Source organism: Polypterus senegalus, chromosome 7 (genome assembly GCF_016835505.1).
Source record: "Polypterus senegalus isolate Bchr_013 chromosome 7, ASM1683550v1, whole genome shotgun sequence".
Taxonomy (NCBI): Eukaryota; Metazoa; Chordata; class Cladistia; order Polypteriformes; family Polypteridae; genus Polypterus; species Polypterus senegalus.
In genome coordinates, this window is record NC_053160.1 from 52,664,900 (window position 1) to 52,770,769 (window position 105,870).

General features: G+C 40.7%; 1 protein-coding gene across 1 annotated transcript; it reads left to right on the forward strand.

Moving 5' to 3' along the window:
* Positions 1-35,989: 35,989 nt before the first annotated feature.
* c7a (complement component 7a) lies at positions 35,990-101,097 on the forward strand. Its single transcript, XM_039758624.1, has 18 exons — positions 35,990-36,133; positions 42,522-42,583; positions 46,373-46,448; positions 49,975-50,116; positions 57,424-57,565; positions 63,537-63,675; positions 74,032-74,169; positions 74,268-74,511; positions 80,849-80,962; positions 81,411-81,577; positions 87,384-87,612; positions 90,090-90,261; positions 91,212-91,299; positions 98,039-98,171; positions 98,271-98,459; positions 99,167-99,260; positions 100,483-100,667; positions 100,750-101,097. Exons 1-18 carry the CDS (start codon positions 36,125-36,127, stop codon positions 100,926-100,928), a joined length of 2,502 nt encoding a protein of 833 aa, XP_039614558.1. The 5' UTR covers positions 35,990-36,124; the 3' UTR covers positions 100,929-101,097.
* The last annotated feature ends 4,773 nt before the right edge of the window (positions 101,098-105,870 follow it).

Consider the following 105,870-nt stretch of genomic DNA (forward strand, 5'->3'; position numbering starts at 1 on the left):
CATTTGTTCTTTTAATGTTCTATATCTACAAGTATCAACTCTCTGAAACAAAAAATAAAGAGTAACATTATTGACCCTACTTACCATCAATCAGAAATATTGTTTTCTACCCGTGAAGGGAACTACAAGCTCACACGGCAGAGAAGCACTGGCGAAGTAAGGTGACGTGTGCCGTTCATCAAATAGATCCATGCAGCTTAAGAGAACAATGAAGTGATGTACCACTGGTCACCAGGTCATCGTTGATTTATATTTTCTATTAGCAGTGGCTGGGCTTTGTTTCCATTTATCATTTACCAAGAAAACACAGAGGAGATATTTAATAATCTACAACAGGATATGAGGATTACACTGTTAGCTAGTGTTATGATTTGATTTTGTTGCAATTTTTTACAGCTTCGTTTTTATTTTTCTTGAGTCTTCTGATTAATTTAGAGGTTTTGAAGGTTACTGAATCTTATTATAGCATTTTGTTTTAAACACTTTAATTTAATGACATTAAAATATTTTAACATGCCATTTGTGCCACCTGTGCCACAATGCCATTTGTGTTCAGTGGGTGCCACCATTTTACATTTAGTATGTACACCATTGTTAGCCATGTTGCTATGCAGGACAACCAGAGGTCACAATTCCTGGATAAAAATCTTTAGTATTGAGTGCCTTTTGTTTATCAATCTTCTGAATTTTGTTTTCTTGTGATTTCTGGTATTCTGAGTAAGCTTGATGACAGACCTTTGACTGTGTTTCATCTCCTGTTCTTCATCATTTAAAATCTACAACATTTTATGTGTCAGAATTGCTAGGAAACTGCTGTACACATATTCTGCATTCTGGTTCTAAATTGCTTGGTCATTTTTTTCAAATAAATCACAGATAAATCATATACGGTATCCGTTCTCCTAAAACATGGAGACAAAGCTGCCTCAATAATTGTTCAGAGTTTTACCCTGGCCAAAGCTTTGTGTTATGAATTTTGAGCTTTGATCTTATTTTATATATATTGTCAATTTTTTTGCCACCATTTGGTTTATTGCAAGCACTGCCATTTATATTATCTTGATAATGGTCATTGGACACTATTTAAGATGGCGGCACACTAATCTAGGCATCCAAGATTCAATAGGAAAACTTTTTGTGTCACTTTAAGTAATTAAATCGTAGCAAATAAATTGTTACTAAAACAATAGATTTTTTTTTTAATAAGAAATGCTCAGTCCTCAACATAGATGTTATCTTCTGATATCTTAAAATATGATCACAAAATTGCCTTGAGTGATCATGATTCATTCTTTATAGTTTTAAATTGCTGCTTGTATGTGTTACAGTTCAGGAGGTTTAAAGAATTGTTTTCATTAAGTTGTTGTTCTGCTGCCACACTATTTTGTTTTTTTCTGTGGGTGCCACTGTATTTTGTTTTTGTTGCCATGACACATTGTGTAGTTGCCAGGAATGGAGTCCCTGTGTGACATCACTGCTGTCTCAGAGTCTGTGAATATTTAGAGAGCTGGGGCCTCATGCATAACGCTGTGCATAGAATTCGCACTATAACATTACGTAAGCAAAAAAGCTGAAATGTGCTTACGCACAGAAAAATCCAGATGCAGGTATCTGTGCATTCGCCAACTTCCGTGTTTGTCCGCTACATAAATCGCGGTCAGCGTGAAAAGTAACGCTCGTGCACACTCGTGCTGTCCTGCCCCAACTCCTCCCAGAATTACGCCTCTTTGAATATGCAAATCAATATAAATCGCCCTTAAGCGCAGCCTTCTGTGAAAAGACAATGGGAAAAGCACGGGGGAAAATATAAGAATTTCAGTGAATACCAAGTGGAGGCAAAGCAAAAACATTATTTGTTGATTTAAACAGTGGTATAAACAACAAAAGGAAGCTGATCGAGTGACATAGTGTTTTGGAGAAATTTGAAAGCTCACGTTCACAAAGTCACACAGTGGCCAAAATAAAAAAGAAGTCGCATATCAAAGTCGCTGTGAAAAGGCGACTCGTAGCCCACCGTCTGAGTGTCATATGAAAGCTTATTAGGGTACAGACAAAAAAAATAGGCACACAGTGGGGAAAAAGCACGAAATGTCAACTTTAATCTCAAAATTTCCACCTTAATCACGTAGTTTATTTTGTCATTAAACATCAGAAACTTCATCTTAAAATCATTTAATTTACTAGTTTCTCAAATACCATCGTAACTAAAGTTAAATGCTTTGTTTTGTATTTGATCTTCTATGTGCTTCCGTTCTTTTTCTTTCTCCGACAGGACACAGAATCCATTACATTCGTGATATTACAGCTCCCTGAATAATTAAAATACTGAGATGTATACTGTACGTGATATCATTTTCATGATGATTGGAATGAAAGCATATTATTAAACATGGGAACACGATGGCGCAGTGATTGTTCATGTCTCACACAAGATGCTGCTGCGCAATGTGCGACCTTCGATGAAATAATTTATTGTAGCATGTGGAGCCAACCCGGACACAGACAGACGGACATGTTCTTACTCACCACCACACGTTTATTATTTACAATATTTACAATGCTATGGTCACACAGACCCCAGTCAATGGTCACTAAGACCCAGTCAAATGGTCACACAGACCCAGTCACGTGCACAAAAACCCCCCAATACAAAGTCCTGGCCACAAATGCCTTTCTTCGGGCCGCCTCCACACCTCTTCTGCCTTGTCCTCCTTCCACCCGACTCTAGCTTTGAATGATGGGAGACAAACCCTTTTATAAAGTCCCTGGATGAGCTCCAGGTGTTCCCAGCATTCCTCCTCTAGTGCCGGCTGTCTTCCCGGCAGCTCTCCGGGCGCCATCCTAATTCTTCCCCCCAGCACTTCCTGGTGAGGCAGAAGTGCTGGGGAAACAGGTCCCCAAGGCATTGGAGCGCCTCCTGGCGGTGACCACGGGCCCCTACAGGGTGGAGCTTCAATGCCCTGTACCCGTGGCCCCCAAAGCAACCAGGAAGGTGACCCCCATGTGATCCAGGGTGGGCACAGACCCACATCCGGACCCTCATGGCGTCCCGGCCGGGTCATGGCCCCTGGCATCCCTGACACTGCCCCACAGCCAGCGAAGACCACTCGGGGGGGAAGAGCGACCCGTCCCGCAAGGGCAGCGCAGCCCCGAAGCGGGTCCTACTCCAGGATAGCCGGGGTCCGGCCCCGCTCTCCAAGCAGGGACAGGGGCAGAGACACGGCCTGAGCACCACCACTTGGTGCTCCCCTGCGCCTCGCACAGGTTGCGCTCCCCCCTCTTACCGGCACCCTGGGGCCTCCTCATTCGGCACCCCCTCCGAGGCCTCCGCGCCCCTTTGGTCGGAGTCACTCGCTTTCTTGCAGTCTCCTCCAGCCGTGGTGGCAACCGCGCAGCAGCAGAGAGATCCTTCCGCAGACGGTCCGACATCAGAGGGCAGGTCCCCAACGAAGGGGGTCCTACTGCTCGCCCGGGGTCCGTCCCTACAAAAGAGAAGACAGGGGCAGAACCGCTGCCAAAGCACCACACACTGGCAGCGTTCCCCCCTCCAATCGGCACCCCGGCACTTGCCTGTTGGGCACCCTCTCCGCGGCTTCCGTATCCCTCTTAACGATGGAATCGCTGGCACCGCCTGCGCTCTCTCCGCCGGCCTCAGGGATTCCCTCTGCCCCCGCAGAGGGCGGCCAGCACCCGGAAGCGTGCACCCAGCACTGCGTCCCAACCTATCGGAGTAACCGGCACCCAGCCTGCCATTCCTCCTGTCACTCTGGGACGCCCCGACAGTTTGAGACTCCTTACTGCAAAGAAAGAGCCTCTTTCCCGTCTGCGTCCCTACAGTGCGGCGCGAGACCGCAGCCGACTCGGGGCGGAGGGCGCTAGGACTCGAGGCACTTAGCAGCCCGTGTCCATTCAGCGTCCTCACGGACTCCCCCCGCATACAGCCTGTGGCGCGGAACCTTGTGTCGGAGGGCTGCTTACTTGAAACTGATCTTTAACATCACAGCCATGTTCAGCAGACCCTCCTGCATGCTGTACGGAGTCGGCTGTACTCACCGTCTCCGCCGTACCCCTCCGGCTGGAGATTCCAGCGTCGTGCCGTCCTGTTGTCAATCGAAACGTCTTCAGCGCCGTGAGTGCCTTCCTCTCCAATACCAGCACTTGCCTACCTGTCTGTCAGCCTCCGACGCCGGCCACTTCCTGTGGGCCTTCTTCTCTGGCCCAATCGGGACTCCCCCCTGCCTGTGATGGACATTCCTTGGGCCCACCTCTCTACGGTCATTGGCGGGCACGCAAGACACACCGTCCAATCGCGTGCCTATCAGGGGGAGGGACTTCTGATCCGTGGCCATCTTGCCTCCCTTTCTGCGGCGGTGACGTGCTTGCCAGCAGCCCTGCTGTTGCCAGCGCCTCTCGAGCTGCAGCGTCTCCTCCTCCAAAGCCCTCGCGGCTGCCGCCATGCTGTCGGAGCCCCGCAGACCGGCATGTGCCCGCCACTGACGTGGATCCGGGAAGTCCCCTGCCTGTAAAAGAGAAAACACGCCCAGCCCCCACGGGCCGGCTGCCACTAGGCAGAAACTCACCTCCCCGGAGTCGTCAAACCAAGGGCGCCTCCAGCAACAGTGCGCTCGTTGGAGACCGCTGCACTCCTGGTAGGCACACCGCCCGTCCACATCAGGGAAATATGGCCTTCCTGCGGACTCCTGGCGGTCCGTGGGGTTCCTTTACCCCACGGGGCTGTGTGCACGCAGCACCCGCGTTACGTGGCAGGCGGAGAATCCTGCCAACTACGCCAGATGTGGAGCCGACCCGGACACAGACAGGCGGACATGTTCTTACTCACCACCACACGTTTATTATTTACAATATTTACAATGCTATGGTCACACAGACCCCAGTCAATGGTCACTAAGACCCAGTCAAATGGTCAAACAGACCACAGTCAATGGTCACTAAGACCCAGTCAAATGGTCACACAGACCCAGTCACGTGCACAAAAACCCCCCAATACAAAGTCCTGGCCACAAATGCCTGTCTTTGGGCCGCCTCCACACTCTCTTCTTGCCTTGTCCTGCTTCCACCCGACTCCAGCCTCGAATGAAGGGAGACGGCCCCTTTTATATATGATTCTGCTGCTGTGATTCCCCACTCAGATACAGTGATATAAATACTCCGAGTGGTGCAGTGAGAGTAATATGGAAAAAGATGATCCGCTGTGGCAACCCCTAACGGGAAGAGCTGAAAGAAGAAGAAGAAGAAGAAGAAGGTGCAGTGAGAGTAACAACGCTAAAGCAGTTATGGTATTTGGAACTATGGCTATTCCCTGGACCATTATATTGTTACAGGTTAATAACAATCAGATGCATTACACTAATAAACAATATGCGGTTAATTTCAGTGTATTTATAAAGCCATGTCAGGAAAATAAAGGGTAACCACACAGGACCAGTAGCACTGCTTTGATGCTGGGTGCCGCCAGTCTGCAAAACCGAGCGGAGAATTTGCGTACGACAGGGTATGAGGTACCATGGAAAAGTGCGTGGCTTTACGCCAAGTGTAGGTTTTATACATCGCGATTTGAACGTGGAAAAGTTCTTACGCAACATTTCTGTGCGTACGCACCATTTATACATGAGGTCCCTGGCGACTTATTTAGTGTGTTTCTGCCATCTAATATTAGCAATTCCTTTTAGGTTTGGTTCTTGTTAGTGTACTGATTTTGGCATTAAGTTATCATAAATTCTCAGTAAATTACTTTGCTAAAGTTATTTTGGTGATGATCCATCTGCTGATCCATCTTTTTTTCACCAGCATGTTTTGTAACAGGAATGTGTGGGCTTTAAAAAGCAAATTGGCTGTGCCTGTGATGCAGTCCAACTACCCGCTAGGGGCTTCGATCTGACATTATAATATAACTTTATTTGCCTTCTTTTATTCTGTGATGGAACAGTTTGTTATTCTTAGAGAGACATGTCTATTCTACTTTGTACTACTGACATAAAGTTGTCCAGAGCTAACTGTAATACGGCACATAGAGACCAGTATTAGACCATTAGTTAAACACAGTTCTTTTGTCAGAGAGTCCCTATTAGCAAAGGTATATTTATAATTGATTTGAATATAAAACTAGACCCTTTATGTCTAGTAAACTTTCATTCATTATGGAGCAAAGAATTTCTAGTTAATAACTGTGTTTTTATGAGCAGCACTTGATCTTTGGTGTTTTTAAAAGATAAACACACAACTTCCTTAGTGAAAGCATCACACAGTTGCTTTATGTTTTAGGTATAAATCTACAGGGTGGACTCTAAATGATTCTTAAGGTTGAACTTCACATTTCCTCTTCATGACTGGATAATTTTATATATTAACATTTGAGGAGCTAATGGTAGATGTTAAAATTAAATCATAAATGATTACATAGATAATTTGCAGAACTCTTTGAGCATACTCATCATTCTTCATTGAGTTTATAAGTCTTTAGTGTATTTCACTTTAAATTATGATAAAGTAGTCTGATGGATGACATTATGGAAATGGATACCATCACAAAAACATTCTCTTCCTGCTTGAGTCTGCTGTTTTTTTCCATATTGTTTAGGGAATGACACATTCTTATAATCATATATTGCATATAACATTTATTCATGGTATTGATTTTCAAAACATAATTATCTTTTTTGTTAATAAAAATAACTCAGGATATGTAATACTTACAATGAATCTGCTCAGGAACTTAGAAACATACATAGATAGATAGGTAGATTGTTTTGGAATAATTTAGCCTTTTACTGAGGCTCAGTAAAATACTAGAAAATGCATTGATATTCAGAGACTGTTAAACCTTAGCTCTGAAAAAAATGCGTTACGTCTTATTTTACTGCAAAGGCTTCCCTCTACACAGACACAAACGTCTTTTCCTCTGTCCCACAGTTGCCTCCTCATGAATTAAACAGGTCCTTCTTTGATGGCATGTAATGAAGTTTCACCACGTGGATTCCATATCATTATTTTCTGAGACACTTTTGCGGACCAGAACCATTAGAGGACAAACAGTTACAGTGAATCAGGGTGCACACCTCTTTACCTCCTTAATGAAACATTTTTTCTCAAAAACAAAATGTAAAAAGTGTTGCATTTTTTATTATATCTCATTTTCTACTATAAAACTTGCAAAACACTAATTGTACAGAAGTCAGTAGTGTAGAAAGTATAATAATGATTAATAATAATAATAATATGAACAGCCCACTGCAGCACCCTTTCAGATTCATCAGAATCACTTTGAGTTTCACTGACTGTTCAGTTTCACTACCTGAAGACAGATTCACTTTGTCATCACTACTGATGAGAGGTGTTTCTTACGAGACGCCATTATGAGGCTAGGAGAAGACGCATCTACACCGCTGACCGGGTAACACTCGGGCCTGAACGTTTATGTAAGACACTCCTACAGCACTGCCTGAGTAACACTCAGCACTAATGCTGTTGGCACTTTTACTGTGTGAGTAAACATGGGGTCTTATGCAAAACACGTCTATACTGTTGCCCAAGTGACACTCAGGACTAACGCTAAAGAGGTTAAAGTACTCAGGCATTACAGGAAAGCTTGTACATGCCTTATATTTTTAGAAGTCAGTGGGTTATGGCCTCTATTTTGGATATCTCCCTGCTTGACTTTGCTCCAAACTACAGGTATTATGAAGACCAAATATTTAACATAATGACTAATGCAGGGGTGCCCACACTTCTTTGGCTTGCGAGCTACTTTTAAAATGACCAGTATATATATACTGATTATACTTTATACATAAAATGTATGTTGTCATACCTTGCATAACTGAATAACCTTTATGGCACAATAACAATTCAGTACATTTATGGTCACTACAGTATTTGGATTTAATAATAGTCATGTGGGAAAAGGCTGACTCGCATAAATAAGTAGAGCCGAATAATGCAGTCAAGGAGCTTTTGAATTCAGCCGAGCGAAAAATGACGGCTGTCCGATTAACTGCGATTTTAGTTCCCTCTCCTTTTTCTTTCTCAGATCGCTTTTTGGAAGGACATCAGTTTCGTAGTTTTTATGAACAGTTCAAAAGTGCCTTTCCACATTTTCCTTCTTTGGAATAACAATGATAGCTTGACAGATCAGACAAATGCACTTTGTGACATTGTGAGAAAAAAATCCTCTTTTAATTCCACATCCAGCCCATACCCTCCCCAAACTATTTTTTTTGAAATCCCTTCTTTAGTCGTTATAAATTGGAAGGCTAACTAGATCACAGCTGGAGTTTTGCAGTAACTCACGCGTTTGATCGTGCACGCGGGATGACCAGTGTGTTAGAAGAAAAGAGATCTCATGCTGGCCGCCCAATATGTCAATCAAGTGGCAAATGTCATAGGGAGGATATATGATAGACTAACGTTTAAAAAAAATGTAAATCTACCTGCACTACCTTTGCGATCTACCAGTCAATCGTGATCGACACATTGGGCACCCCTGGACTAATGTGTAGCCCACCTGCAAGTATTGCCGCTAGATAGTGTAGGTGTGCTTCTTTAGGCATTATGAGGCCTAAGTTGTCTTTTCACCATATTTTGGAAAGTGGACAAGGCCTCATGTAGCACAAAAGTAAGAACATGATACTACTAATGTCCACTAGGTGTACTGAATGCTGTTTATTTGTTTGTGGCATCTATCAAACGTATCTGACAAGAATGTTTGGTCTATGGTGGTAAGGAAGTGAGCTTCTCCAAGTCACTTAAGAAGGTCATCTAACCTAGCTGTGAGATAGATGTTAAACTCTCAGACCTGGTTTAGTTTTTTGAAGTCTTATTTTGGTGCAGGGACAACAACCTGGAACTCAACATCAGCAAAGTAAAAGAACTGATGGTGAATGTCTGACATGCCAAGAAGCCTCTGAGACCAGTCGCTATTCAAGGGGAGGTTGTGGAAGTGGTGCAGAGCTACAAGTACCTAGGAATCCTTATAAACAACAAACTGGCCTGGTCTGAAACACAGTGGTGCTATAGAAGAAAGGCCAGAGCAGACCAAACTTGCTAAGGAGACTCAGGTCTTTTGGTGTGTGCAGCAAACTGCTGGAAATGTTCTACCAGTTCATAGTAGCCAGTATGGTGTTCTACACTGCAGTCTCCCAGGAAAACAACCTAAGGACAAAAGGAGCATAATGCCTGAACAAACTTATTAAGAAAGCCTGCTGTTGTGGGAAAGAGGATGATGACAAAATTGGATGCCATCATGAAAAATCCCCTCCAGGAAGTGCTCTCTTAGAGCTCTTTTAGCCACAGGCTCATTCCATCTCAGTGTGCTAAGAAATGCCTCTGGTGTTTTTTTCTGCCCACTGCTGTTATACCAGGGGGTTATTTTCCGTATGTCACTTAAATCATCCGAGATCAGATGCCTCATCTTGGATGAGTTAATGCTGGTGAAACTCATCTGGGATAAGTCGGTTTTTCAAACGCAGCCGTGTAGTAGATCAGTCTAGTTGGATCTAATGATCCGAGATGAATGCGCTGATTGAAAAGCCCATATATATTGAGTCTAGAAAACATGATCAGCAAGTCTTTGATAGGCTGCAACAAAATGACAAAAGAACGGGCACATTTTTTCACACAAGCGGAGCAGGACCTTTTACTAGAAGAATATGAAGAATTTCAAGATTTAATATGCACAAGGGGTAACACTACAAAAGCAGCCCAAACCAGAGAAGATGGCTGGCAAAAAGTGGCCGACAAATTAAACGCTAAGTAGTGTGCATTGTACTTACTGAATGCAGTGTTTCATTTCCTATGTGTCAGATTAATTATTATTTAATATGTCGTAATTCCAGATCAAACGTGAGCACAAGGAGAACGTGGGAACAGGTTAAAGTGAAGTACAAGAATATATTTCAAACTGGTAAATATTGGTATATAACTATTTAAAGAATTGTTGATAATAAAGAATCATATATAATCTAAAAAGCATTAATTTTAAAGCTAATAAGAAGGCAGACAAGCAAAAAACAGGTGGAGGTCCACGTGGTCCAGACCTAACCCCTGCAGAAGAGTTGGCTCTCCAGCAAAATGCCCATCGGCCTGTTTCTGAGGGCATTCCAGAGGGAAGCTCCTCCTCAGAAGCAGTGGCAGGATACAGTGGTCACTTCATTTCAGGTAAAGGACATTGCATATATTTGTCCTCAATGTTTGCCATAGGTATGTTCCATATAGCCCTCTTTTTTTTGTTGGGTCAGTTGCAGGGAATGTCATATCCCTAGAACTTGTGTCTGACCAACGAGATACTAATGAAGGTCAAATATTTGATGAAGACACTGTGTCTGATTATTCATCAGGAGGAGAGGTACATTTTCCAAATAATGTTTGATCAAACTCCACTCTGATCAGTCCCATGTGCCCCAATCACATTTGGAAATCCTGGGTAATGAGAATGTTAGGCTAATTGTGAGATTCTTTATGGAACTGTGGGTGTTTTTACCCGTGTACCGGCGATGGCATGAAACGCTTCTTTTATTGTCTGCACACGTAGGTGTCCAGGAAACACTATGAAAACCTGAAGGAAATATTTCAGAGTTAAACAGACTACGAATTGCCTGGCAAACTGCACTTTTCCGCATCGCCTACAGTATATAAAAAAACTTCAAAGCAATGCTTACTGTCTGTGTGGTTATGAGAGGCCGACTTTGCCTAGTTTGACTTTGAATATAAGGTGCTAATAAATCTTTGAGGTACAGTATTACCCTCGGCTAAAGCGGTATCTTTCGAAAAGAATTTCCTCCTGGAGCAATAAAGGATCTTGCCGATCGTGCAAAGCCCTCTCTATATGAAATTCTCTTCTTATAATTTGTGCACCGATATCAATTGGTTGCTCATTCATGAACGGTGAAGCCATGACTGAATGAATTCCATGCACGGAAACTGATTAAGTGTGTGAGCTAATCCTTACTTACATAGAACAAACCAACTCCGAGCAGGTCTGAGGATTTGGATATGCTGCTATGACAACACATCCAGCAAGAGTTTCGAAAAACTGACAGATCCAGGATCATGTTAAATCATCAACAATTACATTCGGCTAAACGAGTAATCCACTTACGAAAAATACCCCCTGATGTACTTGCTAAGTTTATTTATTTATTTATTTATTATTTGATTGAGTGGCTACATTATCTGTCCTGTGTGTCTGTATTCTTGTTTTTTATGTTTATGCTGCTGTATTCATTTGAAATTCCCCATGGGATTAATAAAGAGTATCAATTCTAATCTAATCTAAGTCATTAGAAAGTTATATCTGGTATTAAACAAACACAATTGGTCTGGACCAGGGACTGAGACTCTTCACCTATTAACTCAAGGTCCAGCATGTTTTGTACATCCACTTCACCCTGGGTTTGATTTGAATTTCTATGCAAATTAAGGTTGGTTAAATTAGGTTTAGCATCCAAAATGTCCTTTACCTATTATACTACCTTTGGTAATTGTCTAATTTGGTCAGAACTCAATTCAGGACCAAAGTTTAGTTTGGACTGTTTAAAGTAGTCTTGATAGTAATACACTTCCTCCTGAATCAGTATTGCAAGGGACCAAAGGTCAATATAGAGTAACATTATAGAGTCTGCTCCTTATTTCTTTCTTTCCTGTTCTTCATTTTAAATAGATCTTGCCAAGAGTTTAGAATGAGATGTAAGGACTGCCTTAAATCCATCACAAAGTTTAAACTCCCAGAAGCTGGTACCACAATGCATTCACTGTACATTCAGTATCACTTATTCTTGCACTTGGAGGTTCGTTCAGTTAAGTAATATTCTCAGTACATTAGATATTTATATACCACTCACGAGTTTTCTTAAACAGGGTCCAGGATGCCTTATGGGTAACTTATGTAAAGCGACTCTACTGACAAATAAATAGCAGCACTAAGTCTTAGTTCCCCCAAATACAGTAGTCGCTACTATTTTTAGAGTTTGGTTGAAACATTCAACTAAGTCATTGAACTGAGAGTGAGCTGTCAAAAAACTCAGGAGACAGTGCAACGTGTACTCATTTAATTTATTAAATTCTAAAAAAAAATTACAAAATTCTACATTCAAAATCACAGATACAAAATCCAACAACTAAAGTAAAGGGCCGACAAATAATAAAACCAGATTCACTAAACCAAAGTACAAAATCCTAACATAGTATGAGGAAGCTGAAATGACCAAAAGAAACCAGACCTACATTTCTAAAGACCATAAACCAAAGGAGGTGAATAGAATGAAGAAGAGCAGAATAACACAAACTACAGCATTGAGGCAGTGAGTAAATATCTTTAAATAGAGCCGAGTGCTCTGCCGAGTTCAGACTGAAGCATCTGCAGGGGTCCCACCACCAACCATACTAAACAATGAACAAACTAATTAACAAAACACATATTTAACTCAATACAAGACACTAAAAGGAAATGATTAATAATAATGAGAGATTTAACAAAGGTAAAACTAAAACAGAACGCTGTATGAAAAGAGGTGAAAACAAACTACAAAACAGACATAAAACAAAACTCAGCAGAAAATAACACCATGAAAAACAAACTTGTACACTGTAAAATGTTGTAACTATACAGTCAAGTTTTATTTAAATTTTGTTTATATTTTTATGTTACAGAGAATTTAACAAATGTTTTATATAATTTTAGAGCAGCAAAGAGTGATTTAGTGAAGCAAACATTAATTGCATGAACTTTGTTTTTTCAGTTATTATTAGTTCACAAAATGTTCTTCATTTTTTGCATGAAGAAATCCCACTCTCGTCTGTTTATAATGCCAGCGCAGTTCCAGTAAGTGAGCAAAGAGGGGGGTTATTCAAAATGCCTGAGACCTGGGGATGAACTTTTGTCCTTTGGCTAAAAGCTTAAATTGTGTTTATGTCTCAGAAAAAATAGATAAATGTCTTTCTTGTTGACGAAAAGCTTATTTTAGTGCTGTAGGTATTCTGTATATTGTATGCAGATTTGTTCTGGATGTACTGGTTTAGTGTAGGAAAATGTATCGACAAACAGCCATATTTTGTTACTATAGTAAAACGAGACACCAAAGACGAATATGAATTATATATTATGACAGTAATGGATGCTTCTAGAAGTAGAAAGTGCCACAACTGTTACTTTTATTTGCATGCAATATGTAATGAACTTCACCCTGCGATGGACTGTCCAGGGTTTGCTCCTGCCTTGAGCCCTACGCTAGCTGAAGTAGGCTCCAGCACCCCCACAACCCTGGTCAGGATTAAGCAGGTTAGAAAATACCATGACAAACAATGAACTGAATCAGAAAAAAAATGTCAACACTGGAGTTCAGATGCCAGACTGTTCCAAATTGCTGTCTAGTGCCTTTGAATTTTTTTACATATCAATGATTTCCAGTAACAGACAGTGCAGGAAAAGTTCTTAGTTGCCAGCAGCTTCAGAGCGCTCTACCAGACTCACAGTGAGAAGGAGAGCAAACTGCATAACTCGCCAGCACTTCAGATCATTTAGTTGTTATTGAACACAGCAATGTGCTGCCCATGTGCTTGTTATGTTTCAGTTAGGCATAATTCCCTGGCTTACAATTATTTTCCTTTTTCATGTTATTTTTGTTGTAATGGAGGCTCAGTTAAGAATGGAAGTAATGATTAGCAAGCAGCAGTATGGTTTCATGCCAAGAAAGAGCACCACAGATGCAATGTTTGCTCTGAGGGTGTTGATGGAGAAATATAGAGAAGGCCGGAAGGAGTTGCATTGTGTCTTTGTGGACCTGGAGAAAGCATATCACAGGGTGCCTCGAGAGGAGTTATGGTATTGTATGAGGAAGTCGGGAGTGGCAGAGAAGTACGTAAGAGTTGTACAGGATATGTATGAGGGAAGTGTGACTGTGGTGAGATCTGCGGTAGGAGTGGTGGATGCATTCAAGTTGGAGGTGGGATTACATCAGGGATCAGCTCTGAGCACTTTCTTATTTGCAATGGTGATGGACAAGTTGACAGACAAATTTAGGCAGGAGTCCCCGTGGACTTTGATGTTTGCTGATGACATTGTAATGTTTAACGAGAGTAGGGAGCAGGTTGAGGAGACCCTGGAGAGGTGGAGATATGCTCTAGAGAGGAGAGGAATTAAGGTCAGTAGGAACTAGACAGAAAGCATGTGTGTAAATGAGAGGGAGGTCAGTGGAATGGTGAGGATGCAAGGAGTAGAGTTGGAAAAAGTGGATGAGTTTAAATACTTGGGATCAACAGTACAGAGTAACAAGGATTGTGGAAGAGAGGTGAAAAAGAGAGTGCAGGCAGGGTGGAATGGGTGGAGAAGAGTGTCAGGAGTGATTTGTGACAGACGGATATCAGCAAGAGTAAAAGAGAAGGACTTCAGGATGGTAGTTAGACCAGCTATGTTATATGAGCTGGAGACGGTATCACTGACCAGAAAGCAGGAGACAGAGCTGAAGGTAGCAGAGTTATAGATGCTAAGATTTGCATTGTGTGTGATGAGGATGGATATGATTAGAAATGAGGACATTAGAGGGTCAGCTCAAGTTGGACGGTTTGGAGACAAAGTCAGAGAGATGAGACTGCACTGGTTTGGACATGTGCAGAGGAGAGATGCTGGGTATATTGGGATAAGGATGCTAAGGATAGAGCTGCCAGGCAAAAGAAAAAGAGGAAGGCCTAAGAGGAGGTTTATGGATGTGGTGAGAGAAGATATGAGTATGACACAGCAAAATGTAGAGGACAGGAAGATATAGAAAAAGATGATCTGCTATGGCAACCTCTAATGGGATATCAGAAGATATCAGCTTTGTTATTCCTAAATAATTTTTTAGAGGATTTTTGTTTGTCTAGTATTTCTGTTAATTGTGTTTATTAGTCAGCATTTTGTACTGTGTATTTAAGTTAGAATGCAGTCTGCGTACATTGTGGGTGGGTCCACCCCAATGTTTCCACTGCCTGGACCACCCTCTGCCGATTAATTGAGATAGAGAGATGGTTCTGTTGAAGTTCTCTGGATTTGGATTGTTTTCTTCTGTGTTTGGATTTCTGATTTTTAGATTTTATATTTGATTGTATTAGCTTTGGGTTGCTGTATAGACAAACCCCACTGTCTTATTTGATTGCTATTTTTCCTCTTCTTGATCTTTTAGTACAATTTTCATTCATAAAGAGTATCTGTTGGCATTGTCTTCTTAAGCCTGAGGTTTTACATTTTTCCTCTTCCTTGAAGGGGAGTGTTGTGTCTTTTGGTATATTATAGGTATTTTCTTAACTTTAAAAACCAGTTCCCCATTTTGGGACATGTACAGATCATTATGAATAAGTCACATGGAAGATAGCCATTTTGAAATACAGGAGCCTGACACACTGTTGATCTGTTTAGCAGGTAATTCCAGTAATATAAGTTTGTAGAAAGAGGATTTCCAGAAGTTGAATAATAATGTAGATTATTTCTAGCTAGAGGCTAAGGGTAGTTATGCAGTTATTATGTCCAGAGAGAGCAGTCTATAAGGACAAAACAACCAGAACAGAAACGATCAGCAGGAAAAAACCTGAGGTGTGGCATTGATGTCACAAGAAAGAATGGAAGAAAGAAACTTTGATACAGTGCAGCAAAAAATCAAGGTTCTGATAGATTGTCAAAAAAATGCAAGATGGTACCCAAGGGCCTGGGTGAAAAGAGAAGACAGAAGGATCCTCAGAAAGGCAAAGAGTTTGTACAGTTTTAAATAGGATGTGTTGATGATTAGAGTTTTTGTTGCAGAAATAATGTTCTTGAAAATTAAGATTATGTTCCCATGCTGATTGTATCTGTAACAGCTTAAGATCTGCTTTATGTAAAATAACATACACTGCAAAAATAGGTTTCATGTTCAAGGAAGTAGGAAATGTATAAAAGAAGATGAGAAGAGAATGCAGAGAGGACATACCACAAGACCTAGAAACTGGCATGAGTTGAAGACAGAAAGAGGATGAGCCCAAAACTATTCAAAATATCTCCAACCACCATGATATGACTTTGCACACAGCATAAGAAAGAGATACAGTAAGATTGTGCTTCAGTGGTAGAAATGAAGGTGTGGGGGAATGAATTCTTGGGCAGGGACCTAAATGTCCCTCCACCTTACGCTAAATACTAACTCAAAGAGAATGTTGTTTAATATCAGTGAGGTAAAGAAACAAAGTGGGTCTCAGGGTACCAAGTTAGATTCAATTGCAGCAAATAGTGAAGGCTGAAGCAACACCTACGGACCTCAACGTGGCTATTCAATGGTATAGTTGTAGATCAGGTAACGTTACACCCCTTTTGATGTATCTTAAATCAAGCTAGAGGGTTTAATGAAGGGTCTTTTGCCATTGCAAAACGATGGCAACAGGAGAGATCTAACTTCCAAACAATATTTAATAGGAGAGGGAAGGGGTGACAAAGCTTTGACAAAGTTAAACTGAGAAATAAAATTCTTTTTAAAACTGGCCAATACAGAATGGAAGAATAATGGCATAGATGAAATGGAGGAAAGAGAGTTTCTGGCACTCTTAAAAATATGCCTGTAATTTAATTTAGCAATGTCATATCCGAAGATGGATATATTAATACCCTGAAACTTGATAGAGCTAAAAAGCATGACAGCAAGTGAGGAAAAAGACTGAAAAGATTATGAGGAAGATGAGTTCACTTAGACTAATTTAGTTTATATGCAGGCATGGCTTCAAAGGAACTAAATAAGTTAAAGACACGTGGAAGAATAGGGTGTGTTTTGGAAGAACTGTGAGGTGTCATCAGTACATAAATACATTTTGTGGTAGGTGTCATGCAAGATAGATTACAGTAGGATTATTACAGTGTTATTTATAACAATGGCTAGAGCTCTGGGGAAAGGTTCAAGAGGAGCAGAGAAGGCAGACGGCCATGTCTGGCATTTTTAATGACTTGGAAAAGTCACAATATTGCCAAGTTCATAATATTGATATAACCTTCTCCAAATACAATTTAATGGATGACCTGCCAGAGAAAATGTAAGTTCTTATAGTTGGAAGTTTTTCCAGCATCTAGGGATAGTATTACTGGTACCCTGTAGAATTGGGAGAGCAATTAAACCCTGTCTTATCTGGTTAAATTAATTGGGAAGTTACAATTTGGAGTTAATGTGCCAGAAGCTTTGCCAGTAGCTTTACATCTGAATTCATCAAAGAAATTGCAAGATAACCTGAATAATAGGTAGGCACCTTCTCTAGCATTAATGAATAAGGCATTCAAAAGAGTGCATACCATCTCTAGTTAATGGGTGCCTTGTCAGGAACGCCCCAAAGGGACCTCTAGATCCGTCTCTAGTGACCCCAGATGCCCCTGCACTCCTGAGTCCCAACTTTGACCTACAGCCAGAGAATTCCATGTTGCCTGCCCACCAAAACAGATAACATGGAGTCTGGTGCTTGTAATGTTGAACTCCATGGTATTCTCTACTGCTAAGGCAGTAATCAATTTTTGTTTTTACCAGATGGCTGGTAGACCCACTTAAATATTGGGCTGATTGCCCTTTAACATTCTTTCCAGTTGTGTTCCTGTTGATTCTTAAGAAATCTGAAAGGCCTAGCACCTGGTGGTGAAGTTACAATGGCTTTAGTGTCATGATGGAAAAGTTACTCCTCCTCATGGTCAAGTCCCATTATAATTTGCTGACACAAAATTAGGTTGTGACGTTATGCATGAAGCATTCCAACAGTGGGCACAAAGAGTTTACTGCTGGTCTCCTGAAAATGCTATGAAAGAGTTTGTTAGTTAAGTGGCCGGAATCACTCAAGGTCAAGTGATACTGTTATGAAAAGGCTTTACCTCCAAAAAATGAGTTACTAGTACTCGTAGGTACTTGATTTAAACTCTAAATTCTAGATCCAGAGCCATTGCACCACTATAACTAACATTTATCTACTATATAATAAAACACAGCTGTCTGTGTGTATGTGTGTTTTTCCAGGCCCTCTGAGTAATCTGATTGGTCAGTTTGATTTTGGTCTAATTGATTAGTTTGGCTTTGGTGATGAAATAAACAGACAAGTGCTGGAGGAGGCACACAAGGAGAGGTCAAGGTGTTGGAGAAATGCTAAGAGTTGTCTTCAAAGATGGGAAGTATTCACAAGAATATGAATGGTTTTACAGGAGGTAATGGGGACTCATCTACCATTGGTGGTAAGCAAAAACTAAACTGTAGGCAATCAAGGCGCCACGAAATGACAGAGTCTGAGAAGCAGGCTTTACGGGAACGTGATCAAGAGACAGAGTAAGGACCCAAGCAAGGGAGATTGAGACACATGAGGACACCGAGGAAAGGCGAATTATGAAAGCTGAAAATACACGGAGGGGCAACAAATATTAAATATCAAATATTTTTAAAATTATTCTATTACTTCTCTTATGTGGCTAGTTTAATTGTCAAAAATTGATTTCACCTAATTATTTTACTGTATATCTACTGATGTACAGTAGCTTACCATTGCCTGGCAACTAAAACAGCAAAATGGAGTCAGAGTGATGATAACTGTTGTCTATATCAGCCTACCAAAAGTTGAGTCCAGTCCTTCTTCTGCGCTCTCCAGGTTTAATTACAGCCAGAGTCATTTTGCCAGCAGAAGGAGATGATATTTACTTGTTCTTTGATTTTGTATGTGATGATGTGAAGTGGGATTCAGGAGGAGACAGAGGCCTAAGACCTGCAAAGTCTGTCACAAAGATAATTTAAAACAAAGCCAGAAGGATTAGTCAAAAATGACCTGCATTGAAACTCCAATATTCTTTCATGCAAACTCATTTGTTCTGTTGTAAGTGATATATTTTATAAATGTAATGATCTACTTTAATGGTATAAATTCAAGATGATTTCCTAAACTTAAAATGGTCTACAATTCTACAGGTAGGAATGTGACTAGTTGTAAATCCTGTTCTCATATCACATTAATCTTAAAAAAAATCTTCACTGGTTGCAAGCAAAAACTAGAATTAATCACTGGATCTGGCTGCTTGTCAACAAATTACTGATTGTCTTCACTCCCTTGTCTCTGTTTGATCTTTCACAGCCACACAAGCCGGTAGGCATGCAAACTCAATGCCTGTTGATAATCTTATAATCCCCCAAAACAAGTAGATAGATAGATAGATAGATACTTTATTAATCCCAAGGGGAAAGAAGCTTTTTAATCTCCACTGTGACCAGACTGCTCAGTAAGATTAAAGAGAAACAGGAAAACTATTTTAACCAGTACCAACAAAAATATCCCTTGTTTTGTTTTTAAAGACATGTTAATTATTAGGTCATTTAATATTACGGGTCTTAGGCCTTATTCGCGATTGATTGCACGTCTGTCACTGTGTGCTCTGTGTTATTTAATGCTGCTGATTGAGTCAAAATGAATTTCTGCTTAAAGATAATAAAGTTGGAGGCTTTGTTGCCAGTATCTTTGATTTGAACCCTAACCCTCAGTCTGGAGTTTACACATCCTCTCCTTGTCTGTAATGGATTTTTCTCTGGGTCCTCTGCTTTTCTACCTTCTACCTAAAATTGGCCCAGTATGCAGAAGTGTATGTGTCTGGGCAATGGACTGAAATTCCATTCAGAATTGGTTGCTGCCATTCACCGAATCCTGCAGACAGTCTGTCAGCATCTATTCATTACATACTTTTCCAAGCACCAAGATGAGAGACACAAACATGGGGTTATCAGTTCAGCCCTTAAGCAAATGGCTGGAAGTATTACTCAACCATCCTGGCAGCAGGTTAACCCCTACATTGCCTAAAGCTGATGACTTCTTGTCGGAGGGGATGACAAACGTAGTGATTGCACACTGAGTTTGTCAGTTCACTTGCCTAGATGTCACTGGGGTTACTTCATTGTGCGTCTATGTGATGACCTTCTAGCACAGTGTCACATTTCCAATGTATCGTGAGCTCTCCCCTGTTTCTGAGAGCCAAGAACATGCTGCTTGCTGAGCCAGTTCCCATGCTAAGGGTTTACAGTTATATCGAGCTGGGCTGTAATCTCTGCCTCCTTTTCCTTTTTTCCATTCCACTGTAGCACATAAAACAGGCGACATTAGATAGATGAGGCTCTCCTATATTTGAGTGGTCCAAAACACCCACATTGCTTATTCCCTTGTCACTGGATTATATGCATTGAACTTCTGGCTGGTTACGCAGCTCTCACCCCAATAACTTAAGAGAACTGATTTTGTAAGACGTGAATCCCCTCCCAGCAAATTGGAATGAACTAATGCTGTAAGCCTTATTATGTGGCATGTCATTCCAAAGACATGTCATTTTTCATCAAAAACAACTGAAGGAATGCCACCCACACACCTTTTCAAAGCAAATCACTATTGTTCAGTGCTTTGCATTGTGTATAATCAACACATGGCTGCCATGATGTTTTTGGCTGTTTTTTTAAACAATTAACTTTTTTATTAGAAGGCAATTCATATCTTTCACTTGCTTAATCAGACGCCACATTCATTATGATTTGCAACACACATTAGATTATTGAATAGATACAATAAAACACAACAAGATTTTCTTATGTTTATCAAAGACTAACACAACCCAAAACTCCCCTCGAGGCATCCTAGTCACTCCATGCACATGTTAAATCCATCCATCCATCCATTATCCAACCCACTATATCCTAACTACAGGGTCACGGGGGTCTGCTGGAGCCAATCCCAGCCAACACAGGGCGCAAGGCAGGAAACAAACCACGGGCAGGGCGCCAGGTACATGTTAAATTCTTGACTCAAATGAATGAGGTGAAGATCAGCTGAACTAGGAGCTACTGGTACAGGTTAGCAAAGAAATGGGTGAACTGGAGGATAACCACAAATACTGGGCTGTCCCAGAGTGAGAGATATGGCAAAGACTAAACTAAGGCACTTAGATATAAAATCATGGTTTGGTATCAGCAAGGTGACACTAAATTGATTTTTTTAGGATGAGGTGTGTAAGATGTCATGAAGAATTTTGAACAAATTTGGATGTGAGTGTCAGTAGGCTTTGCACCCTAGGAACCAAGTTACCCAAACTATTCTATAACATTTCAGTAATTATTTACCGCTCTGATGCTGATCTTTTTGATCATAAAATAGGTCATTACAATAGCAACTGACAAGAAGAATTCATAATTAACTGCAGAGTTACGGTATTTGAGGGTTTCTCTAGAGTGCCTCTGTCTCTAGCATGATTTGGCTCAAAAACTAATCAGCACATTGTCATCTCATAACAGGCTTAAGTTTTGAGTTTAGTGTTTTTCCGTCCAGCCATTTTAGCTCTACACCTTCCTCAAGAAACTGTGATACACAGACACAGAAAGACACACACCCATCATCGAGATAACGATGATTTTGATATCAAGAGATCTGTCGAAAACTGGAGATTGAAGTTTTTAGTGAATCTAAACCTTTCGCTTATCTCCCATAGACAATAGGTTATGGTCGGGGAAGGTGGAAAGCAAAACGTTGGCAAATTCAAGACAGAAAACAAAGAAAAAACCTAAAAAAAACCCTTGCATCTGATGAATAGTACTTAAAAGGTCACTTTACTTAGGATGAAAAGGAAAAGAGCAAAAAGCAACTAAAGTTTGAAGAGTTCTGGCAAAATCTTCCAAGAAGCTTCGAATAATTTTCCACAGGACTACTTGGAAAAAAGTAATAAACAGTGAACCAGTGTGAATTGCTTCAATTTTGCATTCTAAAGGAACGTGTAAATGAAACTGGTAAACATTTAAAAAAGACACTGGACAAAGGATGGCTGGAAAAGCATATGATGGGTGGCATCCTGTAGTCGTCTTTTCACAGTTGCAGACAACGCTCACATTTTCAGTGCGTTTAATGAAGAAGTCAGATGAGGACCAGTAAGGTGATACTCTGATGTACTTATCCTCGTATGGAGTTGTGCACCTGGGCCTTCCCTGTCTTTATCTATTGTAAAAAAAAAACACAAACAACGATAGAGAGTATCATTAGAGGGGGAAGAAACCCAGAAAAGACTGAGTCTTTTCAGACTGGAGTTCTTAACTCAGCTGAAATATGATAGCCGATTTCCAAGTTGTGAGTTCAGGAGGGAGAGTCCAGGTGGATGGACATAGCAGTGACACCAGTGATGAAGTGGCGGTCAATACTCCATTCTGCAGAGGGAGGAGAAGAGACAGTATTAATATACAGTGCTAACTCCTGGTCCGGCGGGTGATTACCATCACCAAATCCTTTAACTCTTTCAGGGCTGATGTTGACTTTTGTCAAAAGGAGGATTCGATGATAATAGGTAATCAGCTGTAAACTGTGACAAAACCAACCGTTACATTTTAGTTAAACTCTCTTTGGTAGAAGGAAAGTTAGCTTCATTGGTTTTGAACGAGATTTCCTGCACTCCCGTGGATAGCAAGGAGCAGACAATGGCAAAAATGGCACTGACATCTGGCGAGAGATCAAAGTGAACGCGTAAAGCAAAATACTCTGTGGATGATGTTTTGCCTGTTCTCTCTGAAATGGACTAAGACTTGTCGGACTCTAATTTTGATACAAGTGTTCAAAAACGAATATGAAGTTTTGCAGATTGGTCCTTAGCTAATCGTGGTGCTGAACAAGTTCATGTAGCTGACACAGCCTATGGCACTTTTCACCTAGGAGGAATGCCACTTAACAATGATAAGAGGTAGAAACCAGATTGCAATCCACTATGACCGTGACCACTGCTGCTGCCCCGTGCAGCCATGTGAACACAGCCTGGCAGGCTTGCCTGCCACACATTCTTGGCAAACTGGCAGCCACTGCATGCATGCAGCAACAGACATTTTATTTTGATTTCTATGTGAAGCCATAGAATGATTTTTGGAAAAAATATTCAGCCCTCAAAGAGTTAAGCTTTCTCCTCACGCACACTCCCATGACACTTTCTTGATAGATCAAGTTTTCATTCTTCTCTCAAGACAGTAATAGACACCTTTGCATGAAAATTTCTGTTTCTTCTGAGTCCAGCACATAGAATAATGTTCATTCTGCAAATAAAAAACAGTAGACTGACATATTTTTTGAGAAAGCCGTTTCATTTTGGACATTTTTGGACCCAAAACTAAATATTAGGAGAGCCAGTAACTTAAAAACTAAAGAAAAGACAAACAACTTGCGTTGTTGAATAGAATAGCAGGTTTGAGTGGTGCTGATGCAATTACAAAGCTAGTAAATAAATCATCTAGTAAATAATTAGCATATAAACATGACTAATTAAAGCTAAACTAATGGAGCAGACCATTAGGACACTGAAGTAATGGATACTTAGAATGGGGTTACCAGTCATATGTGAATAATAAATTGAAAAACAGTAATATCAAGCAGTAACAGCCATTAGCAGCACCAGTATTGTCTTGGCTGTATTTTTAAATCAGTATAATGTTATCTTGATTAAAACAAAATCAATTATGTATAAAAAACAAGAACATTTCTGGGTTCTTCTAAATGTTTATATACATAAGAGCCCAATAAAACTAAAAATAAATATTATAAGCAAATGCTCAAACTAATTCTTCTAGACTGACGGCACAAAACATGGATTTTAAAACAGCTGCAAAGGTTTAGCTGCTGGAACAGCAGTTGTTTACAATTTAGAACGACCCCAAGTTGAGAAATCTCTGGAACCAGTCCTCGAGCACATACATTTCAGTGTTTCTGTGGACATTTAACAGTAACCCTGCACTTCAAATTCTTTCTTGTCTACTCCCTACATGGATTTCATCAAGAGATAATCATTATGACAAGCAATCAATCTCTTTATTCAATCCCAGACAAACCCCAGGGGGGCCAAAAGGGAGAGGAAAAGACACCTGGCTGAAGAAGATGTTTTACAAAAAGAGTCTTTTTAACACACATGCTCTGTTAATAAAATAAAGGAACGTTGGAGCCAGTGTTTCACTGCTTTAGCAATTATAAATGATGTTTGATGCAAAAACTGAACTGCCTAGAAAAACACAATTGTAACAAACCCTTAATGATAAAGCAAGAAAAGGCTTTTAATGAGGGCTGTTCTACATATATACTTGTTTATAATTTCTCATTACACTTTTTGTTCATATACAGTATACAGAATATTATTAATAGTTTCACATGCGCCTTTTAATGTAACAAAATATATAACAAAACAATCATTATTACAAAATATATGATATTGTGATATAATTATTGATTGAGCTTCTGTTACATTTCATCCTGTGCTATCTATCTATCTATCTATCTATCTATCTATCTATCTATCTATCTATCTATCTATCTATCTATCTATCTATCTATCTATTCATCCATCCAATTTCTATCTATCCATCCATCCATTATCCAACCCGCTATATCCTAACTACAGGGTCACGGGGGTCTGCTGGAGCCAATCCCAGCCAACACAGGGCACAAGGCAGGAAATAAACTCCAGGCAGGGCGCACACACACACACACACACACACACCCCAAGCACACATTAGGGACTATTTAGGATCACCAGTGCACCTAACCTGCATGTCTTTGGACTGTGGGAGGAAACCCACGCAGACACATGGAGAACATGCAACATTCCATGCAGGGAGGACCCGGGAAGCAAACCCGGGTCTCCTAACTGCAAGGCAGCAGCCCTAAAAACTGCACCACCGTGCCACCCTCCATTCAATATCAAACTCGCTATATCCTAACTACTGGGTCACTGGGGTCTGCCGGAGCCAATCCCAGTCAACACAGGGCGCAAGGCAGGAAACAAACAACGGGCAGGGCGCCAGCCCACCGCAGTCTGTCTATCTATCTATTGTCAGGGATGCCAGGGGCCATGACCCGGCCGGGACGCCAGGAGGGACCGGAAAAGGGTCAGAGCCCTGCCTGGATCACGTGGGGTTCGCCTTCCGGGTTGCTTTGGGGGCCACGGGTCAAGGGTATGGAAGCCCTTCCCTGTAGGGGCCCGTGGTCACCGCCAGGAGCGCCCCAATGCCTTGGGACTTGTTTCCCAGCACTCCTGCCACACCAGGAAGTGCTGGGGGGAAGATTTATGACGGCGCCCGGACAGCAGCCGGGAGGACAGCCGGCACTTCCGCCACACTTGGGCGTGGCCAGAAGAGGATTGCCGGGAACACCTGGGGCTCATCCGGGTCCTCTATAAAAGGGGCCGTCTCCCTTCATTCGAGGCTGGAGTCGGGTGGAAGCAGGACGAAGCTCAGGAGGAGAGTGGAGGCGGCCCGAAGACAAGGCATTGTGGCCAGGACTGTTTGGGGTTTGTTTGTGCACTAAACTGGGTCTGTGTGACCATTGGACTGGGTCTTTGTGACCAATTAGTTGTAAAGATTGTAGTAAATAAACGTGTGGTGGTTTGAGAAACAACATGTCCGCCTGTCTGTGCCCGGGTGCCGTTCACATCTGGCGTAGCCGGCAGGATGCTCCGCCTGTTTCAAGGCGGAGACCTGATCAACAAAATATTGTTGTGGACGGCCCGGTGCAGCAGGGGACCCCACCCACGTACCGCGGGTGCTGCGTGCACACAGCCCCGCGGGGTAAAGGAACCCCACGGACCGCCAGGGGTCCGCAGGAGGGCCGTTATTCCCTGATGCGGGAGGGCGGCGTGCCTACAATGAGTGCAGCGGTCTCCAACGAAGCGCCGCTTGCTGGAGCGCCGGGGCGGCATGGCGTCAAGAAAGGCCACGGCGAGGAGGTGTCCTCGGTTTGACGAGTCCGGGAGGTGAGTTCCCTGCCTAGCGGCAGCGCCCATGGGGCCGGGCGTGTTTTCTTTGTTGCAGACAGGGGCTTCCCGGATCCACGTCAGTGGCAGGCGATGCCGGTCTGCGGGCTCCGGCAGCACAGCGGCAGCCGCGAGGGCTGCGGAGGAGGAGACGCTGCAGCTCAAAGGTGCCGGCAACAACAAGGCTGCCGGCAAGCACGCCGCCGCCGCAGAAGGGGAGCCAAGATGGCCGCGACCAGAAGTCCCTCCCCTGACAGGCACGCGATTGGGCGGTGTGTCTTGTGTACCCGCCGATGACTGCAGAGAGGCGGACCAACGAATGTCCATCACGGGCAGGGGAAGACCCGATTGGGCGGAGGAAAGGCCCACAGGAAGTGGCGGCGCCGGAGGCTGACAGACAGGTAGGCTCCGTGGTTAACTTCCTGTCTTTGCCGGCTGCTTTGGCGGAGCTGGGGTTGTCCTTCAGCCCACAGAGCAGCGTGTGTTACAGATGCTATGTGCCCTCCGGGCTGAGGTGCTGGAACTGGAGAGGAAGGCGCTCGCGGCGCTGAGAACGTTTCAATCAACAACGGACGGGCGCTGACGCTGGAATCTCCAGCCGGAGAGGTACAGCGAGACGGTGAGTACAGCCGACTCCGTACAGCATGCAGGAGGGTCTGTTGAAAAAGGCTGTGATGTTAACGATCAGTTCCGAGTAAGCAACCCTCCGACAGGAGTGCGGCGCCGCTGGCTGTATCGCGGCGAGGGGAGTCCGAGGGACGCTGAATGGACACGGGCTGCTAAGTGCCCCGGGTCCTAGCGCCCTCTGCCCGAGTTGGCTGCGGTCTTGCGCCGCACTATAGGGACGCAGACGGGACAGAGGCGCCTTTTATTCCATAAGGAGTCTCAAACCGTCATGGCGTCCCAGAGTGAACGGAGGAATAAAGGGCTGGGTGCCGATTCCTCCGATATGAAAGGGACGCAGACGGGAAAGGGGCTTGTGTTTGTTAATACAAAGTCGCGTACCGTCAAGGCGTCCCAGAGTGAAGGGAGGATTAAGCGGCTGGGTGCTGCCTCCTCCAACACGGTGAGACGCGTTGCTGGGTGCACGCGTACGGCTGGCCACCCTCTGGAGCGGCAGAGGGAATCCCTGAGGCCGGCGGAGAGAGCGCAGGCGGTGCCGGGCGGCTCCATCATCGAGAGGGACATGGAGGCCGCGGAGAGGATGCCGATCAGGCAAGTGCCGGGGTGTTTGGAGGGGAGAACGCTGCCCGTGCATGGCACGAGCTGGGTGCTTTGGCAGCGTTCTGCCCTGTATTCTCTTTGTAGGGACGGACCCCGGGCGAGCTGAAGGAACCTCTTCGTGGTGGAACAGCCCTCTGATGTCGGGCCGTCTGCGGAATGATCTCTCTGCTGGTGCGCAGGTGCGCTCACAGCTGGAGGAGCCTACGGGGGAACGAGTGGCTCGGAACAAAGGCGTGGAGGTCTCGGAGGGGGTGCCGATCGAGGAGGCCCCGGGGTGCCGGTAAAAGGGGGGAGCACAACCTGTGCGAGGCACAGGGATGCACCATGGGTTGGTGCTCAGATTGTGTCTCCGCCCTGTCCCTGCTAGGAGTGCGGGGCTGGACCCCGGCTATCCTCGAGTGGGACCCGTTTCGGGGCTCTGCTGCCCTCGCGGGACGGGTCGCTCTTACCCACGAGAGGTCTTCGCTGGCTGTGGGGCACTGTCAGGGATGCCAGGGGCCATGACCCGGCCGGGACGCCAGGAGGGACCGGAAAGGGTCAGAGCCCTGCCTGGATCACGTGGGGTTCGCCTTCCGGGTTGCTTTGGGGGCCACGGGTCAAGGGTATGGAAGCCCTTCCCTGTAGGGGCCCGTGGTCACCGCCAGGAGGCGCCCCAATGCCTTGGGGACTTGTTTCCCCAGCACTCCTGCCACACCAGGAAGTGCTGGGGGGAAGATTTATGACGGCGCCCGGACAGCAGCCGGGAGGACAGCCGGCACTTCCGCCACACTTGGGCGTGGCCAGAAGAGGATTGCCGGGAACACCTGGGGCTCATCCGGGTCCTCTATAAAAGGGGCCGTCTCCCTTCATTCGAGGCTGGAGTCGGGTGGAAGCAGGACGAAGCTCAGGAGGAGAGTGGAGGCGGCCCGAAGACAAGGCATTGTGGCCAGGACTGTTTGGGGTTTGTTTGTGCACTAAACTGGGTCTGTGTGACCATTGGACTGGGTCTTTGTGACCAATTAGTTGTAAAGATTGTAGTAAATAAACGTGTGGTGGTTTGAGAAACAACATGTCCGCCTGTCTGTGCCCGGGTGCCGTTCACACTATCTATCTATCTATCTATCTATTTGCAAATTGTTCATTTTGTATTGTGATTATTTCTTATAATCACTTTCATTCTTTAAATCATATTAAAGCAGGCAATCCTTCAAGAATAAATAACAAACTGTGACATTCTCTAATCCACTTAATCCATTATAATTTTATAATAATAAGGATAAATGTTTCGTGTGAACTTTTTCACTTGAGACATTTGCAACACAATAATGATGTAAAGTTTTGCTCTTATAGATGCAGCACTCAGGTAATGTTTAACTCAGTTTAATTCATTTTATATAGGACATCTCTAATTATATTCCCAGAATGCTGTACACATATAGAAATGTGTTTTTTCACTTAATTCCTGCTAGCTCTAATAACAGTTGCAGCTTACAGATTTTCTTCTTCTTCTTTTGGCTGCTCCTGTTAGGGCCCACCACAGCGGATCATCTTTTTCCATATCTTCCTGTCCTCTGCATCTTGCTGTGTTACACCCACCACCTTCATGTGCTATTGCAGATATACAGTAGTTTAAAAAAATAAACAACAAAAAATGTCAGATGGTCTGTCTGTCCATCCATTTTCTCTGAAAGCTTTGCTTAATTTAAGGTCACTGCCATCAGAGGGCTAATACTGGGAGCATGAATGGTGTGTTTTCATTAAAAGCAGTGATGTTTCTGTATAATGACCAGTGGACAAAGCCCCAGCAAATTTTGTTCATTATAATTGATAAACCTCCTTCAGTAATATAACATATTATTAAAATGTATATAACAACCCTCAGCTTTGTCTTCTTAAACAGTGTTTCCAATTTTCTATCATATGCTCAGTGTAATTCTTTTACTATTACTTCTTGTGATGCATGAAACTGTCTTAGTGCTAGGTGCTACAAATCTGTTTCCGGCTCGTGGAGCTGAACTAATTGGCCCTGCAGTGGTCTGTCTACCCTTGGATGTGTGTGAGTGTTTGTGTGTGTGTGCAGCCTGACATTTCCAGTTTAGAGATGGGGTTTGAGAGTCATTAACTGGATTAAAATTTTGAATTTGCACTTCCAGTCAAATTCTTCCCATTCAAAGCCATGTAGCACATGCCAGTGTAAATGTATAAAACGTCCAGTACCATTTGCTCCCTTAAAAATAGTAATTTGAAAAGCAAAATAAAAAAAAACAAAAGATCCTTTTCTGGAATGTGTCATTCATAAGGTAATATGCTGCATCTTGATATGTAGGCACTGCCAAACAGGACTGCACTAAATTTGACACTTGGTAGGTCTGAGGAAGCTGACTTCCACTTTATGCCCATCTGTCGGTCCACACAAAACAACCCAGCTCCTGATTGTTCAAATTTTGTTTAACTTTGGCACATTTATTCTTCAAGGAAACTTTTCAGGAAGTTCAATTTTCGTTGCAATATCTCAAGTACAGCACACTGCATATGTTTTTGATATTTCACAAACTCCTATTGAAAAACATTGGTGACTTTTCAAACTCTTCAGTATTAGAACTGAAAAAAAATCTGAGCAGCTTCAATTACAGAATAATTTATTGTTTCCTGTTTACCTTCAGAGAGATCACTTCAACTTATATATTTTCTAGATTTTTGTCTTTAATCTTTCCCATAGCCACTCCTGACAGTAAAACAGGGAAATGCCATCATAACTAGGTTCACTGCTACAGCTCATGTTTGCACAAACCTCTGTCACAGCACCTCACTTCTCCTGCTCCTTGAAATTGTAGCAGCTGAGTTATGTGATATTGTAATTTGTTTAGAAATGAATAAAAGACCAAGCGCAACCAAGGCACGGCTTGTGACACATTTTGCATACAGTGCATAAACGTGTGCTCAGGATTTCCAATACACTAAAAACAGCCTCATAGTTGGATTATCTGCAGATCACAATGATTTTATACATCTCTAAAATACAATCATTGTGTGCAACGACTTGCTGGGCCTTTGCGACCAACAATTTTACCTTGTGTAACCATTGATTTTTATTCTAGGTTTTAAAGGAGAAACCCACAATGGACAGAATGCCCCTTTACAGTATACAATAAGTATGTAGTGATGTTTAAATTGCATATCTTTTTAATCTTCAGTCAATCTGTACTTCCTCAAATAATCACCCTTTTTATTATTCATTCTTGATAGGACTTTCTATTTCTATTATGTAACTAGCTGTGTAAGTCTGTGCTATAAAATGTCCGGGATCCTAGAAGCCATTGAAATTGTCAGAAAAAAAACTGAACTACAGAGTTGGCGGTTTTGTTTTGCGTACGTGTTCGCCCCCTTTGTCTAAGCAAGTTTCTCTCTCCTTGGAGGTTTCATTTTGCCGATGTGCTCGCCTTGCTTGTGTATTAGCGGCTAAGTGAGTTTGTCTTTCTTCGGCACTTTCACTTTGGTGGTGGAGTTGCTTTCTTTCAGCTGCATGTTGTAGCCTCGTATGTCTTTCTTCTTCCACTTGTTAACTTGGGGCCGCCTTGCCAGTTCTTTGAGCTTCATGCTGTAGCTTCGCACTTCTGGGCCAGACAGATAGACACATACACTTCCACGCATAGACATTGATATATAACATATATCGGAAATGCTTGACTTAGAGGGGTTTCCTGAGTTCCATAACTTTGTATGTAGTTTGTCCTTGTTCCTTCACCCCCTCACCAAGTTGCTTGCAGCCTGGCATCACCCTGGAACATCAATAGTCATAAAACCGAGGATGAACTAGCGTAATGAGGACACACAAGACGATTGGTACAAATGTGCGTTGTGCAATATATTCCTCAAACAATCCAAAAAAATGGAATCCAAGGAAGTACTGTCCTTTTTCAATAAATAAATAATAAAAAAATAAAACAGTGACATTGTGCAGGTTAAAATCAATTACTAAATTAGCCAATAAAGAAAATTTGCTAAAATCAAGTATTTAAACACCATCAGGATTAACTATTTCTTTCTTCTCTGCTGTCCCAATCCCAGTGTGTCACTCTCTTGAACCTGTATCCTCTGCTCACCCTTCAGGTCTGCTCAGTGGATGAAGCGCAGTCACTTCTCTGGCTCTCATCCCAGCCACCGCAGTCAGTTACCGCTGAGATGCTTGAAGCTGGCCTTCATTGTCCTGCATCCTGCCTTTAGTCTGGCAGAACCCCAGGAGCACTCGGTCAGTCCTGCTTCTTCAATTGCTCAACAGGAGCAAAAGTACCTTGGAGCGCCATTCCTCTCACTCCCTCCCGGGGCCACCTGACTACCTCGCCTCCTTTCCAGCTCACATTCAATCCTGACATTCTCTGCCTCTTCTTTGATTTTACCTCTACTCCTTTTGATTTCAGTTTTGTTCTGTCGCCCTCAGACCCCTTTAATCTCCAGTGAGTGCAGGAGTGACAACAAACGCCCTGCAGAGCCCCAGTGAGAGACGGCTGTGTTATCCACTCTTGTGAATGTTAAGTGTAATTGGCACATTCCCTCATTAAAGTCTGCACAAGCACACAGCTTTCCTCTCACACACTTACAAGTACTTGGGGGTCCACATCAATGACAGGTTTAACTGGTCTCGTAACACAGAGGAACTATATAAGAAAGGGAAGAGCAGGCTTTTATTTCTTTAATGCGGGTAGTGACATCCTTCACCTCTTCTATAACTCTGCGATAGCCAGTGTGATTATACCGGGTTTGGTATACTGGGCTGGCCTGGTAACATCACTTCAAGAGTGGCATTCTGTATTAACAATCTAATTAAAAGGGTAGGCACAGTTATGGGACTCACTTTGGACCCCTATAGGTAGTAGAAAAAGAGAGAATTAAAACAAAACTGAGCACCACTATGAACAATGCTGTACATCCTCTATATGATGTACTAGCACTGAGGACTTTGAACCAACAAATTATTCAACAGAAGTGTGTCACGAAAAGCTATGGAGGCTTCTTTATACCAACAGCAATACGTCTGCAAAATGCCTCACTGAGACTATGACAGCCAAGTCAGAGGTTTTCTTTCTTTCTTTCATTCTTCCTTTTTAATTTCCTTCCTCTAAAGTCATTTTAGTGTGTCCTCGGATCATAGTGTGTGTGTGTGTGTGTATATATATATATATATATATATATATTTATCTACTATATCTATTTATATATTTATTTAATACAGTGGTTCTCAACCTGTGGGGCGGGCCTCCTTAGGGGGTTGTGAAGTAACAAAAAGGGGGGCGCGAAGATGTGAAAAAAGAAAACAAGAATCAAAAATATGAAAAAAAACATCTGTTGGAACCAAAACAAATTAACTTAAACTACATTCTGATACTAGAACAATAAATATAGAGTTAGATAAATGTCGATAAAAGTTAAGTAGGTATAATAAAATATGCATCTACATTTCAAAAAATGTTAGGGGGGACGCGATTAAAACTGTTATGAAAATTCGGGTCGCAAATACTTAAAGGTTGAGAAACGCTGATTTAATAAGCTTCTGTAAAAAGCAAAATTTCTCCCGGGGACAAATAAAGATCTATCGGCCTTCACTCATGAGGTTTGTGCTGCTTCACAGTTTTTATTAAAACAATTCTGTAGTGCCACAGACACCTAATGCACTGCACCACAGTCTTGTAGATGGATGATTGATTACATTATACGTTTTTCTGGACACTCAAAGTGTTTTACAGAGACAGTGTGGAGACACTTTAATCACCAGCACCATGTAGCATCAAACCTGGATGATGGGATGGTAGACATTTATGCACCAGTAAGCATTAGCTATGAGGTGGTGAAGGGGTGAGAGAGAAAACATTAACCAATACAGAACTGGGCATGACTAGTGGGCCAGAACGACTAGGCCATGGTAGGAAATTCAGCCAGGACACTGGGATACACCCTGCTCTTTTTGAAAGATGTCCAGGGATCTTTTATAACCACAGACAGTCAGGACCTCAATTACATGTCTCATCTGAAAGAAAGTGTCAATTTTTACAACACAGGATCTTCATCACTGCACCAGGGCAGTGGGATTCACACACAGACCACAGAGTAAGCACTCCTCATCCAGAAGTAACCCATGCTTTGACTAGATGGTCTCCCATCCAAGTACTGGCCAGACCCAGATATGCTTAGCTTCAGGTGGATGACCTGTTCTGAAGTGCTGGTAAGTAACTGCTAACTAGCATCATAATGCCACTGTAAAACATTAAAAAAAATACATGGGAACTCAGAAAAAATTTGAAAAAGAACAGAACTTTAAACTATTTTAGAAACTTACTGAGTAAAATATAAATAAAACTTCAATTGAAATCAGTTTTAACACCAATTCAGAAACTTCAAATCAATTGTCAGGACAGAATATTTGAACAATTAAGGATTATTTTCTCCAGTGATCCCACTTTATGATAATACCAGTTCACTGTACTTTCATTCCAGCCTTAAACACTGCTTGTGTAAGTTGTGGCAAAGGCCATTAACCAACACCACTTCACATACAAAGAGCAAGCAATTCATTCAAAAAACAAAATTATTTTCAACAAAAAAAGACAAAACAGAGAATATAATTACACAATGGATTCTCTACCAGAGATGCTACAACTCCTCGTATTTGTAGACTGGATGAGTCAATGTCTTCTCTCATCTTATGCTGGCCACAGCGTCTCCCGCCCCAGAATTCACTCTTACCTCTCCATTCTTATAATGGAGTCATCTGTTTCTCTCTTTATCGCTTTTCCTGTTTGTATGTCAAAATAATAAGAGTGATGATAACTAAACAGATATTGTGTAAAAATATTTGCCCTTCCCTTTTTTCATTCTCTTTTTCCTCACTGCCACACAGGAAAAAGATACGACTAGGGTCTAGAAAAGACTTATGGAGCTCTGCGATTCAGGACCTCCGCTGAACAGCCAATTGGATTGCATGTTTACACTGCATGGTTTCCACAGGCCACACCTACTAGACATTTGTCATTGTTTGTGAGTCAGATAAGCCTCTGGCAACCCTAATTTTAAAAAAACAGTATAAGGATGTTTTATGAGAACAAAGAGAAAGGTAAGACTTCAAAATAAGTGTGTTGAGAAAAACACAAATGGCTGGGCTTATCGCCTGACATCCTTGAGATATAATGCAGAGAATGCTAAACATCCAGGTGGGCAATGTCGGTCCTGGACTAGCACACAGGCTGAAGGCTTAATAAGAAATCAATTATTGCTGATGAAGCACTTATTGCTCAAGTTACATTTTTCTGCTTGATTTTAGTGGTCTTGCTTGTTAAGGTTCCTCTTAATTGCTTATCTAAGTCTTAAACAGCTGCATTCACTGTTTTTAATGGCTCCTAATTAGCAATAAGATGTAAATGACAAAGGAGCCAGCAGTCAGCAGTCCTCTGTCCATTTACACATGTGTGGATTCATCATGCACTATTTAGTTTAATAAAACACTCGAAAGAAAAATGTGAAAAACTGCAAATTATCCATTTTAGGCTTCAAATCATTTGGACGATTTCCTTGGAACGAAACTAAATCTGTGATATAAAAATACTAGCCATCCCACACGGCTTTGCCCGCATAAAAGTGAAACAGGACAGCGAGGAGGGCCCAGCCCAGCTCTCTACTCCTGACGTCATGCTTCTCCCTCCCCTCAGCCCTCAGCCCGCAGCCTCTGTCTCAGATTAGCGCGAATATATCGCTCTTGCAAGCGAACTATGATTCTTAGCGCAATGAGAGAACTCGCAAAATCAACCGGAATATTCAAGCAAATTATAGAGAAAAAAGATCTAAATCTGTTAAGTAGTTCTCTTGTTCGCAAACTAAGTGGAGTTAAGGTTACGCCCCGAGGCAGACAAATGAGCGATGAGGGCCCTGCCCCCAACCCCGCAGCCCGATGAGTCTCTCTCGGATTCACGCTAATAAATTGGTACCGCAAGCAAACTATGATACTTAGCGTGATGAGAAAGCCGCAAAATCAATGTTCAAGCAAATTATAGAAAAAAACCCGATGTAAATCTGTTACATACTTCACTCGTGAAAAGCGGACAGATTACAAACAGGTTTAAAAAACAATAAGAAACTTCACGCTTGGACTACGAAATTTTTAAAACAGTTTCTTAACAAGCACCTATGGGCAAAGGGTAACCTACATTCCAAATTTCAAGTCCCAAGTCCTCATGGTTCGGAAGATTTCATGATGAGTGAGTCAGTGGTATTTGGCTTTTATATATATAGATTACATTGCAGATTAACAAGCCATAAAAGTAAAGAAGGTCTCAGACTGGCAAGGATTGGTTTCTAATTAAACAATTGGGTTGGAACAAAAACCTGCAGCCACTACATCCCTCCAGGACCGACATTGTCCACCCCTGCTATACATCATAGAATGTGCACAGCTTGATTAACTCCACCATGGAGAGGAGCCCTGGAGGTGTGCAGCTAGAAATTCTAAAAAGGCCTCGATCAGCTTCCTTCTCCTTCACCTAACTTTATTTAAATGTCCATCTGGGTTCCAGCTAGACCTGATGTTTGTCATACTTCGGAACTTATTATGTTATTATCCAGTTTTGAATTGGATTCCGTATTTTTTTTTGGCACCATGATCCTGTAAGTAATTCCTAAGACTTTATAGGGTAAGTGTAAGAGGGAATATTTATTACTGGAAGAATGAATTTATTACAAGCTAACAATACTAGTTTGTTAAGAAAGAATTTGATATTAACTGCATTTCATATGTTCGAAGAGCCCCTTAACCTCATCGTATACTTAAGAGTGTGGATGCTGGTTAAAAATGTATTGAAATTCCACTGAAACAGAAACATTTAATATACTTTTTTAAAAAGTAATGCCTTCAAATAGCATCTTAGTGGAATAAAAATGATTTGTGTCTGTGTGTGTGTGTGTGTGTGGAGAAGTGTGGATGGTTTAGAGCAGGGAGGAGTGGAGCAGACTCTTTCACTTCAAGCCTTCTTTGCCTTCTTGGATAATTAACATCTTGTGTCAGGAAATTCCATCCTGTTGGAATTCCTGCATTTGCCTTTAAATGTAATATAAGTTTCGCAATTTCCAAGTGTTCCCTGCACACATCCCAGAGGCTCTCAGAGCTCTCAGAGCTCAGTATCCATGATGAAGGTAGGACAATTTACTGTTCACTCCTTTCTGTATTAGGGATTGTAGAATGTGAAGTATGTGAAACTGACAAGGGGCCGCAGCGCTCAGCAGCACTAATAGATCATAATGCGTCTACAAGAAAGGCTAAGGAGCTGAAAAGTAAAGTGAAGATTTAAATTGAATTGTTGAATAATTTGTTGGAAATCAAAACTTTATAAGTTCTTTTAATTTGTTTTAAATATGCTCAAGATCTGCGCTAGCTTTTCGTATTCACAACATTCTTCTTTTGAATGACAGCATTACCCTTACATTGAAATGTCTTTTTTTTAAAGTTTTTGAAATTTTCCAATATCTGTGACCATTGAATATATATAAAAATACTGTTTTGACAATTAAAGGTGATATGTAGTTCAAACATTTCCCATTCTTGATAATCCGCTCTTAGGTGCAGTATATGTAAAAATAAAAAGAGCAAATATTGTTCACAGAAAACCTCACAAAACTGTTCTGATGCATGTAATTATCAGTATTTTTAATTTATTTTTTATTTGTTTTGCTTGACAACGAGAAGGACTTATTCAGTATTTTTATGCTATGTAAACACTGAAAGATAACTGTTTAAAGTAAAATTCAAATAAAAATATTAGAAAAGAGGTTGTATTAAAATGACAGATTTTAATGGCTTAGAATTGTTTTTTCAAACATTTTAAAAGACTTTTTACTTGTTATTGCTAATTTGCTGAAATTAGGTATGTAGATAGACAGATTTAAAGAGCATTCTGAAATCCACTTAAACCAATTCAGGGTCACAGAAAGGCTAATAGGACAGAAAGCAGGAATTTATCCTGGACTGAGCGCCTATTCATGCCAGTCCTATTCAACCACAAATCTATATTTCATGCATAGAATCAGTTATCCTAAACCTAACAATAACCTAAACACCACAAAGAAGGATTTGAATGCGGGACTTTGGAATGTTCCACTTCAATATATTCTTAAAGACTATAGGATTGCACCTTTAAACATATTTACAGCTAATATGATGAAAAGAGTAAACCAAGAATTGTCAGTGCTTTGAGTTCAGTTGTTTATTGAGAGCAAGGCAAGGTAATTGGAAAAAATTGCAAACGTTGATGATTCAGTTTGGCAGTGCTGCTGCTTTTATTATATTCCTGTGTAGAAAACGAAGACACCATAAAGGTGCATCACAGGCCTTTTAAGTCCTAGGAAACTGAGAAGCCTATCGGAGCTGGAATTTTTCAGGAAGGCAGAAGTGAATATAACATTCAGAAAAGTACATCACATAAAAGTCATCACAAGTCTAAATGTCTGCTAAATATGTATCATATTGGGCCACCAGTAATATTTTTGCTGTAAAGTATAGGTTTGAAATTGCTTCAAGTACAGATTAGAAACACATTTGTCAAATTTACACAACTTCAGGACTATATTAGCATGTCTTCTGAGTCTCTTGGCTTCAAAATTCAACAGAAAAAGGTACAAAAATTTACCAAGTCCTTTTTATAACCTGCACTCCATTTTCAACTGGCTATGAATAGATAAAGCACTACTTTTCAATTTAAACACTTTATAAACCTGAACTGAGACGTTTATCTTGTTAATCTTTTCTCCCGCCAGCTTGCATGGAATCATTTAAGCTAAAACGTTACCTAATCAGATAGAGCAGTGGGCCAGCATTTGTGTGACCAAAATGTGTACCTGAAGGATGCTTGTCAAAAACATAGAACTTCACACCAGTACTTTTTTACAGAAAAAAATTAAAAAGATTTTTTGCAGTCATTTTATTTTTATTATTTGCACTAGCCAACCCGCGGAGTACCATACGCCGCATCCTGGAGGGTGCATGGGAGTTTGCCCAACCGGTATACATAAGCTTTGTGGACTTGGAAAAGGCGTTCGACCGTGTCCCTCAGGGAATCCTGTGGGGGGTGCTCCGGGAGTATCGGGTACCGGACCCCCTGATAAGAGCTGTTCGGTCCCTGTACAACCGGTGTCAGAGCTTGGTCCACATTGCCGGCAGTAGGTCGATCCCGTTTCCAGTGAGAGTTGGACTCCGCCAGGGCTGCCCATTGTCAACAATTCTGTTCATAACTTTTATGGACAGAATTTCTAGGCGCAGCCATGGTGTTGAAGGGGTCCGGTTTGGTGGACTCAGGATTGGGTCACTGCTTTTTGCAGATGATGTTGTCCTGTTTGCTTCATCAGGCCGTGATCTTCAGCTCTCTCTGGAGTGGTTTGCAGTTGAGTGTGAAGCGGCTGGGATGAGAATGAGCACCTCCAAAAACCGAGACCATGGTCCTCAGCCGGAAAAGGGTGGAGTGCCCTCTCAGGGTTGGGGGCGAGATCCTGCCCCAAGTGGAGGAGTTTAAGTATCTCAGGGTCTTGTTCACGAGTGAGGGAAGAATGGATCGTGAGATTGACAGGCGGATCGGTGTGGCATCCGCAGTGATGCAGGCTCTGCATCGGTCTGTCGTGGTGTAAAAGGAGCTGAGCCATAAGGCAAATCTCTAAATTTACAGGTCAATCTATGTTCCTACCCTCACCTATTGTCATGAGCTGTGGGAATTGACCAAAAGTATGAGATCGCGAATACAAGAGGCTGAAATGAGTTTCCTCCGCAGGGTGTCTGGGCTTTCCCTTAAAGACAGGGTGAGAAGCTCAGTCATCTGGTAGGAATTCAGAATAGAGCCACTGCTCCTCCGCATCGAGAGGAGTCAGATGAGGTGGCTCGGGCATCTGATCATGTTACATGTTACGTGTTACATGTTCTGGGCACGTCTAACCAGGAGGAGGCCCCAGGGAAAACCCAGGACATGCTGGAGGGACTATGTCTCTCGGCTGGCCTGGGAACGCCTCAGGATTCCCCCGGAAGAACTAGTAGAAGTGGCTGGGGAGAGGGAAGTCTGGGCATCTCTGCTCAAGCTGCTGCCCCCGCGACCCGATCTCAGAAACGCGGATGAGGATGGATGGATGGATGGATGGATGGATGAATGGATATTTTCACTTTTTTGGCTCTAGTTTTATGTAATTTTGTGCTAGTATTGTAACAAACAGTTAGTGCAGACTACAGCTGAAGATCTGAAGTGGACGCAAGAAGTTGGTGAGTTGTTTATTAACAGATTTTTGTGATTTTGAGTTTATAAAATTAGTGTAGGTCAGGAGGCTTTTTGCATATCGACTTATTTTACAATATAAACTTTGACGTATACTTAGTAAAGTAAAATTAGATTTTTGGAAGATTTGTTTTCCAACTTGAATTACTGATCAATGAATTCACTGAGAGTTTTTGTGATTTCAGTTCAAACGAACAGGACTTTCGCTGTTTACATCACCATACTCTTACTATGTTTAGAATGCACCTGAAAATATCCAAATGAAATTGATTGAACTGCAGTCAGATTCTATTCTGAAGGCAAAATACAATGAAGTTGGTATGCCAGGCTTGTATTCTTACCTGCCACCCTCATATGTGCAGATGCGTAAGTTGACATCGAGATTACTGTCTATATTCGGAAGTGCCTACCTTTGTGAGAAATTGTTTTCATTAATGAAAGCTACCAAAACCCCACATCGCTCAAGACTTACTGCCGAGCACCTTTCATCCCTCATAAAAGTTGCAGCTGCACAAGATTTCAAGCCTGATATTGACGAACTGGTTACTAACAAGTGTCGGGACAAAAGAAATAGATCTCACACTGTAAGACTCCTATATAAGCTCCTAGCTAAGAGGCTAAGACTCTAATTGTATGCTGTTGTACGGAGATTGTATGGAAATAAATTGCTTTTCTTTAAGCTTTAAACTTTAAGTGTTACATTTTGTAAAGTTTTCAGTATTGGAAAGAATGCTACAGTAACTTTGTATAATAGTATAATAGTATTTGTTACAGTGTGGCCCGCTGACTCATGTATGGCAATCAAAGCGGCCCACCAACGGTAGTGAGTTTGACATGCCTGGTCTAAAGTCCCCATAAGGGTTATAGCACAGTACCATGCGGTATAATGATTGTAATAACAACAGCTGCACAGAAAAACACAAATGTAAACAGTTCAACATAACAAAATCATACTAACATAAAGTAAAGAATTTGAGATATGCTCAGTTGATAATGGCAGACCAGAAAAAGAAACTCCAGGTAACAACGTTCCTAGAGAAAATAAACAAGTCACAGCTTTGGTGACAAAGGCTAACAGGCCATCATTCTATTCCTGGGCATTTCATAATTCCATTATCAATATTACACTTCTGTAACACCACTAGTTTTTGGGTCCTTCCCCTAATGAAACCACAAACCAAGCCATTATTATCATCACTTTTGTCCTGTTTTTTCCATTGAGGGTCAAGGTGCCCACATGCTCAGTTGGGGCATCTTATCCTCACTCTCTTTTTCCTGCTACTTTCTCTTTAGTTTCCAGATGGTTCCAGGATAGTTGAGAAATTGAATCCCTCCAAAATGTTTTGGGACTTTCCCTTATTCTTCTCCTGGTGTGTTGTGCCTGGTACGCCTCCCATAGGGGTATCTTAACTACAAGCCTAAATCACCTCAACTGACTTCTCTCATTATAGAAGAGCAGTGCTACTCTATAATTAAGTTCCTCACTCAGTCACAGAGAGCAGCCCTCATTTCAGGCATTTAAGATCGCAGACTCGCAGATTCTTCCAGTCATAACTATTATAGGAAGCAGCAGAACTTTTTTTGTAGCATTTGAAAGTGTGCTTTCACAAAGATACCTTATTTCTTTTCTATGCTTAAAAATCTTGGCTATTAAAAATGTACGCTGTCTGTTAATGCTTCTGTATTTGCTTAAGAATTGCTTGAATATTATGATAATTGGTTTAAGTAGAAAGTGTAAAAAGCTCTGTAGGACTGTACGTCTAGAGTTTTAGTGGTTGATTGGTTTCTCATGTTATTGCTGATAAATAATAAGTACCCTTTTTAAAACGTATAATGCAGAATTGCTACCTTAATGCACATATGGTTACACAAGCAGTTTCTAAGTTATCCAAGCACTCCATGTGACCTCATTTTATTTTTATAAGCTCATGGATAATGGAAAGACTGCCTTAGAAATCGACCATATCTAACTATATCTATATACGATCACTCAAATGAGCTGATCAGAGAAAAAGAGGAGGCCACAAGACAAGTGGCACCTGGCAGATGTGTTGTTGATCTTCAGCTGCTTAAAGAACTACTGGATGATCCGGGTTGGGTGATGACTTGCATCACTCCATTTACTTTCATTTATCTCATTAGTTATTTGAATAATATTCTGTTAGAAGAAAAGAGGCGGTAGAGAGTGATGTGTTGGAGTTCCTGGTGAGATCCTGACTTAAAACCATCAATGCTAATCCCCACCACAAAAAAAACAACAAACAAGATGGATGCAAAACATTCACTGATCACTAACAATCATCTTTGAGATGCTTCTATTGGCAGTCCGGCTCCAACAGTCATGGTGCTTGGACTGAATACGGACTTCCAGTTGCATTGTTTCTTTTATGGCCGGGTAACTTGAAGGGTCGGAACTACCAGGGCAAGCTGGAAGAGACATCACTTACTTTGGTGAGCAACTCCTCCACTCTGGGGCAGGGTAGAGGAGAGAGGTTAGTAGCTGTATATCCCCCTCATCTATCCTTGAGCTTAGGACTCCATACACTCCTGACATGTGACATTTTGAAGGTTAAAATTTTTAAGCCTGTCTGCACCATTGGGAACTGGGAACTGGGAAACAAGTTCCTTCCTCAGCTGGGTCAGTCAGGGATGAGGAGGTACACCTCCAATAGATAGGCTACAGTGACAGTCATACCTGGAAGAAGTCTGTAGGAACAGCTTATGGACGTTAGTGGATCATAGACCTGGAGCAAGTGCATTGTAAATGTGAAACGTATATGCCCAAAGGCTGGTAATTGCAATAACAGGTAAACCTACATATTATACGGTGTACACATTAAAAAGAAACTAAGGATTTGAAAAGGGATTTCTGTGTTCAGGAGACGAGTCCACAGATGCCTTTCCACAGTTAAATAACCCATACAGCAAAGTTTAACACTGACTGTTTTCCTGTGCTGAGCTTGTGACCATAGGTAAGGATGTGGTTAGATTGGTCAGACATTTCATCCAAGGACTTTGCTTCCTCATCACCACCATGGTCCATGTCCCCAAACTGCTGCCACTGCACTGATTTTTTTCAGTCAATGTCACTATCAGGTCTAACTTAATTCCAGAATCTGAACTACAAATCAGAAATCATGTAATATGCAGTTTGTTAATGTGTTTTGACCCTTTTGTCACAAGCAGATGACATCTTGGAAGCACTGTAAGACTAAGGCAGTGTATTTGAGGCTTAGTCTGTACTTCTAACAATGCAGAATTTTTTTTTTTTTCAGGTGGTAACAACATTACTTCTGTGTGCCCTCATTGAACTTGTTCACTTTATTGCACAAGTAAAGTAAGTACTATTCATAAATGCACATTTTGAAGTGGACAATTTACCTTTTCATTTAGCCAATTTGCAATACTGTATCAGTTCCACTTTAGTAAATGTCATCTTGGCCAGTCACTCCTATGTGAGACTGAGAACATGAGGGAGGACTGATCTGAGCACAACTCTGTTACCGTTTGATACAAACAGAATATACAGCAGAGGGGTTATACAGACATTTAAAAAGTGTTACAATTCACTGAATTAAATGGTCATCAAGATATTACAGTAGATTATCATCTAGTATCATAAAACAGCTAGAATTTATTCCAGTATTGACCAAAAAAGCAGTCACATGAATGTGGTGGATAACGCTATTATGTTTCTCTTTATCAATAGCAAAACAAATAATCAAAGATTCTCTCCCATCTTTTTTATTCTATTTATTTTTAGTCATTTATCCATCCATCCATTATCCAACCCGCTATATCCTAACTACAGGGCAGGGTCTGCTGGAGCCAATCCCAGCCAACACAGGGTGGTAACAAACCCTGGGCAGAGCGCCAGCCCACCGCAGTAGTCATTTATTAATGTATCTATTTACTTATTTTTACTAGTTTAAAGTTTTACTGTGCCAGCGTAGGTCTCTTTCTTATGGGTGTGGGTTGATTTGTTTCTAACCTAGTTTTGTTAAACTTGACTTGCTTAGTATGGAATGTTATTTGATTTTAATAAAATCAATAAAATGCTAAATAAAAAATCAAAGTTGTGAATAATATTTTTACAGTGTTGTTTCGCCCACAAATGTTTAAAACACTTCACACTTTTATGTAAAAAGACAAGAGACAGTTTAAGAGACAGTCAAGCAGTTTTTTGATCACCCGCCCTGTTCATTTCATCTTCTCCCAAGCTGCAATCTGAGCAGACTAAGCCTATCGGAGCTGGAATTTTTCAGGAAGGCAGAAGTGAATATAACATTCAGAAAAGTACATCACATAAAAGTCATCACAAGTCTAAATGTCTGCTAAATATGGATCATATTGGGCCACCAGTAATATTTTTGCTGTAAAGTATAGGTTTGAAATTGCTTCAAGTACAGATTAGAAACACATTTGTCAAATTTACACAACTTCAGGACTATATTAGCATGTCTTCTGAGTCTCTTGGCTTCAAAATTCAACAGAAAAAGGTACAAAAATTTACCAAGTCCTTTTTATAACCTGCACTCCATTTTCAACTGGCTATGAATAGATAAAGCACTAATTTTCAATTTAAACACTTTATAAACCTGAACTGAGACGTTTATCTTGTTAATCTTTTCTCCCGCCAGCTTGCATGGAATCATTTAAGCTAAAACGTTACCTAATCAGATAGAGCAGTGGGCCAGCATTTGTGTGACCAAAATGTGTACCTGAAGGATGCTTGTCAAAAACATAGAACTTCACACCAGTACTTTTTTACAGAAAAAAATTTAAAAGATTTTTTGCAGTCATTTTATTTTTATTATTTGCACTAGCCAACCCGCGGAGTACCATACGCCGCATAATCAGGCCGGTTTTTTAATGATTTTTAAGATCAGGGAGAAAGTTAACATTTGAAAAATTGGTAATGTAATAAATCAGCAAGAAAAGCAACATTGTAACAATGCATGGAACGAACCACCACACAATCGTCCATGCGGCGCTCAGGCGCGGAGGGTGGAACGGGAGGAGAGGAGAAGGACATATGCTAGTCTGCTGATTTCTCGTTCAGTATGCACTACCTGCTAATTTGCCCACCTCCAACTCGTTGTCGTCTTTACACAGTCCAGATGCAGCTGTGACTCACGTAGACTTTTCATTGTTCTGTGTGGTTTTCGCTGCTTTTCTATATATAATCCACCAAGACACCCGACCACGGTAGTCGTGAGGTGGGAGGGGGGTGTGCACAAAGGGTAGGGACGCAACCAGTGGGAGCGTATGAGTCGCACTTAGTGGGAATTCCACGGTTTGCAGCCCAAATGGGGTACAACGGCTTACCCACGCCTCTCCGCGCCGGGTAGACACACGGTCAATCTCATGCATAATTATTTATTGAATGCTAAACACTTCTGGAAAGACACGGTTGTCTAAAACGGGTTGGTGTGAGAATACAACAGTAAGTGAATGAAAAGATGGAACTCTGGAGAGAGCAAAATACAACACAATAGTGAACCCGCGGCATAACAAACGCCGCGTGGCTCAGACGTGCATGTGGATTCTTAGCACAGACGAAAGGGACTAACTGGGTGGTTGGTGAGTTTTTGTGTCCGGGCAAATGGGCAGGCAGTGTGAATGCCTAGAGAGCGAGGAATGATGCCGGCCGGTGAAAAAGGAGTGTTGGTGGGCAGGGAAACGTCTTCCATGTTCCTGCAGGAGCATCTAAGAAGATGCATGTTTGTTGCGGATTGCGAATAGCTGTATGTAGCATGTAAAACAGTTTGCTATGGTGCACGTGGTCGCAAGTCGAACCGAAAACTCGGTTTTTAAAGACTGCTCACTTCATTGTGCTTTAACCTCAGTTGTAAAGGATCTCATGAGATACCCCTCGCAAACTGTTTCACACACTGCATATGGCGATTCACCTCCGCGAGAAACATGCCTCTATGAACAGCCACCGTAGCTCGGAGGTGCATGACATGCACATGACATTAACCTGACCTGCACTGCATGTGGCCTCTACGACAGACGAATATAAATGACACCATTTTTTCTGTGTCGTTGTGTCCGAGTTGGTGGGTGTGGCCCTGTGAGTTGTCGTCGTGTCCAATGGTCTTGGAGTTGGTGGGCGTGGCTCCTTCCTGCGTGCGCCATAGATGTCTCACTTGTCGGTGGCTTAGTGAATCCACGCCCCTTCCGGCGTGCTTTCCATGGTTGTCTTGCCTTAGTGAATTATATATATAGATGTTTCCTACTTTAACAAGAACCTGTTAAAAATGAAGATCAGTGTACCCTCTTGAACACTGTACTTTTTCAAAGTAACTGTTTATAATTATACTGATTTTTACTCTTTATTTTTTTATTCTTTTTGCTCCATGTCATTTTCTAGTTTCTAACTCTTTCTGGTGCTTTTTGAGACCCCCTAATCTGTTTCTTCTGTAAGTTTTATTAAATTCAGCCATTTTAGAGGTCCAAAAAATATTTGCCATTTTCCCACAACACCATATTTTTTCCCTGGGCATCAATGTTTTCTGCAGGTTTTGTGTCTGTTGCTAGAGCATTGCTATGGGTGACACCCCATGTTGTGCTTTGTGTGACGTTTGGGGTCAAAGTTATAAAGCGTGTCTGATGAGACTTCTGGAGTGTCCAGGTTTGTGGATGATTCCTAAAACAAAATTAGTATTAGGATAAATCAAAAAGTAATGTGAAAATATGCAGTAATCACAATGGATAGGCACTGATGCAATACAACACGTTCACAATGACTTATGGATAGTTTGAACTCACACAGTACAGCGCTCTGCAGTTAATCTAGTTCAATCCAAGGTCAAATGAAAATAAACTCTCTGCTGCAGGATTGCACCATTTCAGAAACATCAAGCCGTAGTGAGATTAATTTGGGCAGAGGCAGCGAAGGACGGACTTTCATCTTGTGATAGTGGATCTGTCCAGAGTGTACCCTTCAATTAAAATTTAAAACATTGGAATTATAGGGGAGCTACACTAGAAGAAGCTGACTTTGTCTTTTATTTTTAGATTTTGTTTTAAATGGTTAACAAGACTAATACACTAGCATCTGATTTGGAACAATAGAAAATGACAAGGTTATAAATGTGTATTGCTATTTCTGTTTGTTAAGATCTTCCAGTCCTGTAAACTGCCAGTGGGGCCCTTATGGCGAATGGTCTGAATGTGACGGCTGCTCAAAGACTCAGGTATGTAAGGCTACACACCTTCAGCTCAATTCAGCTTAGTTGATCAACATATTTACCAGCCATGCTACCTGTCGAGGACACGTAATAGAATACATTTTTAAAAAATGTAATATCTCTAAGATCAAAGTGATGTTAGAGAAGGTGTGAAAATATGGTGCTGCTGGACTGATAGAGCTGAGGAAAGCAAATTGAAGGATTCTGAGGCAGACAGAGTGACCACATCGTTCCTGACTTCCGTAAACTGTAGTCTCCAATTATGTTCAATTCTTTTTTATACTTACAAATCTCTTTAAGTCCAATATTTCCCCAAAAGCAGTTATAATTCACATTCAAAATGTGTCTCTCCATTGTCTATAAAGCAGCATAACTCATCTCCATTTATATAACTGAAAAATATTTGACTCCTGTTTTCCTCGAGCCAGAAGAGATACATCAGCATTTAGACATCAGGGGCCTCATGTATAACGCCGTGCGTAGAACTCCCACTATAAAATCCAGATGCAGAAATCTGTGCGTACTCCAACTTCCACGTTCTTCCGCTACATAAATCCCGATCAGCGTGAAAACTAACGCACGTGCACGTGCATTATGTAACGCCCCAAATCCTCCCAGAATTACGCCTATTTGAATATGCAAATCAATATAAATCGCCCTTAAGCGCAGCCTTCTGTGAAAAGACAATGGGAAAAGCGCGGGGAAAATACAAGAATTTCAGCGAATACCAAGTGCAGGCAAAGGAAAAACATACTATTTGTTCAAATAAACCGTGGTATAATCAACAAAAGGAAGTTGATCGAGTGACATAGCGTGTTGGAGAAACTTGAAAGCTCACATTCACAAAGTCGCACAGTGCCGGAAATAAAAAAGAAGTCACATATCAAAGTCGCCGTGAAAAGCTGAGTTGTAGCCCACTGTCTGAGTGACATATGAAAGCTTATTAGGGTACAGAGAAAAAAAGGCACACAGTGGGGAAAAAGCACGAAATGTCAACTTCAATCTCGACATTTCCACTTTAATCACGTAGTTTATTTTGTCATTAAAGTAGAACATCATAAACTTCATCTTAAAATCGTTTAATTAACCAGTTTCTCAAATCACATCGTAATTAAAGTAGCACGTTAAATGCTTTGTTTTGTATTTGATCTTCTACTCGTATGTGCTCTATGTGTGTGAATCACTACTTGCTTTTTAAACCGGCTCTCTTCCTCCAACTGGACACAGAATCAATTACATTCGTAATATTACAGTTCTCTGAATAACTAAAATACTGCGATGTATACATGATATCATTTTCATGATGATAGGAGTTAAAGCACGTTATTAAACATGTGTTTCACTTCGATGAAATAATTTATTGCAGCAGTACAATCAGGGGCGGCTCTAGGCTTGTGGTGGCACTGGGCAGAGGAAGAATCGGTGGCTCCTTCGCCCGCCCGTCAGTAAGGTAGCTTATGCACGGTGGATGGCTGCATAGCCGCCTCATGCTCATGAAATAAGCATTTAACTTTTGCCGAAATTTGTCGCTGTGTTTTTAGCTGTGTTGTTATTTTCTCTTTCTGTTTTATATTCAATATATATTGGCGCCGTCACTGCAGTCAGTGCTTTTCTTTCCCCAAGTAACCGATCGCCATACAATCAGCTCTGTAATAGACGTTAAGCCATTTGTAAGCTTAGCGCCGATTCTTCAAAACGTTTAAAGAACATTGAAATGTCTTCGTAGTACATGTTTAATTAATCTATCCTTAACGACACTCCCAGTGAAGAATATAGATTATTTAAATGAAGTTAAAGTTTTATCTGTATAATTTAATAAACATATTTTGCTGAATTTCACCTTATAAATGATATAGTTTCTGTTTCTGAACCGCGAGGTCCGTACAGGAAAGGCTTTAAAACATTTTGCAGTGGCTGAGACAGCGTGTCCTTGAAGCTGTATACCGATAATTCCCTTTCCGATCAGCTGCTGCTGTGATTCACACTCAGATACAGTGATATAAATACTCTGAGTGGTGCAGTGAGAGAAATATTGAAAAAGATGATCCGCTGTGGCAACTCCTAACAAGAGGAGCTGAAAGAAGAAGAAGAAGAAGAAGAAGGTGCAGTGAGAGTAACAACGCTAAAGCAGTTATGGTATTTGGAATACTATGGCTGTTCCCTCTACCATTATATTGTTACAAGTTAATTACAATCAGATGCATTACCCTAATAAACAATATGCGGTTAGTTTTGGTGTATTTATAAAGCCGCGTCAGGAAAATAAGGTGTAACCACACAGGAACAGTAGCACTGCTTTGACGCTGGGTGCCGCCAGTCTGCAAAACCGAGCGGAGAACTTGCGTACGACAAGGTATGAGGTACCATGGAAAAGTGCGTGGCTTTACGCCAAGTGTAGGTTTTATACATCGCGATTTGAACGTGGAAAAGTTCTTACGCAACGTTTCTGTGCATACGCACGGTTTATACATGAGGCCCCAGGTGAATGGTAAAGGGAATTCGCCACATGATTGAAAAACTGCGCGTTTCGATGCTGTGCTATATGTTGGTAGATCCAGCCTCACAGCATACATCAAGACCGTAGCTGCTTTTGCCATGGGTGCTGTATGACAGTTTGGCCCAGGAAAATAAAAAACATATTGTAGCATTTAACACAAAATGTGGCATCCAAGTCACTTACATCACACAGTCATATAAGAGATAAACATGAGGGGTTTTCTACTCAGATATTCATCTCAGTTTATTCTTAATAAATCCTCTACAATTATGACTGCTACATCCAGCCACATGTTTTACACACTGTTTTGTCCTTTCCTTTGGACATTGTCGGTGCGCCGTTGAATTTTCTAGGGACGCCGCGAAAACTATTGTAAAATATTTAAAATTGCTAGTGTTTTTGAACTTTTGGTTGATTAAAAAATTTATGTTGGAAAAACAGATAACGGAACACTTACGGAAATGAAGTCTAAGAAACGCGAGAGACTTCAAATGATCGACAAGGAAATGTGCGTCTGTCTTTCGAAAATTGATCCTCGCATCAGTCTCATATGTGCTGAAAAACAATCTCAACGTTCACATTAATTACATTTAAGATGTATCCTTTGATTCCTTTATTAATAAAATGTCTTTCAAACTTGTAAAAGTAACTGTTTTTATTGGCGATTGTCCATAGATTGTGTCGTCACGACTTTATTTATGAACAGTCCCTCAGGTGCGCCACGAAAGAAAAGTTTTGGACTTAGTGCGCCGCAGCTCGAAAAAGGTTGCCTTTCACTGCCTTTGGACGTTCCTTAAGTGATCAGACATTTCATCATAAGAATTTCCATGTATACGAATGACTGGTATCACTAACATAACCAACAACATTATACAGTCCAGCAGAAATTCCATCTCTCTGCTTTTTTTAATACTCACCTTTCTTAACTGCTTAGTAGCAACACAAAATGAATACATGAGGCAATCCGTTAGTGTACTGTATTCAGGATGAAAGATGTTTACAAGCAATAAATACTTCATTTTCCTTTTTATATAGATACGTACACGCAGAATATTAGTTTATGGGCAATACGGTGGAAGTCCTTGCAGTGGAGAACCGACAGAGACCCGCTCCTGTGCTCCAACACGAGGGTGTCCTCTAGAAGAGGGCTGTGGGAATCGATTCAGGTGTTCTTCAGGTGAGTACAGTAGCAGTATGGCCAAGATGGGACAATCATTGATTTGTTTATTTATTTAAGCAATGTTTGGCATGTCAGTAGTGGAGAGGTGGCAGGAGGAGTTACTAATAAATATCTATCAATTTTAACATTTTTTGCGCCATTTATGTCACATAAACATTTGACCTTTCTAACACAGAACATAATGAAAACATACATATCAATAACATTTGTTTCATAGGCAACCGCTTAACATAAGTCAGTTTTGTAGCAGTAAAAGAAATAACGTTAGAGAATTCAAAAGAGTTTGGAAAAATATACAGCATAGTGCTCTTAAAATCTGCCTGATTTGTGTTAGTAGGAAATAAAAAGAGGTAAGAAAATAGTAAGTGAGTCAAGTGTGTTGCATGATCAGTATGATGTGGTCAGAACACGGGTTACATTCAATTAAACAATTTCTACAATGACTTCAAATTAAGCAATTCTTGGGAATCTGCTTTATTTGTTTTAAGCTACACAGCCCATGTCTCCCTATGACCCCGCTCAAGATGAAGGGGTTTAGAAAGTGGAGAGATTGATGGGTGGATGGATGGGTGTTTTAAGCAGTAACAGGTCAGGTCTGATCTCCCAGCAGTCCCCTTGTACTCAGTGATCACATCTACTACACTGGTGTCATGAAATCACGTAGTATGAGGTTCAGCATCCTGCTCTGCTACATCAAAAAACAGCATTAAAATTCTGGTTTCATTTGCATCCTTTTCAACGATGTCTCCTTGCTTTGTTTACTTGCAGGCAGTTGTTGTGTTTTATTATTATTTACATATTTATAAATTCAGATATCAAATGCATCTAGGCAATTTGAAAGTCATCGACCTGCCCAAGGAGTTTCTGATTCATTTCTTAAAGTATGTTATTTTACTAAAATAATTTAGAGAAAATCATTTGTTTTCTGTTTCAAGTTTGCAAATTCTTTTCATTTTGCTTTGAGTACTCACCTCTCCTGTCACAGTGCTGGGCAGATGTGTGCGCATGAGTGAGAATACCCCCCAATGTGCTGTACTCCGAAGCATAAACCCCTCCGTGTTTAAGCAATCATGGAATTAAGAGGTGTCATACTCAAAGTGTTTAGAATTAGGAATGAAATTAGTGCAGTGGATTCCAGCTGTTACTTTAAAATGAGTTCAACAAGAACACTGGAAAACACTTGGATACTCAATAAATGCACATTTTGCACAGATGTTGAAAAGTTCTTCTTCATACAGAGGGGTATAGACACATGAAATATGTTACCAACTAGTGTGGTAGACAGTAGAAGTTTAGGGGCATTCAAAGCTCAACTTGATGCTGAGGGGAGTGGATGTAGAGGTGGTCCACTCCTACAACTACCTGGGACTCCAAATCAATGATAGGCTGGAGTCGTCTCAGACACCTAAAAACTATAAAAGAAAGGACAGAGTAGGTTCTTTTTTTTCTTAGGAGACTGTAACTCTTTAATATGAGTAGCGACATACTTTACAACTCCTAGAATTCTGTGATGAATGTGGGCCAGTAAGATCACTACAAGAGTGGTCACTGGAATCAAATTGAAACAAATGAACTGAACGTGCAGGCTCCATTGTGGGACGCATTCTAGACACACTGGATGTAGTAGTGGAGGAGAGAATGAAGACAAATCTGATGGCCATTATGAGCAAAGTATTATATCCTCTCTCTGATACACAAACACTGAAGACATTCAGCCAACGAATCATTCAGAAAAACTGTATCAAGAAACGATACTGGGGCTGCTTTATACCAACAGCAATACACCTGAATGATGCCTCACTGGGACTGTGACAGCCAAGTCAGAAGTTTTCTTTCTTTCTTTTTTAATTTCCTTCCTCTTAAGTAATTTTAATGTGTACTTAGACCATAGTTTGTGAGTGTATATATATATATACTGCACAAACAAAATAAAGAAACACTTTTTAATCAGAGTATAGCATCAAGTCAATGAAACTTATGGGATATTAATCTGGTCAGTTAAGTAGCAGAGGGGGTTGTTAATCAGATTCAGCTGCTTTGGTGTTAATGAATTTAACAACAGGTGCACTAGAGGGGCAACAATGAGACGACCCCCAAAACAGGTACGATTTTACAGGTGGAGGCCACTGACATTTTCCCCTCCTCATCTATTCTGACTGTTTTTTCACTAGATTTGCATTTGGCTATGGTCAGTGCCACTACTGGTAGCATGAGGCGATACCTGGACCCCACAGAGGTTGCACAGGTAGTCCAACTTCTCCTTGATGTCACATCAATATGTGCCATTGCCAGAAGGTTTGCTGTGTCTCCCTGCACAGTCTCAAAGGCATGGAAAAGATTCCAGGAAGCAGACAGTTACCCTAGGAGAGCTGGACAGGGCCGTAGAAGGTCCTTAACCCATCAGCAGGACCGGTATCTGCTCCTTTGGTCAAGGAGGAACAGGATGAGTACTGCCAGAGCCCTACAAAATGACCTCCAGCAGGCCACTTTTGTGACTGTCTCTGTCCAAACAGTCAGAAACAGACTTCACGAGGGTGGCCTGAGGGCCAGATGTCCTCTAGTGGGCCCTGTGTTCAATATCCGGCACTATGAAGCTCGATTGGCATTTGCCATAGAATACCAGAATTGGCAGGTCCACTACAGGCGCCCCGTGATTTTCACAAATGAGAGCAGGTTCACCCTGAGCACATGTGACAGACGTGAAAGGGTCTGGAGAAGCCATGGAGAACGTTATGCTGCCTGTAACATCATTCAGCATGACCGGTTTGGTGGTGGGTCAGTGATGGTGTGAGGAGGCATATCCATGGAGGGACATACAGACCTCTACAGGCTTAGACAATGGCACCTTGACTGCCATATAGGTATCTGGATGAAATCCTTGGACCCACTGTCAGACCCTATGCTGGTGCAGTGAGTCCTGGGTTCCCCATGGTGCATGACAATGCCCAGCTTGATGTGGTGAGAGTATGCAGGCAGTTCCTGGAGGATGAGGGAATTGATACCATTGACTGGCCCCCACGCTCACCTGACCTAAATCCAATAGAACACCTCTGGGACATTATGTTTTGGTCCATCAGATGCCACCAGGTTGCACCTCAGGCTGGCCAGGAGCTCAGTGACGCCCTGGTCCAGATCTGGGAGGAAATCCCCCAGGACACCATCCATCGTCTCATTAGGAGCATGTCTCCCCCCCGATATTGTCAGGCATGCATACAAGCATGTGGGGCCCATACAAACTACTGAATACAATTTGGAGTTGCTACCATGAAATTTCAGCAAAATGGACTAGCCTGTTGCATCATTTTTTCACTTTGATTTTCGTGTCTTTGAATTCAGCCCTCTGTAGGTTGATAATTTTCATTTCCATCTAACAATGTGGCATCCTTTCGTTCCTAACACATTACTCAGTCCATATCAGTATAGATATACAACATGATTTTTTTTTCTCATTTAGATCTGATGTGTTTTCAAAGTGTTCCTTTAAATTTTTTGAACAGTTATATATATATATTCATCTACTGTATCTATTTATAAATTTATTTAATATCCATCCATCCATCCTCTTCCGCTTATCAGAGGTCGGGTCGCAGGGGTAGCAGTTTAAGCAGAGAAGCCCAGACTTCCCTCTCCCCGGCCACTTCTTCCAGCTCTTCTGGGAGAATCCCAAGGCAAGACATAGTCCCTCCAGCGTGTCCTGGGTCTTCACCAGGGAGGCATCCAGGAGGCATCCTGATCAGATGCCTGAGCCACCTCATCTGACTCCTCTCGATGCGGAGGAGCAGCGGCTCTACTCTGAGGCTCTCCCGGATGACTGAGCTCCTCACCCTATCTTTAAGGGAAAGCCCAGACACCCTGCGGAGGAAACTCATTTCAGCCGCTTGTATTCGCAATCTCGTTCTTTCGGTCACTACCCATAGCTCATGACCATAGGTGAGGGTAGGAACGTTGATCGACTGGTAAATTGAGATCTTTTCCTTACGGCTCAACTCTTTTTTCACCACGACAGACCGATGCAGAGCCCGCATCACTGCGGATGCCGCACCGATCCGCCTGTCATCTCACGCTCCATTCTTCCCTCACTCGTGAACAAGACCCCGAGATACTTGAACTCCTCCACTTGGGGCAGGATCTCGCCCCCAACCCTGAGAGGGCACTCCACCCTTTTCGGCTGAGGACCATGTCTCGGATTTGGAGGTGCTGATTCTCATCCCAGCCGCTTCACACTCAACTGCAAACCACTCCAGAGAGAGCTGAAGATCACGGCCTGATGAAGCAAACAGGACAACATCATCTGCAAAAAGCAGTGACCCAATCCTGAGTCCACCAAACCGGACCCCTTCAACACCCTGGCTGCGCCTAGAAATTCTGTCCATAAAAGTTATGAACAGAATGTGACAAAGGGCAGCCCTGGCGGAGTCCAACTCTCACTGGAAACGGGCTCGACTTACTGCCGCAATGCGGACCAAGCTCTGACACCGGTTGTACAGGACCGAACAGCTCTTATCAGGGGTCCGTACCCCATACTCCCGAGCACCCCCACAGGATTCCCGAGGGACACGGTCAATGCCTTTTCCAAGTCCACAAAACACATGTAGACCGGTGGGCAAACTCCCATGCACCCTCCAGGACTCTGCTAAGGGTGAAGAGCTGGTCCACTGTTCCGCGACCAGGACTAAAACCACACTGTTCCTCCTGAATCCGAGGTTCACTATCCACGGACCCTCCTCTCCAGAACCCCGAATAGACTTTTCCAGGGAGGCTGAGGAGTGTGATCCCTCTATAGTTGGAACACACCCTCCGTCCCCTTTTAAAGAGGGGACCACCACCCGGTCTGCCAATCCAGAGGCACTGTCCCGATGTCCATGCGATGTTGCAGAGACGTGTCAACCAAGACAGTCCTACAACATCCAGAGCCTTAAGGAACTCCGGCGATCTCATCCACCCCGGGCCCTGCCACCAAGGAGTTTTTGACCACCTCGGTGACTTCAGTCCCAGAGATGGGAGAGCCCACCTCAGAGTCCCCAGGCTCTGCTTCCTCATTGGAAGGCATGTTAGTGGGATTGAGGAGGTCTTCGGTACTCCTCCCACCGACCCACAACGTCGAGTCAGGTCAGCAGCACACCATCCCCACCATATACGGTGTTGACACTGCACTGCTTCCCTCCTGAGACGCCGGACGGTGGACCAGAATCTCCTCGAAGCCGTCCAAAGTCGCTCTCCATGGCTCTCCAAACTCCTCCCATGCCCGAGTTTTGCCTCAGCAACAACGAACCCGTTCCGCTTGGCCTGCCGGTACCTATCAGCTGCCTCCAGAGACCCACAGGACAAAAAGTCCTATAGGACTCCTTCTTCAGCTTGACGGCATCCCTCACGCGGTGTCCACCAACGGGTTGGGGATTGCCGCCACGACAGGCACCGACCACCTTGCGGCCACAGCTCCGTCAGCCGCCTCAACAATAGAGGCACGGAACATGGCCCATTCGACTCAATGTCCCCACCTCCCTCGGGGCGGGTTGAAGTTCTGCCGAGGTGGGAGTTGAAGCTACTTCTGACAGGGGACTCTGCCAGCCGTTCCCAGCAGACCCTCACAACACGCTTGGGCCTACCAGGTCTGACCGCATCTTCCCCACCATCGAAGCCAACTCACCACCAGGTGGTGATCAGTTGACAGCTCCGCCCCTCTCTTCACCCGAGTGTCCAAGACATATGGCGCAAGTCCGGCGACATACCACAAAGTCGATCATCGACCTGAGGCCTAGGGTGTCCTGGTGCCAAGTGCACATATGAACACCCTTATGCTTGAACATGGTGTTGTTATGGACAATCCATGGCGAGCACAGAAGTCCAATAACAAAACACCGCTCGGGTTCAGATCGGGGGGGCCATTCCTCCCAATCACGCCCTTCCAGGTCTCACTGTCATTGCCCACGTGGGCATTGAAGTCTCCCAGCAAAACGAGGGAATCCCCAGAAGGTATGCCCTCTAGCACCTTCTCCAGAGACTCCAAAAGGGTGGATACTCCAAACTGCTGTTGGCGATACGCACAAACAACAGTCAGGACCCTTCCCCACCCGAAGCGGAGGGAGGCCACCCTCTCGCCCACCGGGTAAACCCCAATGCACAGGCTCCAAGTCGGGGGCAATAAGTATGCCCACACCTGCTGGCCTCTCACCGGGGGCAACTCCAGAGTGGTAGAGAGTCCAGCCCCTCTCAAGGAGATTGGTTCCAGAGTCCAAGCTGTGCGTCGAGGTGAGTCCGACTATATCTAGCCGAACCTCTCACCTCGCACTAGCTCAGGCTCCTTCCCTTCAGAGAGGTGACATTCCACGCCCCAAGAGCCAGTTTCTGTAGCCGAGGATCAGACCGCCAAGGTCCCGCCTCGCCACCACCCAACTCACATTGCACCCAACCTCCTTGGCCCCTCCCATAGGTGGTGAGCCCATGGGGAGGAGGACCCGCGTTACCTCTTCGGCTGTGCCCGCCGAGCCCCATGGGTGCAGGCCCGGCCACCAGGCGCTCGCCATCGAGCCCCACCTCCAGGCCTGGCTCCAGAGGGGGGCCCATTTATTTAATAAGCTTCTATAAAAAGCAAAATTTCTCCTGGGGACAAATAAATAAATATTAACCGTCACTCACGAGGTCTGTGTTGCCCTTCTTTTTGATTTTAATGTTTGTTAGTCATTCTGGTGTCTCTATCTATCTTTCTATCTATCTATCTATCTATTGAGTTTCTGTTAAAAAGCCAGATTTACCCCGGGGGCCAAAAAAAGTTCTCTCTATCTAGCTATAGAGATGCTTTGATATTTGTAAATTTAGAATCTCACTGTAAAATTTTATAATATTAGAAGATGAAAAATTTTATAAATGTCTTATTATTCCCCTTGCTTTAAGATCCGGGCTTAGGTTACATTTCTAATTGTGTCATTTTGTAACACTGGTCATACTTCTTTTTAAGTACCCAGAATGTGAGCAGTAACTTCAAGCAGCAGGTTAAACTTAAAGTAGAGAAAAAAATTGCATGCACTTTTTTCCATGGTGGATTTACTTTGAAGCATATCTTGGCAACCTGTTTTTAGGAAAGCATAATGAACAACCTGTTTAGATGACATAATCCATAATAAGGGATGGAAGGAAACACATCCTTAATCGCACATTTGTCAGGAAGGCTATTAAGGAGTAGCTGAAGAGGAATGCTTCAATTTAGTGCCTTTGGATTCTCTCAAAAGTGAGAACCAAATGCCAATGCCAAACCTACTGTATCCATTTATTTGCTGTTAATTTTAAAACCTGTTTTTTTCCCAAAGGCAAGTGTATCAGCAAGTCTCTAATATGTAATGGAGACCAAGACTGTGAAGAGGACGGTTCTGATGAACAGCAATGTGATGATGTGACCAAAGTGTGTGACAACGATAAAGTTCCGCCCAAAGCACACCTGACTGGAGCTGGGTATGAGCAGCATGCATACTAAACTAAGGCTAAGATGATTGCTTAGATCAGGCTTGTTTCCGTGGAGGTCAGAGGATAAATCTTGCAGCAAATATGGCATTTGTGTTCAATAGCAGAACGTTAAAATGAACCCACATATGATAAATGTCTAGATTTGTGAAGTGCTGCATGTCATCTTTTTTTTTTTGTGTGTCTTTTTTAATAATCTGTTCCCACTGCACACATTTTAGTTCTGCCTCTTTACTGCTATACCAAAAAATCAGTTAGTCTGGATAATTAATGTAAAATTAGAATAACAAAAATCATTTAAGATATTCAAATTATTCATTTTGAACAGTCATTTTGTTAAATCTAAATTTTCAAAATGACACTGCAGTTACATCTCCTAAAGCCTGGTGTATTTCACTCCTTGTTCCGTTGCTCTCTGTTTTGACTTGCTGACCTGACTGAGTCCAAGCTGAAGCAAAACAGAGCATTTTAGAGAGTAATCTCGAAAATACTAAAAATGACTAGGAGAAGAAAACAAAAGTGCCTTGTAATTCACACTTCATGTCGGCCTGAGTCCAACTTTACTCAAATGGTTTTATGAAAGCAAGACGATTTCATTATTGCTGCATTACTACATGGCACAGTCCTTAAAACAAACAAATGACCGAAAATGGCTACTAATATCGTTTTCTCAGTTTTGCGCAAACACTGTATATACATTGCTAATTAAAAAAAAAAAATGATTATACATTTATATTGTAACTAGTAACGCTACATGTGGAAAACAGATAATAGCAAATATTTTTAGATTATTCTGTCCATCCATTAATCCATTTTCAAACCCACTAAATCCAAACACAGGGTCACGGGGGTCTGCTGAACCAATCCCAGCCAACACAGGGCACAAGGCAGGAACCAGTCCTGGGCAGGGTGCCAACCCACCCCAGGACACACACAGCACACACTAGGGCCAATTTAGAATCGCCAATCCACCTAACCTGCATGTCTTTGGACTGTGGGAGGAAACCAGAGTGCCCAGAGGAAACCCACTCAGACATGGGGAGAACATGCAAACTGGAAGCAGGGAGGACCTGGGAAGCGAACCCAGGTCTCCTAACTGCAAGGCAGCAGCGCTACCCACCGCGCCGCCCAATTATTCTGTCTTCTGCCCTAAATGTACCTTAAGTGCCTTCCCTCGCGAGTGTCTCTTCACCGGCGCTCCCTCTTTAGGATGTCTTCCTGTACAGCCTGCTTATTAGACTCTGTCATTATTTTCGAAGCACCTTTCCTGCCTCCTCTTCACTTGTATACATCCCACTGCTTCTCCTCCTTGTGTGTCTAACACTCACACTTTCTCTTTCAATTGTGTCATCAAAATCAAATTGACCAATCACACCAAAGCCTTACTGACCAATCCTTCTTCTCTCAAGGACAGGACACACACAGACCTTATTGTTTTATTATACCGTAGATAAAAATTCAGAACATAATTCAAAACAGCACAAAAATGGACCCAGTGTATCCCACATAAAAATAATATAATGTGCACAATCAGCCACAAGAATGAATGTTACAGTGCATGTATACATCAGTTCATCAATCCATCCATCTTCTAATTACTATTACATATCCATCCATCGATTATCCAGCCCGCTATATCCTAACTACTTGGTCACAGGGGTCTGCCGGAGCCAATCCCAGCCAACACAGGGCGCAACGTAGGAAACAAACATCAGGTAGGGCGGCATCCCACCACAGGGCACACGCACACTAGGGACAATTTAGAATCGCCAATTTACCTAACCTGCATATCTTTGGACTGTGGGAGGAAACCAGTCCACCCGGAGGAAACCCACACAGGCACAGGGAGAACATGCAAACTCCATGCAGGGAGGACCCGGGAAATTAACCCAGGTCTCCTAACTGCAAGGCAGCAGCACTACCCACTGCGCCACCGTGCCATTACATATATATTGAATAAAATTTTATAAACAATACAAATGTCTAATTTAACTGAAAATCAGAAAACTAAATGGAATGTTGAACATTTTCTTTCTTGGAATACTCAATTTTCAGAGTTTTTAAGGATTGAGCTTTTTAAAGAAAGGGGGGTATGTACAGTAAATACTGTTTTCTGTCAACAACCACCACCAGACATTGACTCACAAATGCCAATTATCTGACCAGATAATTTATGTATGTTAAGTAGAGTCCATTATCTCTAGCTGCTCTTTCCCAATGTGCTGCTTATTAGTTGTCAAGGAGCAGGAAGGCAACCTATTTGAATAGATTTGCTCTGCTAACAGCTGCATTCATTCTCTGGAGTGGGTTGCACAAATAACCCCCTACTTATGTATTTCCACAAAGTAAAGAAGTAAATATTTACGGAGGATTCAGAAAGTATTCACACCCCTTCGTTTTCTGAACACTTTATTGTGTTGTAGATTTTATTTGAAAGTTCAGTCTGTACTCAATAATCCACATTGGAAAGGCACTAAATAAATAAAATCTATTAGTATGATTGTTTTGTATTCTATTATTAATGTATAGCCTTTGTCAGAATTCCTCAGATCTCACAGACTTTCTACTATTTATAAGGTACTGTACCATATAACTTCTCCTCACCTTCTCTTCTATATTTATAACCTCAGTCAATTATGTGTAGTAAAAAACAAGCAGGAGTTAAGTTACACTTTAAATAACATATTATAGATAATACTAATAAATGATAACAATAACCAAAGTACAAGTGAACACTGGCAACCATACAACCTGAAAAATGCTGATATGTAGTTTCAGGCGGCACACAGACTTGTAGTTACTTTAAATAAGGCATGCCTGTTTCAATATGGCTGCCGAGTTGTGCTCCTCATGGCAGTGGTGTGACAGAGAGATGCTTCTTCATGGTGATGTTTGTAAGAGAGAGATAGGGAGGGGTAAAGCAACTGAATTTATGCATTCTTTTTCCAAACCCTTACACCAATAGGGTGTCGTGCTACAGAATGGCCTCCAATCCCAAACAGCCATACTTCGGACCAATGGGGCACACAATACCTTTAACACCTGCCCGCAAAACCATTTGTTCAGCTGATGCTTGCCAGCTCGGTAGATTGGCTCCACTATGGGGGTTGATTGAGAGATTCCTGCAAAAAATCACTTGCCAAACTGGTTTTAGGCATTCCCCCAATCTTGTCATAAAATTACAAAGGCTCAGTCCTTAAAGGGGGGGCGGGCTTCATAAACATCAAACCACTGCTTTTCTTATCAATGATAGACATTAGTGTTTTAAGTTGCAAATAAAGACATACAAAATATTTATCAACTTATATGCTGTGGTAGATGGCTGGGGACCCTACCCAGCCAGGATGCCTGGAATGTCCACGAGAGGAACAATACCTTCCCTGGGCCACGAGAGGGCAGCCGCCCTAGTCTGCATGGGAAGCTCATCCCTGTTGGGGCCCGTGGCCACTGCCAGGGGGCGCCCGGACGATTATGGAACCCTGGATGGCAGCACTTCCGCCACATTTGGAAGTGCTGCCGGAAGGAATTCCAGGGACACCCGGAGTGCTTCCGGGTGCTCATGCAGCACTTCCTCCACACCAGGAAGTGCTGCCGGAAGATCATCACAGAGCACCTGGAGCTCATCCGAGTTATTGAAGAGGCCGCCTCCCTCCAGTACACGAGCCGGAGTTGGGAGGAAGAAGACGGAGCTTGGGAGGAGAGGACTAAAGGCGGCAGAAGTACGGAGGGACTAAAGAAAAGAAGGGACTGAGTTGGCTGATTTAGGCATTGTGGTGCTGTTTATTATATTTAGATTAATAAACGTGTGTGTTTTGGAACATTCAATGTCTGCCTGTCTGTGCCCGGGCGCTGTCTTTCCACAATGCAAAATTTCACACCACAACACTTATTGAAAACATGCTTTCAGAAAGGCACATTTATTAAAAATCCATCCATCCATTCATCCATTTTCTAACCCGCTGAATCCGAATACAGGGTCACGGGGGTCTGCTGGAGCCAATCCCAGCCAACACAGGGCACAAGGCAGGAACCAATCCAGGGCAGGGTGCCAACCCACCGCAGGACACACACAAACACACCCACACACAGCACACACTAGGGCCAATTTAGAATCACCAATCCACCTAACCTGCATGTCTTTGGATTGTGGGAGGAAACCGAGCCGGAGAAAACCCACGCAGACACGGGGAGAACATGCAAACTCCACGCAGGGAGGACCCGGGAAGCAAACCCGGGTCTCCTAACTGCAAGGCAGCAGCGCTACCACTGCACCACCGTGCCGCCCTTTATTAAAAATGAAAAACTAAAATCTCTCATTCATGAAATTATTCAGACCCTCAGTTCAGTATTGTGTAGAAGCCCGTTGGCCAGCAATTACAGCTTCTTTGGTAAGTATCTAAAAGCTTTGCACACCTGGATTTCAGCAGTTTACCTCATTCTTCCATGCAGATCTTCTCAAGCTCTGTTAGATTTAATGGGATGTATCAGTAAACTGCCATCTTCAGGTCTCTCCACAAGTGTTCTATGTGATAGAAGTCTGGGCTTTGCTGACTCACTCAAGGGCCATCAGAGATATTATCCTGAAGCCACTCCAAAGTTTTCTTGGCTGTACTGCTTTGGGTCATTGTCATGCTAAAAGATTAACCATTTTCCCAGTTTAAGGTCACATGCATTCTAGAGCAGTTTTCTTCAAGCTCCCTTCTGTGCTTGGCTGTATTCACCCTCAATTCTGACCAGCCCCCCTGTCCCTTTCACTGAGAAGCACTCCCACCATGCTTTACTGTAGAAAGGGGATGAGGCAGATGATGAGCAGTGCCTGGTCTTTGCCAGGAAAAGTACTTGCTTTTGTGCAAACAGTTCAATTTTTGTCTCATCCACCAGAGAATGTTTTTCCTTCTGCTCTCAGAGCGCATCGAATGCTGTTTGTCAAATTCCACGTGGGAGTCAGCCACTCTATCATGAACACCTGATTGAATGCTGTTAAGTGCTGTTGTCCTTCAATCAAGTTTTTCCATCTCAGCAGAGAACTTTTGAAGCTCTGTTAAAGTGGCCATTGGGTTCTTGTTTACCTCCCTGACCGAGGCCTTTCTTGCCCAGTTACTCAGTTTGGGACAGATGGCCATCTCTGGGAAAAGTACTGGTGGTTCCAACCTTTTTCCATTTCACAGTTTTTGATTCCACTGTGCTTGTCGGAACACTCAAAGGTTTACAAATGGTTCTGCGCACTTTTCCTATTCTATGTCTCACCATAGTTTGATCACAAATGTCTACAGAGAGCTCCGTGGACTTCATGGTTTGCTATTTGTCCTGACATGCAGTGCGAATTGTGAAAATGTATTTTTGGACTTTTGGAAGTCTGTTGATATGTAAATTTGCACACTTCTATAAATCAATTAATAGAGTCAAGATGGCATGGTGGTGGGTCAGTGATGGTCTGATTCTTCCATGAGGCAGTGCTTGAATCCTGACCCAATCCTTGTCTTTCTGAAGTGTACACATTCTACACATGTCTACTTGGGTTTTTTTTCCAAGCAACTAGATGTTCCTCCCATATCCCAGAGACCTTCATGTTAGATTAACTGGTGAATGTAAATGAGCCTAACGTAAGGAGGTTTGAGTGTGTGCGTGGGTTTGCCCTATAGTAGATTGGTTCCCCATCCAGGACTGTTTCTTCCCTAGTAATTTCACCACAAAAAGCCCTGGCACACTGACATCTTGATAACTGGATTCAGCTCATACAAAAAAAGAAATATGAATGGTTCCATCAGATAATTAAGTTGTATAGACATGGTCAGCAAAGAATGAGGATAAAAACAGAGGCAAAGTCATAATTGAAATTTAAAAAAAAAGAGCAAGAATAAAAATGATTGATCTTCCTCATGAAAATGATGCTACTGTATAAAGTGTGTTTTTATTCATTCTCGTACACTTCATAATGCTTATTCCTTTTGATTTTTTTTAGCTATGATATTCTAAAGGGACTTACTCGGAGCAACGTCATCAACACACAAAGTTTTGGTGGCCAGTGTCGAAAGGTCTTCAGCGGAGATCACCGAGACTTCTTCAGGCTGACTCAGAGTCTGCTTAAATACACATTTCAGGTTGTTTAAAACTTTTTTTAAATCTGAAAGAATAGATCTGCTTAAGTTAATATCATAACACTTCTGCAGCACAGTCCACTGGCATACAAGTAAAGCAGTTTTTTAATTATTCAAAAATTTGTCAGAATAAAATCTGTAGGCAACCTCTACCATCTTTAACATCTTCAGACATTAATCACTTGTGTCTGAATTTTCATTTTAACTTTAAAAATTTAGACAAATGTCTACATAAATTAGAGTGGTATATTTTAGGTAAAATAACACGGCCAATTAACTATTTTGTCCTCTATATATATGTGCAGGTTTGATAGCACGGTGAATATTAATGCTGCCTCCCAAGCTCCAGTCATTTGGTTCCTGTTCTCATAGATAGATAGATAGATACATAGATACTTTATTAATCCCAAGGGCAAATTCACATTCTCAGTTTGGTTGCTTCTCGGAGTTTGAACATTTTTCCTAATTCCATGTAAATGTTCTCTGGTAACTCCAAAATGGACAGGGTGGGTTAACAGGTGATCAAAAACTGACCTACCAAAGGCGAGGCTGGCGGTCATGTGTGTGTCTTGCAACAGACTGGCTGCGCTGCCTTCAGGGTTTAGTTTTTTACTTGCCTCTGATCTTTCCAAGATAGGCTCCATATTTTAAAAAAATAAGTTCAGAAAACGTATTGCTTTGTTTTTATATTCTAATCTCTGGGAAGCCTTGTGATTCTTTTGAACCCAGTCATGTTTTATTAGTTGTGTTTATCACTAATACCCTGTGAAGATATGGCTGACTTTAGTAAAGACAAGTCATTTTGTCAGTTCCATTTCTCTGATTTCACTTCTCATAGAGTACCTGGAGGTTTCTCTTAGTTGAGATAATTTCTGATTGGAAACAAGGAGAAGAATCATTCACTAGACCCTAGATTATTATTTATTTAAAAATAAAACATTTAACCATTCCAAATGGAGTTATATATATATATATTGATAAAAGGAAACATAACAGACAGAAAAAAGGTTGTGATTCCACCCCATATATTAGAAATTCTGTAATGAAGCAAGCCGCAATACTGCCGAGTAGTCTCAAAAGACTGTGTCCAAACCGGGGCTGACTGGGAAAGGCAAGTGACTGGCTTTATAGGTGACAGGAAGGAAGAGGAGGGTCCAATGAGGAACAGGTGGAAGTGAGGTCAGTAGGAGGGCGTGGTCTGGTGATGGAAGTGAAACCTGGCTGGGCTTTAGGTGATCTTCCCTTCTGGTGATCTGTAGAGGAGGGCGAAAAGACATTAGTGTGCTTCTTCAACCCCTCACCTGGCATTTTACCCTTAGTTAAGCCCGTTGACTGCCTCCCACCCGCACGTGTGTGACTATAGATAAATATTAGATAGCAGCATAAAATATGTACCAGACAATGGAGGCTGAGAGGGGACATGCAAAATCATTAATTTTTTTTCCCCCTGAAGAGAATGAATTGTTTTTTTGTCTTTCAAAAAAGTGGAACTTAACCATTGCCCCTGGTGAGTTTGCTAACACTTGACAACAATTGGCAACAACTGATAACAACAATGATAGCACCTAATGAGAATTTGTGTGGTATTTACACAAATATCAGCCCATTTCCATCACACATTTCTCTTGATGGTGCAATCACATTGGATGGTTAGTCTGCTTTGCATTGCTTTGTGTCAAGCTGCAAATGCTAACATAGGCACATTTTCAGTAATGAGATCCAATCTGCTTTATTTTGGGCAGCCGCCTCCTCGCTGACGGACATCATTAATAAAGTAAACTGCAACACCTTCAGGTTTGCTGTTAGTGAAATTCTCCTGCCACCAGATGATACCAGGCTTCGATGCATCCATTTATTCTGATACCAAAGATGTGCAATTTTTTTTATAGCTGTCCATGTGCCAAATTTAATCTGGTCCCCTGCTTTGGAGTCTCCTGTGTCTTCTTTGCAGAATGTCCTCTGGGTTTGAACTTGATTGTACTTCATACACAAGGTTTTAATTATCATATGTGTCCAAAAAGCTAAACGTTTACCTTTGGGAAACATTTTGTTTTCTCAAGATCTTGAGAAAATCCTTCCATTATCTTGAGAAAACAATAAAAAAAAAACTAATTATACTGTATTGCCCGTCCTTTCTCAGCTTCTGAATTAGACCGCACAAGTAACAAATAAGACTAGAAAGGAACTGGCAGAGCAAACAGATTGACACTACAGTTGTTAATATAATTTAGCCTAGGCCACAGGTCAATCAGATATTAAATCAGTTATGAATAACCTTTAATAGTGAGGCAACAGAAAATGTCAAAGTAATATAAAATAACAAAAACACATTTTTTGGAATGTAACAGGTATACCCTTTTTGTTCATGTCAAAAGCACACACCTGTTTCATCATGTCTAAAGTGCAGTGTAACAGTGCAGCAAACACCGTGTCGTCTGTTCAGACTGAAAGAAGGAGGCACTGTGGTTAGCAATGCTGCCTTCTGACATTAAAGATCTGAGTCTGATTTGCAGCCAGGTCTCTACTTTTGTGCAATTTGCTCATTCCTCCAGTGTTTTCAAGTGTTTTATGCACAAGCTCTGGTTTCTTCTGACATCCCATAATAGCATTTGTTAGGGGTTCAGGGGAGACTCCAAATATTGCTGGTGTGTTGGAGTGAGCCTTCTAGGAGACTAGTGTCTCATGCAGATTTGGCTCTTTTCCTTACACTTGAGATGTTCAGGTGGTCTTCTACTCCCTTCTGAGCCTGTATGGAAAATAAAAACAGTTTTGATTAATGTACACAGTTCATTTGACAAGCTGAACTAAACATTTTGTCTTGATATCAGAAATGACACCAAGCCAAAAATTCTCAAAGTAGTTTCAGCTGAAGCCAAAATGAAGGCTGTTCAAAATATAGTCTTGTATTTCAAGCTTATGTAGGACTGAAAACTGTTCAGCGTTTGTGGCATACAGTATATACTTACTGTATTAAAATGCCTGTCTGTGTTAGGAAAAACAAGGACAACTGTCGAATCTGAGACAAAGCTGACACACACTGACACCCAAAATGCAGCGTAAAAGCAAATGTCTTGTAATATAACAAACTTACTTAATTGTAGGCATCTACAGTATAAGTTATTCTCATTATCTGTTTTCATAGTTCATTTTTTTCTGGCTTTATGTCAATGTTTTTGTCCTTCTTTGTTCTTTTTGGGGGTTTGGTAGACACTGAGTTCATTTATGCTATCTTATTTTCTGGGATTCTTTTATTTTAACATTCCTAAAAGTATTTGAAGTCTTCTCACACACCATTTTGTTTTCTCATGGTTGCTGCAATTTTGCATAGTTTTGTTGTAGTGGATGCTAGTGTGTTGCTATTGGTGATATCCAGCGTGTGCCATTAGAGGTCAAGAGCATCAAGTGTGTCTTCCGTAACTTTTCTGGTAAACAGGTTTGGGTAACAAGCCTTTCATCATTGGTGTTCACTTTCTTGTTTGATTGAATCCTTGACTTTCATTTTTGTTTAAGACACTTTGTTTTGAAGAAAGATGGGATGGACTTTTTATTAAAGAATCTATGCTTGGCTTTTGATATTGTTTCATCTTCTGGTTGCACATTTTTCTCTTGCTTGTTCCTGCACAGGCAATGACAGATATGTTTGACAACTATTATAACTACAGCTCTGTCAGTATCACTCACATTATGATCAGCTATGCGTGTTAAGGAAATCATTCTCGTATATCAGTACTAAGTCTGGATTACTGCAAAACAAAACACCTGGGCGCTTTCGCAAGAGAGAGAGGATTGTTACCTCTAAACTAACATTAATATACCCATACTTTCATAAAAACAGAATAAAGAAAAGAGGCAGCACTATCTTCATGAAGATTAATGAACTCTCTGTGTGTCTTGTGGCAACCCATGGGTGTGTTTCTACATTTTCCATTGTGCTGAACGTTTATTATTTTACTTCTAGACTTCTACATTACACAGAGGTAAATCAGCTCAAATTTGCTCAGAGCAAGATCTCAACCAGCAATTAAAGTCAAACAAATGTCCTGAGGCTTTGCCGTGTATACATAAAGAATGCTTATAAATTTCAAGGAGAATATATATTAAAAAATAGCAAAGTGCCAGTTTGTGGTACCATTGATTCATCTACAGATATTTGAAAGTATCTAAAAAGTTGATCTGAACAAATATTGCATTCAACTAAAGATGGCATAATGCCTTTTGTCGTATATTAAAAAGAATGATTTTACAGGCCTTGAGTTAATTACGTCATACAGCAATAGCAATAAAGCCGGACATACACTGTGATTCTGGGATGATTTCTAATGCGATTTGCAGTCCCTGAGTTAACAACAGTTTCATCTTCATCAATTTCCGTGTTCACATGCTGATTCAGAGGGGTTTTGATGTCCAATTGCATCTTACAACTGGACTGTCTTATGATCTGAAGAATTTTTGTCATGTCAGAAATTTTAGTCAGCTGTCTTGTAGTGTGCGCAGTCTCACAAGCTGATTTTCTGATGTTGACATCAAATTTCCCAAAATTTCCCACTGGTTATGTTTAGTGGAAAATAAGCACACACAGTAGTAAATTACATAGATGACGCGCCTCCAATTCTCTGTAAAATAGAGAGACTGCATTGTCCACATCTTCCCAAACATCTACATGTCCAGTTGTGTTTTTTTCTTTTCTTTTTAGTGTCAGGGAAGGTTACAGCAGGAGGCAATGCAGCTCTCCTCTTTGATGATGTTTGTTTCAAGAAGCCTCTGGCCATACTGTTTTTTTTTAATGGGTGAAGTTTGGTTGCCAAATGTCAAGTGTAAGACTGCCACAGGAGGACATTAAGTTCATGCACATAGCTTCAGATTCTGCCAGGCTAGTGGATGGACACTACTGTATTGCATTAATCGTCCTTTTAAAGATGAGATACTTAAGTGCCAAATAATCATTGCATTGCAGAACAAAGTGCTATTGGACTCAAAAGGAAACTTACAAAGTTTCCAACATTCCATGAGGATTACAAAATTTTCATGAAAACATTTTAGACAAAGGATATGCCATTAAGGTACCCACTTAACAGCTGACCCTCGAAAGGGAGAAAGTGTGGTACATCCCTCACCATGGAGTATATCATCCAAAGAAAAATAAAATCAGTGTGGTTTTCAACTGTACAGCCACTTACCAAGGTTTCTCCCTAAATGAACAGCTGCTGAAATGACCTAACTTATCTAATACACTCATTGGAGTTCTTACAAGATTCGGAGATTAATTTACAAGTTACTAGTTACTCACAAGTTAGTTTTGCCAATGAGAGTTGAAATGTGAATGAAAACAAGAAACCAGAAAATCCATTGAAGTTTTCATCTTCTTTAAGAATTTTTTTGTGATCAAAATGTTAATGAAATACAAAGCAAACACTTTAAACATAACCCATTCTGCCAGGAAATACAAATAAAGTAAAACCCCGTGCTCAGTGCCAACCTCCACCCTACTATCCCATATCAGAACCCAACCTAAACCAACGTAATAAACGTAATAGTGACAACAGAAGGATAAAGGAGCCCATGAGAAACCAGCAAGTGAGCAAACAGCACAGAGTCATCCCCATTATGAAAAATGAAAAGGAAGAGCTAAGTATTAGGTTGCATCCATGCTCGGACCAGTTATACCACATCCATTCATTTATCAATATAAAAGCCAGGTGCCCCATTGTTCTTCACCACTGACAACTCCAAAATGATCAGATTAAGAAAGGAAGACTTCTAGAAAGAAAAAGTGAAAGAATCAGGAGATTTCCAGTTAGAGGCAATGACAATTTTGGCAGAGATTGTCCATAATGCAATAAGCCTTTGTTGGATAATCTATACTAATAAAAGGCAAAGCCCTCACTCACTCACTCACTGACTCACTCACTGACTCATCACTAATTCTCCAACTTCCCGTGTAGGTAGAAGGCTGAAATTTGGCAGGCTCATTCCTTACAGCTTACTTACAAAAGTTGGGCAGGTTTAATTTTGAAATTCTATGCACAATGGTCATAACTGGAAGCTATTTTTCTCCATATACTGTAATGGAGTTGAGCTCAATGGCTGTGGGGGGGCGGAGTTTCGTGTGACATCATCACGCCTCCCACGTAATCACGTGAACTGACTGTCAACGCAGTACGTAGAAAACAAGGAAGAGCTCCAAAAAGCGCTGAAGAAAACATGCATTATACAATTGAGAAGGCAGCGAAACAATAAGAAGCGGCGAGTGACATATACAAGCATATTCATGAGTGCAGCTACTTCGGAAACAAAGCACGGTGTAAACCTAAAGTTTAAATTAAGTTCATAGACAGGCTGCCGCTGGCGTTTGTCATGCCCACGGGTAATGCGGGATACAAGTTTAATGAGAGGACGCAGGATATAAACGAGAGTTTTGATCACTTTGTAACTAAGTTAAAATTGCACGTAAAGGGCTGTGCTTATGCAAATTCCAAGAGACTGTTTGTGGGGGATTGACAGTTAAGGCGGGTGGGGGAGTCACGTCATCATCTCCCCTCCCATTCACCTCATTTCACTCTGAGCTGAGCTCATATTATATATATATGACAGCAACACTCATGACAATCATGACAATGACAATGTCAATCATGTTACGTTATTATTAAAATGTTTCCTTTTCTTTTTCATTACTTCTTTAACACATTACTTCTCCGCTGCGAATTGTGGGTATTTTGCTATATATATATATATATATATATATATATATAGAGAGAGAGAGAGAGAGATAGATATATATATATAGAGAGAGAGAGATATAGATATGTATATATGTATATGTATATATGTATGTATGTATGTATGTATGTATGTATATATATATATATGTATATATATATACTGCTCACAAAAATTAAAGGAACACTTTAAAGAAACACATTAGATACATCAGATCTCAATATGAAGTTGGAGATCTATACAAATAACGACAGGGCAATGTCTTAGGAACAAAAGGATGCCAAGTCTTTTAATGGAAATAAAAGTTTTCTGCCTACAGAGGGCTCAATTGTGTAGACACCCTAAAATCAGAGTGAAATGAAGATGTGGCAGGCTAGTCCATTTTTCAAAAACTTAATTTCTGCTACTCAAAATGCTTTTCAGTATCTTGTGTGGCCCCCACGAGCTTGTATGCATGCTTGACAACGTTGGGGCATGCTCCTAATGAGACGACGGATGGTGTCTTGTGGCATTTCCTCCCAGATCTGTATGAGGGCATCCCTGAGCTGTTGTACAGTCTGTGGAGCAACCTGGCGGCGCCTAATGGACCAAAACATAATGTCCCACAGATGTTCTATTGGGTTTAAGTCAGGGGATCGTGAAGGCCATTCAATTGAATGCCATTAGGGCATGCTCCTAATGAGACGACGGATGGTGTCTTGTGGCATTTCCTCCCAGATCTGTATGAGGGCATCCCTGAGCTGTTGTACAGTCTGAGGAGCACCTGGCGCGCTAATGGACCAAAACATAATGTCCCACAGATGTTCTATTGGGTTTAAGTCAGGGGATTGTGAAGGCCATTCAATTGTTTCAATTCCTTCATCCTCCAAGTACTGCCTGCATACTCTTGCCACATGAGGCCGGGCATTGTCGTGCATTAGGAGGAAACCAGGACCTACTGCCCCAGCGTAGGGTCTGACAATGGGTCCAAGGATTTCATCCTGATACCTAATGGCAGTCAAGATGCCGTTGTCTAGCCTGTAGAGGTCTGTGAGTCGCTCCATGGATATGCCTCCAAGATCATCACTGACCCACCACCAAACCAGTCATACTAAACGATGTTACAGGCAGCATAATATTCTCCACGGCTTCTCCTGATCCTTTCACGTCTTTCACATATACTCAGGGTGAACCTGTTCTCATCTGTGAAAAGCACAGGATGCCAGTGGTGGACCTGCCAATTCTGGTATTCTATGGCAAATGCCAATTGAGCTCCCCGGTGCTGTGCAGTGAGCACAGGGCGCAGTAGACATTTGGGCCCTCAGGCAACCCTCATGAAGTTTGTTTCTGGTTGTTTGGTCAGAGACATTCACACCAGTGGCCTGCTGGAGGTCATTTTGTAGGGCTCTGGCAGTGCTCATCCTGTTCCTCCTTGCCCAAAGGAGCAGATACTGGTCCTGCTGATGGGTTATGGACCTTCTATGGCCCTCTCCAGCTCTCCTAGAGTAACTGCTTGTCTCCTAGAATCTCCTCCATGCCCTTGAGACTGTGCAGGTAGACACAGCAAACCTTCTGGCAATGACACGTATTGATGTGCAATCCTGGATTAGTTGGACTACCTGTGTAACCTCTGTAGGGTCCGTTATCGCCTCATGCTACCAGTAGTGACACTGACTGTAGCCGAATGCAAAACTAGTGAAGAATCAGTCAGAAAAGATGAGGAGGGAAAAATGTCAGTGGCCTCCACCTGTTAAACCATTCCTGTTTTGGGGGTCATCTCATTGTTGCCCCTCTAGTGCATCTGTTGTTAATTTCATTAACACCACAGCAGCTGAAACGGATTAACAACCCCCTCTGCTACTTAACTGACCAGATTAATATCCCATAAGTTTCATTGACTTTATGCTATACTCTGATTAAAAAGTGTTCCTTTAATTCTTTTGAGCAGTATATATATATATGACAGCAACACTCATAACAGTGACAAAACAATTACATTGACAATCATGTTACGTTATTTTTAAAATGTTTCATTTTCTTTTTCTTAAATTCTTTAACACACTACTTCTCCACTGTGAAGCGCGGGTATTTTGCTAGTAGATAAATAAAGCAAAGTCTAGAAGTAGGAAAATGTGGGGAAGCAAGGGGATGCTAATAGAAAGTATGGAAGAAATAAAATCAGACACCTCAGATTAATCTGAGAAACTTTTAATTGAAAGTCCGTTGTCTTCTAGTATAGGGTGGTCCAGATCTAATTATGCAATTTTCATTACGCTATAACTTATTAAGTTTATTACATAGAAAATCACCCGAAAAATCCCGGACCATCGAGAAGTGTGTGAACTGACAACATGAAGAATCATCTTTGCGCCGAACTGGAATCGTCCCCGCATAAATCAAAGTCATCCAGATGATCTGGATCTGCATAATCAGATCTGGATCACCCTATAGACAATCAGCTTCTCAAACTGTCTTACAGCACCACAAAGGCCATAATTGCAATACTTCTCACATAGCTTCCAAGACTTCAATTCAATGCAACAAAATAAAAATTGCATTGGTTTTATGAATCAGTCATTTTTTGGGAATGTTTCTAAGATTCACATTTTGCCTGTGTTACACAGTTCTTAGATTTCTTTCCTGTAGTATTTTCTTCAGTTTTTCCCTTAGTTCTCCTATTTGTATTTTTGTTAGATCCTTTTCTATTAAGTATTGTCCATCCATCCACCCATTTTTTGCTGCTTATCAGGTTTGGATCTTGGGGACAATAGCATAAGTAAAGATGTACTGACATACCTTTTCCCTGCCATCTCCTCCAAGCTCTTCAACATGTCCTTCGTCTGCCTCGAGGTCCAGTTGCTTTCGATGCAGACATGCAGTGGCTCTGCTTTGAGCTCCTCCTGAATTTATTTTTATTATGTAGTTGTTTCATTGTTTTTTTCACAGTTATGGTTATAACTTTCCTTGTTTAATGATTTAGTGTTGATTTGAGTCCTGTTTGTTAATTTCATCGTTATTTTCTTAAAATATATTATTTAATTAAAATACCAGTTGAGAATATTAGGTGAGTTAATTTTGATACTGGCTTTCACATTTGTTATTTTTCATAGCTAACAGGCCGGTGAGGCACATGCCGTGTGACCTGTGACATTACGGTTGAGCGTGATATATAAGACAGCTGTTTGCAGCTGAGCTTTAAGACCCTTTAATGAGAGAGACAAATGCATGAAAAAAGCAAAGGAGCTTTGAAAACAACTCTGGATTAGAAACCTTGTTTTGCTTTTGACTACAATTTTGCTTTGCGATTTGAATCTAATGACCCTCTGCTTCAACTCTTTATTGCTTAATTCCTAAAGGAAAAGTTTAGCACATTACTGCTGCTCTTAAAATAACAACTTATCCAATTGGAATTTCCATTCTGTCAAGTCTGAACTAAACAGCTGTTTTGTTTTCTCGTTTGGGCCTCTTTTATTAAAGTCTGTATTAAATTGAAACAAAACACATTCTATATTTAATATTCCAAATTCTTTTAGTATTTTAGTTGAATGCTTGGATACAGCTAAGTTTAGGTTGTATAAACTGGATTATCTAGTTCTTCTTTTCAATCAGCTTTGCATCTGTCGTGAATCTAAATCCAGGTGTATTTTTTATTTATCATTGCAGGTCAAAATTGATAATGACTTTAGCTATGAATTTTATAACAGCAGCTGGTCTTATAAAAAGCATACGGAATACCACATGACTTCCAATTACGATGGGTCTCAACATGACGTTAAGGATTTTGAAATCAGCAATAAAAAGGTAAGAAGAGCAAAGACGCACATCATTTTTAATTCCATCAGTCATCTTACTGTCAAAATTGTATTTATTTATTTATTTATTTATTTATTTATTTACAGAGCAGACAGATGATGGTTATTCGGAATGATGTTGAAGTCGCCCAATTTATCAATAGCCCACCAGAATTTCTGACTTTGTCTGAAGCCTTTTGGAAAGATCTGACTCTCCTCCCGACTTCCTATGATTATCCTGCGTACCTCAAGTTGATTGAGCGCTACGGCACTCATTTCATGAAAGAGGGCTCATTAGGTGGTCAGTACAGAATGTTCTTTTATATGGACACAGAGGTCATGAAGCAAAAAGGTACAACCCCATATTACTAGTGCTGTGGTACTTGAAGTATTTCTGTCTACAGGCATACATAAACGCTTAGTGAACTGTAAGAAGGACCTTGTTAAAAACTATCAAATGACAGCTGACTATGGAAATATGAGGAACATTTAGGCTACGCATTTTATGATTAAAGTAAACCTGTATGACAGTTTAAACAGAATGTTAAAAATAAGAGAAAGTCTTCTGGGCCATCATACTAAAGCTTATCTATACATTTCTTTATTTAGTTCTATGTAACTGTAATCTTATTACTTGGTATCTCTCTGGGTTGCTGGGGCTGGAGCCTGTCTTTAAATGTTTGATTACACAAGTATTATCATGCCTTTTCATGGGCAGCTAGAAGTGGACACAATAAAGACAAAAAGTCTGACAGGGCCTCAAAAGAGAGGTGCCAATGAGAGTGATCAGAACATGGAGAAAGTTACCAGTGGCCTCGTGTATATAACCTGCTCACTCTCAGAATCATGCATAATCCATTTCTTAAGCAAAATCAGGATTTAGGAAACATGAACATGGCGTGAAAATTGACTAAAAACACAATCTTTGAAAGCTGCGATTTTAGTGACCATAGGACAATGAAGTGAACAGAAAAACTCATTTCATTGCGCTTTACTATGACACGTCAATCACATTCTAGAGTCCTTCAAATAATTATATCAGAATTTATTGACACGCTGTTTCAATAGAGCTGTCTTCAGTGTTGGTAGTAATGCCTAATGTATATGATTAATGTAAATTTCCTTAGCGTGCATCCTATGTATTTTGTCTATAAAAAAGGACTCCTGTACATTGTACAATATAACTGGCAATAACAGCATTAGCTCTTTTGGAAGATATCGCCAATGACAGACTAAAGCAAGTCTTCAAAGATTATGATGATTTTTTGGCTCATGATGATTTCTGGCTTATAAGTCTATTTAGACTTCCTAGAGCCGTTCTCTTGGAGCAGTATGCTGAATTGCAGCCTACATTACAGAGATCATCACGCTGAAATCACGTGGTCCCTGTTTTCTTACAGGTTTTTGAAACTGTAGAGCATTTGGTGATAGGTGCTTTTCAGAGTGAATTACCTGACTGATTAAGAATCTTGCAGTCATCCCTGAGCTGCGTCATGCCATCTGTATGGAATGGTAAACTTTCAGCGCTATCCAGATACATGACCATCAGGGTGAGCAGGCCAAGATCAAATGGTAATTTGCAGTGATTGCTAATTTTCCTAGTTTAATTGACGCTATTAAAGACACCATCACAGAATATACTTGCTTTTGTAAATATTAAGCTTCATCAATCAATTAATATACCACTAATACGTGATGGCTGATTAACGTTGTTGCATAGCACAATCCACAATTCCTTTATTATACCAAATCAAGTGCGGTAGGCAGACTTCAGGGTCATGCTGTATGTCATGGTTGGCTTTTTGGTAGGTAAACCTAATTAACAAGATTGCAATTGTGTTTAATACATTACAGACTTTACAGTATAATCTTTCTTTCACGTAATAGTGGGTACACAACAAGAGAGGATACATAATGAAAGGCACTCACTACCGCAAACAGTCGGTGATAGCAGGGAGCTTTTGTTTATTTAAAGGTAGATGGTGATTTTTTGATTCGTCAGACGGCACACTGCTGAACAGCCCCACAAAGCTTTGATGTGATGTGATGGCTTGTGCATATCATGGCTCAGAAGCATGGACAGCCTCAGGATATCAATTCTGTTCTTCCGAAGCAAAAGTAATATTTATTTTTGGGATCAGAAGATAAAATGTTAATCTGAAAAACCACCTGGGTCGAAACCAAAGAGAGAAACCCAAATTTCACCAAGTCATAAACATGAGACAAGAATCAAAACCGTAAGACAGACAGTAAGCCAGAAACCCAAGAACAAAAATAATAAGAAATGAAGGTTAAGTCTTTCAGTTTATCCAAACTATATGGATACAAAAATGACATTTAATACAACCCTTTATAGGGGCACACCATTCACAACATGTAAACACAATCTAAGGGAATTCTGGGATGTTGTCTTAGCAATGGCTGATTCAAAAATTACTAAATTGCACCACCAATCGATATTCAAAATGGCGCAGTGAAATTAAGCTAAAAAATGACTACTTTGTCAGGAACTAATATAGAATGAAATAAATGTTTGAATCATTTTCCTTAACCTCAGAAAACCCCAGAATAGCCATCAAGAAGTCCCAGAAACTTGTCAAAAAAGCGAAAAAAAAAAAATTCATAAAGAACACCAATCACAATAAACACAATGGCAACTCAAAGACGTTTGAATGTTGTACATTGAATATCTGGGGGCTAACATGGCAACATTGATATTTCCTTGGCAAAATTATTATTTTTTTTTACAAGTTCAATAACATAGCAGTTCTGTGCATTAAGGCCATGTCAATTCACGCTCTGTACTGCCAGCAGTCTGGACACTGCATGATCCCACCACAACTTTTATATATGCTTTGTTTTCATTTTCTGCCTTATTTCCTTTGCTTTTTTGTGATTTGTAGTAAAGAGTTCGCACAGGAACATGGGCAAATTTATATGGTGATTAGATTGTGAATATTCAAAAAAGACATTTTCATGCCATATATAGTGTATCTGGAAAGTATTCACAGCGCATCACTTTTTTCACATTTTGCTATGTTACAGCCTTATTCCAAAATGGATTAAATTCATTTTTTTCCTCAGAATTCTACACACCACACCCCATAATGACAACGTGAAAAAAGTTTGCTTGAGGTTTCTGCAGATTTATTAAAAATAAAAAAATTGAGAAAGCACTTGTACATAAGTATTCACAGCCTTTGCCATGAAGCTCAAAATTGACCTCAGGTACATCCTGTTTCCCCTGATCATCCTTGAGATGTTTCTGCAGCTTAATTGGAGTCCACCTGTGGTAAATTCACTTGATTGGACATGATTTGGAAAGGCACACACCTGTCTATATAAGGTCCCACAGTTGACAGTTCATGTCAGAGCACAAACCAAGCGTGAAGTCAAAGCAATTTTCTGCAGACCTCCGAGACAGGATTGTCTCGAGGCACAAATCTGGGGAAGGTTATTTAAAAATTTCTGCTGCTTTGAAGGTCCCAATGAGCACAGTGGCCTCCATCATCTGTAAGTGGAAGAAGTTCGAAACCACCAGGACTCTTCCTAGAGCTGGCTGGCCATCTAAACTGAGCGATTGGGGGAGAAGGGCCTTAGTCAGGGAGGTGACCAAGAACCCGATGGTCACTCTTTCAGAGCTCCAGAGGTCCTCTGTGGAGAGAGGAGAACCTTCCAGAAGGACAACCATCTCTGCAGTAATCCACCAATCATGCCTGTATGGTAGAGTGGCCAGACGGAAGCCACTCCTTAGTAAAAGGCACATGGCAGCCCGCCTGGAGTTTGCCAAAAGGCACCTGAAGGACTCTTAGACCATGAGAAACAAAATTCTCTGGTCTGATGAGACAAAGATTGAACTCTTTGGTGTGAATGCCAGGCGCACGCTTTGAGGAAACCAGGCACCGCTCATCACCACGCCAATACCATCCCTACAGTGAAGCATGGTGGTGGCAGCATCATGCTATGGGGATGTTTTTCAGTGCCAAGAACTGGGAGACTAGTCAGGATAAAGGGAAAGATGACTGCAGCAATGTACAGAGACATCCTGGATGAAAACCTGCTCCAGAGCGCTCTTGACCTCAGACTGGGGCGACGGTTCATCTTTCAGCAGGACAACGACCCTAAGCACACAGCCAAGATATCAAAGGAGTGGCTTCAGGACAACTCTGTGAATGTCCTTGAGTGGCCCGGCCAGAGCCCAGACTTGAATCCGATTAAACATCTCTGGAGAGATCTTAAAATGGCTGTGCACCGACGTTTCCCATCCAACTTGCTGGAGCTTGAGAGGTGCTGCAAAGAGGAATGGGCAAAACTAGCCAATGATAGGTGTGCCAAGCTTGTGCCATCATATTCAAAAAGACTTGAGGCTGTAATTGCTGCCAAAGGTGCATCGACAAAGTATTGAGCAAAGGCTGTGAATACTTATGTACATGTAATTTCTCAGTTTTTCAATTTTTAATAAATTTGCAAAAACCTCAAGTAAACTTTTTCACGTTTTCATTATGAGGTGTTGTGTGTAGAATTCTGAGGAAAAAAATGAATTTAATCCATTTTGGAATAAGGCTGTAACATAACAAAATGTGGAAAAAGTGATGCGCTGTGAATGCTTTCCAGATACACTGTGTGGTTACTTACAGGTGGTGACAGGGAAAGGCTTAAAGTTCTTGCACAAGTGCATAGTTAGAAATTGATGTGAGATTTATAAAGGAACTTGGTGTGGTACAGGACGCACATACGGTATTTTGAATTAGATTTTTATTGGTGTGTATGTTGTTTATGCCTTTCAGTCATAAGCAAGTTTAGTATGGAATCTCTGCAAGGTTTTATACATGAGGGCCCTGTACTCATTTTTTTACATGCTCTGCTTTTCACTCTTATTTATTTTTTCCAGGTTTTTTTCTCTTTTATTTGAAAATTCCTTTTCATTTCCAAGTTTTACTTATATTTCATAACTGCAATATTTCTAGTGCTTCATACCAGAATTGGAGAATTGGAACATAAATTTTTAATCTACTTGTGCTACTACCTCAGTTTTTTAAGGCTATCCAGTGCAAGTTTCATTAATAATGCCTCATTCTACACAGAAAAGTTCCTCCATCATTAAAAACCAAAGTTATTTAAATCTGTTGTGATTGCGGCAACCATTTTGGACTGGTGGAGTGTGGTAGTTTTTGCTCTACCATTTCCTTTTTTTCCTATCCTTTGTTTCCTATCCTTATATTTTTGTTCCATATGAAGTAATTAATGATTCCTAACACTCTATGAAATGCATTCCTTGTAAATTTTTATGCGACAAGTTCAGGTGACGGGTAAGATTTTTTCTGGTTTTATTTTAAGCTATCAATTAACTAACTGATTAAAAAAATATACAATTATATCTGACATAAAGATGTGTTAGGCTGATGAAACAAACAGGTATGTAGAGCTAACTACAGTTCTACTTATTTTTATTTTATGTGACAAGTGTAACATGCTACTGATCAAGTGCTATACAAATAACAGCCTGAAGAGCGTGGCTTCTGTGACCTGGTCCTGCATGGGAATTTTGTTTTCTAAAATTAACAGCACTGTTTTCATGGACACTTCTGCATTCTCTTTAGAATATATACAACACTTAGAAAGGGAAAGAGCATAATTAAAGATGTCAGCCATCCCACACAATGCTGCCTTTCTCTCTCCTTCCATTCTAACTACCAGTACAGGACCATTAGCACTCAAGCTAACAGACTCGAGGACAATTTCTACCCACAAGTCATAAGGCTGCTGAACAGTCAACCATAAGAATTCAGATATGGCAATATAAGTAACAATGTGTGTGTGTGAATACAGTATATTGTGAACGCTAGAGGTGCTGTTGCCCCATTAAACCCACCAGACAGACGTCCAGAACACACGTTTAAAAGCACCCTGAAGAATTCTGTAATATGTTTCTTCTATAAAGTGCACAAAACACCACACACTCCACAATTCTCAAATAACAATAATGATAACATTAATCAATACAATAAATCAATCCTCCACTCCCAGCAGCTGCGTTACACACCCTCCCAACTCCGGCTCTCTTTGCTGCGTCTTGACCAGTCCTTTAAATAGTCCATGACCCAGAAGCACCCCATCTCCGGGTCAAACGCCACATCATCTTTCCTCAAGTAGCCTGGAAGTACTTCCGGGTTGTAATAACAGTAGGAGTCCCCAGGTTCCTTGTTAGTTCCCCCTGGCGGCACCCACGGCACCCAACAGGGCTAAAGAAACGGACTCCATGTCCCATGATGCCCTGAGGGAATCCGGGGAACCATTTCCATCCAGGGGAGCTGCCATCTAGCGTCCTGGAGGAGGCAGTGTCCTAAAAAGCCTGCTCTTCCTCCTTCTTTCTGTTCAGGGACATCCCGGCCAGACTGAAATGCCGGCAGTCCATCACAATATAATACTTGCCAGTGCATAGTGTAGTATTTACTGTATATAATTGTGAATATATATACACTATCTGCTAAGTTTACGTTTTATTTATTTATTATGGTGTTATATTTTTGCCACATCTAATTAATTGTACCATGTACACGTGAAAATAAACTTGACTTGACTTGATTGAATGAAAAGCCAGATCCTCTTGAGTTTGAACTAATGGCCCAGCACAAATTAAATGGTTTGTTCATTGAACAAGTGTTTTTTTTCTTTCTGTTTTTTAAAAGGCATGACAATGAGCGATGCACTCAAATGCACCTCTTCTGGCTTCGACTTGTTCTTCATAAAATATTCCAAGCAGGAATGCAACAAACTTTACGATGCAATGCGCCAGTCACAAGGTAAATTTTCATGTTTACAGTTTTGGTATTTGGTGTTCACAAGAGAGATCTACAGTATTTTTTATCAAAAATGAAAAGAGCTTTAGGTAAGTATGCTATATGACCTGCAAACCCAGTCTTGTACATCCACAGAAATTTACAATAGACACTTTGTAGGAGTCATACCTGATACACCAAAATTTCACAAATTTCTTATATACTGTAAAATCTGCAAAATCCAGTATTTTTCTTGTTAAAGGAAATAGTTATGGACTAAGCACTTTTGAAGATGGCACCAATTTTATTTGGCTTGAGATTAAAAGTATTGTTTATGCAAAAGGTGGAATAGAGAGTAAAGCAAACATCTACATAATGATACTTGATTGTTAACCTTTAATCTTAGTAAAAGCTTTACAGGTAATATACTCAAAACTTACATTCATTTTCTTCATATTTTTTTCTTTTTCAGGTTATGATTCTCAGACTATAAAAGGCGATGCAAAGATAACTGGAGGAGATGCAGGGTTTGTCTCCGGTCTCAACAATATAAATCCATCCGACCCTGCTGGCAACAAGGAAACATATTCTAAATGGGCTGGCTCTGTGAAAAACAACCCCAGCGTCATCAAACAAAAAGTGAGAAAATGATCACTTAAATGCGGTGGGCTGGTGCCCTACCCGGGGTTTGTTTCCTGACTTGTACCCTGTGTTGGCTGGGATTGGCTCCGGCAGACCCCCGTGACCCTTTAGTTAGGATATAGCGGGTTGGATAATGGATGGATGGATTATCACTTAATGTTTACAGTGCACATGTGATATACTTTACAGAACCTCTTACTGTGTTTTATATTAAGAATATAGCATATTATATATTAACCCGTGTACTCTGAAATGCATTTGTACACCTTTCTTAGTGAACACTATCACCATACATTTAGCAAAATCATTGACAACATTATGAAGCAGGCCATTCTTCTTCTTTCGGCTGGTCCCGTTAGGGGTTGCCACAGCAGATCATCTTCTTCCATACCTTTCTGTCCTCTGCACCTTGTTCTGTTATACCCATCACCTGCATGTCCTCTCTCACCACATCCATAAACCTTCTCTTAGGCCTTCCTCTTTTCCTCTTTCCTGGCAGCTCTATCCTTAGCATCCTTCTCCCAATATCTCTCTTCTGCACATGTCCAAACCAACACAATCTTGCCTCTCTGACTTTGTCTCCCAACCATCTAACCTGAGCTGACCCTCTAATGTACTCATTTCTAATTCTGTCCATCCTCGTCACACCAAGTGCAGATCTTAGCATCTTTAACTCTACAACCTCTTGCTCTGTCTCCTGTTTTTTATTTATTGCTACCGTCTCCAACCCATATAACCTAGCTGGTCTCAGTACCATCCTGTAGACCTTCCCTTTCACTCTTGCGGATACCCGTCTGTCACAAATTACTCCTGACACTCATCTCCACCCATTCCACCCTGCCAGCACTCTCCTCTTCACCTCTCTTCCACAATCCCCGTTACTCTGTACTGTTCATCCCAAGTATTTAAACTCATCCACCTTCGCCAATTCTACTCCTTGCATCCTCACCATTCCTCTGACCTTCCCTTTCACTTTTGCTGATAGTGTTAAATCATTAAGGGATTTTATTAATTTCCTGTTCAAGTCTGCTTAGTCCAATAAGGGTCATTAGGGACTGATTCCTATCTTCGCTTCACTGCAGAAGCCAAAATGCAGTGGCAATTAGCCCAATAGATTCATTTTTAGAATGTGAGTGGAAACTTATGTGGACAGCGAGAGTGCTGCATACTCCACTCCAGAAATGACAAGGCTCAGACTTGAAGCACAAAGATGTGGGATACTAATTGAATTTGTATAGCATACATCTTCATTATGTGCAATTCACATTAAAATGAATCACATTTCATTAACCTCAAAACCAATTTGTGAAACATTCCATCCTTTAACAAAACTTCAAAGCTCTTCAGGGAATGTAGCTACAGTATGGCAGGCCAAGCTATGTCAGTTTCAGGATCTCATCAGAATCTGCATGGCATTGGTGATGCAGTAATTATATCATAGAATAAAATTTCAAACCAATAATATCCAAATCCAGGAAATCACGCAGATTTCAAAAACCTTTTGGTTTCACTTTAGACTTTTGCTTAAGATAATAAACAGTCATGCTCTGTCCGAGGAGAGAGCTGCTGTTCCAAGGTTATGAGACATTTTTATTCATAACTTAACATAGATTAGATATTTTGACACAATGGCCTATGGACAACACATAATGGTATTTTGCCACCTTTGTCTAATGTGGCCTTCAGGGGGTGCACCAGCCCCCAAAGTTTGACACAGACAGACGCTAGGCACAAGTCCAGCAACACAAAGGCTTTTATTTCCCTCATTCCCTTCATTTCCTACCTGCACAAACCAAGTGTGGCAGAAACCCAACAAAGTAGGGATCTGCACCTCCCCTGGTGACCCCACAGAACACATATCTACTCCCCTGGTCTTTCCTTTAAGAAGGAGTCTAGGCCAGATAAGGGCCCTGGCTGTCTGTCATACTGGTAACTTTCCGGCAAGCCCACTTTTTACATTAGGTTATGTATATCCATGCCCGTTAGTCATTATCCTAATAGCCAACACCTTTAAGCATTTTGCCATCTTTGTCTCCTATCCTTTTCAACCACAGACCCTTCTTGCCAACCCTCCACCCAGTCTTTGGCATTGGATTTCAGATTGTCATTTTACATTGGTGGAGTGGTTACATGTAAGACTGGGTGCATATCAGTGCATTCCAGTGTTTTAACTATATAAGACTCAGGGCACCATATTATTGGTGAGATTACAATATACTTCAAAAATAGTATGCAGAATTACACAGTACAACAAGTGTTTAATTAAAATACATATTTAATCATATTATACATTCTAATTTCTGTGCATACTATATTTATATTATGCAGTGTGAGATCTGTAGATCTTGTTATATGGTTGTGAGACACTGACGCTGTCCAGTCAACTGAGACGAAGACTGGTCTCCTTTGGTACTGTGTCTCTCCTGAAAATCCTTGGGTACCATTGGTTTGCCTTTGTGTCGAATGAGCGGTTGCTCATGGAGTCCCGAATAAGGAACATTACCTGCATTGTGAGAAAGCGTCAGTTACAGCACTATGGCCATGTGGCACGTTTCCCAGAGGGTGATCCAGCTCATAAGATCCTCATTGTTGAAGACCCGAGTGGCTGGACAAGGCCAAGGGGTCAACCACGTAACACCTGGCTGTGGCAGATAGACGGTCATTTTCGGAGGGTGGGACTGGTCTGCCTGGGGGGTGGCCAACTGGGATCCTGAGTTGTTTCGTCATGTGGAGAGTGCGGCAACACACTGTACCAGTGCATGCTCCCAAATTTGACTTGACTTGATCTGTATAACAAAACATTTACATACTATACAAATTGCTGATTCGTGTATGATTCTGCACTAACCTGTTTCTATTATTATTATTTTGAAGGTATGTAGTTTTAGGTTTACTGATAACTCTAAAGTGCTCTTTTATGAACAAAAGTGGGTGCCCTGTGAGTGACTTGCACCCCGTCCCGTGTAGGTTTCCATTTATTGCAGAGTACTGCTGAAAAAGAGTGCAGCCCTGAATTGTATGAAATGGGTTAAATGATGGATGGATGGGTGGATGGATGGATGGACATAGGAAATGTATTTCAAACATACTAAACATTAAGTAAGAAAAAGGGCAGCAGCAGTTTTCCAAAAGGCATAGCATCAATTGTATATACTATATACTGTATACAGAACTTTCAGAAAGTATTTAGACCCCTTCACTTTTTACACATTTTGTTATGTTAAAATAAATTAAATAATTTTTTTTTATAATCATACAACACTCAATACCTCAGAATGACAAAGTGAAAACAGGATTTTTGGACTTTTTGCAAATTTATTAAAAATTCAGTGATTAAAATGTCTGACCTGATGTGATCAAAGACTTTATTCAGGTCTTAATTCTCTCTCTGTCTGTATAGTTTACTCTCAGCATTAGGGCTGGCACTCCCTGGTACTGACTGGTTTGCATTCTAGAGATTCTTCTGATTTTGCCAATGCTTTAGTGGAACCACAGGGTCTCTTTTTTGGTCTGGCACTATTAATATGTCATTTCCGGAGCAATACTTCTGTCGACAAAGTCAAATAGTTAGAATCAAGACCTCAACCAATTTTTGCCATCTCCAAACTACCATTCATTTTCTAGAGAATCAAGCTATAGTAACAATAGTGTAGGTAATTTATTACTGAAAAAAATAATGCTGTTGATTATTATTGATGACAATAAATACACAGGGTGTAGTATAATCATTTGTTATGGTCATCTAAAATTTTTATTATTATGCTGTCTTAAGGAATTGTTCTGTACTGTATATTGTATTGTATTGACCCCCTTCTTTTGACACCCACTGCACGCCCAACCTACCTGGAAAGGGGTCTCTCTTTGAACTGCCTTTCCCGAGGTTTCTTCCATTTTTCCCCACAAGGCATTTATTGGGAGTTTTTCCTTGTCTTCTCAGAAAGTCAAGGCTGGGGGGCTGTCAAAAGGCAGGGCCTGTTAAAGCCCATTGTGGCACTTCCTGTGTGATTTTGGGCTATACAAAAATAAACTGTATTGTATTGTATTGTATTATGGTGCTAGTCACATGACAACGTGTAATAAAACGTAGGTCTTGACCTTATGTAAGGTTTTAAGTCAGATGTTTTGAGCTTCTTAATCCATTTGTAAACACTACACCATGGTAAAACACTGACCCCACATTGTGCAGAAAGCCTGTTATGGATTTCTGCTCCTGGTACACTTTCAACCCATAAAAAGCACATCTTTGGTGAAAACAGACAGTGGAACAATCATGTTTGCTCCTTAAAAACAACAAGACAAACCGACTGATCAAGATCAGAACTTTCTGTACACTATGGACGCAGCGCTTTACCACAATGGATTGTTTACATCTGGATTAAGAAGTTAATTCCTGCTGCAAATAACACACTTTAGGAAACCTCAGGGTCATAAGACAACTTTAATCACACACACATATCAAGCTGAATAAATGAAACTGAGTGGCACCAGAATGCATAAAAGAAATATGTGATTAAATGATAATCTAAGAATTTACACCTAAAAATGGATAAACTTATGTAAGGTAAAAGGGTTTGTTGAAAGAACATAAAATCATTAAGGTTACTGTGCTCGTGCAGTTTTAAAAAACACTAAATATGCAACTCCTATTCTGGGTTTAGCAAATAATAATTTGATAAAATACACCAGCAAAAATAAACAAATAGCCACATATATTGAGGCCAAACAATTAGCTGTTTAGGCTACTTTAAATGATGTAAAGAGAAAAATTAAGATCAGTTTTACATAAATGTGTTCATATATAGGGAAACAGCAATCATTTTTCACATATAATTATTTATAGGCATCAACAAGACGAGAATATCGTACAGACGATCTGATAAGACGTATTAGTTTAATATAATTACACTGCGAAAACCAGAACCAGTGTAGTGTACAAGTGATAAGTATTTGGATGTTTTCTGCGCAGAGCAAGAACGCATTCGGATTGATAATGAAACAAAATTATAAATTGTAAATTAGTTGTTTATCTTCCTAGAAATTATTATCTGTGTAATGTTTGTGTTTTTTTTTGTTATTGCCTCATAAATTTTAAGTGTTGTGTCTGATGCCATCACAGAAGGACAGTCTGAAATTTATTTTTGAAGCAATAAGGGATAGAAATCTGAGAATTTAACTTTTTTCATTCATGAGTGATATTTTTCACAACCGTGCTGCTTACACACGAATTGTACTGAGCCTTTTGGCCGATAATCCCGCCCCCAAAAATGTGCCGCCTGGAGTGAACCGCCCCCTCTGCCCGCCCCTAGCTACGCCACAGCAAATGATGTGCCACAGTGTTTATCAAAACCAGTTTAATTATCAGAGCTGTGTGCGGTTATTTCTTACCTTGTGAGAGATGTTACTGTCTTTTTTTGAATCTGCAATGGAGAAATCAAATTCAGGGAGGTAAAAGGAAGTGTTTATTATAAAACAACATTATATACTGTAAATAGTATTTGGGTCACTGGAGTACTGCTAAAGATACTTATACAACTGAAAAAATAACTGTATAATGTTGTGAATAGCATTATGCATGACATCTGCCAAAGTTTTGAAATGTTATTCTTCAGTTTTTACACTAATACCATAAGCAGCTCTTGCTCTGAAAATATTGAAAATTACATTATTAGTTTAATACACAATAACTGCAATGAAAAACTATATAGTTGGCATAATTTCAAATATCTGAAAATTTGGTGCAAATTATTATCAATGAAACAATTGATGACAGAGCTAACTAGAATATTCTTTGTTTACTCTTTAGTTGACACCTCTGTATGAACTGGTAAAAGAAGTATCTTGTGCTTCTGTGAAGAAATATTATTTAAAAAAAGCAATTGAAGAATATTTGAGTGAGAGTGACCCCTGCCATTGCAGACCGTGCCAAAATATGGGCCTGCCTGAGATTGCCGGCACATTGTGCGCTTGTAACTGTAAACCAGATACGTTTGGCCCAGCCTGTGAACAGGGCACCCTGCTGAAAGATCAACCAGGTATAGTAAGACACTGAACAAAATAGTAGATGTTTAATGTATCACATTTAAATATGACTCTAGTGTAATTTAATATTTAACACATGCATTAAAATAACAGTTTTGAAATAATTTAAAATGTAAATAGGTCAAGCATTATTATTCTTGTTTTATTTTCCATGTTGTGACCACTGGCATTTTGGAGTTCATATTAACACTTTTCTCTTATTAACAAATAAGAAGGAAGATTATAATTATACCATAAATAATATTACTGCTAAAGTAGTCTAATGTATGACTGGTGCTCAGTTCAAATCGATATTGGTGCTCATCATCGATGCAACATTCACTTCATAATATGCAGTACGTTCCATCCATCCATTATCAACCCGCTATATCCTAACTACAGGGTCACAGGGGTCTGCTGGAGTCCATTCCGGCCAAATCAGGGCGCAAGGCTGGAAACAAACACCGGTCAGGGCGCCAGCCCACCGCAGCAGTACATTCCTCAGATGTCAATACAAAGAGCACAGGGCTGCAAGTCTTGTCTGCTCTATTTTCACTCTTTTTCATAACTTATTATTTTACAAATAAGTAATTATTTATATTCAACATACAAGGGTAAGCCAATACTTACCTATGCTTTTGTGATCATTTTGTTTACGATCGCAATACATCTTTCCCCGGGTTTATATGGAAACATGGTGTGACTGCGGGCCCAGTTTTGACCTGAATCAGTCAGTTTCTGTTGCGGTTTTCTAGAGTAAACTTGGCAGCTCTGCTGTCCATTTGCATCAAAGAATAACTGTGAGTAGTAATCCACTTTTTATGAGCTGATAGTGTAAAATCCTTGTGAGTTCTTCAGAATTATGATACAGACTTGCTCAGTGTTGTCGTTGCTAGTGGACATGGATGGGCATCCTGCCCTGTCTTCTTGCTAAACACTGAAGGTATTGGCCGAAATCCTCGTTGGTTCATCGGAATCATGGTACACGGTCTCGATATTGTGCAGAAAGCATTCTGGTACACTTTCAATCCATAAAAACCATGTTATTGCTCGCTGCTGTTCTTTGGTGCAGTGGTTATGTTTACTTCTTAAATATGAGAAGAGAAACTGACTGATCAATGTCGAAACATTCTGCACAATATGGAGACAGTGTTTTACCTAAATGGAGTGTTTACAAATGGATTGAGAAGTTCAAAAACGGTTAGACAAGAGTTACGCACAAGGAAGGGCACAGGATGCTCGTTTGCATTCACTACCAACAACAATCTTATATATAAACGTCCACGCGTGGAAGTGTGTGTGCCTGTCCGGCCCGGAAGTGAGAGGTGGATTCAGGGTAAGGGCTCCACTTCCGAGGAAACAAAACTCGCTTAGCCACTAGGCCAGCACATCAGCAAAATGAAAACTTCAGAAGAAAGACAAAATTACTTAGCCGATAAGGCATCCCTTTTACTTTTCCTCCTGCCGCTAATGCACAAGCGATGCGAGCATGTCGGCAAAACGAATCCTCCTAGAAAAGAGAGGCCCAGAGTAGTTCCTTTCAATTACATGATATCTCTACATTTCAGTTTTTTTTCCGACAGTTTCAATAGTTTCTAGGACCCTGGGCTTTTTACAGCATGGGCTTACACAGCTAATACTAAATAAGTCTGTACCATGATTCCGATGAACCGGAAAGGATTTCGGACCCTGTACACCTTCAGTTCATTAAAACTGATCTGCTGCTCACTGCTAGAAAACAAAAGAAACTGACGATCAAAGTTGAAACTTTATCACTGTGACCACAGACACACCCACACGTGCGTGGAGAAAACTGTATAGCCAACCCAAATAAAATTATTACAAAAATGTGGATGATTATTTACTTAACTTCATAAAGAACATTCAATGTGAAACTAAACATAAATTATGATTTTTCCACTGTATGATGTTTCATTAGTACACTTTGTTAATATATGAATCCTAGATTAATGGTGTAAGACAACAAAACCAATTACTTTGAGTGCTTTGTATAGATACAGAATACTCTGTAACCATGCCTTCAGCAGAATGGCAAATCCTGCAGTTTTAGAAGACTCTGTAAAAGGAGTTTTCGAGAGTGATTGGAAGAGAGGCCTTCTATGACTGTAATCAGCTGGCAAGAGAGAGTTTCTGTTCCTTCATTTACCATTTATTTGCTATTTTGTCTGAATTTGTGTAGAAAGTGCTTTCCCTAGCATATGGGACATGCTAATGAGTGGCTGAATATACAGTATGTCTGACACTTAACACCCTTCCTTTCAAAATAAATATTCAGTTTATTGAGCTTTATATTGCTTTACAATAATAATAGCTAATGATTTTTAAAATGCATTTGATGAATAAATGCAGGTGACGTCATTTCCTCTTACATAAATGTAACTGCTAGGGTTCATTAATATACAGCATTATTTATAGAAAGCAATGAATAAACAATTTTTAATGAACTATTTAACACTATCTTTTTGTCAAGGGGTAATTGATGGCAGTTGGAGTTGCTGGTCCTCTTGGAGTTCTTGTTCTCGGGGTCGAAGATCCAGAAGACGATCCTGTAACAACCCAGCACCTGCAGGAGGTGGCAAGTTCTGCATTGGAGAAAGTGCAGACTCCCAGCCATGTGATGATGATGAAATTGAATATTTAAGGTAGGATCCAGTTTCATTACAGCAGTATTGAGTTTCCTCTAGACATTTTTTTTGCAGTGTGAATAAAAATGCAACAAAGTAAGATTTAAGCTAATCTACCTTAATAAAAGGATATGTGTCTGTGTGTCTGTTTGTGGGTCTGTCCAGATGCTTTGTCTCTGTCATTCCAAAAGATGGCACACCACAAACGTTTTTAGTAATAAAATGCATTGCATTTGTCATCCCAACAGGTGGTGCATCACAAACATTAACACTGCTTTCACGAATCCCATACCAAATGGCATATAACAGAGACATATGCATTGCATAGATTTCACCTTGTCTTTGATGGGCAGCACAAATAGTAGTGCATAAACTGCTATTATGACACATACAGTATGCTTAGGGTTTATTAAACTATGAAAAAGTATTAAATTACATTAATGTCTCCTGAGCTGGCTATCCCTGCTGCCTTACAACCCCAGGTGACTGGGCTCAAATAACAGTCTCATAACTCTGAGTGGACTTCATATGTACATTCTGGCCATGTTGGCATGGGTTTTTCTCCAAGAAATCTGGTTACTCTACACGTCTCAAAGGTGTGTAGATTTGGTAGATTGACCCAGTAAGTATCAGTGAGAGTGTGCATGGGATTAAACACCATGATGATCTGGTATCAACAGTTAGGGTTAATCCCTGCCTTGTGCCCGGTGTTTCCAAAATGGATGCTGACCCCTCGTGAATTGAATGAGCAGGTTCAGAAAACAACCATACTTCTGCTGTATGTGTCAGGAAAAGACAGAGCTGGCAACACTAAATAAGCTTTTTAAATGCACTTTCCACAAATATTAAATCTTTTCCTTTAAACATTTTTAATCAATGGCTGCTTTAGAAATAATACCAATATTATGTTTTACATCTGTTTTTACTGTGTTATAATATTAATTTATTACTCTTTTTTTCCCTTCAAGACAACTTGAACCACATTGTTTTGACATATCTGTTGTCCCTACAAAGTTGTGCCATTCTCCTCCAGCTCTCATAAATGGCTTTGTTCAGGTGAGTCTGTTTCCACTTGAATTGTGTAAAATATGTGCACATCTCCTTGTGTCGTAAGGTCTATGCCTATGTGAGAAATAGATGAAGAAAAGCACACAGAAAACATTTGCATGTCAGCATTTCAGTTTGATGGTTTGCTTTACCACATCGAACCACTCATGAAACATCAAAGGACGCATATCGATCCTCTTAGAGCTGCAAACCTGAAACAACGACGCTGACATCATGTACCAAAACCTGACCCAAAGTGTAGAACAGAAGTCAGCGCCACTGCTTCACGGTTTCGGGTCTTTGCGTTTACACCCCTTGTGGAGTCTGCATGTTCTCTCTGCTCTCCTCTCATATTCCAAAGGCATACAGGTTAGGGTTAACTGGTTAATTTGTAGAACCAGTTGTGTTAGTCTGATTTTTTTTTTTAACTTGTAGACAACTATTTGGTTTTTTTTTTCACTTTTTAAGGGCCCATTGAGAGAAACACCTTAATAAACTACTATTTAGAATGATCCTTAATTTTGCTCATTAATTTATTTATATATTATTTTAACTAAACAGCTTCCATATATTGTGTAGATATAGATATAGAGTTATACTGTCAAAAAAATCAATTAAACTTCTGGGCTATTGATCTGGTCAGTTAAATAGCAGAGGGTCTTGTTAATCAATTTCTGCTGCTGTGGTGTTAATGAAATTACCAACAGATGCACTGGAGGGATAACAATGAGACGACCCCCAAAATAGGAATGGTTTAGCAGGTAGAGGCCACTGACATTTTTCCCTCCTCATCTTTTCTGACTGTTTTTTCACTAGATTTGCATTTGGCTACAGTCAGTGGCACTACTGGTAGCATGAAGTGATATCTGGACCCTACAGAGGTTGCACAGGTAGTCCAACTTCTCCAGGATGGCACATCAAAATGTTGCACATTGCCAGAACGATTGCTTTGTCTCCCAGCACAGTTTCAAGGGCATGGAGGAGATACCAAGAGAGAGGCAGTTACTCTAGGAGAGCTGGACAGGGCTGTAGAAGGTCCTTCAACCATCAGAAGGACCGGTATCTTCTCCTTTGGGCAAGGAGGAACAGGATGAGCACTGCCAGAGCCCTACAAAATGACCTTCAGCAGGCCACTGGTATGAATGTTTCTGACCAAACAATCAGAAACAGACTTCATGAGGGTGACCTGAGTGCCCAACATCCTCTAGTGGGTCCTGTGCTTAATGCCCGGCACCATGGAGTTTGATTGGCATTTGACAAAGAATTCCAGAATTGGCAGGTCCACCACTGGCGCCCTGTGCCTTTCACAAATGAGAGCAGATTCACCCAGGGCACATGCGACATACATGAAAGGGTCTGGAGAAGCTGTGGAGAATGTTATTCTGCCTGTAACATTGTTCAGCCTGACTGGTTTTGGTGGTGGGTCAGTGATGATCTGGGGAGGCATATTCATGGAGGGACGCAGAGACCTCTACAGGCTAGACAACAGCATCTTGACTGCCATTAGGTATCGGGATTAAATCTTTGGACCCATTGTCAGACCCTATACTGGTGCAGTGGGTCCTGGGTTCCTCTTGGTGCACGACATGCTCGGTCTCATGTGGCAAGAGTATGCAGGCGATTCCTGGAGGATGAAAGAATCGATTCAGCTGAATGGCCCCCACGCTCACTCGCCTGACCTCAATCCAATAGAACACCTCTAGGACATTATGTTTTGCTCCATCCAATGCCGCCAGGTTGCACCTCAGAATGTCCAGGAGCTCAGTGATGCCCTGGTCCAGATCTGGGAGGAGATCTCCCAGGTCACCATCCTTCGTCTCATTAGGAGCATGCCCCAACGTTGTCAGGCATGGATACAAAAATGTGGAGTCCATACAAACTACTGAGTACGATTTGGAGTTGTTGCAATGAAATTTCAGCAAAATGGACTAGCCTGCCGCATCATTTTTTCACTTTGATTTTTCGGGGTGTCTTTGAATTCAGCCCTCTGTAGGTTGATAATTTTCATTTCCATCAAACGATGTGGCATCCTTTCATGCCTAACACATTACCCAGTCCATATCAGTACAGATATCCAGCAGGATTTTTTTCCCATTGAGATCTGATGTGTTTTCAATGCGTTCCTTCTAAACTCCAACCAATTTCACTCCAACCAGTTGCTTAATTAGGCGACAAGTCTTGTTGTTAATTAAACTCGTTCTTTAATTCCTTGACTTGTTGCTGCTCTCATTGTGAAATAGTAGACATTTTCAAAATTGTTGATTTTTTCTTTAATTTTCTAAAAGAGAATTGTTAAAATGTTTTGGGGACGTGAGCAGATCAACATTCCTGAGACCTCCACCATTTTTATTTTCAGATACTGTATGAACAACACAGTTTGCTGGTTATGTTTTGGCTCATTTTGTATCTCATTATTGTTTTTGGCTGCTAATTAGGGAAAAAGAAACAATTATTGGGTCTGAGTCTTCAAGAGCAAGTCAATTAAAATTAATTCAAAAGAATTTAATTAGCAGCAAAAACAGGTCACTAATTAAGAAAAGGGTTTAGAAAGAAAACCTGCAGCCACTGTGGCCCATCAGGACCAAAGTTGGGGAACCTGGTATAGGGTGACAGTTGTGGGTATGCTTCATTTTATAATTTTTGCTGTAAATGAGAGGCAAACACAAACAAAGGTTTGGGGAAACTGTCCCCATATACTTGAAACGTTATTGGGGTTAAGGCAATGGTCTTCACAGACAGGACTGACAGGCAATGAGATATGATGGATATATATAGCTGAAAAAACAGGAAGAGGAAGGATCTTGCGACCGGAAATGACATAATCGGTTGGCAACATCTGGTAATTCAGAAAATGTGTATTAGGTGGCGGGTTCTTCTGCTGGTGTGCAGAAGGTGAAAAGAGCAAAGCATCAGAGGACAGCACCAACCCTTGGTTTGGCAGAGAAACACTTATATTTGAGCCTCTAATGTGCAAGTGTGTAAGAATACTTTATAAAGAAAAGCCAAAATTGAGAAACAAAAGCATTGAAAAAAGGAGGGAAATCACCTAAATTGAGTATATCACATTACAATTCATAGAAGCAGAAGAGTTATCTAAAATTTGCTAAAATGTTCAAGCACAAATCAATCATATTTAGTTTTTGAAGGAGCTTTTCGGTTCATTTAGTGCAGGGGTGCCCAATGCGTTCATCACGATTGACCGGTAGATCGGAAAGGTAGTGCAGGTAGATCGCGTTGCATTAAAAAAAAAATTTTTTAAACATTAGTCTATCTTTACATTGCAAATGGGCAAACATCCGCCACGGTGCCCTCTTCATTTGCGAGATCAACCACAAGGTAAGGTAGGTATAGGTAACCACCTATACAATCAGATTGTGATTCAGACTATGAATGCCATGTATATATATATATATATAATTTTTAATGTAGGTAGATCATTTCGACCTGGTCATTTTAAAAGTAGCTCGCAAGCCGAAAAAGTGTGGGCACCCCGATTTAGCGTTTGTGGCCTACGTAACCTGGAGATGTTAAGTCAATTAATCAAGGAAGCCATTGAAGTTTCTGCAATCTTCACATGACGTGGAAGAGTTTAAAAAATGTCTCTTACTATTTTTTTTTATTTGATTATGTCATGATTAATTTAATCTTTTCATAAAAGGAAGGATGAATCATTGTTTGATTAAGGGAGTCAAAGAGTAATGAAAAAGCAGTCTGGGCAAGGAGTCTTCATATACCAAAGGTTCTGAGCACAGACAGTTCAAAAAGGGGTTAAATGACTCCTAGTCGAGGACAAAGTAAGAAAAACTTCTTAAAGAACATTTCCTGAGAAACTAGTACTCTCACACTAGGAAAAAAGTTCCTTCCTTCATTTCTAACAAAATACAGACAAGTAAACAAACATGACAAACAATGTGATTATAGCCTCCCATTCTAGTGATGCATCATGTGCAGTAGTAGCAGCCAATTACACTTGATGACATCACTAATAAATGAACTTGATATGTAAAGACTAAACAAAAATAATGCCAAAAACACTATCCTTTTCTATTAAATGCTGATAAACTACTTGTGTTCTACGTTGCAGCATATTCTTAAAATAATATATCGCTTTTTGTTTTTGTAAGCAACTGTGATTTACCAAAGATTAAATCTTCATAATCGCCCGTTTCTAAATAGTGGAGTTTGTTGAAATGCACAACTAGGAGCAAATGACAAGGAAATGCAAGTGTTTAAAGGGAAAGAGTGACAGAGGAAAAAAGTTTGGTAAATATCGGAATACCAAAAGCAGCGAAAAAAATCACTCGTCAAGGCCCAAAACACTAAACCAGACTTGTAGTCAAAAAGGAAACAAAAAACTGCAAAATCTTCACAGAATGTCTTCGCATCTTTTAGCTTCCACTAACACTACATAATAGGACAGAGAAAGGAGTGCAATATGGTGGTGAATGGGTAAATATGTAATAGGTTACAAACACTTTTGTGTGCAGCAAAGATAGCAGTGTGGTAGTCCAGATGGCCTGATTTTGGAATGTCTCTGAAAAAACAGAAATCTTGGCATGTGATGATTTTGTAAAACTTGATTTTTCACTAACATGTATGTAAATGTTAGCGATCACTTCTCAATACTGACACCTCGTATTTTTGATTTTAACTTGTTCCTTGACAACATCTCTACCCGCCACTTTGGTTTAGAATCGTTTCCTGCTTGTATTAATCAAGCATCTCAGAATTACTCACAGGAATTGCACTAAAAGTCTGACAAGGATAAAAAGAGTAGGCCATGAGAAGTAGTTATGCAGTGTCCTACACCTAATCTCAGCTCGGAGTGGGAGGTCACGCTTGAGAGTGAATGACGTCATGATTTTACAGCACCCAGAGCTACAAAATGGTACTCATGACGACATTTTGTAGTTTTCTTACTAATGCTAAGGCTTCAACATAAACATAAAAATAATAATATTTAGAGTAGTAGTACTAGGAGAAGAAGAAGAAGGAAATAATAACATTGCAACAACATAAAGAATGATATTATAGCAAGCAGCCAGATGACAGACCAAGACATACACAATGCAACAGAATAAAGCTGAATAACGGACATGTTAATTTAACAATGAATATTGACATTTTCTACCTTGTTTAAAAAATAGTTTATTTTGCCACAAGTACAATAAGTACAACTAACTTAAAATAAACATTTTTTGTATTTTCAATATTGTTAATTGTTTTATAATTTCAAACTTTTAAACAACTTTCTGAAAATGAGTTTTAGGTTATATTGTAACTTTATATTACAAACAGTTGATGATATTTGATATTATGTAAATATTTACTAATATGCTTGTGACTCTTAAAAATATGCAATTAGTTCTTAAGGATTGTCTGCCACCCAATCCTAAATTCCACTAAGGGCTTTTCAGATTTTTCCTTGTAGTGCCAAATGCTATTTTCCCGCCGTGTTTCCTGTTTATGATAAAGGCTAGGTGGTTCACTAACAGATTTTATGCCTTAACAGAAACACTGTGTAGTATATAGTGTAAGATTGGACGCTGTATAGCACCCAACCCAACACAGATTGGACACGGGGGGCATGTGTAAAATAAACAAACTTTTATTTTTCTTCATCTGTGGGGCTATGCCTTCTCTGTACCCACAGACACAACACAGTCCCAAGCAATTAAAGCACACAAGTAAAGCACAGCACTCTTCTTCTCTCTTCCACCACCACTCCTCCCAGGCAACCTTGTCCTCCTCCACCCGACTCTGGCCGCTGAGTGGTGGTCGCTGGCTCCTTTTATTGTTCACCCGGAAGTGCTCCAGGTCTTTGATCACCGAGTTCCGGCTGTACTTCCGGGTGTGATGCATATGCTGCCCACATGGGCTCAAGAGTCCCAAACACAGCACCCCCTGGCAGTGCCTGCGGAACCCAACAGGGATGCACTCAACTCCAATTCCCAGGGAGCCCTGTGGGAAACCGAGGCACTGCTCCACCCCAGGGGGGTGGCCAGCTAGCGTCCAGCGGGAGGTGTTGCAGTATCCAGGGTTGCTCCCCCTAAATATAGTGTGCAGGGGCATCCTGGCTGGGCATGAACGCCAGTCGCCTGCCACAATAGGTAGATATAGATTATGTATATATATATATATATATATATATATATATATATATAGAGAGAGAGAGAGAGAGAGAAGTAAATATATATATACTGTGTATACCTGTATATATATATATATATATATATATATATATATATATATATATATATATATATGTGTGTGTGTGTGTACACATATGTGTGTGTGTGTGTGTATGTGTGTGTGCCAGTCAAGTGGTGATTCCTATAATTAAACTTGATGCTAGATCATTTTTGTAAAAATAGGGTTTTGCAGCAATAGTGTTTATGCACAAATGTTATAAAACACTTTATAGAGTATCTATCTATCTATCTATCTATCTATCTATCTATCTATCTATCTATCTATCTATCTATCTGTCTATCTATCTATCTATCTATCTATAGTGCCCTTCACTATCTATCTATCTATCTATCTATCTATCTATCTATCTATCTATCTATCTATCTATCTATCTATCTATCTATCTATCTATCTATCTATTACAAAAAGATTTCCAAGACTCTATATAATATTAAGTTATTATTGAATTAAAACAATCAATTCCAAAAGTTAAACTCTGTCCAGGAACAAATGTTGGTAAACCAGCACACTGTTCTCTTTCTTTCCTAACAAACAGGCACCACAGAACTTTTACTCTGTAGGCAGTAAAGCTGTGTATTCATGTATAGAAGGTTATTATCTCATGGGGGATCCTGTGGCAGAATGCAGTGAAGATCTGAACTGGACACGACCCCCCATGCACTGCAAACGTTAAGTATTGCCTCTGGCACTATATCATATTTCTCATCATCAGCGTAACCTCCATGCTGGCTAAACTCTAGCAGCTTTTTGGATTTCATTTTTTGCAGGCATTTCTTGTGATGTTCCACATGTAGAGTCTGATGTTACGGTCCATCCCTGGAAGCAAACCTACATGATAGGAGAGAAAGTGACCATTTCCTGCCCAGCAGGGCAAACAATTGAAGGGGCGTCAGAGATTTTGTGTGACTCCAGTATGAATTGGTCACCTAGCCTCAGTGAGATTCGGTGCAGGACAGGTAAGGATTTACTTAAGAAATCATAGAGCGCCATCCATCCACGTATTAAAGCCCTCTTTATAGATTTTAAGTGCAGGAGGGAGTCAGAGCCTACCTTAGCAGCACCAAAAGCAAGGTAGGACTCTGAATAAGATTCCAATCCGTCATGAGACATAGTCACACACACCTAAAAACTCACACACAACGGGCCAGTTTAGAGTTACCTATTCATCTGTCATGCATGTCATGGAACTGATGAGAGAAAAGCAGACTAGTCAGAAGGAAAAATAGTTCAGATAATGTAAATTAAAACAGAAAAATGTCTGAAGCTTTTCTCTTCTCCTCCCAAAACTAAAGTGTCTTAAGTAAGCAGGTGGTGTAGTAATTAAGGCTTTGGACTTCAAGCCCTGAAGTTGTGAGTTCAAATCCCACTAATGACACCATGTGGCAGTGAGCAAGTCACTTGACCTGCCTGGGCTCCAACTGGAAAAAGCGAAAGAAATGTAACCAATTGTATCTCAAATATTATTAGTCACCTCGTCAGTCAAGTAATAGGTAATATTATTAAAAGCGGCACTACGGATGGATAAGTTTAATCTCAAATGCTACTATAGACAGGCAGATCATAAAAGATCATTTTTTTATTAGAATTGTTTATAAAGTTGAAACATAAAGACACTAATACAACTATATGACATTAAATCTTCACTGTATCTGATGTATTTCAGTGCCTGACGTTAAGAAAGAAAACCACGAAAAGTGCCAGTCATGGCAGAAGCTCCATCAGTCCACATGCGTATGTAAAATGCCTTATGAATGCAAGTAAGTGTTACAGAACAAGCAGTCGTCCATAAAGATTAAGTCATTTCATTTGGGGCCGTGTTGATTAGGAATTCCTTCACTCATTTTTCTTGCTTTTCTTCATTTCTAGACCCAGAAGTCAGGGATAACATCCAGAACTGGCATAGTATTCCCTTTGGGCAACAGTAAAATTTTAGTCTCTGCAAGCACCTGGTTAGGACACGTCCCACGTCCACTCTCAGACAAGCAGTCCCATCAGTCTTAGTGATCAGTGCACATAGCATAATGTCATTAAAACTGTATACCTGTGACATCCCTAAGATTAACGGCCAGGAAGCTTTAACCAGTTATAAAAATGTTGTCAGGATGACCCAGTCATGCATAGGCCAGATTAATGTGTTCCATGAGTAAATTATTTCGAAAACAGAGAACCAGTTAGCCTGAACTGGTGTGTTAATATTCAAATATGGGTTTAAATGGTGAAGATTGTGTTTCACTAATAGTCTGTTGGTTTTATTTAAAGAACATGAGGGCTTCCACAAAATACTTCGGCTCAGGATGAAACATTTCCTTTTATCCAACTCTGTATTTCTGACCAAATGACCATCTTACCTTCCAGTTTACTATGTTAGCAACTACATCCTTCATATACATATAAAATGAATTTTCTGCAAGAAAACAACAATTAAGATCTTTACACAGTGACTTGTGTTCACAGTACATGTCTGCAAAAGTTAAGATGTGATCTTCTTAAAGTTTCCTTTAGAGTATTTTTCATGTAATTATTTACCACATTTCCTACTAATTTAAAAAATTCAAATCCATATTATTGACCCTTAATTACTGTGATCCCGTTAATCTCAGAGTTTGTGAGCGGGGCACTTCTGTTAAGCTAAATTACCAGTGGTAGAGGTCAGCTAACAGACTTGAACGTGGCCATCTTGTATTGTTTTTAGCTAAATTAACATTCAGACATTTATTTTATGTTTATCTTAGGCCTCTTAGTATCAGTACTGTGTTCTTATTTTCTATTATAAAAATCACATAACACATAACTTTTTACAATTTCCAACAAGGGAATATTTCGGTAAATATCAAGATTTACAAAATAAAGCTTAGAGCATTCCTTGATCATTTAATTTATAGCACAGTATATCACTACTCGATATCTTGTTAATGTGTAACTATAACATACCGTCGTTAAATATTTTCAAAATAATATTATTATCATTTTCTCCTACAGATCGTCTTTGGCAGTTTGTGCAACCAATGCTAAGACTGGCCGAACAGAGAAGCTAACCGTTTGTAAGATACACGCTTTACAATGTCTTGGACGAGAGTACGCTCTTACAGAAAATGACGCGTGTGGCATATCCAGAGCTCAAAGTCAGCCTTGTGGTGCTTGCGAAATCTGGGAGTCATGCAATGGTTTGTAGATATTGATTACATGTCATTAATAGCAAAAGGGAATGGCAACCCTCACCATTTTTCATGTTATTTCTGTACTCAGATAAAACCAGCATGTGCGAATGCAAACAAATCAAGGACTGTAAGGAAAAAGGTGCCGATGTCTGCATCAGGATGGGAGAGGTCAACTCAAACAAAACCATGACAGAATGTGAAGCAGGAATTAGAAGATGTCGAGATGAGCATATTACAGTTGTCAGTATTAAACCATGTGAAATATAAGAAGTATTTCAGAAATATGATGTACTGTAAATTTTGGAACATTTACATTAGATTCAGATTGTCTGTTCCAATGGATCACGTTTGTAAGCTTTTTGCCATCATTGACATGTCGCCCATTTGTATTCATTGTCAAAAGCATAACTGAAATAAAGGTGGCAATTAAAATACACCAAATGTGTGACTTACCATCTATAATTGAACACAGTTGTCTAGAGGAAGCATCTCATTCTATTGAAAAGGTTCAAAGAGGAGCCGTTACCTTAACGGTAAAAAGGATGATAATTTCCTGGCTACATCATTATTGTATTGGCCACATTGCAGGTTTGGAAAAGACTGCCTGTTATATATATTGAATACTGAAGACAATGTAGACAGCAAGAGTTAACCAAAAAAGAGCGTTACATTTTTTTATTTATCTGCAGTAAATGCAATTTCTTACGAACATGAGACACAAGCTTGTTCCAAAATGAGAGCAATCTATTCAACATTTAGGGTCAAAGTACTCCTGGCAAGAATTACATTTTTATGTTGCAGAATCAAACTATCACACAACTACAAGCTTTCAAAATTGAAAACATGAGCTGCGTACAAAGTTTCAGGTACAGAAGATATGGGGAGACTTAGTAATGTTTGCATTATCAACATTACAGAGCTGGATGAAAGAGATGGCCTAAGGGCTTTATAATGTTGTTTATCTCATGAGCTTTATGAGGCAACTTACGATGCAGACATATTAAGTCAAGAAAAAACTAATTGATTGATCCCATAACTACCAATTAAGCCATACTATTTAAAAAATTGCACATGTAAAACTTATAGACAACAGAAGCTACAGGCAACAGCTTACTCTTCTCTTTTCTCTATTCCTGCATTTCTGGTTTTAATTATCTAGTACATCTTTCTTGAAATGTACATTAACTGAATTTTACTAATTACTCAGTTTACGAATGAGTTCTCTATATGTAGATATTGCACGTAAGTTGGCGCCAACACTGACAATGCCTTTAATGGAAAAACTGGCAAGAGTGCATGCTGATTTACTATTTATTTTACAGTAACACGTTTCAAACCTATTAATAAAATGGTAGTGAAGCAATACTACTGTACTTCAAATCACAAATCATACAAAATTTAAACTAAAATGAACCACAGACATGTACAGCATGTCGACCTTATGTGTAAACATCCTACAGTTTTTTTTTAATACTGATACAGCATCTCATAGAATTGGAAAAAGCATAATGATGGCACGAAATCCACCACTTCACAGATGATTAATCCCTCAGCAAAGATGTGCTGTTTTTACTGAGGGATCTCCCAGAATGTCACCTCCCTGTCACTGCTCCCTGAGATGACACAGTTAATTGTGATTCTTGAGAGTTCCCAAAGTCCCAACAACTTACAAAAATGCCCACTAGAAGGGGATATTGCCATCAAACCCTGGCTAGTAATAAGGGCAAACACATTATCTTTAAACATAAAAACTTTTATTATTTAAAAGATTCTCTGGAAAAAAGTAAGCTCCCTGGAGCACTAAAGGCAAAAAAGGAGTTGCCAACAAAGGCAATCAAGGTGAACGAAGTCAAAATATGTCAAAAAGTCAAAAAAATCCAGTAAATCACAAAACATCAAGAGCATAGCCAACAAGAGAGTAGAAACAATCACCAACTGCCAAGCGCATTCATATGAACCGCGAAAATCTGTGGGTTGCCACTTCTTTACAGGGCTAAAGGCAGTCCCTTGTGGTGATGAGCAGGTCGCCTCGCTTCTTGAGGATTCAAAACACAAGATGCATAAACACATATATATAAAAATTAACAATATTAACAAAAACAAAATACTGCTAATGAACAAAAAAAGACATTAAACAGGAATATCAGGGGAGGAACCCTGGCTGGACTACAACAGCTAAAACACACACTTAAACTGGTGGCATATTACATGACTTTCAGTTGGCAGGGATGTCAAACTTGATGACTGCAGGTGCTGAACTAATGTCATATTACATGACTTTTCAGAACATTTCTAAATCATCGCAAGGTCACTCCTTTTTCTGACCGCCAATAATGTGCTGCCTGATAGATCTGCTTTCTACTTGTGGCACATTCAGCTGTAATCTCTGCCCTTTTTCTTTTTTACTCATTCAGTCTTAGCACATAAAATACGAGATATCAGACAGATGAGCCTCTCTTCTGTTTGTGAATTCCAAAACAGCAGCATTAATATTTCCTCATAGCTGCATTATACGCATTGCACCTCCAGGTGAGCACTCTATGGTTCTCTACCCCCGCACATACAGAGCCCACCCCTATGGCTAATGACAAAATCAAACCTGTTTGAGTCACAGACTGGTTAGAGTGAGTCACTGGAGATATCACACCACACGACAGGCAGTCACAGGGTGCTCCAGCTTGCTAAGATTATGTAAATGAAATCTGCGACTAAAAATTGCAGGAAAAGTCATGTGATGTGACAGGGTCTTTAGGACACTGGGAATTACAAACTGTGGTTTCTGTCGCTCAGCTAAACAGACAACTGCCGACTGAGCTGCTCACCTGTGACTAAGCTTACTGTGCAGCTGTGCGTGTTGCCAATCGGTGACAAAGCACAAAATGATTAAAACAAAGTGACAATGCCCATACTTTGAAGTACTATTCTTTATCATTAATGATGACTGCTACATCTTCTTTTGTGTCAAAAGTATTTTGCGTCATTTACAAGTAAAAAAATAAATCAGCTGAAAAGAAAAATTTCAGGGTTTTTATTTGCTCATTCATATTGGGGGAATTGCTGTAAGATGAGACCACTGTAGACCATGACTCTCTTGTATTGTGTCACTGCCTTGGTTAGCCTTATTATTCTGAAGAATTTTATAAAGGTCTGCATCAGTATGCATAGTAAATGGAAAAAGAGGTAAAAGGCATCTCCAGGCCTACAAAAATAAAAATGTAAACAAAGGTTGGATATGTACTTTTTTGTGAAGGTGTAACCTTTATATTTTTATTTTTATTGTTAAGGTGTTGATCCTCCTTGATTACAAGAATAGTACATTCATTTTCATTTTGCTTTCGTGTACAGTAACTCATAACTAACAACTACAACTGCATTATTCTAGGATGCATTAGTCTCACTGAAGCCAGGCATCCTTCTGTAGAAAAGCGGTCGGGATTGTCCTTCCGTCCCGTGAGTGCTACACAGGCGCGGCGTTTCACACACACTCCGTCCATTTTGCAATGCACTATGGGATTTGTAGTTTCATTTTTCCAGGTAAAAGATGATTTTCTACTCCAGACTGTGCGATATCTTCTTCTTTCTTACTATATAAAAGCGGTCGGGATTGTCCTTCCGTCCCGTGAGTGGAAAGCGTAGCGGTATTCCGCTTATCACAGACTTACTACTTGCAGCGTGCGGTACGAAGTGACATGATGTGAGTAGAGTTCTGGTGCTCTCATCGTTCCCTTGCTTTTGTGCGCGATGCCCTGGAAAAATAGACAAAATTATGTCTCTGGAAATAATTAATGTTGATGGAGTACAAATGCCTCACCGTGTAGTAAATATCATGGGGGTTCAAAAGGGTGACCTCAATATAGAAAAAAAGTTTCAATTTCATCACAAAAATAACAGAAACTACGAGTATTAAAGTAATACCGCTCAAATGCAATATAACCAAATTAATGAGTTTGTATAAAATATCAAATTGATCTACATATTGAATTGCCTTAAGAAGTGGTCAACTTAAAAGTCGGTTGCCTTAAAAGGTGGGTCAGCCTAGTATAACATATTTGTCGAGAGACAACCATAAGTGAATTTTGCTTAAAACTGGGTGGGAACAATTAGACCGTTTACTGATCGTCACATTTCTAAACCAATCCAATGTCTTGTGAAAGGCAGCGCTCAAAATAAGGGCCATGATTTTGAACTGCAAAGATTAGAGGTACTCTCATGAACCTCATCTATTTACGATAAACTATTTACAGTCAAAAAGTCACCTAAAAAATCTAATTAAACACATAAATGCGTCTCACATGTGCAAAGAGGATATTGCACATTTTAAAAATAAGCATAAACCGTTGCATGGGAAAAACCTTTCTGTAGCATCTGATTATACACAGCATCCTTGGATGTCAATGGACGAGTAGTAAAACTGTGACCGCCCACTGCACATCTATCAATACTCCATGCTAGATGAATAACAAAAGTAACATCAATACTCATTTAACAGAAATAAACCCAGCATAAATTGAGTGCAGAAGATTGGACATAGATGAATATTTAAGTGGATGTGTTGGCTCTTCACACATTAACTTGAAGATTTCTTAGCTTGCTAAAATATTTAAATTTAAAATAATATATTTATATTTAAAATAACTGCCAATTTTATAAAATGTTACAAATAAATATTTTATTTCTACCAATTCAGAAACAGAGCATTTTTACAGAAAACAAAGTAGCAGCTCTGCAATGCTAAACTGAAATATGTGTGTTTGAGAATGTTATGCTACAAATTCATAGCACCACACATCAAAATTTACCAGTAAACATGAAACATATCAAATAAAACTCATATTTTTTTATTTATTTTCATTTGAGGCTTTTTTTTAAATAAACGTTTGTTGTTGTTTCTACTAGAAAATGGAATTCTTATTCAAGAAACTAGAAATTCCCAAGACCCAATTTTTTTCTATATCAGTGAGGTTCCAGCGTAGTGCAATGAGAGTGCGAGATCTGATAAGAAAGTGTTCATTCACTCACAGGCCTGGCCAGAGACACACAGCATCAACAAGCGGACAAATACACTCAGACGAGCCTCACATACCCACAAGTATACCCAGAATAAAAAAAATGATACACTGAAAACTCAAAGGAAGTATTTTAACCCCATTACTTTATTTTTTTATCAGTACTAATCACTTAAGATATCAAAAATTACACTTCTAGAATA

Bases quoted from the DNA above. Each gene is read 5' to 3' on its own strand.
- c7a (XM_039758624.1), top strand. The intron at 57,566-63,536 runs GTATGAGCAGCA...GATTTTTTTTAG, and splicing joins GCACACCTGACTGGAGCTGG to CTATGATATTCTAAAGGGAC. The intron at 74,170-74,267 runs GTAAGAAGAGCA...ATTTATTTACAG, and splicing joins TTGAAATCAGCAATAAAAAG to AGCAGACAGATGATGGTTAT.